The sequence below is a fragment of the Mercenaria mercenaria genome, chromosome 10 (assembly GCF_021730395.1).
Source record: "Mercenaria mercenaria strain notata chromosome 10, MADL_Memer_1, whole genome shotgun sequence".
In the NCBI taxonomy this organism is placed as follows: Eukaryota; Metazoa; Mollusca; class Bivalvia; order Venerida; family Veneridae; genus Mercenaria; species Mercenaria mercenaria.
In genome coordinates this window covers 58568769-58712947 of record NC_069370.1, presented here as the reverse complement: position 1 = coordinate 58712947, position 144179 = coordinate 58568769, and the positions used below count along the sequence as shown (strand labels likewise).

General features: G+C 34.7%; 6 protein-coding genes across 9 annotated transcripts; 1 reads left to right on the top strand and 5 right to left on the bottom strand.

The window, feature by feature from the left end:
• Positions 1-13003: 13003 nt before the first annotated feature.
• On the bottom strand, positions 13004-26968 carry LOC123560269 (uncharacterized). The gene is made up of 14 exons (XM_045352496.2): positions 26768-26968; positions 26237-26263; positions 23062-23192; positions 22217-22354; positions 21610-21793; positions 20597-20796; positions 19465-19629; positions 18780-18927; positions 18102-18262; positions 16658-16797; positions 16011-16141; positions 15291-15368; positions 13719-13784; positions 13004-13377 (listed from the first exon to the last, which is right to left on the bottom strand). Exons 1-14 carry the CDS (start codon positions 26790-26792, stop codon positions 13190-13192), a joined length of 1782 nt encoding a protein of 593 aa, XP_045208431.2. The 5' UTR covers positions 26793-26968; the 3' UTR covers positions 13004-13189.
• A 5269-nt stretch (positions 26969-32237) lies between these two features.
• On the top strand, positions 32238-42120 carry LOC123560270 (uncharacterized). 2 transcript variants are annotated; one of them, XM_045352498.2, is made up of 12 exons: positions 32238-32515; positions 33820-34053; positions 34518-34919; positions 35573-35787; positions 36191-36355; positions 36993-37140; positions 37657-37817; positions 38234-38373; positions 38820-38944; positions 39873-39971; positions 40149-40211; positions 41721-42120. In XM_045352498.2, the coding sequence occupies exons 1-12, from the start codon at positions 32458-32460 to the stop codon at positions 41912-41914; spliced, it is 2004 nt and encodes a 667-aa protein (XP_045208433.1). In that variant the 5' UTR covers positions 32238-32457; the 3' UTR covers positions 41915-42120. The 2 variants fall into 2 exon arrangements, with proteins under 2 accessions (XP_045208433.1, XP_045208432.1); XM_045352497.2 differs by lacking the exon at positions 41721-42120 and adding an exon at positions 40733-41243.
• Positions 42121-47753: 5633 nt separating this feature from the next.
• Positions 47754-82671, bottom strand: LOC123561431 (beta-secretase 1-like). Its single transcript, XM_045353797.2, has 11 exons — positions 82550-82671; positions 75327-75628; positions 72870-72958; positions 71197-71413; positions 70715-70846; positions 67801-67935; positions 66988-67089; positions 65112-65270; positions 59570-59654; positions 56371-56517; positions 47754-54979 (listed from the first exon to the last, which is right to left on the bottom strand). Exons 2-11 carry the CDS (start codon positions 75570-75572, stop codon positions 54774-54776), a joined length of 1518 nt encoding a protein of 505 aa, XP_045209732.2. The 5' UTR covers positions 75573-75628; positions 82550-82671; the 3' UTR covers positions 47754-54773.
• A 4858-nt stretch (positions 82672-87529) lies between these two features.
• LOC123560271 (uncharacterized) lies at positions 87530-88924 on the bottom strand. The gene has a single exon (XM_045352499.2). The coding sequence runs from the start codon at positions 88922-88924 to the stop codon at positions 87530-87532; it is 1395 nt and encodes a 464-aa protein (XP_045208434.2).
• Positions 88925-92345: 3421 nt separating this feature from the next.
• On the bottom strand, positions 92346-93299 carry LOC123560691 (uncharacterized). The gene has a single exon (XM_045352858.2). The coding sequence runs from the start codon at positions 93297-93299 to the stop codon at positions 92346-92348; it is 954 nt and encodes a 317-aa protein (XP_045208793.2).
• Positions 93300-100498: 7199 nt separating this feature from the next.
• Positions 100499-123144, bottom strand: LOC128559949 (uncharacterized). Of its 3 annotated transcripts, XM_053553181.1 has the most exons (4): positions 123006-123144; positions 122459-122516; positions 110696-110770; positions 100499-108678 (listed from the first exon to the last, which is right to left on the bottom strand). In XM_053553181.1, exon 4 carries the CDS (start codon positions 108592-108594, stop codon positions 105895-105897), a length of 2700 nt encoding a protein of 899 aa, XP_053409156.1. In that variant the 5' UTR covers positions 108595-108678; positions 110696-110770; positions 122459-122516; positions 123006-123144; the 3' UTR covers positions 100499-105894. The 3 variants fall into 3 exon arrangements, with proteins under 3 accessions (XP_053409156.1, XP_053409157.1, XP_053409158.1); XM_053553182.1 differs by lacking the exon at positions 122459-122516 and having other exon boundaries at positions 123006-123083; XM_053553183.1 differs by lacking the exons at positions 122459-122516; positions 123006-123144 and adding an exon at positions 117643-117680.
• Between the last annotated feature and the right edge of the window lie 21035 nt (positions 123145-144179).

Here is a 144179-nt window from a genome sequence, read left to right as displayed (position 1 = left end):
AAATATTTGCCCATTTTCAATCGGGTTCTTTTCCAGCGCGCCGCTACGCCGCTTGACGCTATGACGTAATAGTTGTGACGTCAGAACAGTGAATTGTTGTTTAATAATTCACTGTTTCCAGCCTTCTTTGTTTAATAGGAAAATGAATCGGATCGTGTTAGAATTAATGATAATTTCATAACGTTATGCAGCAAAAAAAAAAAAAAAAAAAAAAAAAAAAAATAAAATGGAACTTTATGTTGTGTGCGTCTTTCTAACGTCACAACATGTCTAACGTCATGTCTGTTTACGCGCGTCCGTTTCCCGCGGAACTTAATAAAGAAAATGCTAATCTTCGCAATCAGATTCAAAGTCTAGAGCATATGCTAGACGATCATGAAGAACTCGCGAAGAAATAACATGCGTATATCTGGTGTGCCAAAAACTGCGGACGAAAACACCGGCACTATTGTGGTGAACATGTGCAATGACATCGGGGCTGGCATTTCTTTAAATGACATAGATGGCAGTCACAGGGTTGGTAAAACAAAACAAAGTTCCACTAAACCAAGAGACATACCGTTTTCGGCAAAATGTTTTCTCACGGCGATCTGCTCTGAAGGAAAAAGGCCACGCCGGAGTGTACATTAACCACTTCTGTGCCAAAGGATTCTCTAACGGTTTTCGACGTCATCGACGTCACTTTGGCATCTTTTAAATGTTCCGTTGGCAGCGAAAGGGTTAAGACCTCACACGAAAGCGCAGTTTGCTTTTGTTCCAGTCTAGAGAGCTGGTGCGTTCCAGACATTTGATTGGAACATGGTCTGCCGACGGGAACTTTTTAGTGAAAGACAACAAGTCCAAAGTGCACCACATTCAGTCCGAAGACCAACTTGACACTTTTTTGATTTACCAGCCAAGACCGAAAGACTAGGCTATACCTCGTCAGAAAACACTAACTTAGTTTTATATAATTACAATCCCAAGTGCTTCTATACCTATAACGCCGAAAGTGCTATGAAGAAATCTGTTATTTATAACCACATTTCTCTGTCATGCTAATACGTTATATATATATATATATATATATATATATATATATATATATATTTGAGCATTTTTTTTTGGTTTATAAATATTTTTTTTAAGTAGCCACATTTTCTCTGCCATGCTTATATGTTCTATATGTTTGGTGAATTTAGCATCTTTTCCTTGTTAAAAATATTTTCAAAAAGTAACTAGATTTAAACAAGTTTACTTGAAACAATAATACGTGTACTCTCATAAAAGTTAATCTGTCTCGTGACCTATAAACTACGGAATTCTGTTAGGGCCATCGCCTTTGAATGTGTTGATCTGAAACGCGGTACTCGATTGTACGATGATGAAAACGCGAAATCACGAAACTACGATAACGAAAACGCGACAACACGATGATGATATAGAGGATATTTGTTTGTTTCAGTGAAATTTTATTTCACAAGTGAGCATCAAAAACTGATATTTTCACGAGTGGCGTAGCCACGAGTGAAAATGACTTTTTTTTTTGGTGCTCACGAGTGAAATAAAATTGATATTTCCTGACACAAACAAATTTTCTTTTAATTTCATGTGTAAAACTCTACTTTTGTCGCGTAATTTAAAAAAATGTCGAAAATCGCGAGAAAGATCAACAGAAAGCTTAACGCAAATGACGTCATTTTAACGACGTCATCGTCATTATAGTCCCCGGTATTCATAACGCTCGGTACACAATTTGACTTCAGTCGCGACGGAGGACCGGAACTAGTTCGGCAAAAACAGTGAAAAATAAAAATGATAATCTACTGTTTCAAAACTGTGGATTATCACTTTTATTTCACTGAGAAAACTCTATAATTCACTGGAAAACATAAAATAAAACGCGATACCACGATAACGAAAACGCGATGATACGATAGCATGATGATGATAGATCTAATGTACGGAAACGTTTATGGGCCTCGCAATGTCGCGTTAGATAACGCAAATATCGACATATTTTCGCGAGAAGTCAACATATTATCACAACAAGTCGATAAATTTTATTGACTTATTGCATTCATTTTTTCAATGTTTAATAAGTTTTCTCCAGATCCGCGTAAGCTATAAAGATATCTCGACATAGTATGACGATATAAAACGCCCCTTTCTTGATTTACTAATTTAAAAGTGTGTTCTCGTAATATATTCTAGCATAAAACTGCTGTTCTTGGCACTTTGTTGAGAGAGAAGACGTGTGTTAACAGAGAGATTTTCGCGCTCACGTGCTGTTATAACACCTTTTTATACATGCGCGTTCCGTGGCAAACGTAAACGTCATTCGGCCCCAAAACGGACAATTCAAAACGAAATGACGTCAACGTAAAAAACAACTCAAAACATCATTTTTGTTATTTAATACAAAGGTTTCTTGGTGTTCATTTATGAAATCCATAAAAATAGAAAAAAATAAGTTTCAAAGAATTGCTTCTCTTTCACAACATCTGACGGATGTCTGTTGTGAAAGTAAAACTGTGGATATTTTACTGTGAGGTTGTTTTCTTTTTTGATTTTCTTTATCAGTTTAATTTGTTTGCTGTTGCTGTTTTGGAAAAAAATATGCGCTCAGAAAATATTTATAAAAATGTGTTATGTGCTAGTGATATGTTATTTGTTTACAGACAAACCAAACTCACGGTGTATACCCATATCGGATCCCTCTCTGTGGAAATTGAGAAAACGGACCCCTCTGTTCGCACACAGGACACTCTCTGTGCTAAAATATGAACTCCAACGTCAGTCAGCTCGGAAAAGCAAATTTTTCGTCCTAAACACATTTTTGTGTATAAAAACATATGGCCCACGGAATGACGTAGCTATATACCAATGCTTTTCATCGTTATATTTGTTTTATCAGTTCACACAATCCCAAACGAAGATGTAATGTAGACGGAGGGTACTGGCTTGGATGAACATTGTGCGATGTTTATGAAACATAAATACGGCTTTCTTAAATATAGCAAATATCTGGTACCTTAGATGTGAAGTAGTTGACCCCATCTTACTTGTAAACACACTTTATGTGAATATTTTCATCATGTTTACTTAAAAACGCCCTACTTTCGATTTCGTTGATGCACGGGATCCCTCTCAGGCGGTGCAATTTTGCCTCACAGGATCCCTCTTGACTCTCTGCATCCGGCACGGGAACCCTCTTCGACAAAATTTTCTATCGGCACCGGTACCCTCAACTTCAGTGTTAGAATTTTGAGATGGTATTCTTATTGAAAACAAAATCTGTTTCTAAGGGTATAGATCATGGTGTTTTTACTTCCCTTAATATGCTTTTTAATTGAAAATAAATCAGCAATTTCACATAACATTCAAGTTGAAATTTCGAGTTACTAAGTCGAAATTTCGAGTTACTAATCTCGAAATTTCGAGTTACTATGTTGAGATTTCGAGTTACTAAGTCGAAATTTCGAGTTACTATCTCGAAACTTCGAGTTATTTATCTTGAAATTTCAAGTCACTAACTACAATTGTTTACGTTGATGTATAGGTCCTGACCAAGATTAGGTACCTGGTGTAGTCATTGTTTGTTTGTTTGTTTTGGGTTTAACGCTAATTTTCAACAGTATTTCAGTTATGTAACGGCGGGCAGTTAACCTAACCAGTGTTCCTGGATTCTGTACCAGTACAAACCTGTTCTCCGCAAGTAACTGTCAACTTCCCCACAGGAATCAGAGGTGGAGGACTAATGATTTCAGACACAATGTCGTTTGTCAAATAGTCACGGAGAACATACGCCCCGCCCGAAGATCGAACTGATGACCCCGCGATCCGTAGACCGACACTCTACCTACTGAGCTAAGCGGGCGGGCTAGGTGTAGTCATTGGGTAGCCCTACAGGGTCATACGGCAGCGTTTGCTTATAGAAAATATCTCTATTTAAACAATGTTTCTTTATTTATTGATTTTGTTGGGTGTAACATCGCACTGACACAGGCCACTTCTCAGCTTTTATGTTGGAGGAAGACCTCAGGAGCCTAAACTGTGCTTAAGTCTGGAAGGTTTCCGACCAGGTTTGAGCCCATAGGTCAATGAAATATAGACATACCTAAATGAAAGTGTAATTATGAGTCTAACCAAGATTGGGTACCTCGACAGACCTTGTTTTTGAAGAGAGGTCATAGAAGGTGACCGGGAAGTATTCAAACTTAGAATATTTCACTATTTTGAACTTGTCTGGAAGGTTTTCGACCTAGTTCGAGCCCCTAACACATGAATATATTATACATGTAAATGAGGGTATATATCCTGGATACAATTTGAAATGTGGAGTAGCTTTAGATGTTATAGTAGGTCATACATTGATGTATTGTAGTTTATGTTCAAGTCCCTACATGTTCGGTACAATATATGGATGTGTATACAGATGATTCCACTTTGAAGAGTCAAAAGTCGTCCATTACATTTTTGGCCTTTGACTGACAGACGGACGTTCAAATTTTGCTGATAAAAGGGTATGATAGTTACTCGAAGTTCGAGTTACTGACAAAATTTCGAGTTAATGAAAAAAAACGCACCTGGCACTAATGCTCTTCCGTAGATATCTTAGTGATACACAAATAACTTTTAAACGCGAATTTGTATAATCTGATTTGATACAAAGAGGGGCCATTCATGCATAGCTAGTCTGAAAAGGTTCAGCGACACATCTTTACTTATCATAACAAACCCCCGTCCGCCCGGGCACACAAGTCTGTCCCGAAAAACATAGGTTCATACTCTGACGCCTGACTTTCATATCGGATAGGTGGCGTAATTGAATGTGTGTCGTGACATTAACTTTTTTTATTTAGTTCAGTATTGTCAATCTTGTATTTTATGCGTTTCTAATAAAAAGGTTATCATCGATCGGTAGATATGCACTCGATCGTTCTTTAGCGGAAGAATATTGCGCTCCTAAAGTCGTACTACATGTATCTATTTCCGCTGCAAAGGGTGTGCATAGGTAATAACCTATAATTATTATTTTTCTTTTAAATACGAACATCATTTCATAACGCTAACATTGAAGTTAAATTGAGAGGGCACCTATGCCGATAGAAAAATAATTGTGTCCAAGAGGGTTCCCGTGCCGTGTGTAGAGAGTCAAGAGGGATCCTGTGAGGCAAAATTGAGCCGACTGAGAGGGATCCTGTGCATTAACGAAATCGACAGTAGAGTGTTTTTAAGGAAATATGATGAGAATATCCACATATTGAGTATTTACAAATAAGATAGGATCAACGTCTTCACATCTAAGGCACTAGACATTTGCTATATTCAAGGAAAGTCGTATAGAAGGTTCATAAACATCGCACGATTTTCATCCAAGCCAGTACCTCCGGCTACATTCCATCTTCGTTTGGACTTGTGTCAACTGGTAAAACAAATGTAACAATAAAACAGCAACGGTATATAACTATGCCATTCCGTGGGCCATATGTTTTTATGCACAAAAATGTGTTTAGGACGCAAAATTTGATTTTCCAAGCTGACTGACGTTGGAGTTCATTGTTTAGCACATAGAGTGTCCTTGCGCGAACAGAGAGGGATCCGTTTTCTCATTTTCAACAGAGAGGGATCCGATATGGGTATACACCGTGAAACTGTGTATGCAGTTATTCTCTGCTTCATACTATCTGTCAACGAGTAGCATTAAAGCACTTACAAATTGCCGTAAACCAGAAATAAATTTTTAGTCTTGCTGTAACTAGCAGCTTTACCGAGTCCCTTTATAGAAAGGCAAATGATCCGCCGAGTGAATATTTGGTGCCTAAGTACTCCTAAACTGCCTATACACAGTGAATCCGCATTTTTTTCTGGAATTACTATATGTTTTTATTTTATGTTTATGTTCATTGTTTACTCTGCTTGACAGTCCGCCCGCTTAGCTCAGTAGGGAGAGCGCAGATCTACGGAACGTGAGGTCGTGAGTTCGAGCCCTGTGCGAGGCGTATGTTATCCGTGACGATTTGATAAAAGACATTGTGTCTGAAATCATTCGTCCTACATCTCTGATTCATGTGGGGAAGTTGGTAGCTACTTGTGGAGAACAGGTTTGTACTGCCCGCCGTTACATAACTGACGTACTGTTGAAAAACGGCGTTAAACCCAAAACAAACAAACAAAACTCTGCTTGACGAGACCCACGCATACATACTGAATCCTTAACCCAACCCCACCTTTCCTACGCCCCTGGGCACTGTCATTGAAGTGACTTTGTTTACATATAGTCGGGTTAAGTCGAGAACTTGCGTTAGAAAATCAAGAAAGGGATGGTTTATATCAACATAATATGTCGAGATATCATTACAGCTTACGCGGATCTCGAGTAAAAATGATTAAACATTGAAAAAAGGAATGCAACATGTCAATAAGATATATCGACTTGCTGTGATAATATGTTGATTTCTCGCGAAAATATGTTTAAATGTGCGTTATCTAACGTTTCCGTACTAATGCGATATAGAATCTACTAGATATCGCGTTTTCACCATCGTGTAGTGGTTGTAGGTATATAAGGCCACTTCCAACAGCCTTGCTGTTGGGTTAACCCTTTAGCGACGTGGTTAGAGTGTCCGCCTTCAGATCATGAGGTCCGGGGTTCGATCCCCGGTAGAGTCTGTGGTATTTTACTACAATGGCGACGAGGATGTTTGACGGATTCATGCATTTGGATGAGGCTAGAAACTGATAGGAGGTCGACGAGGATGTTTGACGGATTCATGCATTTGGATGAGGCTAGAAACTGATAGGAGGTTCAGTTAATGCCTCAGGCTAGAAATAGACAGGCGGTTCAGTTGATGCCTGGTCCTTCAATGTTAGAGAGGAGAGGAGTGTAGTGGTTGTAGGTATATAAGGCCACTCCCAACAGCCTTGCTGTTGGGTTAACCCTTTAGCGACGTGGTTAGAGTGTCCGCCTTCAGATCACGAGGTCCGGGGTTCGATCCCCGGTAGAGTCTGTGGTATTTTACTACAATCGTACTGTCGCGTTTTCACCATCGTAATATCGTGATATCGCGTTTTCGTTATCGTAGTCATATATGGATAACCTGCAGCACTTCAAATAAAGAAGAAAAAGTTTGCGACCTCAAGCTTCTTGTTCATAAATAAGGTAGTCAAAAGATTTGAATAGATACAAAAAGCGATGAAAAGTAAAGGTAAAAGGGCAAAATTAACAAAAATGCGCCCACGCTATTATTTGTTAATTCATATACATGTACAATAAAACGGATATTTATAAATTTTATAAACTGACATCATCGTTGTCTTCTAAGAAGGATATTTTGAAGTGTGCGTCCTATTCATACCACCGTACTTTACTAAAATAGAAGATTTGTTTTAGACAGTTGCCGACCGTGAACTTTCCTTCACGATAGCAATAGATTACAAGAGCACCGCAATGCGGAGCAATATACGCCCAAAGATATGACCATTTACCCCTAAGTGTGACCTTGACATTACAGCGAGCCATCCAAAACATGCGCAGTGCGCGTCGTCTTGATGTGGTGGACATTTGTGCCAAGTTTCATTAAAATCCAGTTCAAGAGTTACAGAGTGGATTCGAAACAAAGTCATATGACATTTGACCCCTAAGTGTGATATTGACATTGAAGCGAGCCATCCAAAACATGCACTCTGCACGTCGTCTTGATGTGGTGAACTTTTGTGTCAAGTTTCTTCGAAATCCTTCAAGGGGACCAAGAGTTAGAGCGGACACAAAACTGCTAATGGACGGACAGACGGACACCGGTGTCATGATACAATACGTTCCTTCGGGCGTATAAAAAGCGTGTGGCTTCTATCAAATATATAGGCTAAACTAGCCCAGTCCAGACCAATCTATTTCATTTCAGTAAAAGCTGCAGCAAAGTATATTTTTGTTATTGGGAAAGTGTAAGATATATATGCGACATTAAAATGCCTTGCCACCAAAGAACCGTACACGACAGGTTGAAAGACATTAAATCGCAATTCGATGCACATTTATACGAATAATGTGAACTGCACCGATCTTGTTAAGCCAGTTTATGTAAAGGAATGTACAAGAGAGACTCTAATCTGCTCGCGTCACTCATTATATACCTACAGCCAGTTAACCTAAACAGTGTTATTGTTTTGTACCAGTGTAGCTGCAGAAAACGAAGATTTCCTTATTTTAGGTACGAGAGGGTATTTTCATTTCTTTTTTTTTTTCTTCTTTTTTTGCTGTTAGTTCTAGGCCAGTGGTCTTGTGGCAACACACTGGACTGTCAATCCGGAGGTCCGGGTTTGGAATCCCGATCCAGGCACTGGAAATTTCTGAGATGCTCTTGAGTGTCTCCCACCTAACTAAGAGGCCTTTACTGGTTCTTTCCAGGAAAGACGGTTTTAAATAAAAAATATACACAAGGAATTGTTTTTATTATATAAGTCGTAGTGTCAAACGGGAAGTGCAACATTTAACAGTGGTTGCGACATTTAGTGGTGTTGAGACATTTCATGGTGCCACAAGCATGAACATAATTACTGACGTCAGGATTTTGTAATGGCTTTCGACGTCATAGACGCCACTTTGCCATCTTTTGAATCTTCCGATGGCAGCGAAAGGAGTAAAAATGGAAATTAATTTTCAGATTTTTAAGTTAATTCGGATGCCTATCGAACTTTTTCGAGTTTGCCTTCCTTTTATCCGTATTGTAACATTTCACTAAACACGACACAAAGTATCAAATATTTTTGTCCTGAAAATGGAAGAAAAACAACTCAATGGATACATTTAAAAGTTAGCAGACCTTCAAATGGGAATTTCCATTTATATAAAATGCTTTTACTTTTAAAATTCAGAAATAAAATCAGGCATCGGTGCGACTGTTTTTATTTTATTGTTTAGAAATCGGTTTGAATGCTGTATTTATACATAAGACATCTAGAAATACATTCACAATGTGATTTAATATGATTAAACCTCTAATAAAGTATTTTGGAAAAAAATGTATTAAGTGTAAAAGATGCTGAGACTCCATGATAGTTAATTCCGCTCAGATATAAATGACAGAAAAACGTACGTGTATATAGGAACCTTTTAGTGTGGCAGAGAGATTCGGGGAAGCCAGTTTGGCACGCAATCTTGTAACAGAGAGATAAGTCTGCGCTGTATGACTTGATGTCTACATGTTCCTACATATTTTATTGCTTAAATGTGTTTTCCTACAGAAACTTCTCCGTTTGCATTAGCCATTGTTTCATTATTAGGGAATCGATTCGCGAAACGACGAAAATCGGGATCCCTTCACGGTAGCATGCGATATACCGGTATACCGAATGAGATATACTATCGAATTAAAAAATGTGGGTCTTCCTGGTCTTCCTGCACGTAGACACAGCGTCTAACATGGGATTTTTGAAAGAATACGTTGATGACGAAAATATAGAGTTACCCAATCTCGGTCTTACCAATTCTACCACTATTTTAAATGAAATTAATCTTTCTCCAGTAGAAACTGAAGATGTCTTGAAGTCCCTAACAGTTCACAAGGCCGTACTTCATGATGGTATAAGCAACAGAATTCTACTTGAGGTTTCTCATGAACCATCTTTTTCTCTTTGTGACCTTTTCAATGCTTCATTTCAACTTTCTACTGTGCCAGCCACGTGAAAGGAAGCCCATGTTAGTGCAATCTTCAGGAAAGATGATGCCACTTTTCTAAATAACTATATCGTCCAACATATCTCTTAAACACTATTGAAAACGTTCTTGAACACCTCAATTTCAAGCATGTTTTAACCATCTTCATGATTCTTGCTTTTTACTCCTGTACAGCTTAATCAACTTGTTTTCATATACGATACTCTCTGTGAAGCGCTCGATAACGGTCTAGAAGTTCGTGCTGTCTTTTTCGATATAAGCAAGGCCTTTGACAAAGTCTGGCACAAAGGTTTACTATGTAAACTAAATTCGCAGGAATCACAGGTTCTCTTCACATGTGGTTTCAAGATTCTCTCTTACATAGACGTAAACGCGTTGTTCTGCCAGGAGTCAAATCTAACTGGCATTTCTCAAAGCTGAATTCCACAGGGTTCAATTCTCGGACCTCTTCTTTTCCTTATCTTTATCAATGACAAATTAGATCATGCATCAGCCTGTTTGCTGATGATACAAGACTATATATCATAGTTCAGCAACCGGACATTGCTGCAAATCTGCTCCAAACAATTTCATCATGAGCAGAAAAATGGCTTGTAACATTCAATCCCTCCAAATCAGAAACCCGTGTAATTTCAAGAAAACAAAATTTTCAACTTCATTCTCCTCTTTGAATGTTTAACCAGATTGTTCCCGAGGTCTTTGAACATAAACATCTTGGCGTATTCCTGTCAAATGATTATTGATGTCATTCTCATATCAACTTCATTGTAGAAAAGAAGAGGGTATACATAATGCGTAAATTGAAATTCTCACTTGACCGTCGTTCCCTTGAAATCATATATATTTCTCTCATAAGACCAATACTCGAATACGCAGACGTAGTGTAGGGCAATTGTACCAAGTATGTAATGGATGAACTCGATAAAATTCAAAATGAATGTGCTCACATTGTCTCCGGAGCTACCAAAGAAACAGGAAATTCCAGGTGCTCCATACACGACTACGAACCAAATGCAGTGAACTGAATCAACATCTTTACCTAAAAGATATTTATCTCACACCATTGTACCAATGTGGACAGGCTGAAACTAATTTCCACTTCTTTTTTGAATGCAGAATCTTTAACCGTTGTCGAAACGATCTTCTTAATAATTTGCGAAATTTCGTAATTGACTTGGACACTGTTCTATTTTGAAACCCAGCCCTTTCTGATCAGAGTAACATGATTATGTTCACTCATGTACAGAAATACATATCCAAATGTAAGAGATTCTTTTAGCAACCCCGAGACATTCCCATTTCTTCCCTCTTTCTCCTTTCTATTCTACGTTTAACTTGTTCTATCATTCAAAAATTCACTTTCTATTATTTCGCTAATAATACAGGAAAAAAACTAAGACAAAATGAACTTACTTAGTCTGATATCTCCTTGTCCACCATCATGAGGCATGCACGTGGAACAAATACGCGACTCATTAGTCAAAAATAATAAGTCATAAGTCAAAAGTCAAAAGTCGAAAGTCATAACTCAAAAGTTAAAAAAAAAACATAAGTCGAAATTCAAAAGTGGCCCTCCACGGCTTCCATACCTTTTCCTTATTGTTATTACAAATCGTAAATTACAAAATTTAGATCATGAATTTAGTTTTAAATATGTCAGCAATAAGTGTCAGCCGACAACATTAAAGTTAAAATCTGTGCACATTTGTCATTAATTATTAACAAATAATAACACTTTCTTTCATAAGAGGAAACCTACTGCATAAAAAGATACATTTTGGTTTTGATCAGCATGTATGTAAACAACATACGTGCACATATCTTCTGTAATGTTGTAGATACTATTTCTGTGCTAGTGCCATATAAAATCAGCCCTTCGTTAGTTCATTTACTATGTTAAACAGTATGTCGTCATGTTAGCTCTATTGTGTCATTTGAAAGAAATTGTCCAGATTCCTGCTATGTGTGCAAATTGTATAACGCGATTTTCAAACATCTGCTGTTAAATCAGTTTCAGCGCAAGTGCAAAATGTATAAACACTATAAATTGTCAAAATATATATACAAATTCGTAGCTTGAAATGTATATTACCATTATTTTGAATTCATGTAGAAAAGCGTACATCATCTTTTCGCTGTTTGACTGGGGAAACTGATACACACAGCTGTATATATATCTACAGTAATATAGACATCAGTGACAACATATAAAATCGTACAATTCCTTTTCATTCAGAATTAATATTTTTATCAGAGTGGTGGCTTGCGCATATAGCATTGGATTTCTAGTAAAATTGTCTAAGTTCTCCTATCCATAGCTTATAGATGTAGCTAACGTATGAGAATACACTTTGGGAGGATATAGCGGTAATAAGCAAATTAAAAGCTTCTGATCAGACTTCATACTTAAAACTGGCAGCAATATCATTCTGGAATGAAATGAAAGGGATAATTACGCAACGGGTTGGACTAAATCTACCCCGCTCCCAACAATTTCCATTTATTACATACTCATTTATAAACTCCGTTAAGTTTCAATGGAGCCTGAAACGTCAATATTTTTCCATACTGACGTTCATATTTCTTGGTGCAATTGTCCAAATTATCGCCCAAGGGTCAAATATGGTCCCGCCCTTGGGATCACATGGTTTATATGGACTTACATATTATTAAGAAAAACTTTGAAAATCCTCTTTTACAAAATCACATGACCTAGAACTTTGATGTTTAGTTTGTATCATTGTATAGTACTCCTTTATCAAGATTGCTCTTATCCCCTGGGGTTAAAACTGGGCGTGTGTGGGTTGGAGTGGTGGGGGGGGGGGGGCGCATAGCTTAAATAGACTTGTATAGGGAAAAACCTTTAAAAAATCCTTGTCTCAAACCATAACGCCCAGAGCTTAGATAGTTTCTATTGGTTCCCTTCAAAGATTGTTCACATCATGGCCTTGGTCAATATATGCTACGCCCGAGAGGTTTTACGTTGACTAATAAAGGGAATAATTATTATCAACATGTGAAGTTGTGAACCCACACCCGGTCATCCCTACCAACCTGGTCACCCTCCCCTCCCCTCCCCTCCCCTCCCCATTCATTTAAACAAAAAACAACCTTAAACCTTCCATGAATATTTATAAATATGCAAAGTTGTATCCTCCCTCAACCTTGCTCCTCCGCTCAATCACCCCCACCACCCCTCCCCCCAACAATTTTTTAAAATTCTCTTATTTTCCATCAATTTTTATTATCAACATGTGAAGTTTTGTACCCTCCCCCTCATCCGCACCCTCGCCCCCCCCCCCCCACCTCCAACATACATAAACACATAACGATAAGCTGACGTCACAGAGTCGATATGTGTTTATTTATAACACGCGAAAATATAATGACATTACAAAATGTTCAGTCATTTCTAGGTTACATGGAACTTTTGTAACAAGAGATAATTTAACTATGTTAACAATAATTCAAACACAATGTCAAATACAATCTTTATTTCTTTCTTGATAACTTCACGTCTGTTTATATAAATTAAGGTCCCCGACATGTTGATGTTGTTTGCGAGCAAGCGTCAATATTGGCGTCATATTTTAAATTTGGAGGACACTTTCGGAGAAAGACACCGCTTGGTGCGCATGTCAAGTAATATCCACATCCGGCGCATGAAGGGTAATTGTTCCAAGCTCTTCCTGCGCAGCCAGTTTGATTGAAACATCCAGCTGGAAATAATCAAGTCAAATATTAGTATTCTATAACATATGAAATGGGTTGTGTGGACTTAATGGATGGAAGCTAAAGGGGTCTTCTTGACTTATGTACACTTAGACCTTTTCCGCTCTTATCCCTTGAGCTACTGCATGCTATTGCAAGAGTGACATTATTTGTAGTAACATAAAGGAATATTGTTTGAAGTAACTGTTTTAATTTTTAGTTGGAACGAAAGTAACCTTACAGATGAAAGTTGGTCAATTCAAGATATTCTGTCAGATCAAAAGAATATACTCGTACTTTGCGGTAGACTAAAAGGTTCATATTATGCAACAGGCTGGTCACTACTTACTTGTGAATACATTTGGTCCAGACGTTACGGCAGTTACCCCTATTGGGACTGGTACTTTGTTAGGAACTGAAAAAAGGTGTTGTAACATGATAAAACTGCACTTTTATAATTTACATACGCTGTAGTTCATATTTTTATATATATATGTTGTATTAGCTAACTTTAACCTTTAGCCTGCTGGGTGCAGGCTGCTCATGGTCTGCACTGTTTGCTATATATATTCAGTCAGTAATTTTTCAGTGAATACCCCTTCAAATAATAAATTGGTATTGCCCGAATTGAATGATGGACCAGTCCATTTTAGAAATTTAGCAGGCTAAGGGTTACGGATTCGAAGGTTTGCTGTTTATGCAAGGTGACTCTGCTCCGTAATAACGTTCCTGTTTCCTTAGCATACTTTAATCCACATCCGCCACGTTTCATTGCGCAGATGACATTTTTAATGTTGCATGATCCATTTTGTCTTCTTCTGAAAACTTTACCACAGTTTAAGTTATACGTTGTTTCTTCAATCAAATGGGCGCAAAGTTTCAAATTTAGCCGGCAATACATTGTCACTGTAAGTATTTCCTTTTTTCTGTAAATGTTCTTGTCGTTTTTTTTTTTGTTTGTTTTTTTTTTGATAAATTTACTCGCTACAGTAGAAAAGTTCAGTATTACTGTATTAAAAATTTGGAATTCCCAGGTCTGAACGTAGAGAAAAATGAACTTGTTTTGACTTACTACATGTTCGTACTGTCCCCAATTCCTGCAGTTAGTGAGTTATGGTTTGTTAAATTCGTTTATCAATAACGTTTTCTGGATGTCTTAATTTATCAGCATATCATTAAGTTAATTTCGTTGCTGTTTTCTAAACTATGTTAAATAAACAACAGGCTTAACAAAAGGGAATATCTAAGGCAAGCGTGTTTTGGGTGAGAAGAGGAAAATAACGTTTACCGTTTGTCGTCAGTATGATTATGGATAATGTCAGTTTCGATCTGACTGTTTCAACTAATTATCAATTTGTCCCTTATTCAGTAAACGATTTAGTATATCTATGTCTTCTTTCGAACGTGGCTATAACATAAAATGTAATCAAAATGTTTTTTCAAAAGATCCTTGAACTGTTTACCAGATTTAATAGACCCCCTCCCCCAACCCATTCAACAGAAAGTTCGGTACTAACGTTTCTAGAACTGGTTCAATTTTGGCACAGAAATCTCCATTAAAATGAAATATATTATCGTTCAGAATTAGTCAGTGCACATTTTAATCTCGTTGTAACGCCTCTTTGGTATACTGAAGTTTTGAAGGCCAAGACTGTGTGGAATGTTTGAGTATAAGTGATTCTATGTCAAAGGAGACAGGAAAAATACACAATAGAGTCACCGTACCCAAACAGAAAATACAGGACACATACCTTCGATTATTTCAGTATTAAAGCCGTCAACATCATGGGCATTCTGCATAATACAGTTTATCTTATCCGAAATACAAGATGAAGATGAACACAGACGACTCGGTAACTAGAAAGAACACTTATAACACGTAATACTATAAGGGTTAAGGTAAAAAGTATTCCAAACTCACGAGTGGATGGGGCATTGGTGGATGGTACTGTTGGTCGCAATGTTACTAGTCCTGGTTTGTTCACAGGAGCAGTCCAATCTGAGGATAAAAAGTTCATGATTATGTTGTTAACAAACAAAGAAAATTGACTCCTTGAAATAAGGACTTTCATTTATAATATATTGTTAAATGCAATTATTAAATAACAGTTATACCTCCAGAAAAGCTGTACACAAACCGCCTGAGTTTGTGTAACTGATATTTATTACATACGTCCTAATGATCTTTATAAAGAAGGGGAACCTATATGGTCGATCGGTTAAGGTTGGCAACTTTAAATCACTTGCCACCTGTCTGTGTGGGTTCAAAACTTCGCTTAGAGCATAGCATCCAGCTGGTTTACGGACGGTCAGTGGTTCTACCCAAGTGCCAACTCATGTCTGAAACAATGCCTAGAGTGGTATCTGGAGTCTTCCTCCACCACCAGAAGTACAAAAGTTGCCATGTGACCTAAATGTGTCGGTGTGACTCCAAACCCAACAGAAAAATCCTTGGGAAGAATACAGATTTTGGATATATGTACTTCCGTTACAGTTATCATTTTTATTGTTACAATTATCGATTTGTTCTTTGTTGGTTGAGTACGTGCATTGTTATGGTTATTGTTGTTGGTGTTATTTTTGTTGTGTGTTACTGTTGCTGGTGTATTTCATCACCTCACTAAATTACAGAACTTCTTACATTTTTGTAATTCACATATAAAAGGAAGTGCAATATCACAATTTTTGTCGTTAAGCGTGTCTGTAGTCAGGGTGTATTGAGCACAGTGCTCTTTCCCACCAGAATTATTCGGCTCTCCCGGATTCCATCGGCTGAAATATTTACATATCAAATGTATAAGTATGTAGATTATTCTTTAAACTTTATTGAATTCATAAACAAGTAACTTCAACATTCGACGGCCATTCAAAATCAAGTGTTAAATGTGTTATTTTAGATACCAGACGGGCATCGATCATTCACAAGTTAGCTGATGAAACTAAACGATACAATTTATAAACCAAATGAACATAACCTATTTACTCTATGCAAATGGCGCAATACAGTAGTTGCGTTCCCCCAAAATAGCTTCGTTATTTGTGTAAACTCATGTTTCTTAAGGTAGCAGACTCCTTACGAAAATTGGAAATTTCCATAGATTACGTTTTGTTCGTCATTCTCCTGTAGCAGTGTAACAGGAAGGCATGGGCTCGTATATATCAGCTAGATTATGTCCGAAGAATGCAGAAACGCCATACCGGAAGTTGTAATCACACGGAAATCACCAACTGACATCACGTGTCCACTACCTTAATCTTCAACAAGACTTGTATAACAAAATATCTTACAGAATGTTGGCATTCAGTGATGTTCCGTCGCCCCATTTATAGTAGTTATTGTCAAATCTTGGTCGGTTGTTCAGACCTACCCACCATACGTTAGTCTTCTGTGATTGTTGTAGGGCTTGTAGCTCGTTTCGTAGCCATGCCTGAAGAAAATAAGGGAAACATACTTCTTAATTGCTATGGCGTTGATTTGAATTATGATATGTGTATTTAACATAAAATACCAATCACCAGACATAACCAGATGGGGCGATAGCAAAAGGGGTTCATCATGTGTATATCTATTAGGAAGCGGATAGTCGCCTTTTGTTTAAACTTCTCGAAACGTAAGTATGAAACAAAAAAATTCCCCTTGTTTTCAGTACCAAAACCTGTTTTCAGTATCAAAACCCCAAACTGATTCAATTTTCAAGAGAAATGTTTGCGTGTATTTTACATGCGTTTGAATTATCTGCTGCAATAATACAGGTTTCGAATTTCCTTGCGCGCTTGAAAGTTCTAATGTTACTTCAGTCTGCTAGATCTTCTTCAATCAAAAATTTCAGGCAGTTATAAATCGGCTTAAGGATAAGAAATTTACGAACAGTTCGATAAAAAAAACATGAAAATGGGCAATTTTGTTTCTATGGCAACATAAAACAAAATGACGGATTCAATATCTTTGAGAATTCTTCCTTTATTCTGATAAATGATAGCTCTTTCCTTTTTGTAACAAGAACGGAAGAATTTTCACTGTGAAATGTTTTCTTATCCTTTGAGATCATGGAGTCCATTCAATTGTATTTAAGAAATAATTTATAGTAAGAGAGTGCTTTAACACTATTATGCACGATAGGCGGTTATACGTCGGGCGTAATAATTTCACGAGGGCGCAGCCCGAGTGAAATAATTTGAACGACGTATTACCGCCCGAGTGCATAAATAGTGTTAAATACTCTTTTGCTATAAATTATTTCGATTCTAATATGCCCTAAATCTAAAACAGTAGATACAATATGATAGCGCTCTTTCTTGGTTGTAACAAAAACATTGACGTCACCGCACGTTAACGTGACGTCATTCTAGCGTAAGCGTGTTTTAATAGAGACAAGCATATTAGAATACAATATATTCCCGCTTAAGCTGGTGATAGGAGACGTGAGGGATGATGCGCATTTTACTTTCTGTGATGAACATACTCAATCCAAACCATGTCGATCATGTTGTTAAGTTCCGTTCTATGCTTTAAAAGTGATCCGATTTTAGAAATTCTTTCCGTGTTATAAATGGCTAGACAATTTCTTATATATGGTTTGATCTTTCTTCCCCTTTTGAATTAGTTTCATATATGGTATGAGGGAATATGACTTGTAACCTTTCATTCATTGTTTTAGAGGACAATCAATTTCATAAGATCTGAAGAATAAAATAAACAAACAATAACAATATTATAAATATAGACATTTACTTTTTCTTGATACGAATCAATTTTAACGACATCTCCTTGTCGACGTTTGCACGTGAGCATAGCGTTCTCCCAGGTCTTCTTGTCTGATTGGTCAGAGATATAGTAGCACGTACCGCTTGACGGACGCTCTTTCCAACCTTTTGGACATTTACCTACGTCATCTGTAAAATCAGTCTGCCAATCAATTATGTATTATCATAATCTATAAAATCCAGGCGGCTGTAATGTTGTATCAATGCCAAAGCATGTACGTCATTGCATAGTTAACTGAGGGAAACTCAAACTGTACAAATTACATATATAATGCTAACTGATGTATACATTCTGTTATTTAGGAACAGGATTTAGCGTTTTGCCAACATACATAAAGTCCTAGCACTACAGGATTCGAAATTTGGTTAGATGCATGAGCTTTCTTAAACAGTATAAATGCACAGAAGAAAGAACATAAGATGATATTTTCAAATGCGTCTGTTTTACTTTCTACCGTACATTGGAATGGAACATTTTTAACCACGTTGAGAGAGGTCCGGACAGGGATGCTACATGCTACATTTTGTTAAAAATTCTATATACATGTACTTCGAATTATTAAACCGACTGGCTGCATGGTGCGAATTCTTACAATGAAAATATAAAATCGCGAACTGAAATATTTTGAGAAATATATACACATACCTGTATTGGAAGGACAACCTAGAAGTTCAAGTCTCATTGACGGATGACCATGATTTTGTAAAACTTCCACTCGTATGAATCGCGCAGTAAAAGGGCAATCAAACATGTGTGTTACGAGTGTATATGTGTCCGTGTTGCCGATGAATATCTAAAATAAGTACATGTACGTTATTATACAACTATGCAGTTTTGGATATGATTCGAGTTAAGTTGTACATCTTATTAAAATATTACAAAAAATAACGAATGAATAGCAGACTCTACTTAGCCAGTATGAGAAAATCAGGGCCGGTGCGAGAAACAATAAGCAGTTGATTGGTTAAAAGAAGCGGTCAAACCTAGTTATCATTAATCAAGTGAGTTCATGTTAGTTTTGGCCAATGTGACCACCCTTATACAAATATCAAGATAAGATTTGAATCAAATGAACACATCAGTATTGACGTAGGTAATAATAACATGATGAAAAGATTGCTAATAAATGACGTAAGTTTCAACATCAAAGTAAAAAAATCATTCCTTTCATTTATAAGCCGAGGTAATGGTATTCCAAAAATTTGCAGTTTGAATGATATCTGTGGTTTTTGAACAAGTACACCAAAGCCGACTTAAACCAGCTTCTGTCACATATATGAATAAATAAATAGATAAATAAAAGTGACATAAGGAGCTAACCACTTGTTACCTTTTGTTGTCCACTTTTGTCTTTAACAGTTTCCCAAGTCAGGCCATCAATGCTGTGCTGAATTTTATACCTGGTGACCCACTCCTGACAACAACCCGTGCTCGGATTTACGTGCCGGCCTTGTGTTGTGATTCCTGTGATAATTGTCAGCCAGTTCATTTTTACCTAAAATTAAAACCAATATACTTTACAAAACAAATAACACCTAGTTCTTAGTAGCAGTACCGATAGCTTTGTTATGTTTATTCTTTTGAATAAAGTCCTGGCTAATATAGGTAAAAGTATGTTTTCCCTTTAAAGAGCTATATTCTGCACGCATCTTACACAATGAGACAGTTAGAAAGTTCCCCAGAGTAAGGGTCACAGTGTATATCTGTACGCCCAAACGGAAGTCGCCAATAACTAGGCGTTCACTTTCGTTTTTCAAATTTTTGGAAGCTGTCGGTAGAGAGTATTTTTATGTTTTACTGTGGCTATTTGCAATAAATATTCTTGTTGTGTATATTTTTCAATGTATGATAAATGTCTCTACAACAAACTGCCGTTAAATAGACATTAACACATGAAATCAAAACATATTTTCATCCAAAACCCAGCAGGTCGAAGCAAAAGACGATGCATTCAGGCTAAAAATGCCCATTATTTAGGAACTGCGAGTGAAATACATGTCAGAACCGCTTCTGAATGTTAAATTATAAATCCATGCAAATGAGTTTATACCTACAAATATGAATTTACAATCCTGAAAAGTTTAAATATTGTTTAATTCAATTCAACATGCATCTGAATTATGCACTGACAGCCTAGTCGCAAAACTTTATAAAAAAAACTGTCCCACTATTCGCCAAAACACTGTACGCCTATTCAAAAAAGTACTTTACACAAATGGAACTTGATCTAAATTTCCACGTGAAGGGGTCCTTATCTTCCGACACACACATAATAATAACATAACAATTACTAATCGACAACTCAGTTTCCATTCAATTTTCTTGCATATTTTTGCACCTTAAATAATTCGAGAGAATGCCATTCAAGAGAACGCTTTTTCATAGAATATTCGCTATTTTCCTCTCTCCCTGTTTCATTATTTAAATATAAATATAATAAAATGCTTTTGTAATTTTCTTACCTGTATCCAAGGTTGAGTGTCATTGCTCGCTGCGGTCCAGCCACCCTCGAGCGTAAAACCGCTCGGATATTTGTCAATTTCCAAAAATAGACGAGCCCGATGTGCGTTGTTGCTAAGCGACAATCTGGAAGATGCAGACAATTGGCTGTCAGGGATACCACGTGGTCCGGATATAAGGTACTCGTGACATTGCTGGCTACCTGTATATTGTGAGCAAACATCTACACATATATGCAGCAATAAGAACCACTGTTTTGCACTAATAGAAGAACCTGCATATTCTCCAAATAACCTATAATCTGTAAGTCAGGTATCATGACAAACCTAAATAATCTGTCTTTGGCGACTAACGGATGGACAGACAGACAGACGGACGAAAGAACGGACGATAAAGGGACAAACCAAAATTATCTTTATTCTCTATTCTACATTTTGTTGTCAGTCTACGTCCAAGGTTTTATGAAGAAATCTATCAAAGTTACGGTAGAATCCGCTATTTGCGACTGACTGGACAGGAAGATAGACGTACGGTCGGACAAACGGAGGAAATGAAATAATGTGCATGTTCTCTACATTGTTTTCTATCTTGTTATTATTTTTTGTTACTTTTAAAGTTATCGCATCACCCCACTTTGTCTTTTTTTGTATTCTATGGACAATTTGTTGACATAGCAGCCGCAATTCATCTCATAGCGACAGAATTAAAGGACTTGCACATTCGCCAAATTGTCATAAAAAATATCTTGTCCTTTTTAAAGTTATCGCAGGATCCCACTTTTTGTGACTGACACACGGAGGGACAGACGGGGACCAAACCGTAGGTCCGGTAGGGGACAAAAAAGGGACCTGAATTTTGAGAATATGGCATTTAAATGTAATGCTTTTTGAACAGAGGAACTCTGCATATCTTTTCATTTATACATGATATCTCTTTTTATGACAAAATTTCATAATTTTGCAACCTTAATAGCTGGCCTAAATTCTAGTAACGTTATTTTTGTCAGAAAATATACTTGTGTGATTAGACTGTACTCCAAGTGGTAAAATTCCTGGTGGTAGGTTGTTTGCTCCCTGAGTTGTTGTTAATGGTGTCGGCGTACTGGCAGTGGTACTCGCCGTCGTCGGCAATGTTGTAGTTGGTGTTGTTGGTGGAGTATTAACTGACGGTATTATTGTAGCAACACATCGATATTTTACCTGCAACACATAAAGTTTACATGTAGAAGTAAATGTGTATTACTAACGTATGTTGCAACGACTCGCAAACAATGACACGTTGACGTTTTGTTGGCCATATGTACCGTATGGCTAAAATGTGACGTTTGATTTGCATTGTTTTCATTTCGACGCCTGTAAATCATCACATTAACATAGAACATTTGCAAAACAAATATATCCTCGTAAAATTCAATTTAATGCTTCTGCATTTAGTACCAAACATGATAGCCTATTCGATATTTGCTGGAAAACGTACAGTGCATACTTCCTTTTCAAGGAAATAAAAAAGCAAAACTATAATATTTGAATACACTGAAAAGCATAGCAAAATGCAAACCAATAGAATAATTTTGTACGGTGTAAATGAAACATAAATTGCTTATATATAAGCTATAAACATACATGTAGATATTTTGAGACAGATGGACACGGATCTTCTCCTAGGAAGCTGTTGTCGGCATAGATCAAACAAGTTGTACGATATTGACAGCTCTTCTGAACGGCTAATATACTCTTCTGTGTTGAACGGCAGTTCAAATTCTAAAAATAAAATGGAATTTCAACTAATTGATTTACAAAATCCGTAATGTACTGTATATCTATGGATATGACATCAGTTATTTCTTACAAATACACCCCTATGAAATTCAGGTTCTTTGCTGCCGGAGAAAAGTAAAACCGTAACTGAAATATCTTAGAAGTATTTTTAATCTAAATTGTTGTTCAGACACATTTTAAAGCAACAACTATTAGTATCAAGATCCGAGATACTACAATGACATTGTGAACATCATCAAGATATTGTGTGCTGTGAAACCATTTGAGCCGCGCCATGAGAAAACCGACATAGTGGCTTTGCGACCTGCATGTATCCAGACCAGCCTGCGCATCCGCGCAGTCTTGTCAGGATCCCTCGGAAGCACCAAGAACAAGGCAAACAGTGAAAATTGCAGACTCGGTTTGATTGAGTCTGTTCTTGAGCAGTAATGGAAAATGCAACACTGCACTGGTCTGGATCCTTGCTGGTCGCAAAGTTACTTTGTTGGTTTTCTCATGGCGCGGCTCATTTTATGATTATAGAAAGTATGCCATATTTCTTTATTAGTGCTGCAGCAAAGCACTACATCCTGGCTTTTACTCATATAGCCTAATATCTAGTAACACTGAAATCACACCACTGTAACCATCATTTTTATGGTCATTTTTCAAAATATTGACTATTACTCCAGATTATATATGCCATCTACCTGTATATTAGTATTATATGGATTGCAAACACTACTTTGTGTCCGTCCGTACATGACATCATCAATCTGTATAATCAGGCCTGTCTGACAGCTGAGGGTGTCCAACTTCGGTTCACATATCGTCTTTTCTACTGGAAAACACATAAAACAGGACACGATAGAATATGTAATTATACTAAAGCAAATAAACATGATCTACTTTCTTATGAAGATTGTTTGGTCTTAACTATCCCTGAAAAACTTTAGTAATTGTAAAATTTGCTGGCGTACCCCTTTTACCTTCAAGTGCTTATTTAGGTTTGACGTAAGGCAAACCGTTGCATTCCCTTTCGTCACCTCGCAAAGAGACAAGGATGCGAATCTCGCGATCAATCAAGAGCTAGATGCGCAGAAATGTATAATCAGGCAAGTTTTATTAATTATGTGAAGAAAGGATCAAATTCGAGAAAAATGAAATTAATCTGATAGACAATACATTCAAATTCTACAATGACGAGAAAAAGAAACACCACATTCATACTCATTGTACAATATTTTGTTATTAAACCGTGATTCAAAATTAGGAAAAAAAGAAAAAAAAAAGAATTTCATTCTCAAATACGATTTAAAAGAATTGATGGCTAATTAGACAAGTTTCATGGTCGCATTATGCTTTAAAACTTGAATATCAATAGACTGGTCAGAGGAATTTCACTGACCACCTCTAATGACAACCACAGCAACAGACGTCGTCCCAAGGACCCGCAGAAGTTAAGTAGCAGATACCGTGGAATCGTCCACACCTGGTGGAGCGCTGTTATCAATTCCAGGACGTTGGTAGGCTGCGGTTGACGTTGACATAACCGCCGTCCAAGGTAATCCAAGGCGTGTTCAATCGGATTGCAGTCCGGAGAGCACGCCGGCATTGGCAAAACGTCAATGTTGCTCTTTTGTAAAAAAATCCTGGAGACATGTGCAACATGAGGCTTTGCGTTGTCATGCTGGAAGGCCATGCAGTAACGTTGACGGAATATAGGGACAGCCACCGGACTTATCTAGTATCAAGTCGATGTAACGCCTTGCTGTGAGATTACCTTGGCCCACGACGAGTTGGGACTTAAACCTATGGTTGATGTCTGCCAAAACCATAACTCCGTCCCTACCGTAAGGATTGTGCTACAAAATGCAATCATTAGCGTAGCGTTCACGATGTCGTCTATAGACACGAATACGTCTGTTGACGTTCAACAAGTTGAAACGTGACTCAACACTTAACACCTCGTTCTACCAACGCTTACCGCGATGGTTGCGGGCCCAAATTAGATGTGTGTGACGGTGACGTAGCGTAAGAACTAGACCGCAGTAGGGCCTGCGGCAGATAATTTTCTGTTCTCTATGCCGATTTCTTACTGTATGTCGACTTATAGGCCGTCCAACGTTACCTACCACTAAACGTGTCATGGATTCAGCCATCACAAGTCTGTTACGCAAATGACGATGGCGTATGTAATTGTCCTGCCATACTGACGTTAAGGTAGTTCTGCACGTTTGGATCGAAATTATTTCTACGATGTAGAATTTGTTTAAACACTGATTTTTCAAAAGTTCAGAATATACCTAGAAAATTAAGAAAATAAAAAAGATAGGGTCGTGTGCTTGATTTTTTGCTAGACTGATTTGAAAAATAGGGACCTCACGCAATATTTCATAATGAGAGTCTATGGGAAAATCATAACTTTCTTAACATTTTCGCGAATAGAAATTTTTCTACAATGTAGATTTTGATGAAACTTCTCACAGTTGTAAATAAAGACATGGCCTATAATTTGATGAAATAAAATATATAGGTCCGTGTGCTTATTTTTGAGATATTTGACCATGATTAAAGTAAACCGGACATTTCACGCTAATTTTAGGACGTTATTTTGAATTATTTAACATGTGATATGTTTTAATATCATATTTTGACTTTACAATATAGCAACAGTACCATTGTAATAAATTTACTCACAGGTTGCAATTAAATTATAAAATGATTTTCTGTTCCGTACGCCGAATCCAGTCTTTATTCTACGTTTTCCGGAAAAATGGCGTCACGTCATCACTTCCGGTTTATCAAACGTGCAGAACTACCTTAAACGCGGTCTAGCCGAACGAGGCCTATCGACAAGCGTTCCTGTGTCTCTGACACGTCGAACGAGACGCAGTTGTGTTGAACGAGAGACGTTAAAATGTCTAGGGACTTGTTCTTGCGTTCACCCACATTCGAGCACGTCCAAAACGTGGACCCTCTCTTCGAAATTCAGTCTCGGCATTATCAAGAACTGATTAATTGTAAGAAAATCTCTGAATATATGGACGTATGTCGACTAAGACATATACCTGTCTAAAATTCGCTCAATAAAACCACATGGTTGGCACACAAGGGCTGCACGCAGGTACATGAATTTAACGATGAGCTGAATAAAATCGTACGAGTTTTAGTTGGCTGTGTTTGTCGGTCAGAGTATATGTACCTTTCTAACATTGCCCAAAAAACTTAAACAACATGTGTATGTAACGAAAATAACGCCAACTTACGATGTGGCGTCTCTTTATCTCGTCAGTATAAAATTTCATACTGACCCAGAAGAGACAACTGTCTGCCCTAACCAGGAACAACGGAGTATCAAAAATACGAGACAACAACACAGGTAAATGTAGCCTTTTTGCCTAACAGTGTTTATTTGCCGGTTAAAACACGACAAAGGTACTACAGAAAAATGGTGTTTCACGCAAATCCGACTTAGAAATGTCGCTTTAAAGCTCAGTCCAAAGGTCACTCTCTGAATTATATGATTTATGATATAACCCGTCAAAACAGTTTTGCAGACAGACCTATGAGCGTTTGTGAAACAGACTCTAGAACGGAAAATAAATCTACATTATCTCCAATTAATAATGTTGAAGTACCCGGTTCTATATATTTTAGGTTTAAGGTAGTGGACCTGTACTGACAGTCGGCATTTTCCGTTTGTTTACGTATCCCCCGAACTGGATTTCAGTAATTCCCGACAGGCACGGATATCCATCTGCTTGTGACCGCCGAGGAATGCCGAAGTTGGATACGACATGGAAATTGCCGTGTGTCATTACCTTAACAAAATGGTCGGTGTTTCAATTAAAAATTACAAAAGAAATATACTAGAGGACTTACATGCACTCGTCAGAGACGTTAATGAATCTGAAAATACAGAAAATAAAGGTAATTGCGAAGGTTCAGCTTTATAAAACCTGCACATAGTAAGTGATAAAACGGTCATAAATCGCTATGCGCTTATAATGAAGCTACTGAATTTTATTATGAACATTTTTTTTTTTTATAAATTTACTATTTTCTGTGAGAAAAAAGTATCCCAACATTTGTTATTAGTTTTAATATTTGAAAACGATAGCAAAAGGTATTACTATTTTTGTATCTATCACTCCGGCTGTTCATTTCCAATATTGAAACTGGTGCTAGAATGCATATTTTTGAGTTGGACAGTAGCCTTATCTATATTAACCATTATAGAAAAAGATAAATCCAATAGAAAATCATTTTATTTTTTGTTAATTAGACCATTATTAGGATGATGAGTTTTCCTTCCTTAATTACATAACTAATGACAAGTAAGCACCTTGGTAGATATGGCTTAAGCACATTAATAAATAAATAAAATATACATAATACATATAGAATACTTACAAATTATGAAAAGCCTGAGATACATCCTTTTTTACATAATCTGTCTGCACCCAGATTAATATGCAGTTGATATGTTTTAAACAGCACTAAACCTTCTTGCAGCGTAACATTTTTCGATAATTACGTCACTGCAGTAGATAAATTGCATATTTTATTCAAATTTATGTCAATTTCTTTACAGACCCGACTCGTGTTGGTTGAAGGACTTTGTTTTTACGTTGACATAGAAACAAATCAGTTTTATCAAAGAGTTTGTCCCATGTCACCACAAAGGGTGGTCCTTAATGACGTTTGAAATCAAAACAAACCACTTTTGTCTGTGAAAGTGTACGGGTTTATCGGAAGAAAGTTTTGATATTGCATGCCTTAAAGAGATTTTGTCTGCCTTAACGCGATTTTTTCTAGATTTTTATTCTCCAATGTCACAACCTTTATTGCCATGCTGCGATGTTGATACGAAAAACATTCATTTCGTTACCTACTAACTTGTTTATACCAACAATTTGTATGTCCTTTTTCGTGTGAATAAAATGCTAAATAGAATTAAATTTAAAACTGAAAATATATTATTGCAATAAGAAAAACGCCAATTATGATTATATAGATATTAGATATCCAAATGTCGCGATATAATGGTGTCGCGCAATGGCAGATTCTGTTTGTTTTCCTTGCCTTGTAGAGAATTTGCAAAAATCGCTTCATGAAGGTTTGTTCAAGGCTTTTATTTTCATAGCGTTTACATCAAAATATTGAAACAACTTAGATTATATGGGTGACGAGGATGATTTAATAAAATCCGTCAATAGTCTTCGTATGCCTTAATTATCACGTCATCTATTCAGGGGAATTCTTCCTGCAAACTTTTACTCTATACATGTCCAAAATGCTGTAAAATAGCCTCCCCTTGATATACAGTTAAGACACAGAAGAACTGCAGAACCTATGGCACTTCTAGTGGCACAGCGTTCACAGGCGAGCATTTCCTTTAGGAAGGGAAATAGGAAAAAGACGGAGGGACTTTGCTAAGGAAACCGTGGGTGCTTAACCTGAATAACCCTTTCTTGTCGGAAGAAAGACTGTAGAATTTGACTTGCATTGTATATTGTATGTATTTTATTGTATGTATGCAAGTTGTATGACTTTCAAATCTTAACCTGGGCGGCATTTTTTTCTGGTACATTTTTGACAGAGGTTTTTACTTTATTTTTATAGAACTTTTCTGTGATGGTTGAACCCTTCTTGCAGAGAATTTGTACAACTGGATCACCAGAATTAAAAAAAACTTGGGCTTTTGGTATAGTGTCACCAAATGGGGGTGGGGACCAATCTAGCAAAAACCTTTAATTTCAAACCGTCAGCCATAATATGATTGTCGGTCTGTCGTGAAATAGCTATTTAGGAGATACTATAACGGTCGACAATCTTCTTCTACCATACCCTTAACGGCAGCAATGTTTTTCTTTGTTACTCAACAAACAGACCTGTCTGGACGGTTATATACTCTCATCAAGACTGCTGTCAACGTTACTACAGAACTGCAGGTCAGAAGGTACCTCTATTGGAGATACCCACGAAGAAACCCTGGCTTTTATATAAGCTCTGATTTTTATCTTTTTTTTCGTGTTTCATTGTAGCATTAAAATATAGCCACCGTATATTACAAATGTGTATATTTCAACTATGGAAGACCAGTAGCGGGAGAATATTTTAATCACTCTTGTATACACCACCATCACTGCAAATTATTTTCTCATTTTGAGATGAGCCGCGCCATGTGAAAACCAACATAGTGGCTTTGCGACCAGCATGTATCCAGACCAGCCTGCGCACCCGCGCAGTCTGGTCAGAATCCATGCTGTTCGCTAACAGTTTCTCTAATTGCAATAGTCTTTGAAAGCGAACAGCATGGATCCTGACCAGACTGCGCGGATGCGCAGGCTGGTCTGGATACATGCTGGTCGCAAAGCCACTATGTTGCTTTTCTCATGGCGCGGCTCAGATGATTTTACCCTGTGTATGTTTTACTGAAACTTACTGCCCCAACCCAACCCCAACTTTTTATTTGAGTTTTATTTAGCACTGACAATGCTTCTCGATAAAATATAGGCTGCGGATATATAAAAGAATACAGTAGGCCTATTGCAATGAAACCATTTTGAAGTTTACTACTTTTACATTGAATAAAGGAGGCCAGTCATCAAAACTTCACTTCCCGTTTGTTAATCTGTTTTCAATTACTGGCACTTAAACCACGTTTAGGATTATCAGGAAAATTGCCAGTTTGATTATAATGTTGCCAATTTGTTTTAAATTTTGTCAATCTGTTTATGATTTTTCGCCAAACACAAATAAAATTTGACTTCGGTTAAGAGATTAATTGATATTTAATATACAAGTTATGGGCGAGGCGTACTTCCGCCTCCACTCCGTACAGTTTCTCTTGAGAAAAAAATCTTAGACCACAGTGGGCGAGATTTTTAAACATCTGTTTGCCGAGCATGTACATGGTCAAGATACATTTGATTGGTTCTTATAATGACATCAAAAAATCAATAGGAACCTCAAATAATCAAAAATAAAATCAGAATTGCTTAAGTCATTTATTTTATGAAATGATAGGTGCAGCTTAACCTTTAAATTTTACATTTTACAACGTGATTTTAGATAATATATGGACAGGCGGCGTCTTTGTCTATAACTCACACAAACATTTTGTTTATATTTATTTTCATTTACTACATTTCTAATAAATATATGTAGATTCTTAATAAACAAGGAAACTGAGGCGTAATGAAATCTTGAAGTCTCCGAAATGCAGCTATATAGTGTATACAGTACTTCTGGCGTCCAAAGTTTGGTTCACCAAATTATCAACAGTATTTTTTGTTATTTTCTTCTTTTAAGTGACAGAGCCAGATATGAGTTAAGAAATAGACTTTTATAAAATATTGCTATTATGCTGACTGACCTTTTTCGGGAAGTTTCGTATGAATCCAGTCATAAATGAAAAATGAATGGCCAAAATAGCTGAACTACAACGGAAAATTCAAAACTGCCAGAGATATTTTTACTTATACAAGAAATGTTCTTGAAACTGTTGCAATGTTGTATGGTATCAACTTTATAGAAGTATCGTATTCGAAGTGGGTTATGAAAGAACTATTTCGGTTCCAACTTCTTTTTATGAAATTGTGCCCTGCATTGTACATTTGTGTCGGATGATTCATCTGAATTTTAAAACTGAAAGATAATTGATATGAAAGGCACAATACGTTATCAGTAAATCATTAACTGCTGGCGAAATGATAATTTTATTACACGACTCATTCTACAAATCGTATTCATATTCGTATTATTGACTCGTCTATTCAACATTAAACTTGATGACTTGGCTCGGCTAAGGTCAAAACTTTAAGAAAAATAAATAAAACACGTATAGAATGACTTACCAGTGAATAGTTGAATTATTTAACATCGGTCCTTAGCACATCGGGCAATAGTTCGACCGGCAAGTCATTTAATTTATTAAAAGACTTGTTCCCATTTCAGTGTGTCTGTTAGCTCATTTCTTTTAGGAAGTTCAGAAATGGAACGCATTTTAAAGAAGTTGACCCATTTCTAGTGTTTGTTTTGATGAATATAATTATTACAAGGTTGTAAAAACTGAATGTAAACAATCAAAGGATCTGAGAAAATTGAAAACATAACCCCCATGAAGAAATCTTTGTTAAAATTTTGATCTTTTGTTTTGACTGAATGTTATCCATTTCTATTATATTAACTGGTCATATCAAATAACTCAGCCTTATCTGAAGTTATTTGGACATGCTTTTAAATCAAAATCAAATTCAAAAGTGTCTACATCTATTAGATAAGTGTAGTTGTAGGAGGCATTTAATGCGGTTTTCATATACGAGATAAGTACATTTTGAAAGCTTTGAAAGTATGGAGAACCCTAGTCTCAGTTTTCCGTTTCATTTGTAAATAAAGTGTGATTTGTACTATTAGAAGGTTATCAAGTGTTGTAATCCCTCAGTTTATTCCCACACACAGTCTAACCAAAGGCCCCGTTAAGGCGACTTTAAGAGCAAATTTAAGGCCATGTTCAGAAAGTGCTAGTTTGTTTGTTATGACACGATTTAATCCCAGGGTTTGGAGCATTAATGGCTAAAAAGGGCAGTTACGGTTTTAGGCCCACTGCTTTTCTTGCCGGTAACACCCCTGGTACATGAGCGCCCACTCTTAATAATTTGCTTCCATCATAACATAATTCTACAGAAAACCTTTGCACTTGATGTTAAGGTAAAAGTTCACAGCCAACAAAAAGGGTAGGTCTTTTTTCTCAGCTTAACTTACATAAGTGGTAACTAATATTGTTTGAGGCAATTACTAAATCCTTTACTCTTATTTTTCCGAAAACGTCAATTCTTAATCAAACTTCAAAGTTGAATCCGTGTATAATTTACTTAAGGCGTGTTTAAAAAGTATGAAATCTGATGTCTTTCGCCGTCAGTGTATTCCATACCGAAATGAAAACCATCCCTACTATTCATGTCTCATGTTTTCTTTTTCGATATCAATACATCCTTTCAAAGGATTTCCACGTCTAACGTGGGTCAGAACAATTCATCATGAGTTGTGTGCTGATCTCTGGTATGAAACTGTAAAAAAAGATAATAGTTTATTGAATTTCATTAAAGTGCATTATATTATTTACAGACCAAATATTACTATTCAACTAAGGCACAATGACAATTTAATTAATTGTTAAGTTCTTGACAATTTATTTTGTTGACAATGCGAAGTGTGCATCAACAACCCGTGAATTATTCTCTTAAAATGCATCCTCCGCGGAGAGCGCGACTTATAACGAAGAATACATCGGAAACTTCAATATAACTATCACAATTTTTGAGTGGTTTTTTTTTTCACGATCTCAATCCTCGATACGTTTTCTGCGGTGTTCCGTTAGGGCCTTCGCGTCCTCTCTTACACTGACTGAGCGCGAATCGCAAGATCACGATGGTGAAGCGCGAAACAATGATACCGAAGCAAGAGATAACGACGGCGAAGCTCGAAATTATTTTCGCCGTCGTGATCTCGCACTTCGTCAAGCGTTCTCGCGACTGTGATCTTACGTTCGTGACACGTGAAGCGGAATTCACGTTTCGTAAGTCGCCTTCACTTGATGGCTAAGCGCTGGATCACAATTCCAAAGAGCGAGATCACGATATCGAAGCGCGAAATCGAGAAACATTCGTAAAGATTAAATACTTGTCGCATTATCATTTAAATTTCAATTCGGGTCACCATTACCTTAACCCTATTAAGCCCAAAAGTACGCCTGACTGACGCGTTCTTTAGATCTAGAATTATATCATATCCATAAACAAACATATTTCTAAAGCAAATATAGGCCAGCAAACACCCTTTGTTTTCAAAACATTGCCCTTTGACAACCTTTATCGTGACTTCTGTATATAAACCGGACTGGACATCATTTCTCAAACAGGAATCGTGACTAGATGTTATAAACATTTATGTTAAGAAAAACACGTGCAATTTATATACTCTGAAATATAGTTAAAATATTTTGTCTGACTTTCGTTATTCTGTGATTTACATTACTTTTTCATTGTATTTATTTTTTATTTATTTTTTATTACTAGTATACAAGAACTTTAAACAGAATGGACTATTTTAAGTCTCTCATTTTGTTTACGTTACTACAAACGGGCATCGTATCAGGTAAGTGATAAAATATAAGAAAATAAATATCGAGATAAATATTAATATGAAGATCAGGTTAATTTGTTCAAAATTTCAGTTTTTCAAGTTTCACACTTTGTGATATTTTCCTTTTATGAAAATGTAAATTAATGCCTACATGAATGCCTACCAAGTTGTAGATCATAGCACAACTGAAGAACATAAAATAAAACATTTTACGTTGTCAGCTTTATCAAGTCATGTGTTGTTTGAACTTTGTTTTGCTCAATATTGCAATATATGAATCTAGTTCACATTCGCATGATACATTTGCATGACACACCGTGTAAAATGTTCTTTAATCTCCAAAACACGTGCTGATATAAAATCTATTTAGTGTGCTTTTAACATGTATGCTCATCTTTATTGCAAAGGTACGAAAATGCCGACATTGCACGAAGGCCGAACGAATGAACAGAAAACGCGATATACTTTTATTTCGGGTTTTCTTTTGAAATATTGATTGTGAGAACGACTCTCTCTTGTTATTCCATTATTTTTTTTTCGTATTCAAGAAATAATATATCCCAAATAGGTATTTGTCTTTGAATAAAATCATTGTTTGGAATTCAGATGCGAAGGAATTCTATCAAAAGGGCGCAGCCCAAGTGATATGACAAAACGCATCTAAACGAAAAACAATGAATTTATTCAATAGGAAATCACTGTTTGAGATACATTATTTCTATTGTAACATGTTATCAAGGATTATTATGAGCCGCGCCATGAGAAAACCAACATAGTGCGTTTGCGACCAGCATCGCGCAGTCTGGTCAGGATCCATGCTGTTCGCTTTCAAAGCCTATTGCAATTAGAGAAACCGTTAGCGAACAGCATGGATCCTGACCAGACTGCGCGTCCGCGTCCGCGCAGTCTGGTCTGGATCCATGCTGGTCGCAAACGCACTATGGTGGTTTTCTCATGATGCGGCTCATATGTACATTCTTGGCGGCATCCACCAAATATGTGCCTGTTTTAAGTGGGATTCTTTTCCAGCGCACAATGAATTGTTGCATGATAACACACAATTTGCAATCGTCTTTGTTTATAGAAGTCTTAGTGTGTTTAATTGTTCGGGATAATATTTGAAAGCGTAGTTATCTTGATTTAAATCGAATTTTGTTATTACAAAATATCAAAGTGTTGATAACGAATGGCTATTTCATTTTGAACTTTCTTTTCGTCTTTTCACAAATTATTTATTTTGGTTTATTAATGGTTGCTCTTCTTTATATTAGCTTCACAAACACATATTTACTATTGTATGTTGCTGTTTATTTCAGCTGTACAAAAAGAGATCTGCGAACAGAAAGGGGAGTACATCACGTGTCCTTTTGGAAAAGTCCTTGACATCACAGCGGTGGATTATGGCCGTTCCAGGGCTGGTTTCTGTAATCCTTACAACGTCCCAAACTTACCGTTAAATTGTCACTCCACATCTATTAGTACCAATACGGTAATAAAGATATGTCAGCACAGAGGATCTTGCTTTTTGGAAGCTGACAATACTATATTAGGTGAGTCAAAATAATGGAACAGTCCACGGGATTGGGGGCAAGAAATACTAGCCAAAAGAAAAGTACATTTAAAAAAACAGACGAAATGCAAATGTTGGTATATACTATTAGTGCAAGTTATTTTTCTTCTTGATGAATAAAACTACTTGATAGGGAAGGATATCAACTGAAATTTGAATAAACCTTAATAAATAATAAACTCGAGCTCTGGTTGAACTGGAATTATTAAACGTGTCAATGTATTTAATATTTAAAAACTTATGTATTAATGAACACACTAAGGCATGGTGCCATATTCATGTTTAAAAACTGATATATCAATGAACTCACTAAAGGCATGGTGCCATATTCATGTTTTTTCTATTCTAGTTTATCCGGAAAATGTTGTTAATCCGAGTTATCAAAAAAAAATCTTTGTAATTCTAAATTACTTAAAAGCATTATTTGTTTTTTTAAATGTTCAGGTGAAGATCCGTGTCCCAATTTCCCAAAGTATCTGACGGTCGACTACAACTGTATAGATCCAACGACAACGACGAAACTAACAACCCCGACGACTACCCCTTCAACAACGTCAACCACTACAACCACCACAAGTACTACAAGCACCACAACCCCTACAACTACCAGCACCACCACCCCGACAACTACCAGCACCACCACCCCGACAACTACCAGCACCACCACCCCGACAACTACCAGTACAACATCGACAACTACCAGAACCACTCCCACGACAACTCGACGGAAGACAACACCCACGACAACCCGACGGACAACACCAACCACCACCACCACTACTACACCGATGCCGACGACTACAAAATCTCCTGTGGTTCCATTTGTGCCATTTAATGCCCCAAAAGGTAAGTTTTAATAGTTTAGAGAAATACGAAATGACTACAAAAGAAGCGTACTACATTCTATTTTACCTATGTTTGATGGCTTAATTGATTTTGAAGGAGTTGGAGTGGAATTGTCAAGCTCATGGTTACATCACTTGCTGCATTCAAGCTGACCAGTTAGATAATTCATATGAGGTCGCACAGAACTTAGATTTTAAGTGTATTTGTTTCCCATTCATTGTTCGTACTTTGGTAATATCGGCTTGCCCTGGCACTCGATTTATTTTGAATAGACCGGCAATTTATACGTGCGATATTCATAAAGTAGACATGTAAAGGTATCGTTGGTAGTCTGTTTTTTTTTTTTTAATTTATTTATCTCAAACGTTTCATTCGTTTGTTTCTTTTCCCCAAATAACATACATCCCTTAATAAGCTTTATAAATTGTATTTCATGCAAATGAAATGGTATTTTGTTAACAGTCAAACTGCAGTTGTTCGCTGTAAATGATCTGTCAGTGAGCTGTCAGTGAGTAGCATTAGTAAAAACAGTCATTGCAAAACCAAACTAGTCTACAAATCCGCCCTAACATTTCTCTCAAAATTTAATTGTTGATTTACAGTTTTCTTTCATTGTAACACCTAATCTGGAAAATGTCTTGTACACATAACAGGTTCCCAGGTATGTCACGACTATTTGATCAGTGGGAAGAACCCCGTGCCGGACGGCCATCTGTCGGCGTCTTCGGTGTACCAAACAGGTAGTTACCTTGACAACCATGGGCCAAATAGAGGCAGACTTTTCTCTGATGCCGTTATCCTTCCGAATGGTACATACAACCGCGGAGGATGGTCCGCCGCAGTTGACAACCAACAGCAATATATACAGGTAAGACAACCATTGCACTTAAATGGAGATGGTGAACATAGAAGACCCCAATCCAGTCTTGAGAGAAATGGAGCATGTGTTAACTTTACTTCATTTTAGGACAGACTGTGACAGATTTTTTACCAAACAAAGGTACTAGTTTTCTTAATTGATACAAGTTTGACCATCCACCCCTCCTAAACCCGGCGTATCCTCGTTGCACTAGTTCATGTTCTTGAGTAGAGCTCACTTACAAGCAGGCATTGGATGTCAAAATTTCATCTCTTTAAAGTCAAGTTATCTATTTGCATAATGAAAGATTATTTAAAAAATATATCGGCATGATGTATGAGCTAACGTAATTATAATAGTCAAACCGTTAAAATGCATGCTAAGAATGAATGTGTGGTGAATGTATGAACAGGTTCAGCTGAATGCCCCAAGTATCGTGCGAGGTGTGGCCACACAGGGACGCCATGTGAATCCTAATGATCTATGCTGTTACCAGTACGTGAAGAAATATAGAGTCATGTACAGTTTGGACTGCGTGAACTTTGACACTGTAAAAGACAAGACCGGAAGTGATATGGTGAGTATTAATGTTATATATACCACTTTCCTACTAATTTATGACGTATTTTGTATCAGAAAAATGTTTGAAATGACCCCTGTTGCCATGTTTCAAGTAACAGAGGAAAGCATCGTATATGGTTTAAAGATATATAATTGTTCAATAAAGTTACAATTAACTTTAAGAAATCATAGGCAATTTGTCAAGGAAAATAAAAGTTTAAGGAATATGGCGATTTAGAGTGTCGGTCCCTTACATATGTTTCCAAAATGCATGTGAACAGTTGAAACCTGTGAAAGAATGTACTTTACTACAGAATGGCCAACCAACGTGACCTTTTGGTTTCGTACGTACGGTAATCCAAGTGTGCACGTTACCTACACATTTGATCCGTGAAAAGAAAACAACGTTTGGGCGTAGTGTTTGAGAAAAGTATTGCGAATGTCTGGTAGACATTTTGTGCCGAGGAAAGCACTCGTCTCACTGTCTTCGACGTTTTTTATATTATCAAAATCAGTCAAATATTAAGGAAATTATAAGCGAAAATGTATACCAAAAAGGACACGTAGGTTGGGTTGGCCGCACTGATAGACTATTATATATCTTTATGATGTGATGCAGCAAAATTTTGAAATGTTTCCTTCGATCTTGATAGATATTTACCGGAAATGCTGACCAAGACAGTGTTGTTACACACATGTTACCATGCCCGATAATGGCAAGATGTATCCGAATCAATCCTTTAGAATGGAAAGACCATATTTCCATGAGATTTGATCTACTTGGCTGTAGCGCCAACACCGGTAAGTTAATATAGATATTTATTGGTACATGAAAAAAGGCTTTCTGTAGTAGATTCTAAGCTTTTTTCTCAGGTCGAAAGAACCTTTGAGCATTACATGTATTTGAAAGAATTCCGTAGCCATTTGTGTTTGCAAGATGGTGTCATCAACATAATATTAAGTTCTAAATACGTATAGTGTACATGTTTCTTTGTTTGTTCTGGCTGCTAAGTTTTGTCCAGAAAAGCCGGCTAGCATCTTATCTGTATGAACGTGCTACCACATTTCGCTGAATACCAAATCTGGAAGATAGGATCTGCTGTTATAGAGGAACACGTGTAAAACAAGCGTTCGAGGGTCTGAATGTTGACATTTTGTCCCTGCATTCACCTGTAAAACATCGCGTCTGGAGCTTCTCGATTACTGACCTTTCAGTAGAAGTTTATGAATGTATATATGTAATTTCCTCACATAACTTGCGCGTTTACCTGTTGAAATCGCCAGTATAATTGACTGACTGGTAATATTTCGTTTTAGCTGATGTTGGAAAATGTCCCAACGGTTGGGAGCAGCGACCCGGAAGTAACCAGTGTTACCTTATCACTGATGTAAAGGACATGCGCACTAGAGACGCAGCGAGTGCCGAGTGCCAGAAACAGCAAGGACATCTTGTTAAAATTGATTCAGTCGCTGAGAGGGTAAATCTTCAATTTCCAGTAATGCAAAAAACAACTTTCGTCAACATTCCGACAATGTAACAATAGGCCCTCTGCGAAACTGTTTTATAGTGCAAGCCACTTTGGGAGTTGAATTTGTTTCTTACATTTGTTACTGTAGGAAGTTAATTTTCTAAAAATGAAATTAAATTTGATCGAAATTATCTCCTTGTGTAGAGAGGTTGCTTTTGCTTTCTGAAGGTGTTGTTAACTTAGATTATGCAGTTCAGCAGTATTATGAACGGTCTTATATTGCTGGCTAAATTCAGATAACATTGTAAAATGTCTTGGGTTTAAGACAATATGAACCAAAATTATGTACTTTACAAGTATCGTCTGCAGTCAAAAATGCGTCAACAATCGTAGTATAGAAAATAATGTAGATTTTCATTTCGTAGGACTGGTTGCGTCAGAAGGTAGCGTATTTGCAGAAGACACAGGGCCAGTACCATTTCTGGACAGGACTGAGTAACAGACCCCGGACCGATAATACCGGATATACGTGGGAAGACGGGACTCCTATTGATACATATATAATGTAAGATCTGTTTTATCCCTCACCCATGTAAATTACAACCAGGAAATGGTTGATTTGATTATATACAGCCAATAAGTCACGGAACATAGTTTTGTTTTTGGATCCAATTTTAACCTGTGGATTGATTTCCAATCTTTTCGATAAACAAGCAACAACACATTCAATACTGTTTTCATTTTTTGGTCATTTGTGATCATTGAGAACATCCATTATTACTATGGCCGTTGCTAGTGGAGGCATGAGTGTTGATGCACATTTAATAGCCACTCATGAACAGACACAATCAAACAATCAAACCGAATCTACCATCATATTCTATGTTTCCAAATGATATTTTCGAATATTTTACAAATTTTATCATGTACAACATCGATCATAACCGACAACACATTCCAAAAGCACCCGTAACGCTACATGGTCATTAATAATTTTATGTTTGACTTCAGGCCCTGGAAATCTGGTCAACCTGACAATGGTGGAGGTGGTGAGCACTGTGGAGAACTGTGGAGTGGTGAAATGAATGATAACGACTGTAATCAACATTATCCTTACATCTGTGAACAACCTAAATGTAAGTTTGCATCAACATCTGTGAACAGCCTAAATGTAAGTTTGCATCAGCATGCATCTGTGAACTAACTAAATGTAGAGTTTGCATCAACATCTGTGAACAGCATAATTGTAAGTTTGCATCAGCATCTGAGAACAGCCTAAATGTATGTTTGCATTAACATCTGTGAACAGCCTAAATGTATGTTTGCATTAACATCTGTGAACAGCCTTCATATAAGTTTGCAATATCCTTACATCTGTAAACAGACTAAATGTAAGCTTGCATTAACATCTGTGAAGAGCCTAAATGCAGTTTGCGTTAACCCCACATCAGATCTTTGAACAAGCCAAATGTTATCCTTATATCTGTGAACAACCTAAATGTTAGCCTTCATTATCTTTACATCTGTGAACAACCTAAATGTAAATCTGAATTGTTCTTACATCAGATCTTTGAACAAGCCAAATGTTATCCTTATATATGTGAACAACCTAAATGTTAGCCTTCATTATCTTTACATCTGTGAACAACCTAAATGTAAATCTGAATTGTTCTTACATCTGTGAACAATCTAAAAGTTACTCTGCATTGTCCATAAGTATTATATGTACGGTCTAACAGTAAATGTGATAAAGATGACAAGTTGGATCTTTTTCGCAATGTTGCTTTGAAACTACCGATCAACGTTTATTTTTATCATGGTTACTTCGACAGATGCTTCATAATAGAAACACCACAAAAATATTCCAAGCTGTATAAAGAAAAGTGTTTCTTTTCTTCAGAGGACGACAATTCTCATTGTACTGTTTAACCGTATATATATGATATCAGTTGTTTCTTCTCCTGTCGCAATAAGCTTAAAGCGGTCAAAAATGACATCGGACCAGCTATCACATTTTGTTCTTGGTATTACAATTATTTTATATTGTTTGTTTTTGTTTTCCAGTTTGGACACCGCCAAGAAATGTTCCGAACCCATTTAATCATATAATACCAACAGCTCTACCCACAACCTCATCAACTACCACAAAGTCACCACCTACAGGTAAATATACATATGTATAAGCATGTTTATAGTTTCCAGGCACCAACATTATGTTTTGCATAATCAATTACCATTTTAAATTTTTTTGTCATGGTGAAATGTTATGTTTACTAAAAATGGAATATACTTTTCATGTTTCGTATACAGTTCCATAACCTCTTAATATTATGTTTTCAGTAAAACCATACGTCCGACCCCAGCTCCCAGGAAGTGTAACTATTGGAGGAACAGTCTATTCAAGTAAGTGCTTTCATTGTTTCTGCTTCAAAGTGCACTAGTCTTGCTTTCTTTTCTCGCCTGGAAATGTTGGTATGTCTGCTATGTGTCAATGCTTTTGTTCCAGTTATTTACTTTACAAGGTTTAATGTGCTGATTGCAAAGATGATTTAATAGTATTTAATTGAAAACGTTTTGATAGCTGAATAGGTTACAGGGGTCATTTATTGTCAGTATTTAACAACAATCTGTTGTGAATAGTAACCACTTATTCCACTTGCATTGGTAATAGTAAGTTCTTGGAATAAGTTTTAGAGAGTACGAAGGCTTTATTTTATCATACCCGATACTAGTTATCTACTAGTTTGCTTTTACAATACACAGCTGCTTAGTACGAGCTTGGTGCTTATGTTAAATGTGATGCACTCGTTTTTTTTTGTAATAACAGGGATATCAGCTGCCTCTGTTGCGGTTCCATGGGTAGAGTTTACATCCTATGTAGGGTGTGGAGTTCGGGCTTATAGGCTTTCTTTTAATCTTTTCAGCTGGTTGTCTCGGTGGGGTCTCAGACTGCAGTTTCAAAGCCGAAGGAGATTACCAGTCCTGTCAAGGATGTCATTATTATATGACATGTGCCGCTTCTGGAGTTTATACCAGACCTTGTCCCGCTAATTTAGTTTGGGACGATAACATTAAAACATGCCAGATGCTGTCATCGACATGCGGACCTGTGATTGGTTGATTAAATGCGGATGTAACCAATGGCAATAATTAATAATAACAATTTTGAATGTGTTCATTGCGACGTTGAAGTCCTTTGCTCTAGAAACTATTTAATTGCTTTACACAGCTTTTAGTTTGAATGAGTAGAAAATGCGCTTCATATTTTGCTTTATTTATTACATATACGTCTTTTGTACCAATGATATTATTTCGCATTTTTAATTCCTTGAAAACTTTCATGTTTCTTTCAGTTTTACCAAAATGAATAGATAATGTGTTGTTAGTGTACATACTATTCTTTAAATGTTTTGTCTTATTAAAATTTAGAAAATATATTTGTTTGATTATTTATAAAAGTTCTTTCAGTCCTTTATTGTCTAATTCTTTTCAGCGTGTTGTGTTTGTAATATTACGATTTCCTGTTGTTTATTATGTTATACTTGCCCTGTTAAATCTTTTCGAACGCAACTTTTGCGCTAGATTTTAGTAGCAAAAGAAAAGACGAGTTTTAGTTCCGAACTATTTTGTTGATGTGTTATGAGCAGAAATAATCAATGGAAGCGTTGAAATGTTATTCATATCCATCTTCTATTAAATACAAATGATATGCATTAATGTTTTAACATCTCAAATATCAATCCTTTTAAACAAATGTGGTTTGCAATTTTATTTAGTCAGCTAGCATTTTCCGAGCACAGTCTACAACAAATATCTTTTTAAAGAATATTCATATTTATAAATACAAATTCTAGTCCTAATTCAAGCAGAATCGCTTCATGTATGTACATGATTACTTGTAAATAATTGTAGGAGGTTGCGCGCATAGCTGTGCCGGTAAACCGGAAGGACGGTATCAATCATGTCAAGGATGTCACCTATTCCTCGCTTGCGCAGCTTCCGGTGAATTTAACATGCCATGTGCTGCAAACAATAACTGGGACGAAAACCTGAAAACGTGCAGAATGCTGTCTTCAACATGCGGACCAGCTGGAATTATTGGTTAAAAAAACGCTCCGGATCCAGTCGCTCGCAACACAATTCTGTGGCTAAAGAATATGACAATCTCATAATAACGCAGTAGTTAGAGATACTTTTCAAAACATGATATTAAACTTCTGTATTAAACATTGACAAGTCTAGAAGTCAAAGATCGCACAGTCCCGCATATAAACTATGAATGTTAGTAGGTTTTGTTTATAATAAATGTATATCCATTGTAATCTATGTGTTTCCTTTTTGTACACACAACATGCATTCATCATGTATACTTAAGAGACTGTTTGGATATTTTTAGTAAGCGATAATTTATCTCACCTCCTACAGGTTTCAGCAATTTCTGTTAGTTAACATACCCAATGCATTTCATACCCATATATTCCATTTTGGGTCAGCAGTCCGTATTTTTTATATCTGGTCAGTGAGTCCATATATTCCATATCGGATCAGCTGTTCATATGATCCACATTGGGTCAACAGCCCATATATTCCATATCGGGTCAGCAGTCTATATGTTCCATATTGGGTCAACAGCCCATCTGTTCCATATTGGGTTATCAGTCCATGTTTCATATTGGGTCAGCAATCCATATATGCCATATTGGGTCAGCAGCCCATATATTCAATATTGGTTAAACAGTCCATACATTCCATACTGGGTCAGCAGTCCATATATTCGATACTGGGTCAGCAGTCCATGTTTCATATTGGGTCAATAATCCATATATGCCATATTGGGTCAGCAGCCCATATGTTCCATATTGGGTCAGCAGTCCATATATTCAATATTAGTTCAACAACCCATATATTCCATACTGGGTCAGCAGCCCATATATTCGATATTAGGTCAACAGCTTTTCAGTATCTCAAAGATCCATTTACATTATTTTGCTTCTAATATTCATTCCGGAACATTGCATTCGTCCTCTCACCTCCAACTTGTATGTCAAAACTAAGTAGTGAATCTTTCATAAAAAGAAAACAATAACAAAACGTTTCTTATTTTGATTCATCTACTTGGAATGGATTCCCTCGGTGGATACAAAATGCATCTTCATTAAAACATTTTAAATCGTTTTATTGCAACAGAGCAAGTTCCCTATCAGCTAACAGCTCTTGGTAGTCTTTGCTGTCGACCACGGACAGCGCACAGCCCGTTTCAAACCAGCATCAAACCACGATGGTATTTGATATCAAGGTGGGTCAGTGAAATACTGCTACTTCATTACATAAGGTCTGAATGTAAAATGGTTTAATTTGAAAATAAATCAACCATGTATGGCTGAAGAATTTGCATTTTTAAGGATGTATATACATTTTTATTACATACTTCATAAAGCTATTTACTACACGACTCCTAATATATTATAAACCGGTGGTCAATAGTTTTTACTATATTATCTGTTTATATTCAAGACCCAATTACTGGGCTAATAAGTACAAAAGTTAAAAAATTAAAATGCCAAAATTAATTTCTGGCTTGCCGGTCAAAACTGAAAACTTGATCCTCAGTCCTTCGGATCTCGGGCAATAGTTTTGACTATTGACCAACAAGCCATTCAATAGCAGTATTCTTGTACATCTCTGGTTCTGGTCAACAAGATCTAGATTTAGAACGTTTTTGGTCCAGTACTTCAACTACTGTTCCAGTTTGCCTACTGCGTCCTGCCTTCTGCCTACTGCTTACTGCCCACTGCTTACTGTATGTATCTTTTTTTTGCTTTTTTATACCGAGGGATTCTCCAGTTTATAAAAATATTAAAACATCTCAGTGACTATACCTAACACCTAATGTGCAAGGACAGGATTAAGCAATGTAGACCCAAATCAGCTCAGTGGCATGCAATTATGCTACAATTTACTTTCATTAAATCTTTTTAATGGAGCCAGACTTTGATATAGTTATCATTTAGGTTGTCCAAAACAGCAAACATAATTTTATATGTTCAGTGTGAAATTATCGAAATTTGTGGCTGCCCCAGTCAGTGTATTGTCCCACGTATCAGGCAACCCACTTAGTATGAGGAATGTAAAGCATCATACAACATATATGGACTCTACCAGCTGTGTAGGTTCCTTGTCTAGATCAGACATGGGTCTATATATGTAGGCACATATATTTGCAAATGTCGCAGACCGATTGCCCCTTTTCCAGTGACGTGCCCCATACTGAACGGTGCCAATATAATTAAGAAGTTCAAAAGTTTGTTTGTCTCCAAGGCCTGTGGTAAGGACAGCACGCTCAACTTTTCACAGAACCTGCCAGTCATAATCGCTAGACGATTGTTCGGCAGAAGACAGTTGAAGTTGGTTGTAAATTGAGGCTGGCTCAACAGAGATAACCCTGAAGATACCGGCCTAACTGGCTGGTTATCAAAACTTGTCTAGGTTTTACAGAAATACACACTTTGCATAAGTTTGGTTTAGTTGTAAGAATAAAATACTCGAGTATTTGACTGTATTCTGTCCCGATCAAAACAATTATTCTCATCCAACAGAGGTTCGTCAAAATTCCGAGGGGACCATGGTAGATCTTTAACTGGTATGCGAGAATGAAAACAATGCAATATTTATATACTTCCACAAAGTAATAATTTTTATAGCTTCACTGCGTAACCACAGCTGCAATGAATTAATTCTTAACAAGAGGGACATGATGGCCCTAAATCGCTCACCTGAGTACCATTGCTCTTAATGATAAGATCAATTTTTGACATAGATCACATAGGCATACACATTAAATATCATCAGGATAAATCTTTTCTTGTAACAGTCCCTTTTGACCTACGACTAACGTACTAGTCAGGGCCAATCTCCATAACAAGTTTGAGGGTCCTAGGCTCAAATGCTGCATTTTTGTACTAGCATGACTATTTCTTACCCTGGAAGACTTAAACAACATTTAAAACCATCTCATTAGATGCTTCTGAGGTATATTCATTTACATAAAATAAAGGGAGGTAATATGTCATAAATTCAGTCAGAAGTTATCTACCCTGATTGTTCGAGTCCATCTGATGGCATAAATGACATTTCAAATCAGTATCTTCATTGATTACTGAGATACACCCATTTTTATTTGACACAAAGGGAGGTAATTTGATATAAATCATCCCATAGTTATCTAACCTGATTGTCTCAGTCCAACTAATGACAATAATGAAATTTTAAATGAGTCCTATAAATACTTATCGAGATAAATCCATTTTTATTAAAATCAGGGGAGGCAATCATGCATTCATGTAGAAGATACAGAGTACAATCCTTTACAACAATATATAAGACAAGGCAGTCTGAAAGACAGCTAAATCCCCCGCCACTTCTATGGATAGTGAAAGGGTAAACCTTTGATTTTAGCTGTGACCTTGACCTTGAACTGACATGGCTGACTCATAAATTCTGTACAACGTCTTGATGAGGTGATCATTTGACCAAAGTTTCATGAAAATCCTTCAAGGGGTTTAGGAGATACAGAGCTGAAACCTTTGACCTTCAGTTGTGACTTTGACCTTGAGTTGACACGGCTGACTCATGAGATCTTGATGAGGTGATCATTTGACCCAAGTTTGATGAAAATCCTTCAAGGGGTTAAGGAGATACAGAGTGGACACCAAATGGAAGGCTCAAACTTTCGACCCTTAGTTGTGACCTTGACCTTGAGTTGGCATGGTTGACTCATAATTTCTGCACATCATTCTGATGAGGTAATCATTTGACCCAAATTTTATAAAATTCCTTCAAGGGGTTTAGGAGATATAGACACAAAATGGAAGGCTCAAACCTTTGACCTTCAGTTGTGACCTTGACCTTGAGCCGGCATGACTGACTCATGGATTCTGCATATCGTCTTGATGAGGTGATCATTTGACCCAAGTTTTATAAAATTCCTTCAAGGGGTTTAAGAGATATAGAGAGGACACAAAATGGAAGGCTCAAACCTTTGACCTTGAGTTGTGACCTTGACCTTCAGCCGGCATGGCTGACTGATAGGTTCTGCATATCGTCTTGATGAGGTGATCATTTGACCCAAGTTTTATAAAATTCCTTCTAGGGGTTTAGGAGATATAGAGCGGACACAAAATGGCAGGCTCAAATCTTTGACCTTGAGTTGTGACCTTGACCTTGAACCGACAAGGCTGACTCATGGGTTCTCCACATCGTCTTGATGAGGTGATCATTTGACCCATGAAAATCCTTCAAGGGGTTTAGGAGATATGGACCGGACACGATTTTGTTACGGACAGAAGGATGGACGCAGACCATTCCTATAATCCCTCTGCCACGGCGGGGGATTAAAAAGTAAGTAAAAGTAGAAATTTCTTACCATGGAAGACAAAAATAACGTTTCAAACCAATCTCATTAGAATCTGCTAGGTATATTCATTTACATAAAAAATAAAGGGAGGTAATTTCTCATAAATTCAGCCAATATGTATCTTTACTGATTGTCCAAGTCCATCTGATGGCATAAATGTTATTTCAGATCAGTATCTTCATTGATTACTGAGATACACCCATTTTTATTAGTTACGGATATATACCCATTTTTATTTGAAATAAAGGGAGGTAATTTGACATAAAATCAGTCCATAGTTATCTACCCTGATTGTCTAAGTCCAACTAATAACAATAATGAAATTTTAAATGAGCCCTATAAGTACTTACTGATATAAATCCATTTTGATTACAAGAAACGCGGCAATGCCATGAAACCAGGTTTTCAACACTTTTCATAAGAATAAAAAAGTATACTGAATCGCAGTGCACCACTTTAAAGCACAACCCTAACCCTAACCCTAGCCTAACCCTAACCCTATTTTTAGTAACAATGACCTTGATCTTGATCCCAGAAACCCCAAAATCAATCCCAAGCTACAACTTTATATAAGTTTTCTATACACCAAGTTTCATCATGATAGCTCATTCCTAAGTTAAGTTATTGACCGGAAACCCTTTTTCTATTTTAAGTAACAGTGACCTTGACCTTGACCCAGAAACCCCAAAATCTATGATTGGATCTGACAGATTCATCATGGAATCCATGATTTATTGTTGTTGAAGATATTTTGCAAGTTTGTATCAAATCAAACCATAAATGAAGTCTAGATATATGGCTACAAAAGCCAAAATAGCAAATTCTGGACCTTTTAGGGGCCATAACTCTGGAACCCATGATGGGATCTGGCCAGTTTTCGAAAAGAACTGAGATATCATGCCAATACAAGTTGTGTGCAAGTTTGATTAAAGTTGATTGCGAAATCTTTTTTCTGTCGTGTTCACAAGCCAAAAATAGCAAATTTTGGCCCTTTAAGGGCCCATAACTCTGAAACCCATGACGGGATCTGGCCAGTTTTCGAAAGGAACCAAGATGTTATGCCAATACGAGTTGTGTGCAAGTTTTATTAAAGTTGATTGCAAAATGTGGTCTCTATCATGTTCACAAGCCAAAAATGGCAAATTTTGGCCCTTTAATGGGCCATAACTCTGGAACCCATGAAGGGATTCGGCCAGTTTTTGAAAGGACCCAAGTTATTATGCCAACACAAGTTGTGTGCAAGTTTTATTAAAATTGATTGCAAAATATTGTCTCTATCGTGTTCACAAGCCAAAAATAGCAAATTTTGGCCCTTTAAGGGGCCATAACTCTGGAACCTATGATGGGATCTGGCCAGTTTTCGGAAGGAACCAAGATATTATGCCAATACAAGTTGTGTGCATGTTTGATTAAATTCAAGTACAAAATGTGGTCTCTATCGTGTTCACAAGGAAATTGTGGACGGACGAAGGGCGATCACAAAAGCTCACCCTGTCACTACGTGACAGGTGAGCTAAAAACACCAACAATGCTTTTCTTTTTTTTAAAGATTTATTGCTAATAATAATAATGTTTTTCTTGACATGAAAATATTGGCACACATGCAGATTTATTGAATGATGATGCATATCATGTAATACAGAACCTATCAAAACACAAACAAAACATTAAAAGGGGTATGTTGCTGAAGTGTCTGGAACACAGTCATCAAAAAAGTGTTCTTTTTCCAAACATGTACAAGACTTTGAAATACAGTCCACCTTCGTTTGCTCCAACTTGATGGAACTGGCAAAATTTGTTCGAGTAATTGGTAGTCCGAGCTACCGGAACAATATACAACATGGCAATTTTGTCAGCACCTGACAATGAGTTCAAGAAAAGTGTGGTGTTTGAATCATCAGAGTTCAAGCAAACGAAGTTCAACAGTATTCCATTAATCGATATTTCTAGTCCTTGACTGGGTAACAATGTTGTCAGTAAGTGTACAGATGCAGAAGACAATCAACAGACCGGATCCAAGACAAACTTGTATCCCAGATTAGATAAATACCTTCCATATTGTACACAAATACAAATCATTTGTCATAATCAGGCTTTCATATCTATAATAGTGAAACATCAAGCCATCTTCTAAAAATGATTTCAAAACCTTCTATGTAAATACACAAGCTTTAGTAAAATGAGAGAGACAACCTGAAGTCATATGGCACGTTTCCAGCAGTGAAGGTGGAGGAAGACAATGGGCAACTGCCTGAACTTCAACCAAATCATGCAAGAGTAGATTAAAAGAATAAAAACTGTTTGATAAGCAAGCAAGATGATGTCAACAGATGATAGAATTCAATCTTTGAGAGGTGTGCACACACAACAGTATAGGATGATTCTCAACAATACCCTAACCAGATCCACATACAAAACAGCTCAGTTATAATTTAGAGGAATGTTTATCTTTGAGAAAAACACATTCACACATACTGAACAAGAAACAAACAAAGTCTCATAAAAATAATTTGTTCATGAACCAAAGTAGCTACTGTTAACTGTAGCCCTAAAATAAAATTCACAAACACCAAAATTTGACTACATGAATTAAGGCTCTAACTATAGTAAAACTGTACTATATAAATACTATTGTTGGGGGACTAATTCTCACGGATGCCACTGTTATATCAATCCACCAACATTGTTGGGGGACTAATTCTCACGGATGTCACTGTTATATCAATCCACCAACATTGTTGGGGGACTAATTCTCATGGATGTCACTGTTATATCAATCCACCAACATTGTTGGGGGACTAATTCTCATGGATGTCACTGTTATATCAATCCACCAACATTGTTGGGGGACTAATTCTCACGGATGTCACAGTTATATCAATCCACCAACATTGTTGGGGGACTAATTCTCACGGATGTCACAGTTATATCAATCCACCAACATTGTTGGGGGACTAATTCTCACGGATGTCACTGTTATATCAATCCACCAACTTAAACCATAATGAAGACAAAAACATGCAAAAGTTAAAATCCATGAATTCATATCCCTACTAAACAGCTGTTTTGGCAAAAACCATGAAATTAAAATTCACACAAAATAATTAATAAATAATTTAACAATATCACTTAAATCACATCAAGTACATAAATACTAAAAAAAACACAAAAATTTTAAGCACTTTACAACAACTCAAAGACAAGCAACTACAGCCAGAAAAGAAATAAACAATTGTTAAAACATAAATGACAACTTTTTTAAAGAGTAGTACATGTACAATGATTTCTGATAATTAAACCTGTTTTTTCTTTAATTTTATTAACTTCATATCATTTTTATCAATAATCGCTTGAACTGCTTTCAATACACAACACTTACCAGTATATAGTTCTAAATAACTCCTGTTTTTGGTCTTATGTTTTGAATGAAATTGTCTAAGAACATTGCATCAAATAAAGCTAACACTTAACAAAAACGACATCATTTGGAAGTAGTTATTCGCAGAACTGTTAGCTGTTTGAGACATACACTCCAAAAATGAAAATCACAAAATGACACAAAATTCTAAAAATAAGAAAACTCATCCGATATGTTGATCAAGTGAGCAAATTCTTTTCAGCAAATTGAGTCTTATTGTATTCTTCATTGCCTTATGAACATCAGGTGTAAACTTAAGAGCTCTCCTCAAGTTTGTTTCCATACCAGTTTCAACAATAAGGCTAAAATTCAATACTTTGAAATAATTCACAATTATATGTTGTTTAGTGTTAAACTTCAGATGATCTAATGAAATCAACCCTAAAAAACTTAGTACTATGAAATTTCTTTTGGTGTTTTTATTAATACCCACTATGTGCCTTGACATGTAAAAAAGTCGAAATCACCCTTGTCAAAATCTTTTAAAGACAATTTTTTTTAGGAGCAACACTGGACACAAATGAAATTTTCGTCTTAATGGACCTCATATATGTCACATCAAATTTATTCAAGACTTTATATGAACCTTAAATCATTTACTCCGGTTTCATGCATGAGTGATTTCAATATTAAATAAACAACAAAAATAAGACGAAATTGGCTTAATATGTTTATTCTGATGTAAAAATATTGCTTCAAATGTTCACAGAATTTTTTAGCTGAATGTCAAAAAGTGTTGCATTTTTAAAGCAGTTCAGTATATATCAGGGTCGCATTACAGTTAGACGTGTGAAAAAGAAAATGAATAAAACTGTGTGTTGAATTACTATCGAGTTGAAAAATCGTGGTAAGTTTTTGGAATCGGTGTTGTTCGGGTTTCTTCCAGTACGCAATGCTCATAGTAATTAATCAGTTAGACGTCAACAGACGCTTGCTGTTTACGGCTGACAAAGCGTTTTGCTTACTGCTTTGAACGTTGAATAAAAATGTAAATGAGCGCCTGATAATAAGAATTTAGTGCTAAATACATCTTCTACGAAGAAAAAAAGGTAAAATACAATATTTTCAATGTGAAACGATTTTCTTCACGCTGCCACAACTGAAATTTATTATATATACTTATATTTGTATTGATGACGCCATACTTCCACATTGGTGCAGTGGTTAGCGAGGTCGCATTGAAGTCCAAAGGTCGGGAGTTCGATCCTCACCAGAAGCGTCTTTTTTTTTTTTTTAAATTCTTTTTTATTTCAGTTTTTTTTTCTTTTTTTTATTTATGGGTTTTGAAAGTATTGTAAAAAAATAATGTCATTCATGTGAAATTTAACAAGTGTTTTTGTTAATGTCGGGTTCCAATGTAGTACTGTCTGTACAGTAGTCAGTAGATAAAACTTTTTTTTTAAAGAAAGGTTTTTGGATCAAAATTTACAGGCATTGAACTGTGAAAAGCACAAAATGCTCTTCTCCCTGTTAATATATATTTCATCCACAAGCTTAAAAATCACTGACCAGAGTTTATTACTAAGAAAAAAACTACTGACTATGAATTATCAATAAACATCAAAAAGGCTCCTACTAGTAACTACCATTCCTATTCTATATCAGTTGTGCTAAAACATTAACCATAAAAATGTCATAGACTGTTAACTTCGCAGTTCAGTAAATAAAACCGAAGTTTTTGAGAATTTCGGCAAAAAAGTGATTTTCTCTGGGAAAAATTCTCATCATTAACTTTTAAAGATGGCTAGTCTTTTGGTTTTTAAACAAGCTTTGTACATGTAAATGACTTTCATTCTCCCATACCAGAGGTCTATCGTAGCAGGATTTTGCCTTTAAGTTGGACACATTCTTCTTTCTAAAAAGAACTGCAACTTTCTTTAGTTCGTATATAGCATATTTGTTGAGTTTTCGCATGTCAAGATTTAATCTTAATGCATTCTAAGACATTCATTCAGAAATCATGAATTATCATTTATTCATGAAAATTTTAATAGATGTTAAAGAACATAAACTTCCTAAAACGGATCCATAATTCCAGATCATTCCAGCAACACTCCTTTAATTTTCAAGGGGCACTGGTGATTTTTCAAGGGAGTTCTGCCTTCTAGGTAGCACCTAAGTTCATATTAGATTACACTAAATGTCTTGGGCTGGTAGTAGAACCTTATGAATTAAAAAATATCATGTATCATATTTACTTTTATATATATAAAATGTAACTTTTGAGGCAATGCAAAGTTTCGATTTTTTCTATAAATGTTAAAACATTACTGATCCAAAATGTAGCTTTTATGGTTAGAAAAAGTTACCGCAAAACTAAAAATCCCTCAATCAATCAAGTCAGTTGCCAGTTTTAAATTTTAATGGTGTCTAACAAAACTTGTTCCATATAAAATAGATCTTTTATGATAATTGTAAGACTAAAAATCAAAATACTTAATTCTAAGGCCTTTAGAATGATGTATACATTTGTACTATCAACAGTTTCTTGAGGATAAAAAACCCTTCGACAGAAGAACTCAAACAAAACAGTAGCTTATATAAACTCTTCAAATGCTTTTCAAAAATAAAATGAAATATTTTGTGACATACAGACAGACAAACAAACATATTAACTGGGTATGAATGACTACAAACCACAGGAAAACTTTTTACACTATTGGAGTACACACAGAATTAAATATATTTCTTCCTCGTCTGGCGAGATCTGAATACTAAAACCAATAAGGAAATATAAAGGACTGTACACTGTAATACAATAAATACATGAACAATTTAAAAATTCAAAAATATAGTAAAGGTAACAATAAAAGTGTTTCTTTAATTCTGCATAATACATCAAAATAAAGTCTGGCTTTACTGAAATGGCATGGTTTAAATGATATTACATTTACAAAATCCAGTATAAATCTAAGCTTATCAATATCTAGTATAAATCCACTGTTCTGATCAATAGTTATAAATCCACTGTCCTGTAAGTAATGGCAACTGAACCTAAGGTATATAAATGGTTAGCAGAGTTGTTGAATAGCAAAGTGAATGGTACTCCAAAGCAGAGACAGAACCTACTAAAACTGGAGTTGTTTTTTTTAATATGGATATTGTGGGCTCTTAAGACACCTGCTTGAAAATGTTTCAGCATAAATGTATGCATCTAAATAGGTTGTTGCAATGGCAGTTACTTGTCCATAAAATGTAGCTTAAATGTACTTAGAATTCACCACAGAGCAAAGATCAAAGTACAATGTACCTATACATCACTTCCAAGCAGGTGGCTCAATATACTGGGGTATCTCTTCTTTCTCACACTATTAGCCCTATCATTGTTTTTTACATATAGTTGAAACTCAATATCTCGAACTTGCTTATCTCAAAATTACAATTATCTTGACATTTTCAAGTCCCGTCCCAAAAAACATGTAACAAAATATCATTTTAAGTAAAATTTTGGTTATTTCAAAGTAAAATGCTTCATCCCTTGGAAATTGAAATACAGAGATTCAACTGTATATAACTGAATAGCACGTTTCCACTATTTCTGAATATCAAGACATATTTGATATCAAACTCATGACTTTTTCCCCAATATTTTAAGCTGGTGGATATAATATACATTTGCTAGTATATCATACTTAAATGTGACATTGTAGATTGGGTACAGAATATCTTTTGTTTGACAATGTTACAGCTAACAGCCTTAATTACTAATACTATGCTGGTTCAAGGCAGTAGCACGGTGGTCTGTTAGCTTGGACTACAACACCAGCAATCAGGATTCGATTCCCAATCATGTTTCCTTAAGTATCAGCCTAGACTGGATTCTGAGGTGGCAATATGACTTCTGCCATGTGCTCAACTAGAACATGTTAGAAATAAGTTGCTTAATCCATTCAATGTTGCAACTTCTGTCAACTGTCATTTTAAAATAAGGAACGTTTACCTTTGGTTAATATTCACAACTGCTTTAAATTTATTAGTCACATGCTATGCAATTAGCCAAAAGTGAACCATCTTGAATCCTAACCATCACATTTAAGTCAATAAAGCCAGACTGTATCATTATTGCTTTATAGTTATTATATAACATATATAACTGCATACTTTAAACAATATGGCATAGTTTGTTTACATAAGTCAAATTTGAAAAAAAAAACAAGTAGCTGCGTTCAATAAACGCTTGATGCCCCCAGTGGCATCCTTGTTGATACAAAGTAACCCAAGTCCAAAACGAGGTCAAGTTCAAGGTCAAGGTCAAACTGAGGTCAGGTGATGTCTGAAGATGAGGAATGGTCACAGGTTACATCTGCATTAGTATCAAGTCATTCTAGTTAGGGGTATTGATGCTATACGTAACAGTTCCATTTGGTTAACCTCGTACGGACGGATGGACGAACCAACAGACAGGACAATCACTATATGCCTCCCGCATCAGTAGATGCCAGGGCGTAAAAAGCATATAACATTTCAATTGTGATCCAAATCTTAATGATAAACAAATGCTTAATTTCATGAACCTCACTTCACTTAAGTTTCAGTCATTAATACAGCAAAGATACACCACTTTGGCAGATAAATATGTTTATCTAAAATCTATTTAAAGTTAACCTTCAGCCTGCTGGTGGCAAGTGGTTCTACCTTTGCGACCAGTGCAGTCCATGATCAGCCTGTATGTCCATGCAGGCTGATCAAGGTCTGCACTGTTCGCTATTTAGTCAGTAATTTTTCAGTGAACACCCGTTTAGATAATAAGTGGTACTGCCCAAATTGAATGATGGACAAGTCCATTTTAGAAATTTAGCTGGGTAAAGGTTAATGCTTAAATAAATACTGAAAATCGAAGTGGCCGTGACCATTAAAAATCTACAAACCTCTTATAAGCAAACACCATTCTAAATTTCAACCAATCCAATATCTGATGTCTAAACTGCATCAATAAATCTGATTGGATAAACCTAACAACTACTTTAAAAGTCAACCAATGAAATTCCAGGAGGCATAGCCTCAAAAATTGTATAACATGTTTCGAAAACCCTTATCCCAAACTTCATGACCTAAACATGAAAAAAATGTGAGCCAAATGTTTGTATAAAATGTTCAGCCTTCTTTTTGAATGTCGTCTGCTGCAAGGCATCCATCAACTGCTACCTTCCATGAGATCTTTAAAGTCAGAGTTGGACCTTTTCAGTTTTCGACATGGGCATTTCCTGCACTGCCATTGCAACAAGAGGACAAACAGGGGTAAAATACAGACTCCACAGATACCTGCCAACACATAGCCAACTATTGTCAATGTTTTATTGTCAGTTTCCACCTTCTTGTATGCACAGTCATTGTAGTCACCTAAAATATAGTAAACTGGAAATTTAGATTATCTTAGACTAACTTACAAATATTTTCTAAAATTTACTCCTACTAACTCCGAGTCAGTAAAATTACAAGTTCAATTATTTCTCTTTATGAATCTTCATAATTATAGAGTTTGTTTAAGGTACTGGACCAGTAACCACAATAAGCAATTTTCTTTCAATTATGTATTTTTTTGTATGCTGGTACTGAAACACCTGCTTAAAATATGCTATAACAAGAGCTGTCAGTGGACAGCGCGCTCGACTATTCTCCGTGCTTGATAGCAGACCTGGGGTCAATTACTTTAAAGTGTAATTAATTAAATTACAATTACATTGAGAAATGTCCAGTTAAATTACAATTACCATTACATGAAATTTAGCAATGTAATTAATTAAATTACAATTACATTGGAAATTGTAATTAATTACATTCAATTACAATACCAAATGTGGTGCGTCTTACATGAACACTGCAGCAAAGTTCTTTACTTTGTACTACACAAACATGATAATCCACATGTAAACTGATTTCAGTTATTTCAAAATTGAATTTAAGTTGATAGTATAATATAAGCAATGAGTAAAACTTTAACATTACAATAAGCATATTCTAAGTCGAAAAGGGGTCATAATTCAGTTAAAATGCTTGATAGAGTTTCCTCCCCTTTTTACAGGCTGGGGTCATGATGGTAAACAAGTATGCAAAATATGAAAGCAATATCTCAATGGACTTTGAAAATATTTGGGGTGGTACGCAAACTTTAACATTTATTCTAAGTCGAAAAGGGGCCATAATTCAGTCAAAATGTTTGATAGAGTTGCCTCCTCCTTTTTACAGACTAGGGTCATGATGGTAAACAAGTATGCAAAATATGAAGCAATATCTCAATGGACTTTGAAAATATTTGGGGAGGTATGCAAACTTTAACATTTATTCTAAGTCAAAAAGGGGCCATAATTCAGTCAAAATGTTTGATAGAGTTGTCTCCTCCTTTTTACAGACTGGGGTCATGATGGTAAACAAGTATGCAAAATATGAAAGCAATAACTCAATGGACTTTGAAAATATTTGGGGTGGTACGCAAACTTTAACATTTGTGTGACGCTCACGCCGATGCGAGTAGGATAGCTCCCCTATTCTTCGAATAGTCGAGCTAAAAACAACAGAAAGATACTGAAAAAGCCTAAGAAAATACTAAATCAAATAGAAATTGCCGATTATCACCACAGGTCTGCTATCTTGAGTGGAAGCTCCATGTTCCACCATGTTCTTTCTCAACTAAATAAGGAACAATTACCTTTTTCTTACTTTCACCATCCACTCACCTAACAATGTAGTAGAACTTTCACAAACGTGCATGTAAAAGCATCATGCATACATACCTGTATATTTCATGTATCCTTGTATATGTGACCTGACAGTATCTGGATCTAAAGGTCTGCAGGTAGAATTGGCAAACTTCACTTCTTTATTTTCTCTATCAAACACAACATAGAATCCCTCCATTACTATAGCACCTATTACACTACCTGAAAAAGTGTAAAGTATTCTTTACTCTGTAAAAGTAAATGCAGAGACTACCGGTATTAACAAGTTTTTAAGGCACTGGCTGTCACTTATAAACAAGAAGACACCAACAAGCATCAATAAAACTCCCTGACCTATCAGTAACCAAATCAGAATATCACCATACTTTCTGTTGACCTACTCCTCTCATACAGCCTACAAATCTAAAAATCTAACCATATTATTTTTTTTTCAGTACAAACATTTTGGAGGTAAACAAACTGCCTAAAAACTGCCTGAGACTTCAAAAATAATAGTTGACCTTTTTTTCTCAGTTGGATATAAGGTCACACCAGCACACTTATTGGTTATATGAAAACTTTCCAGATTTCTACTGTCAGTCAGATCCAGGTGCTCCTATGGGCATTATTTCATAATATAAAGGTTCCCCTAGTAGAAATGCTGACCTTCTATAAGATTGACAGCTTCCTCATATAAAAGAATTCTGCACTCTAAGAAAGGTTTCAAACTCAAGGCAGTGGGGAGCAAGTGATTCCCACTCAGCCGTAGAGACACTATTAAGATATTATCAGCCATGCAGATAATTATTCTCTTACATTTTACAGAAGGTAAAAAGTATGTGATAAGAGAGCAATTTTTCTAAACTTCCTTGACTTTTCCACCCTGAAGAATGGTCATGTTTTCTTTCAAAAGTAACTCAATTTAAAATCCATACAATTAAAAGAACTGTGCAAATATGAGCTGGTGGGGTGGCTTTACTTCTAACTAGGTTTGGTGAAAATCCTTTAAGCTGTTCATTAAAACAGAAGTTATTTCAAAGTTTTTCTACATTTTGCTGTCACTCGCCAAAAAGGCATAATCATCAGAAGGTATTAAAGGTATTTCTATTTTAACTCTAGTGGCCCCTAAAAGGGTTCAGGTGAACTAAAAATTGAATATTGTAAAAGTGGCCTTTGGTATAAGTCCACTGAATATGAATTTTTATGAAGTGTCCATGTAAATTACAACAACAAACCGAACACTGCCAACCTTCTACAGAGTATTATTTGTCTGGTTTAGAGTCAACACAATTTAGTCATATGGCAACTTTTACAGCTTTTCATGGTGGAGGGAGAATGAAACTGCCCATCAAAGCATTGTTTTGGTCACAGGTGGAGGGAGAATGAAACTGCCCATCAAAGCATTGTTTTGGTCACAGGTTGGCACCTTGGTAGAACCACCAACCTTCTGTAAACCAACTGTATGGCTTCCTCACATGAAAAATTCTACACCCCAACTTGAAATAAGCAACCTTAACCATTCCGCCATGAAGGCCCCTTCAACACAGGTTTTTACAAATATTTAACACAGGTTTTCACTTGTTTCATTATTTCTAGATTCAGATATACATTTAAACTAAACATTAAGCAAATGCTAATACAACTATACACAAAACTGTGCATCTGAACTGACAAGGAGTTGCTTTAAGGTATTAGGTCACCAATAGTAATGTTTACAAAATGGCCTTTGCTTGGTATATTCTGCAAGGTAACCGTGTTTTGCACTATTTTGCAGTTTTTGAACAACTTTTACCGTGCTGTTTTTTATAAATTTTGTATAACTTATGGTATCTCCTCAAGCTCATGTAGAGACAAATTTCAAAGCGATAGCCACTATCCAAAACGTTTGCAGATAACTCATTTTACCATTAATTTTAATAAAAGAAACATCAAACTATTGGTAAACAATTATAAAACACAAAATAAAAATGTCAATATCATTTTTTCTATGGTGCCTGAAGTAAACAGATTTAATGAGACAGAATTCATACTTTAACATTGAAAACAAGAGCTGTCTCCGTAGGATGACACATGCCCCCGATGGCACTTTGAATGAATAGTTATGGCCGATGTTAGAGTTTAGGACCTTTGACCTATGGAGCTGGGTCTTGCGCGCGACACATCGTCTTACTGTGTCACACATTCATGCATAGTTATTTTAAAATCCATGCATGAATGACAAAGATATGGACCGGACATGCCCATCAATGCACTATCATGAAAAATGATCTTTAACGTCTAAGTGTGACCTTGACCTTTGAGCTACGGACCTGGGTCTTGCACACTGCACGTCACCTTACTGTGGTACACATTCATGCCAAGTTATTTGAAAATCCATCCATCGATGACAAAGATATGGACCGGACACGCCCATCAATGCACTATCCTTTAACATCTAAGTGTGACCTTGACCTTTGAGCTACGGACCTGGGTCTTGCGCACTGCACGTCGTCTTACTGTGGTTCACATTCATGCCAAGTTATTTGAAAATCCATCCATCGATGACAAAGATATGGACCGGACACGCCCATCAATGCACTATCCTTTAACGTCTAAGTGTGACCTTGATCTTTGAGCTACGGACCTGGGTCTTGCGCTCTGCACGTCATCTTACTGTGGTACACATTCATGCCAAGTTATTTGAAAATCCATCCATCGATGACAAAGATATAGACCGGACACGAAAATTGCGGACAGACCGACAGACTGACAGACAGACGGTTCAAAAACTATATGCCTCCCTTCGGGGGCATAAAAATAAGGTCGAATGCTGTGTTTCTGTTTTCAATTTTGCTTACTCCATTTGAAAATAACCTTAGGGCAGAGGTAAAACCTACCTAAAATTCTTCCACAATATATAATCTAAGAGTGAAAGCAAAATAGAGAACTTTCACCGCATGTAACTCAATATTTTTAACGATGTGTAACTCTACCCCTTCTGTTTAAGTAGTAAATTCACTTTGAACACCAAGAAATCGCTTATAAGATTCATCTTTTTCCGTTTTTGTACAAGAAATCAATAAGTACTTGAAAGAAGTAAAAACTTACTAAAAAAAAAAGAAAAAATAAGGAAAAAAAATTGGTCCCAGAAAGGCTTGAACCTATGCCCCCTAAGAATTGCAGTAAAACTAGGTTTATGGTAGGAATTGAATACTCTTCAAAAAGGAGGTTCTCTATTAGTGATCTAATACCTTAAATAGCTCAAATCTGAAAGGTTAACAGAATAATATTTTACCTGAATCTAGACTCGAAATTCCAAATTTGAAGCAATCATTTTCAGGAGAATTATCATTTTCCTCACCAACAGGTCTAAGATATTGCTGCAAATATACATGTTACATGGTATGAAATACAAAGTTTCCATTTTTTTTAATATCAATCCATCAATTTAATAAGCAATTAAAATTGGCTAATCTGAAGAAGTCTAAGGTTTAAAAAAACTTCATTGACAGCTTTTGCCTATACATGTACATCAAAACTATAACATAAACTGAGATTAAGTTATAAATCACTGGTCTTGATAATTCATAAGCTGGAATAAAAAGATAAAATGAAATCATGCAATATTCATAATCTTTGCTTGAAAAATATTTTTACCAGAGAGACCCAGATGAAAGTATAGGTGTAGATAAAATGGTAACTATTGTATATATGATGTTCGTCAACTGTCATGTTTTTGACAATATTTAAACAAGAGGACCATAATGGTCCTGAATCGCTCACCTCTTCCCACATGACCCAGTTTTGAGTATGATGTCGTTTTTTCTATTATTTGACATAGTGACCTAGTTTTTGAGCTCATGTGACCCAGTTTTGAACTTGACCTAGATATTATCAAGATAAAAATTCTGACCAATTTTCATGAAGATCCATTGAAAAATATGGTCTCTAGGTTTTTCTATTATTTGACCTATTGACCTAGTTTTCGAAGGTACGTGACCCTGTTTTGAACTTTACCTAGATATCATCAAGGTGAACATTCTCACTAATTTTCATGAAAATCTCATTAAATATGGCCTCTAGAGAGGTCACAAGGTTTTTTCTATTTTAATATCTACTGGCCTAGTTTTTGACCGCACATGACCCAGTTTCGAAACTGACCTAGATATCATCAAAGTGAACATTCAGATCAATTTTCATGAAGATCCATTGAAAAATATGGCCTCTAGAGAGGTCAAAAGATTTTAATAATTTTAGACCTACTGACCTAGTTTTTGACCGCAGTTGACTCAGTTTCAAACTTGACCTAGATATCATCAAGATGAACATTCAGACCAACTTTCATACAGATCCCATGAAAAGTATGGCCTCTAGAGAGGTCACAAGGTTTTTTATTATTTGACCTACTGACCTAGTTTTTTATGGCACGTGACCCAGTTTCAAACTTGACCTAGATATCATCAAGGTGAACATTCTGACCAATTTTTATGGAGATCCATTCATAAGTATGGCCTCTAGAGAGGTCACAAAGTTTTTCTATTTATAGACCTACTGACCTAGTTTTTGACCGCACATGACCCTGTTTCGAACTTGACCTAGTTATCATCAAGATGAACATTCAGACCAATTTTCATACAGATCCAATGAAAACTAGAAAATGCTTTTGTAAAAAAGCGCATGTCCAGGGGTTTTTTTTATTCTATAGCAGAGGCCGAATATCGGCCTCGTCCCCCAGCCGAGGATTTCCCCCACAGCCAAGGATTTCCCCTACCGCAGTCGAAATTCCCCTACGTCCGAAATTCCCCCCTCCAAAATCGTAAACAAAGCAATGGAGATTACTCCCAGCGATTTTCCCGACCGAATATCGGACCCGTTCACAATTGCAGACGGTCTTTCACAATTTTCAATGGGTGTGAAAACCTTTAGAAATAGTAGAAAAATGTTCAAGAAGAGCGTTCAGTGGACCCGAGGTTTTGGTTTTGACCAGCGAAAATCGATAAAAACTCGTATCTGACCCGCACATAATAAGCTTGTCTCGCGGTAATACTCTTTGATGCGTAACGAGTTCGAAAGCTCTGCCCCTTGTCAATCAAAATCCCAGTGAACTTCATACTGTTTGTCGACGCCAGCATAAGTATGACAGTAGGCGGAGCGTCGTATGTTAATTAGCTACTGACAGATGTCAATCACGCCACGCGCCGACTGACACGTGGTTATCATCAGTATGTAATATAGATGATTGATAAACAATGCAGCGTCAGATTATCGTGTTTGTACCTCTTGTTAATTAGCGGTAACAGCTTATGCTGTATTGTGTAATATGTGTTGTTAATTTAAAGTAATTATTTTATGTGCTTGATTCGATTAAATAAGCCGGTCGGCCGTTACGCAAATTTATTATCTTTGCCGAGGCATTTTGCTAGAGCAAAATAAAATATAAATGTTTTAAGTAATCAGATATTATAAGTATGGAATAGTTCTGGTGAAAAGATGAAATTTAAAACGGGTATTTTATCAGGAATTTTTAATGTTTGCTTTCGTTTTTTCATATTTGTCACACGTTTTCGCGATCGTGATTTTCGGACTTTTTTTATCCTTTCTTACAAGATTTTCTAGTACAATTGAAATAAAAAGCCAACAAAAGTATGCATTTAATAATAATATGATGACTCTTGCAAAAGCAACTCTTATTTTAAAGCATTTCTTGTGAATAAAAGCATGTGACCTTTAAATATTCAATGATTTGAGCATTTCAACTCTCCCCACCCACCTTGTTACAATGATAAGTGAACATGAGTGCAAGTCCATCTATTGCTAAGTGACAGTGTGTATAGTTGCTAAAAGTTGCAAGAATATGTAATAAAAGCATAGTTTAAAGTGTTTATTATGCATAATTGTAAATTCCCCACTGAGTGAAAAAATCCCCCAAAACTGCTCGTCGCGCGCTATTTTCTTCCCCCAATGACAGGCTGGGGCCTCTTCCCCCAGTCGTAAAAAAAACCCCTGATGTCTCCCCCAATGCAAAGTCCTATAGGCAAGAAGTCAATAGGGGTCAGGAGCGGAAGTCAAAGAGACACTGATGGTTGGCTGCAATAGGGTTCATCTACTTGGCATGTCCAGTCATCCTGCTAAATTTCAACACTCGTGGCCTAGTGGTTCTCAAGTCACTGTTCAGGCTCCTGTGACCCTGACCTTTGATCAAGTGACCTCAAAATAAATAGGGGTCATGTACTCTGCATGTCCAATCATCCTATTAAGTTTCAACATTGTAGGTCAAGTGGTTCTCAAGTTATTTCCAAAAAATGATTTTACATGAACAGGCCACTGTGACCTTGACCTTTAATAGACTGACCCCAAAATCAATAGGGGTCATCTACTCTGCATGTTCAATCATCCTATGAAGTTTCAACATTCTGGGTCAAGTGGTTCTCAAGTTATTGATCGGAACTGGTTATCAATGTTCAGGCCCCTGTGACCTTGACCTTTAACGGAGTGACCCCAAAAACAATAAGGGTCATTTACTCTGCATGAACAATCATTCTATGAAGTTTCAATATTCTGGGTCGAGAGGTTCTCAAGTTATTGATTGGAAATGGTTTTCCATGTTCAGGCCCCTGTGGCCTTGACTTTTAACAGAGTGACCCTAAAATCGTTAGGGTTCATCTACTCTGCATGACCAATCATCCTACGAAGTTTCATCATTCTGGGTCAAGTGGTTCTCAAGTTACTGACCGGAAATGGTTTTCAATCTGCGGGCCCCTGTGACCTTGACCTTTCACAGAGTGACCCCAAAATCTTTAGGGGTCATCTACTCTTTATGACCAACCATCCTATTAAGTTTCAACATTCTGGGTCAAGTGGTTCTCAAGTTACTGACCGGAAATGGTTTTCAATATTCAGGCCCCTGTGACCTTGACCTTTAATGAGTGACCCCAAAATCAATAGAGGTCATCTGCTTTGCATGTACAATCATCCTATGAAGTTTCAACATTCTGGGTCAAGTGGTTCTCTAGTTATTGATCAGAAATGGTTTTCAATGTTCAGGCCCCTGTGACCTTGACCTTTGACGGAGTAATCCCATAATCAATAAGAGTCATCTACTCTTTATGACCAATCATCCTATCAAGTTTCAACATTCTGGTTCAGGTGGTTCTCTAGTTATTGATTGGAAATGGTTTTCAATGTTCAGGCCCCTGTGACCTTGACCTTTGACGGAGTGACCCCAAAATCAATAGGGGTCATTTACTCTTCATGACCAATCATCCTATGAAGTTTCAACATTCTGGGTCAAGTGGTTCTCTAGTTATTGATCGGAAATGGTTTTCAATGTTCAGGCCCCTGTGACCTTGAACTTTGACGGAGTGACCCCAAAATCAATAGGGGTCATCTACTCTTCATGACCAATCATCCTATGAAGTTTCAACATTCTGGGTCAAGTGGTTCTCTAGTTATTGATCGGAAATGGTTTTCAATGTTCAGGCCCCTGTGACCTTGACCTTTGATGGAGTGACCCCAAAAACAATAGGGGTCGTCTACTCCAGCAGCCCTACAACCCTATGAAGTTTGAAGGTTCAAGGTCAAATGGTTCTCCAGTTATTGCTCGGAAATGAAGTGTGACGTACGGACGGACGGACGGACAGGGCAAAAACAATATGTCTCCTGGGGGAGACATAAATATGGCCTGTAGAGAGGTCACAAGGTTTTTCTATTATTTGACCTACTGACCTAGTTTTTGATGGCACGTGACCCACTTTCGAACATGACCTAGATATCATCAAGATGAACATTCAGATTACCTTTCATACAGATCCCATGAAACATATGGCCTCTAGAGTTGTCACAAGGTTTTTCTATTATTTTGCCTACTGACCTAGTTTTTGATGGCACGTGACCCACTTTCGAACTTGACCTAGATATCATCAAGGTAAACGTTCTGACCAATTTTCATGAAGATGTCATGAAATATATGGCCTCTAGAGAGGTCACAAGGTTTTTCTATTTTTAGACCTACTGACCTAGTTTTTGATAGCACGTGACCCAGTTTCGAACTTGACCTAGATATCATCAAGATGAACATTCAGACCAACTTTCATACAGATCCCATGAAAAATATGGCCTTTAGAGAGGTCACAAGGTTTTTCTATTATTTGACCTACTGACCTAGTTTTTGATGGCACCTGACCGAGTTTCGAACTTGACCTAGATATCATCAAGGTGAACGTTCTGACCAATTTTCATGAAGATCTTTTGAAATATATGGCCTCTAGAGAGGTCACAAGGTTTTTCTATTTTTAGACCTACTGACCTAGTTTTTGATGGCACGTGACCCAGTTTCGAACTTGACCTAGATATCATCAAGATGAACATTCTGACCAACTTTCATAAAGATCCCATGAAAAATGTGACCTCTAGAGTGGTCACAAGGTTTTTCTATTTTTAGACCTACTGACCTAGTTTTTGACGGCACGTGACCCAGTTTCGAACTTGACCTAGATATCATCAAGATGAACATTCTGACCAATTTTCATAAAGATCCCATGAAAAATGTGACCTCTAGAGTGGTCACAAGCAAAAGTTTACGGACGCACACACGGACAGACGGACGGACAGACGACGGACACCGCACGATCACAAAAGCTCACCTTGTCACTTTGTGACAGGTGAGCTAAAAAAAACAATTACAAAGGCAGCAACAAAATTACTGCAAACATGTTAGTCTGCGGTCAAAGCAAGCTGAAAAATCTTCCTTTCATGGTAAACATAACAGAAATTAGGCACAGCTCTCCCTGGCACCACCCCCAGCTCCATCCATCTAGATCTGCCCAAGACTATCTTACCTGAGGTGAAATAACCAGCTTGAAGCTTGCTGTGGCATTTGCAGGCAGTACTAAAGACACGGTAGGGAACACCCCATATGGTACTTGACCCTCTTTCCAGCATAGTACTTCCTCCCCTGACCAAAATCCAGCATTTGGTGGTACAACCTCTGGATTTAACTGTAAAATTAAACAAGAGCTGTCCGTAAGACAACGCGCTCCACTATTCGGCGATTTGACAGTAAAATGAATCTATGTCTCAATAAGAGACCTCTACTTTAAAAGGAAAATACACCAAGACATAAAAAGACCTTACTTCTTAGAGGGGTTAGAGGTAAAGTATGGAAGGGGTACTGACATTCTTTATTTTGATGGAATTAAATTATATCAGAAAAAAAAATCCTAGAAACTATATGCACATAAAGCATAAAGACCTTGCTAAACTAAAATTATATTTCTATTTATTTCATTTATTTATCTATTTTATTTATTATTCTAGCTAAGAGATGATGATGATTATTTATTTATTTATCTGGGTTTTACGGCGCACTAACACAGTGTAGGTTATATGGCGCCAAACAGGACTACAAATTTTGGTTTCACATCTCATTTACATTGAAATAAAAACATGACGTATGGAAGATGATGATGATTAAGATACATTTTTAAGTTTCAAGTTATTATCTTATATAGTACCAATGTTATGTCCAGAAAACAAAGTTAGTCAAAAAATTTTAGTATGAAAGGGGCATAATTTGGTCAAAAATACAAATCAGTGTTATGGGGATTGTTACTCCACTGTAAAGAACTAAAATATTGTAGAACACGGAAATCAGTGAAAATAATTGAAATTTGTGTGTTACTTAATTTAGGAATTCATTTTAATGTTTGCGGTAAAGTTAAAAAAAAAATCATTAATTTACTTGGGCTAAAGCAGAAACTTTTATTATATATATAAAATTATGACAAGAAGATTCACATGTTTCAAAAAGACTATAAGCTCTGCAATGAGATATTTGCTCATATTCTTTCTTGGAATACATATCCGATGAGCTACTGGCCATATACCATGACATAAAGATAAATGCCGTTTCAGACTAGAACATTTTGTTTTTAAAAACACTACTAAAATGTACAAGGTGGATAGACAGACAATTTTCTGCATTTGTTTAAACTTCTACGCATAAGAAGAATAAAACAAGGAGCTGCGTTCAATAAACGCTTGATGCCCCCGGTGGCATCCTTGCTGATACAAAGCAACCGAAGTCCAAAACGAGGTCAAGGTCAAACAGAGGTCAGGTGATGTTTGAAGATGAGGAATGGTCACAGGTTACATCTGTATTAGTATCAATTCATTCTTTTAAGTGGTATTGATGCTAGACGAAATGGTTCCCTTTGTTTAACCAAGAGATGGCCCATATAAAGCAACCTAAGTCCAAAATGAGGTCAAGGTCAAAGTCAAACTGAGGTCAAGTGATGTTTAAAGATGAGAAATGGTCACAGGTTATATAGATCCGCATTAGTATCAAGTCATTCTAGTAAGGAGTATTGATGATAGACGAAACGGTCCCATTTGGTTAACCTCGTACGGACAGACGAACGAACAGACTGACAGGACAATCACTATATGCCTCCCACATCAGTAGATGCCGGGGGCATAAATATATCTATCAAATGTCTTTATTTACCTCTAACTTGACAATTGTTTATGAACAGTTCTTTTCAAACTGTGGCTGCAACAGTGGCAAAAATTAGCAATTTTTCATGAACACATTCTTTTCAAATGGTGGCAAAAATTAGCAATTTTTCATGAACATGTTCTTTTCAAATGATGGCAAAAATAGTTGGTAGGATATTGGCAAATAAACAGTTGTTGTTTCAGGCATGGGAGTCTTACCTGTAATTCCTGTACAATATGTTGAACAATTTTATTGAATACCCGGTATGGAAGACGAAGATTTGTTGTACCAGTATCTACAATTGTTTTCCCAAAGTTATACTGAAAATATACAGATCATCATAAAATCAGCAACATTAAATACAAATTCTACATCACTGTCAAACAGGCATTACTTGTAATTCCAATTTAACTCCATATTTTATTGGTACCAAACAGCTTTGTGCTGTAAAAAGATTACATTTTCAGAACCAAAATTTTGCATGGTTCATTTAACTTACCATTATGAATAAATAGCCTAGTCTCAAATAATCTGATTTGCTGCTAAACGAAAGATGTCCATTTTTATGACAAGCAGTTTACCCCAAACACCTGCAATATATTCTGTTAAACAGGACTTTGGAAATTTGCCGGTTTGTCTGTTTTGGACTGATTTTTAACTTTTCAGACTGATTCATGAAATGAAAACAACAAAAAATAATCAGTCCGGTAAAAAGGAGAAAAAGAATAAAATTCTGAAATCTCAATACACAACCACATGCAAGACAGGAAATTGATAATCACACCCTCAGATAATCAATAAACATGTCAAATATTCCAACTGTCACCTTGGTAATCGGTTCGTAATTAGCAAGTGACACTACAGTGCTTGTGCGGCACATCCTTTAATGTTTGCAGCAAGCCGACTACAATATCATAAACACTTTTGACTGGATCCGAATGCTTTTGACTGAGAGCCACTTGTTTTTATTTAGACTACTGGCTAGAGTTGACCATCATGGGGACTATAAATAATCTTAAATAAACACACACCTCTTTACAGTCCATATCCAAGCTTTTATCAGCCACCTCTATGTCAACAATGACAACTTCATAGTACCATTCCTTGTATATAGGGGTTGGAAACAATTCTCCATTATATGGTTCTGGTGCTGTGCCACCAAGTATCTGTGAAGATAAATAAGAAGTCTATTATGCAGAAAGCTATTACATTGTATCTTTTCATATCATGTAGACTTAACTATTTATTGAAATTTCAAACTAGAGTTGTCACAGGGGTGACGAATTATACCCCCACAATATGGCCTAGTCACAGACCTAAGCCAATGTCAAAGCCAAACTTGCTTGACCTTTGACCTACTGACCACAAAATCAATAGAGGTGATCTGCTAGTCATGATCAACCTCCCTATGAAGTTTCATGATCCTCCGCCCAAGAGTTCTCAAGTTATTGTCCGTAAAAGGTTTAAATGACCTTTGACCTTTGGAACTCAAAATCAATATGGGTCATCTGCTTGACATGACCAACCTCCAGATTAAGTTTCCTGATCCTAGTCCCAAGCATTCTCAAGTTATTGTCCGAAAACTGTTTAAATGTTCCGGGTCACTGTGACCTTGACCTGTGACCTACTCACCTCAAAATCATTAGGGGTCATCTGCTAGTCATAACCGACCTCCCTATCAATTTTCATGATCCTAGGCCCAAGCATTCCAAAGTTATCATCCGGAAACCGTTTAACTGTTCCAAGTCACTGTGACCTTGACCTTTGACCTACTGACCTCAAAGTCGAACTTGACCTGCATTTCATGATGTTACACCAGTATACTAAAATTTATGATCCTAGGCCCAAGCGTTCTCAAGTTATCATCCAGAAACCATTTAACTGTTCCGAATCCCTGTGACCTTGACCTTTGACCTACAGACCTCAAAGTCGAACTTGACCTGCATTTCATGATGTTACACCTGTGTACCAAAATTTATGATCATAGGCCCAAGCGTTCTCAAGTTATCATCCGGAAACCATTTAACTGTTCCAAGTCCCTGTGACCTTGACCTTTGACCTACAGACCTCAAAGTCGAACTTGACCTGCATTTCATGATGTTACATCTGTGTACCAAAATTTATGATCCTAGGCCCAAGTGTTCTCAAATTATCATCCGGAAACCGTTTGACTGTTCAGGGTCACTGTGACCTTGACCTTTGACCTACTGACACCAAATTCGAAACTGACCTGTATTTTCTGATGTTACACCTGTGTACCAAGAATTATTTAAATTGGTCAAGCCTTTCTTGAGTTATCATCCGGAAACCATGCAACCGACCAACCGACCGACCGACCAACTGACCGCCAAGCTCACTCCTATATACCTCCCCCCCCCCCCCCACAATCTTTGTTTTGTGGGGGTATAATGAAGGATTTTTTATTGTTTTTAAATAGTGCAGTATTACCAATGACCAAATCACAATGGAATATACTAAAAATGTGCGCCATGGTCTGGCTACCACAACATAAAATTAAAAGTTTGAGTCAGGCCTGGTATTCTGTTGAAAAAGAGAAGCCTAAAAGCCTACTTTCCATTTTTCAACAACGTTATATAGAGCAATTCTTGCAGTCAAAAGCCTGAAATCAGGACCAGATCAGAACAAGAGCTGTCAGAAGACATCAACGCTTAACAACTCAACAGTCTTGTCAACTGAATAAATATATTAAGTCGAAAAAAGGCACAATTTTGTAAAAATGCAAAACAGAGCTATGGAACATTTACAATTATTGTCAGCTCACCACAGTTGACATGTGTTTAAAGTTTCACTCCATTCCCATTAGTGGATACTGAGCAACCAGCTTACAAAGAAAAAAACTTGATAAAATATTGCTAAGTCAACAAGAGGGTCATGATGACCCTGAATCGCTCACCTGAGTATATTGAACCACATGTTTCAAATGGCAAACTGATGCTAAAATATTAGAAAGTAGATCAGTAAGTCACATTTATGGTCACTGAAAGACAGTTTAAAGATTGGTGTGCAAAACTGTACATGTCATCCAAATTTTAAGGCTGGATCTTAAACCAGAGTGGTCACAAGCAAAAGTTTACGCACGGACAACATAGACCTACTGACCTAGTTTTTGACCGCACGTGACCCAGCTTCGAACTTGACCAATAAATCATCAAGATGAATATTCAGACCAACTTTCATACAGATCCCATGAAAAATATCGCCTCTAGAGAGGTCACAAGGTTTTTCTATTATTTGACCTACTGACCTAGTTTTTGATGGCAGTTGACCCAGTTTCGAACTTGAACTAGGTATCATCAAAAAGTGAACATTCTGACCAATTTTCATGAAGATCCATTGAAAAGTATGGACTCTAGAGAGGTCACAAGGTTTTTCTATTTTTAGACCCACTGACCTAGTTTTTGACCGCACGTAACCCAGTTTCGAACCTGACCTAGATATCATCAAGATGAACATTATGACCAACTTTCATGAAGATCCATTGAAAAGTATGGACTCTAGAGAGGTCACAAGCAAAAGTTTACGGACGGACGCACGGACAGACGACGGATGCTGCGCAATCACAAAAGCTCATCTTGTCACTTTGTGACTGGCGAGCTAAAAACAGGGGTATTATTTTGTAAAAAGCAAAATAAAGTTATTGCACCTATGCAATGTAAGTCAGTTTATCACAGCTATCATGATTTCAATCCATTCCTACAAGTGGTTGCTGAGATACCAGCTAATGTACAAAAATGTAACCAAATTGTGATGCGGCCATTGACGTACAAAGGAGTCCAATAGCTCTATCTTTTCTTTGAATAATCATGCATAAAAATTTTGGGACATATTTACAAAATAATATACAAAATGCACAATGATATAAATCATATCATTCTGTCTGTGCTTATATTTATCAAAAATGGAAACTCAAAGTGTAACAATTACCAAAGATCCACCAACAGTATTATTTGGATTTGGTGAGAAATACCCTAGTCCACACAGCTGAACGCTGAAAATGTTTTTTGACTGTCCAAGGCGTACCATGGTGTCAAACAGAGGTTCCACAGAACTGTCAGGCTGTAATACATGGGAAATATTACATGTGAATTGATAATTCATGTATGCAAATATCATGGCAGTTCAAACAGCTGTACATAAATACAGCTGTACAAGGAAAATACTTTCCGACAGTCAAAGGCACAGCATGGTACATTGCAACTCCACAAAATTATCTGGCCAATATACATGGGAAATGTTGTACTGGTATATACTTCAACAACAGATACAAATTATCTTACCAAGTTAGCTAAGCTGGGAATGTGAATATTGCAATGTTGTTTTTTAATACACTACTTCCACTGTCATATCCAGCAATTACAACTTTACGTTATCTAAAATAAAGTAAAACAGAGAAAGAAAAAACTTACCCGAGCAATATCTGCATAACCAAGACCCAAAATGCCTTGCCAGTTTGAGTCATTCATGAAGAAATGCTCAGCTTTGTCAATACATGCAATATTTGCTGTTACGCTTACATCTGGGATGGTAGAGATGGTTATAACATCTTCTCCAAGGTTGCCATTCCAGCTACCCAAAGTATAAGGTACTGTAACACTCCTACCAGACCCCTTGTATGTTGAAGATCTGCAATCAAAAGAAATTACCATACAAACCTAAGAAGAAAACGTGAATCATTGCTAAGAAAAGAAGCCTCTTTCATAATACTTTCAAAATAATCAGTTCTTGCAGATTCCCCAAAATTTATATTTTCTCTGTAAAAAAATACATTTGTTTCTTTATGCATGTACGTGACACTATATCAAATTTAAAATTTCTGAATATCAAGCAAACTATTTATAGAAAGGATGTCTCAAAATAAGTCAGATTTTTACTTTATTTATTTGTCATTGTATTAACACATAAATCTTTATATGACATATTCTGTGAGTCTTTAACTACTAGTATCATTAAGTTTTTTCTGAGCTTTATCAACAAAGAATGATTCTTTTAGTGGCATATACATCCCTATCTATCAATAAAAACCTGGAATTTTCAGTTTTAGTTTCCGATATCTATCAGACGATACTCTACAAGCATAGAAAATAACCAAAATAGTAAAATATAAGCAGACTTACTTTGACTGAGTATCTTCATAAGAGGTAATGAAATGTGCAACACACCTCTCAAACCCGCTAGAACTTGCTTAAGTGAAATTCTATTAACTTATACCCCGCTAAATTTCTATAATGGACTGGTCCATCATTCAATCTGGGCAATACCATTTATCATTCGAAGGGGTGTTCACTGAAATTTACTGACTGAATAGGGAACAGTGCAGACCAAGATCAGACTGCACAGATGTGAAGGCTGATATTGTTCTGCACTGGTCACCAAGGCAGAATCACTGGCGGTAGGCTAAAGGCTAAAAGGTTTAGTCTTTCATTCAACATTAAAAATTAGTGATAATTTATCAAATACATTAAACAGTGTTGCTATATTTTCTGGTCCTTGGGATCATGGAGTAATTTCCACTTAAGCTGGTGAGGGGGTGTATGGGGTGTTGCCCATTTCATTACCTCTCAAGAACAGACTCAATCAAATCGAGTCTGCTGTTATTTTGCTTGGTTGTGTTCTATACTTCCAAAGGATTGTCTCACACATTTTATAAAAGTATCTTAATCTTACTTGGTAATAGTTTAAATGTTTATACATAAATACACATGGTTTTGACCATTGAAGAGACATAAAATTTACTGTTACTTTGGCATAAACACTTAACAAACTCCATTCCTCTCCCCCTCCCCCCCCCCCCTCCCAAGAAAAGAAATTCATTTGCATAAAAGTTAAAACCACCCAATTCATTTTATTATTTCCTGCCAAATGTAACATATGACCAGTATCAGGTATGCTTGCATGAATATTTTACTTCTATTACCATTTTCTTATTATAATCATTACTGGTACTCTTATAAAGTGTGGAAAGTAGTGAATAACAAATTTACATTTTTGACTCATTTTCCATTTGGTTGAAAAACCTAATGTTTTCTACCTCCATGATTAAAACAAGGTACAAATATAACTAACAAGGGTTTATACTTACTTGTCTGTCTGGAAATGTGTTGAGATTTCTATTGTTGGTTTACAAGCTACAGCCAAATTACTGCTTCCAGTATCAATCAATACATTAAACTGCAATATAAAACATGCAGATCTATTATTCATAAATGACAAGCCTTTTGAGACTATAAGCAAGAAACAAATAGTTCCCTTGGAATATGCAATATGCTGATCAAATAATGGAAAACATTATCTGTTCCATATCATATTACTGTGAAACCATTAAAGTGGTTCATCAGCAGACTTTATCCAACTTTAAATATAATTTTCTCCATAATGGCCAAATTTTTTTATGAAAGTTTCTTCTATCATCAATGGATATTATGTAACTGTGAACCTTAGTGACATCACAGATCCAGTTTACCGTCAAACTGGTCAGTGGTTAACAAAGGTCTGTAAATCCTGTGGCAAGCTGACCAGTGTTATCACTATGGTTACAATCTCATTAAATGATAATGGGTAGTGGACCGGTACAATCTCATTATGGTGGTGGACATGTATGGTAGCAGACCTGTATGGTAGTGGACCCATATGGTTGCAGACCTGTATGTTAGTGGACTCATATGTTAGTGGACTCGTATGGTAGTGGATCCGTATGGTAGTAGACTCGTATGGTAGTGGACTCGTATGGTAGTGGACTCATATGTTAGTGGACCCATATGGTAGTGGACCCACATGGTAGTGGATCTGTATGGTAGTGGACCCATATGGTAGTGGACTCGTATGGTAGTGGACCCATATAGTAGTGGACCAGTATGGTAGTAGTCTTGTATGGTATTGGACCCATATGGTAGTGGACAAGTATGGTAGTGGACCCATATGATAGTGGACTCGCATGGTAGTGGGCCCATATGGTAGTGGACCCATATGATAGTAGACTCATATGGTAGTGGACAAGTATGGTAGTGGACCCATATGATAGTGGACTCGTATGGTAGTGGACCAGTATGGTAGTGGACAAGTATGATAGTGGACCCATATGGTAGTGGACCAGTATGGTAGTGGACAAGTATGATAGTAGTCTCATATGGTAGTGGACCCGTATGATAGTAGTCTCATATGGTAGTGGACAAGTATGATAGTAGTCTCATATGGTAGTGGACAAGTATGATAGTGGACAAGTATGATAGTAGTCTCATATGGTAGTGGACAAGTATGATAGTAGTCTCATATGGTAGTGGACTCGTATGGTAGTGGACAAGTATGATAGTAGTCTCATATGGTAGTGGACCAGTATGATAGTGGACAAGTATGATAGTAGTCTCATATGGTAGTGGACCCGTATGATAGTGGACAAGTATGATAGTAGTCTCATATGGTAGTGGACAAGTATGATAGTAGTCTCATATGGTAGTGGACCAGTATGGTAGTGGACAAGTATGATAGTAGTCTCATATGGTAGTGGACTCGTATGGTAGTTGACAAGTATGATAGTAGTCTCATATGGTAGTGGACCCGTATGATAGTAGTCTCATATGGTAGTGGACCAGTATGGTAGTGGACAAGTATGATAGTAGTCTCATATGGTAGTGGACTCGTATGGTAGTGGACAAGTATGATAGTAGTCTCATATGGTAGTGGACCCGTATGGTAGTGGACCAGTATGGTAGTGGACCCGTATGATAGTGGACAAGTATGATAGTAGTCTCATATGGTAGTGGACCCGTATGATAGTGGACCCGTATGGTAGTGGACCCGTATGATAGTGGACCCGTAATGACATTAGGCAGTGTAAGTATTCTCTGTATGCGATATAGCATCCTCTGTTTTACGGTGAGATGTGTATACAGTCAGCTACATATAACTACAAAGTATTCCGAACTGCATACCAGCAGCACATAACGGTAATCATATAGAAATTGCTGAGTATCATTACCTTTCCACTATCTCATGTTTACTGATAATGTATGAAACCGTTTTACTGAGAAAATGATTACCAGAATGACTAAATTTTAACTGAACACCCAGTATGCACATCCCTGTTTTTCTTTTCTTAATTTTTTTGCTTTTATTCTATAATTAAGTTCATTCTGATTCAACTATTTCCTATAATATAATTTATATTGTCCCGAGTTATTCTCCTGAAAGCGAGATTAATGTTAACTATGTAGTATGTACAAATATTAAATCTGTCAGCCTCATTAGCTCTGTAGAGCACAAGACTATTGATAAAGAGATCATGGGTCCAAGCCCCATATGTTTCCAAAGTTCTCTGTGATTACTTGACAGGAAGTCTTTTGTTCTCCATCATTGATTAATATGGGCAGGTTGTCATTCACTTGCAATAATCTGTACCGGTGCTGGATCCATGAATAATGCATAGATTACCGATTAGCACCAACAGACCAATGTTGAAACACTGAAATGCTGTTGAAAGTAGTGTTAAACCCAATGAAACAATCTTAGTTCTTACAAATATTTAATAAGTTCTATTTCGAACCTTTTGTGGGGGTGTACCAATTTCTACTTCCAAGTAGTACCCTTCACCAGGCCTTCCAAGGAGGTTACCAATCTGGTTCCCATACTGTATGTTTCCCTGCAGCTGTGATGCTCTACTAACATCCTCTTTGGCTACCCTATTCCTCTTAACAAGTGGTAAATTCCCTAACACGGAAGTAAGACACAAGTTTGTAACCAACAATATGGTTACTATCTGTCTCTGTAATATGTATTTTTCATTCCGCATCTTAAATCCTTCATCAGACCATTGTAGCACCAGTCCAAAGGTTACATCGTCTGGAGCTGCAATTTAAGATGAAAAATACAATGTATATAAAATTATATGTAACAGACAAGTAATATCATGTTTTTTCTTGCTTTAACTACAATGCAGAATCCCGTGTTTTTGCTATCATTTACAAATAAAATATGAATATGGAAAAAATTAAATTGCCAAAAAATATGATCATTTTGTTGTCATATTTGCTATATATACCGAATAATCTTTATTCAGAGCCAAATATTGACCTTATTAACAGTATGTATTGTCCAGTATAGTGATCATCAATAACACACTGCTGGTTTTTCTTTTGCTATTTTTGAGGCCAAATCCACTCAAAAAGGTATGTTTTCTCCTTTTGAGAAAAATTCCCATCCAAAGAAAAAAAATAAGAGCTGTGGCAGCCTGACAGGAGGCAGTGCTCCCTGCTATTCAGATACTGGATAGTGAAACTGAGCACATCAGAGGAAACTGAAGCTGTCACTGAAGCATTTACTCAAATTAATGACTCCAATGAGGAATGAAGATAGTCAATTTCCCTTATGTCTGTGTCAAACGTAGTTAGCAGCACATGTATTTAGTAATAACAAAGACAAAGGTAAAGAATATAAAAAAAAAATAATAAAATGGACATAATTCAAGAAAATTTCTGCAAGAGTAATTCACTATATGTCATATCATGTGGCTAATAATTTGGAACTACATAGAGGATATTTGTTTGTTTTGAGTGAATATGGAATATATTTCACTGAGAAGTGAGAAAATTTCAAATATTTTCAAGAGCGCGCAGCGCGAGCGAAAATGTGAAAATTTTCTCACTTCGAGGTGAGATATGTTCCATATTCACGAAAAAACAAACAAATTTTCTTTTTATTTTATGCCCAATTACGCTGAGATGTGCATTTTGCAACAATTTTAATCTCAGCGCGGGAAACAGACGTGCGAAAACAGACATGACGTCAGACCTGTTGTGATGTTAGAAAGACGAACACAACATAAAGTTCCATTTTATTTTTTTGCTGCATAACGTTATGTAATTCTCATTAAGTAAAATAACTTGAATCGAGAAATATGCTATAAAGAACAAAGTGCGACTACAATTTTCATCCTGTTTTAAGCAAATATTTTAAAATTCATACACAATGTATAAGGGGCTGAGCTATATCTCTCACAGTGTGAAAATATAGATTTCATATTTTCACAGTGTGAGTGATGAGATATAAAAATATTTAACTGATAGAATACAGTATTTCTAGCCTGGGAAGCCGTTGATAATATTTGTGCTTTGTCAGAAGAAATAATACATAATATCAATGCATTAAAGATCCGACTTAATTTGCGCTAATTAGTGTTAATTGGCATTCATCGAGTTTCTGATATTATCAACGCCTGGGGAAATCTGAAGGAGTTTCCATGTCAGTGCTGATTATCGATTTTCTGTAATTAGCCTAATTAACATATGATCATATTTGCCCTTGTTTGAAACAAAAACGAGGCAATTCTGCTGAAAACTCGGCAATTTTCGTATATATTTCTTCTTAGATCACTAGGTCTGCATTTATATAACATCTCGATGGCTATGACGCAAACTTAAGTTTGCTGACATATTTAAAAGTTATTACAACTTGCCGGAAAAGCTATCGGAGGTAAAAACTGATATTTGTCTATGGCCCGGAAATGTTCGGAACCCTTCGGAAGTATACGATTCCGATCTGCCTTTTCCGTGAGAATTCCGTTTCTATTTTTAGCCATTTCAGAAATTATCGTTCTTTATCAGACACCCACATTCTTCGGGTGTAATATAGGTGGCACTGCGGTCGGAAAACAGGTTTCCCCAGGCTGTCAATTTGCAGGTAGAAAAAAAAATAGTTAGAAATTGTCAGACTGGATTCCCAGGCTACAGTATTTCATTAGTTAGCATAAAATAAAATGTACTATTTATGCAAGCTTCATTTGATTTTATCTCATATTCGCAATAAAATCAGTATCTAAACCCAAACTGGCAGTGATGACAATTACATTGGAAATTTCTTCCACTATTTTGGTCTATGCCTAAGTTTCCTTGTCTGTAGAGGCCTATACAGAATATTGCGAGAACTGAAATGCAGGGGTCAAGCTGTTGATCACCACGTGAGCCATTTGCAACAAAAAATTAAATGTGTCTCCCAAAATTTCTAATTGGAGAAAACGCCCTGAAGCTATGTCTGTCTGCAAAACTTCTGTGTTTACAGACCAAATGGTGTGAAAAATCAATAATATGTGTAGACAAACAACACCTGTTATTGAAAGTAGGGAGCCAATTTGCAATAATCTTATTTGATTAGGCAGTCAATTGGCGACAGTTAGATTATTTAGTATTCTAACACAACTTGATTCATTTTCCTATTCAACTGAAACGGCTGGAAGTTGCGTGTTAATTTACAATAATTCACTGTTATGATGTCACGGAGTAAAACTGCATAGTGGCGCCTTAGAAAAAAAAAAAAAAAAAAAACCAGGCAAATATTTGATGAGCTTCGTCAAGGATATACATACAAGTCCTTGGTAACATGTTAGAATCAAAATAATATATCATATTTATATAGATGGTATCGTCCCCTATCATTACGGAATGAATGAAATAGATAAAGGGACATAATACTTATAGACATGCAAATTTATCATTCCTTCTGAATGTTATAAATCATATCTATAAGTTGCAAACACCATTAGGGGTGGTGGTCAGGAGCAAGGTGGATATAACATACATTCATTCCATATAGGAAACGATGCCTTGATTATGCCTTGTTTTTAAATGTTTTTACTTTAAACATTTACTATGTTGAAATTATTTAAATGTAAAATTGTCTTGTTCTGTATATGCGTCATTAGATGTAAATTTACGGATGTACAAAATAATTTAATTGCAATTAAAGCTTCCAGCGTATAGGAGAGATCGTGTTTGTATGCAAATCCGTTGTATATTCTATTTTTAGAACTGATAAGACAAAGACCAGGTAGGCAGATGCCGATCGTCCATGTTTTTTTGTTAACACTGATGTTTTTCTAATGGCTTAAATAAACTTTCTTAAAACATAAATGATATCAATAATTTTTTGATCAATGGAAACGATATAAAACAAGCAATTTATTGATAACTTTAAACTTTTATTTCAAAATAAAACCGATTAATTATGAACGCTTTACTTTCAGTGTTTTTTCTAAAAGTTTGGAGCATCGCTACGCCGCTATTAAAATCATGTGTCATTTAAAACGGTTTTTCATTATTTCATGACTAAAAAGTTATGTCGATTATTTTCGTTACTGATACAACTCATATACTGCATACATATGTGAAATTTAGTTTATCTTTTCTGAAGTTTTCCATTTATTCCTTGGAGATTTCTTTTTTTGAACAACTCTTTAACAAAAAGTTGCAAAACTGCACTTTTATGGTCAGTGATGTTAGAAATCAACTTACTGATGTCTCTTAAAAAAATCGGACTTACCTACCCTATTTTTTTAGCATGCTACCGGGAACAATTTTTTTAAAGATTTATCACATCTCCATAAAGTACATTTTTCAGACATCCCAACTTTTTCTGGAAGCCAAGTGGGAGTTTTTGCTTTCCAGAGTGGGAGATTGAGGTGTTCAAGTGGGAGATTTTATACCGCGGTAATTATGTTCATGATAACGAAGCTTTTAACAAATCTAATGATAATATAAACTTATTTGCCCTTATAAAATCTCTAGTCTTAAAAAAATTCACTTGTCTATATCTTATTATTCATGCATTTTTAATGTTTTGGAACAATAATACATGAAGCCTTATTTGCAAGTTAAATAGTTATGGCACTTTAAGCACTATGTCTAAATTCAAAACTCCACTGAGAATTAAACCTGCACTTTTATTTCTTTTGTTGGAAAGAAGACTCCCCAGGTGAATTTTACATGACAAACAGTGCAGCTGTTAGAACTGTAGTCTGTAAAAACAAAATGTATATATCTAAAAGAATGAAAGTTCAAGCAATAGAAAATTTACTGTTTGATTCTCATCCCTGTCAACCAGTATTTAAAACCCCTAGCTCAAATACTTTAATTGATCAAAATCCTGTTATCCAAAATTGAATGTCCGGGTATTGTTAAACTTTCGTAGACATTTGCCTAAATCTCCAGTTAAAAGGATGTGTTTGACAAATTGTGATGATGCAAAGACAATTTAACAGCATTTGATAGTGATATTAAAATTTACCATGACATTTCCTCTTATCAAAATGATTTTAAGAGAAATGTTTTTTAAAACCCAGCAGGTTGACTCGGCGACCATCTACTTTCGATTTCAAAAAGTTACAGAAAAAGGTAAAGCCAGTATAATTTCTAATCTAAATTTGATTGAATTTAATTAGATATTTAATGTTTGGATTTTAGTTTCAATTGTGACACATTTTTCAACACCTGGCTTTGTTAAATCGTGTAATAAACAATAATCAGCAAGGGTAGAATAAGGTGCGAAAATATCTGAAAGCTGTTGTTTACAGGCTCGTCAGAAGTGATACAGTATCAGATAGGCGCAAAGAAGTGGATTATTTCATTTTTTCTGTTGTTGTTTTTGTTGTTTTTTTTAATCGGGAGATTGAGACTTCTGATCGGGGTGATCGGGTTTTACAACCAGAATCGGGAGAAACCCGATCGGATTGGGAGAGTTGGGATGTCTGATTTTTTGCATGCACCTACCTGCATTAATTATGTTGAATCACTTGCACACGATTTATTTATAATTAAAGACATAATAACAGAGGTGTAAAATTCTTTTTCACACCACTCGCCCTGCAGGACTAGTAGCTGGTAAAATCTACTCGCCCTTAGTGGACAGTCACTCGCCCTAATAATTGACATTTTTAATACTGTCACGTTTTATGGAAGAAGTATTATGTAAAAGCAAATTTCAAACATAATACATAGCTCGTACACTACGTTTCCTTTTTGATTATTCAGTTTTGTTACTCTTAAATTTCCTTTTCTCACCAGATATTTTTCTTTCACTAATTTTGTCATCTCCACCATCAAGTTGCTTTCCATAATAACTGCATCGATAGAAAAAATAATCACAGTCTAACCCCTACTGTAGTTTGCCAAAGTGTCAGGAAAGTATTAAACATCAGTTATTTTCATTTTCTCAAGACTTATTTCCCGAAAAATAATTATTTTGAAAAGTGTCCTAAAAATATCGACACAATAATCATCATCCACCTACCCGTCTTGAAAGCGAAAAAAAAAAGTTGACGATCATCGGTAATTATTCTGTTGATAAACTAAGTAAAAGGCCTGTTTTCATCATCAATTAACATCCTCTCAAAGAGCTAAATGAAGTGTGTCGGTATCATGACATCTGAAGTGGAGATCAAAGCGGTATTGTTGCACGAGATTGTCATGGCATTACGTCATATTACAGTTTTTGCGCCATGTGACCTATTTGCCCTCAAGGAATTTACATTATCGTTTGAGAAGAATATTTTATTAAAAAAATACATGTACAAAGATTCATTCAAAACTATTAAAAACCGCAACAACATCATTTTGTTTTATTTTAAAACCACATTTCTATTTACGTCCACGAGGTCACGTAACCTATTCCGCGGCACTAACAGAAACCTTTTTACCAAAAAAAATCGTTTTAATCAATGTATTTAAATTACTGCCGCTTTTTCATTATTTAAGATTTTTTAATTCTGTTTTTTGTTCCTTCTGGTCAAAAGTCCGAATTTTATGCCCATAGTATGTATTACTTATTTTCTCTTGGAAAGAAATCAGTAATTAAGATCGCGCTGTTTGAAATTTAACAAATGATTATATGAAAATTCGACCGTTTTCATACAAATTTGCTTACATTTCCCTCGATATTTTATTGAACTCTTAGTAGAATTCAAATTGTATTACTTCTCAAGCGATGTTGAAAAACTGAAGCGATAATGTTAAAAAATGAATGCACTACGCACGTTTTTTGTGTACGTGTCGATAAACAAAAGTAACAGAGATGTAAATTTGATATTACGATAGGTCGCACGTGCTCTCGGAATGGAAAAATACCGGCATGACGTTTTGATATCTTTACGATTCGCGAGTGAATTCCAGTCAATCAAAGTAGCAACTGAACTATCTCAAAGTTTGTTGAGGTTTTTCAAGATGTAATTTCTGAATTTCATTAAAGCTACGACGTAAAAACCACTCGCCCGATCGGTCGAGTATACAGCGAGATCCACTCGTCCTATCCAGACTTTAACTCGCCAATGCGAGCGGGCGAGTGGAATTTTACACCCCTGAATAAGAAAAGTAAAATAATGGCATAAAGGTATGCTAACTAACTATATGTTATTAATTATGCAAGAATATTTGTTCCTTGCATTCTTTTGACTTATTTGCAACTGATGAATTATTCAATTAATCATGATGCTATAACAGCTAATATTTTTAACTAAGATATACCTTACGCTAAAAATAGAAACGCTACCGGAACACCCGTCGTGTGGATAAGAATACTAATCGGCATGACCGTCGTGCGAATAAGAAAGATAATCCGCACGACGATCGTGCCGATAGACACTTCCCTAAAAAATATTTGTTTTGCCCACCACCAGATAAACAGGTCTTGATGCGTGACATCAGGGCAATCTCTCCTATTCTTTGATGACTTTAAATACTGGTTTGTAACACCTCAGCATTTCACGTGCATCAGTTTTGTATTGGATTAAAGTTTATGTTGTGTTTCTGTTAAAAATTATTCGCCATCCGAAACTAGCACTTTCGAATACCAGTACAGTTTTGAAGTACTTTCGATTGTTCATACTAACTGGACAGAATAACGAAGAATAAATATAGAATTCATTGACCTTATAGTACCTTCTAAATCCAGTCTATTTCATTTGAAATAATAACAAATATAGTAATTTAAAATAATTTTTCTCACCCGGAAATGGCTGTTTAATTGGATAAAGACTAATATAATTACTTTTCCAATTGAACGCCACTAAATCAGTCTGTTTTTAATTCATACAAAACCCACTTACTAGATCTATCCCATAGTGAACTATATTGTTTATCTTTGAAATGTAGAAAAAGAAAATCAAAAGGGGTGTGAAGTTTTATATAGGAATATTATGTTTCATCATAAAAGTAACTTTTAAGTATCTATTTTACAGATTTAAAAAACAGAGTATAAATTACAGAACTGGATTCAGTTATTTAGATTGCATACAGACCCAGCTATAAAAATGTATTTTATACTTCTTTGGTTTAGTGCAAGCCTTTCATAGTTTGCGATAGCTGTAACCCCATTGTAATGTTGTTGTATTTTTTTCTTTTTGTGATATGGAAGTGTCTATGGGTACGGATCCGGTGATATACAGATCTATGCTAAAAAACCGCGATCTCTTACGTTGCGCATACTCTCTTGCAAAACAAATAAGTTGTGATATATAAACCATGTTTGAAGTTGCTTCAGGAGCATCTCTGTCTACGTTTTGGTATATGTCAATGTTATAATCTTCGCAAATATATAATTTCTAAAATACCATTAAATGGTCAAATGCAAGCGCATCAATGATGCTATTTTGAGCATATATGGCCTCAAAAACACAACACTTTCCACACCCTTTGTTGTTTTTTGTGTATCCTGGTTACATGGGATACATAGGGATAACTTAGTTTGTGCAGATTTTTTGGTATTATCATATCTAATTTTGAGAACTCCTTCCTTTGTTTAGCTTAACTAGGCATGTCGTGCCCGTGTGCGATTTATTGTTTTTATTGTGATCACCTCCGTTCGTCATCATCCGTCCATGAGCAATTGTTACTGTTAACACACTATAGTCCCCAGTTCGAAAGAAATTTTCCATGAACCTTACACATACTGTTTACGGTTACGAGGTCTCATGAGCAATTTAGTTCATCAGGCAAGATTGACAGTTTGAAGAATAATGCTGATACATGATGCTAGTTGATGTGTTCACAATGAGAAATTCCGTTCTCGCCTGTCTAACAATGCATTCAAAACTAAATAAAATCAAGAATTTAAACAACGTAGGCAGTTTTACTAAAATCGTAAGATTTCTCATGAATCAAAACAACCATTCACAAATACGTCACAATCATTAAATGTCGTTCTGAAAACCAAGTCATGTTGCTCAGAAATCCTTTACCTTAGACTGTCAGAAAGACCGATATCCATAGGCGTGAATTTGCCTCTACACTCCTTATGTAGCGGCTAGCCCATTGCATTATATGGACAGATTGTATCTACAATACCGTAATATATTCATTAAATAGCACCAAAGAGCTATAAAAAATACTTCTTTGAGGACATGTATCTACCTTCAAATTCATTTACTGATGATTAGAAACCCATTCCATATCAATCGAACTACTTACACTTACATGGAGTCAACTGAAGTTTTAGAACAAATGCTTTGTAGAATGAGGTTAATATCCTTACGATGAATATACAACTGCTGTAACTTATTTTTATAATCCCGTACGTAATATTTCGAAATGAATTGCTCATCCTGGCTAGTGCTCAAATAGCAACTGATCTGAATCATTTATACAACAGAGTAACAGTGCCAAGATATTTATCATTTATGTGTGATGTGAGTACTGAATGTTATAATGCCAATAAGCACCACGTCCAATCGTTACTTTGAAAAACCGGATTAGTAACGCATGATCTCGGATCAAATGGTGATTTTGGATAACAAAGTTGCATTTCTCTGTTATGTAGATATTATTGTCAAGGACAGTATACCGCACAAGATGTGCTCCGATTATTGCGGAATACTCATCGCTATTTGTTTTCCAGCAAATCTAAGCCCTTTTCTCAATTACTTCGGAAAACCATGCGAAAATTGCAGGTAAACAAGAGCTGTCACTATTAGTGACAAATGCCCACCAGCATTTATGCCAAGTAATTTTAAAATCCTTCCATCGATGGCAGAGTTATGGACCGGACAAGAAACAGACTATGTTGACCTTTAACCTCTAAGTGTGACCTTGACCTTAGAGCTAGGGGTCTGGATCTTGCGCACGACACGTCGTTTCACTATGGGAAACATTAATGCCAAGTATTTCAAAATCCCTTGATGGATGGCAGAGTTATGAGTCTGACGTTAGATATGCCCTTCTAAATCTGAACTTGACATTGACCTTGAAGCTAGGGTTCTGGATCGTCTCATTATATGGTAAACATTTATGCCAAGTTATTTCAAAATCTCTTTACGGATGTCAGAATAACAGCCCGGAGAAGAATTTACACGGACGGACGCACGGACGGACGCATGTGCGACAGTGCGATTTTAATATTCCCACCTTCATGGGTATAACACTACCGTGACTCGGAAAAAGTGTAATTTCCAGTTCTCTGATAAACATACAACATTACCAGTTCGTGATATCACTGATACATTCATGTAACATGTTTACAAGTGCTAAAAATGATGAATTATATTACTTGGAAGACCGATATAAGGCGATTCATGAACGAACTGGAGCTACAGGATCAGCGACTGCAAAATACAATAGCGTTCTAGCTTCAGATTTTTCTTCTGTGTTCGTTTTCATGAATTTCCAAGGGAACATACCTTTACTCGCTTAATCTATCCATAAAAACAGTGAAAAGAACAAAGAACATCATAATCAAAAAGATGTTTGAAGCCCAACTCTGGTAAGATTTACATCACCATACACCCAATTAAGTTGGTACTAAATTGAAGTGTAGGACAATTGAATAGACGAAAATGCATGACGTCTTCAACTTATCTATAGCTAAGAACTTAAAATCAGTCCTGATTTTAATTTTGATCTGTACATCATGCTGTGGACATAGCACACTGGGTTCACTGTTCTGTGAACGTTTCCCTCTCGCCATTTGTTACACTTATTACATTGGAGAATGCTGTCTTTGTGTCTGTTCAATGTTTCTTCAGGTTTGATTTTGTTGAACATGTTTGATCGCATGTAACTTATGAAGCCATATTAATGAAAGAATAATGCAACGACTCACCTGCTTTCTTTCCTTACATTTAGAATTCGTATAGTTCTGGTAATTAGCGCAAGCTTGGAAGTATCATCAACTCTTAATTTTTTTCAACTCACCTTCTCCAAGAGGTGGAACCAGTGTCTACGGGCTGTGATTTTAGAGAATAACTCGCAAATAATTGCTTAATCCGTTATTCTTCAATTAGATATTGTCAATTTTTACTACTGTAATATAGCTCGCAGCAGTGAAATGTCTGTGATTGTGGTCACAGCTAGACCCAAAAGATTTTGCCTTAGTTCAAATCAACTTACTTTTAATCTGAAAAAAAGGAAACTTTTAACATACAAGTATAAAGGAGGTAAAATCACCAGGGTGAGAACCATTTGAGTATAGTCATGTGACGGCGAAACAGTTCTTACTTGAGAAATCCTTAGAGGTACGCGTGTGCGTTTAAATTTCATTGCGAATGTTATTGACATTTTGCAAGAAATTAATAGATGTGTTTTTGCGAGAAATAAATTCCATTTTAGTATGAAAAGTAGTTCAAGTAACAGCATTTTAATTTTGATCTCGGGAAGAATCTCTCCAAAATACATGACCTATAGCTTTCTCGCCATTTTATGTCAGTTTTAAAATTATTCGTATTAGTCTGAATTTGGAGTAAACTACCTGTGGACATTTTTTAAAGATTTCATATAGAAAATATAGACAACAGATTTAAGTACATGCATGCCGTTTTATGTCTAACACATTTTGACCACAGTATGACTGGTTCCTATAAGCCAATTGTAACACATTTGGTTTCTGCAGAAAGAAGTGAATGATTAATTAAAGAATGTTACCTTAAGACAATACTTATCACTGTTTCTGGAAGATAAATTAAGTGAATAAAGGTATGTTTCCCTTTGAAATTCATGAAAACGAACACAGAAGAAAAATCCATAGCTCCTACGTTACCGACCGATTCGTTCATTTGTCTTACATGAAATGTTACATGAATGTAAACATTTGCACACAGAATCTTACTAACAGAATCATTGACACTTTCAACGACGCCTTTTACTGAATTTATTATTATTTGCTTTCTCATTATACCAGTTGGAGTCAAACAAAAACAGTGTACGAATGTCAATATCCCTACGATGAATCTACAGCTGCGTTATCTTATTATTATACTCCCATAATATTGCACATCCTGGATAGTATTCAATACACCGCACCAGCCCCCCCCCCCCCCCCCTCCCACCCCCTAAAAAAAACAATAAAAAAAAAAACAACAAAAAACAAAAACGAATCTGTATAATTTATACAACAGTGAAACAATACAGATATTTATCATTTTATTGTAATGAGAGTACTGAGTTTTATAATATCAATAAGGGTACCGATCTAAATAAAAATGACATTGAAGTGGGGTAAAAGAGAACACTTTAACTATTAATACACAAACAGTGTTAAATCAAATAGCCTATTTACACAAAACAATTAAGGAACTAACAACACAGCAGCCAAGTTGGGCAATTTATTTCAGGGTACAGTATATTATTAAGTTTACACAACTCTACATGTGCAATCAAGCCATAACATTTGACGGATGTTAGCGATGTCATTCAGTTTCATATATTTATTAAAGCACAAACACGAATGATCAACTTAAGTGCACTCTAACAACTATAAAATAATACTAAATCTATTGATTGAATTTTATACAAATAACCTTTAGCCCCCGGTGGCAACTGAAGTTGATTTGCGATCAGTGCAGACCAAGACCAGCCTGGTCTACACTGGTCGCTGTTCAGTCAGTAACTTTTCAGGGAACACCCCTTTGAATAATAAGTGGTGCTACCCAAAGTGAATGATGGACCTGTCCATTTTAGAAATTTATCAGGGTAATGGATAAATACGAATCGATTATTGCTACGACAGAATAGATGACATCCTTTTTGTAAAGACGTCAGCCAAGTTCTGACCCCTATTTGCAATATCTATCTGATCTGGAACAATGAGCTCAGTCAATGTCTTTTCATAGTCTGTGTAAACTGTACTGGCGTTGAGTCGATCTTGCAATGCTTTTGCGGTTAAACCAGGGAAATATGTCTCCCTAAATGTCACATTCTTGTTATAAACAAGTTTTTCAATTTTGTCGCGTTTCTTGGCTTCCATTGCAAATTCTTGCGGAGATTCTTTTAGTTTCACCATGGCTACCCGTATTTTATCACAATGTTGAAATATGTTCTCTTTTTCACTTAGCAATTCATCAATTTTCTTTACAAGTTTTTCCCGTTCACATTCTGAAACGCGTCCTTCAAACAGATTTCTATGTGCAATCATGTAATTCCTCAAATTATTTGATTGTAAACAATCTTTAAGATAGATAAGACAATCAATTAACCTGACAATTAGGAACGATTGTGAGAACTTCTCCTTCGGATTTGTTTCAACTGTCCAGAACACAATGTTTTTCATTACATATGAGGATATTTCCGAACACAGCGGTTGTAACACTGATTTTGAAATGAGTTTAAGAAGAATATATAACTTTATTTGAAATTCAGTCAGAGAATGCATTAGCAACAGTTCAGCTTTTGTGAAGCAAATTCTCCATTCTGTTTCAGGAAACTTACTGCCTTTGTTTGCGACCGGAACTACATGTCCCTCTAAGGAAGAGATGTGTTTAATCAATCTAGGGTCGGGCCAGCCGTTATATCGCGGCCGGCGTACCCACTCCTGAATTATGTCTGGACAAATACATTCGAATGCAGACACAAAGTCATACTTGATAGATGGATTTCCATAAGGTGCAGATGGTCCGCTTTTATCTTTTTTAGATAACCTCACACCGTTTATGTCAATCATGTGAAAGTTTTCAGGCAACATAGAAAAGCTATTAGCAATATATGTTGCTTTATACTCTGACACCAAATACTTGCTAATGATACTATTCGTGTCATAGAAATGCACGAGTTTAAGTCGAGTATAACCAGGAGAAGAACTTGACTTGTCTAGAAGAAACATGTTAGAACGGGAATATGAGAACCCTTCCTGAATACAAGTTACTCCTTTTGCAACATACATGCGATCTATATCGCTTTCAAAGTATAGACCAGTTCCTTCGGCTTTAGAACCTGTTGCTATATAGATTGCAGGATACGGCTTGCTGTTGGATATTTCGTCCAGCTTTTTCTGTGTTTCTCTTCTATACAATATCATTTCTTGGCTATATCCTAGTAGATCAAGACATTCAGACAAACGTCCACAAAATCCTTTTAATCCCCATGTATCAGTATATTCGTTCGCTGATTTATTATCCATTCAAAGTTCAATAAGATTTCTGCATATCTGAAGCCAAGTTTTAAGTCTTACATTTATAACAATTTAAAATAATGTGTGCTTCGACAATGTATATCTTGTGAATAACAGTTTTGTTATTCAAAAGATATAAAGATATACTTATAGCGCATGTGCAATTCTTATTGGCAATATTGTTTTAAGTCAATAAGTTACATGAACCTTGCAATTATGTGACAAATATTATATATACAGTCTTTTCAATGTAAGAAGTTTTATGAAAAGGTATTTGGTGTATTTAAACGATGCAGAAACATAACCTCTAGTGCGTTAAGAGTACATTTTTGTATAACTTTTGAAAAACAGACAAATGACTGGAGTAAATGAATTTGCTATATGTTCTATATAAGATTAACAAACTTCTTAGAGTTGTAACACATAGCCAGACTCATTTTTTAAAATAAATAACTAGCCTTATGTTTTTAAATGACCTATAAACCACCAAAACATACCAAGAAAAGTAGGGGTCATGTATTTTTTGTCTGACAGGTCAACACTACGGAATATTTTCCAAACTGACAGCTAAAATGTGTAGAAAAAAATCTCCTTGAAAATGCTGTTGACTTAAATAAAACATGACATCGCCACTTTAGCTGGAAAAAAATGAGATTTTTTCTTTCCGCCATTACTTATTTAGTACTGTTGTTCCTGTGCTCACGATAGGTCACCCTTCCGTATTACAGATGAGCTAAAACAAAAAAGAATATCGCATATTCGACCCCTGCCTTATAGACATCGTTACTGGTAAAAGAGTGGCACTCAAAATCTTACTAAGATCCTACTACAGTAAAGGAACCAGCGTGGAAACCATCTGGTCTATCACGTAATGGCGGGCAGGTTTTTAAACACTAATTTTTCACTTGGCATGGCTTTCTGTTTATATTTCATTGTGGATGTATTTTGACGACATTTCTGTAGGAACAATGGGAGAGGATAATGTATTTGGTGAAGTGAAACTAAATTTTAGTATGGTTAGTACTTCCAGGTCACCGCTGTGTGATTTTGATGTGATTTTACAGTAAGCAAATGTGACAAGAGAAATCTCACTTAGAAGATACTTGACCCCTACTTGTTCCTTCATTTTATATAAGTTTTATTATAACTCTTTAAAATGAGGTAAGGATTTGGTCTCTGAAATGGTCTAGCTATGTTTGATAGTTCTTTAAAATGTCAGTTTTATATATCATATATAAGGAAAGTTATTACTAGTGTGTGACCTACAAAAATAATCATTTACACTTAAAATTGCGCCTTTTTCTGAATCGGTTAGTATTGGCTTTTTCATTTCGATTAATTAATTTCTCTACATATATATTTGGTCTATGTATTGTTTAGAAAAGATACAATAAAACTGGCAAAAAAGACCCAATAAGTGGAAAATGACCCAATAAATTGAAAATGACCCGGCAATTACGGAATGAATCTCATTGGAGACCCAATTAGTTGTTATATATACATAATATGAGAGACCAAAAATGAAAAAAGGTAATTGGTCTACGGATCGCGGGGTCGCGAGTTCGATCCCCGGGCAGGGCGTATGTTCTCCGTGACGATTTTATAAAGGACATTGTGTCTCAAATCATTCGTCCTCCACCTCTGATAATTCATGTGGGAAAATTGGCAGTTACTTAAAGAGAACAGGTTTGTACTGGTACACAATCCAGGAACACTAGTTAGGTTAACTGCCCACCGTTACATGACTTAAATACTGCTGAAAAACGGCGTTAAACCCAAAACACACAAACAAACGAAATAAATGTACTCCGAAAGCGAAGTGGATATCAATACTTACTGTGGATTCGTTTTCCTCTCTCTAATATTGTGATAGATGGTGTGGAAACCGTGTCATTTGTTTTGACAGTATTCTATTGTACAATTTAAAGTTTGATTTCGTAAATAGCATGCATATACACAACATTTTGCTTTACAAAAGTATCAAAATAGCGTCCCTTTTCTCTTATTTTTTTACTTTTTATTTTTTTTTTTCTGAAATATATTGAATTTCTTCAATACTGAAAAGCAAATATTAACCATTGGCTAATTCCTGTAGTGTTACTATCCCAATGTAGGACAATGTAGAGTTTTGTTTGTTTGTTTTGGGTTTAACGCCGTTTTTCAACAGTATTTCAGCCATGTAACGGCGGGTAGTTAACCTTACCAGTGTTCCTGGATTCTGTACCAGTACAAACCTGTTCTCCGCAAGTAACTGCTAACTTCCCCACTTGAATTATCATAAGTGGAGGACGAATGATTTCAGACACAATGTCTTTTCTCAAAACGTCACGGAGAACATACATCAACGCTCTCCATACTGAGCTAAGCGGGCGGGTTACAATGTAGAGTAAACGAATATATCGAGTAAGCTACTTTTCGCATAGTTATTTATTTTTTTAAATCAAATTTGTTCATACGTGTATGTACACTATTATAAACGTTCATATCACTATTCATCTTCAATTCATTTGCTGTAATTTATACTGGACGTTACTCAACAGTTTCACAGGCTCACAATACTTTAAATTGTATTTATTTGCTCTCTTGACGACTTAAATAATTCTTATTCAATCTACTTGTCAAGTGTTTTTAGGTAGTACAGACACACGAAATGGTAACAGACATCATAACACATCACACTGTATCTAGGGTTATTGCACATAGAATTTTAGTAATGAAATTGAAAAATGATAATAACTCAGACTATTTGTATTTCTATTAATAGCATATTATTATTTGTTTGTAATCCCAAAATGGTACAATCAGGCAAACAAATAAACCAAATTTTATAAAGACCTGACGTTATCGAAATGATATACACTGTATATAATTCAGAATATACAAATGCGATGTATTGATAAATCTACATGTTTCAATGGCTAATGTCCAGTTTAAATAGCTAACTACAATGCACGCTTGCAATAATCAGTCAGCTTTAATATTTCATTAACATAGAAAACAGAAATAACTGCAAAGTTATATCCGTAACTTAAAATGTTTGGCTGAATTTTATACAAGTAATTCATCCAAGAATTACTCAATTACTCAATACTATGACAAAATAGTTGACAGTCTATCTCTATACACCTCTTCGAAATTCTGGCCTTGATCAATAGTATCTATTAAATCTGGTACAACTAGCTTATGGAGTTCCTTTTCATATCGTATGTATCCTTCGTTCCGCTTAAGGCGATCTTGAAATATTTCCACAGCTTGACCAGGAGTGTCTGTTTCTTTAAAGATAATGTTCTTTTTGTAAACAAGCTTTTCAATTTTGTCACGTTTCTCTGCTTCTTTTGCAAATTCCTCTGGCGATTCTTTCAATTTAGTCATGGCTTCACGTATCTTGTCACAATGTTGAAACATGGTCTCTTTTTCATTGACCAATTCATCAATTTTCTTTATAAGTAACCTTCTTTTCAATTTCGGTAATGCGGCCCTTGAACAAATTTCTCTCAGCAATCATGTAACTCTTCAAAACATTTGAACTTAAACAATCCTTTAGATAAGTAAGGGAATCAACCAATCTGTCAATTAAAGATTGTTGCGAAAACCTCTCATTCGGACTTGTTTCTACGATCCAGAACACAATATTTTTCATGATATAAGAGGACATTTCTGAACACAAAGGTTTAAGCAGAGATTTTGCAATAAGTTTCAGAAGTATATATAGTTTCGTTTGACATTCATCCAAAGAATGCATAAGCATCAATTCTGCTTTGGTGAAACAAATTCTCCATTCTGTGAGTGGAAACTTACTGCCTTTGTTTGCGACTGGAACCACATGTCCCTCGAGGGTGGATATGTGTTTTATTAATCTAGGACCTGGCCACTCGTATTTTCGTGGTCGGTTAAACCATTTCTCAATCAAATCTTGACAAGTGCACTCAAACCCAAACACAAAGTCATATTTGATAGATGTATTTCCATAAGGCGCAGATGGTCCGCTCTTCTCTTGTTTAGTTATCCTCACTCCGTTTATGTCAAGCATGTATGCATTTTCCCGGAAAATTGAAAAACTGTTCGCAACATATATTTCGTTTTGTTCGGATACTAAGTGCTTGTTTAGGATACTGTTATTTTCACCAATATGCACTTGTTTTACTCTGGTATATCCTGGTGAACAACCTGTCTTGTCTAGATGAAGTACTGTAGGGCTTAGGCATGGTAATCCAGGCTCAACACAAGTTATTCCTTTAATAGCATAAAGACGGTCTATATCACTTTCAAAGTACAGAGCTGTTCCCTCAGCTTTACCACCTGTTGTTATGTTGTTTACAGAAAATGGTTTACTATTATGAATTTCGTCCAGCCTTTTGTTTGTGTCTCTTCGATAGTGTATCATTTCTTGACTATAGCCTAGCCGATCAAGACAAATACTTAAGATTTTGCAACATTCTGTTAAGCTAGATCCATCATCAATTTCTTTATTTGAACATTTTTCTAATTTATTTCCCATTTTAATTTGGTCAGTTTATTTATTTATTAAACACATTCAACACACATATTCGGAAGTATTACTTTCCTGTCAATGTATCAGAATGACGCATAAAAGTATCGGGGAATTCCCAGTCACTGATATTTTCAAGTTCATTGTAAGTAATTGAACTATAACATTTGTTATGCGCATATTCGCGTTGTGTACTGAACCGTGACTTAACTTTTAAAAATAGTCTGGTTATGGGTTTTTTATGCTAGTTAATGTAATGAATATAATCGTCTGGTTGAAGCGTTTGATATGCTAGTAAGCAATATTCACAAGACATGCCATGTTGGTTCATAGTTTGAATCACTCTCAGAAAGTTTAAACAAACGGATTATATATGCTACAAATTAATGCTGTTGATTGAAACAACAGTTGAAAATAATTGCCACATTCAAAGATGTTGTGCTCATCAGACCAAATTCAAATTCCCATTTTTGATTTGATAAAAACAAATGTTATGTCAGCTGAATTTACTAAAATAGAAACTGTTAAAGGTATACCAGACACAAATTCTATATTTGAAAATATGAACAAATACTACATATATAGTTTATATAAAGAACCAAACTGTTCAGAAAAAAGTTTAATTAATTTCGAAGACAATGCACTAATTTTAGACAAACATATGGTGTAATACCTCCGTTACGACATTAAACAAGAGGACCATGATGGTCCTGAATCGCTCACCTCTTCCCACATGACCCAGTTTTGAGTATGACGTTGTTTTTTCTATTATTTGACATAGTGACCTAGTTTTTGAGCTCATGTGACCCAGTTTTGAATTTGACCTAGATATTATCAAGATAAAAATGCTGACCAATTTTCATGAAGATCCATTGAAAAATATGGTCTCTAGAGAGGTCACAAGGTTTTTATATTATTTGACCTATTGACCTAGTTTTCGAGGGTACGTGATCCTGTTTTGAACTTTCCCTAGATATCATCAAGGTGAACAATCTCACTAATTTTCATGAAGATCTCATGAAAAATATGGCCTCTAGAGAGGTCACAAGGTTTTTCTATTTTTATACCTACTGGCCTAGTTTTTGATTGAACATTACCCAGTTTCTAAACTGACCTAGATATCATCAAGGTGAACATTCAGATCCATTTTTATGAAAATCCATTGAAAAATATGGCCTCTAGAGAGGTCAAAAGATTTTTCTTATTTTAGACCTACTGACCTAGTTTTTGACCGCAGTTGACCCAATTTCAAACTTGACCTAGATATCATCAAGATGAACATTCAGACCAACTTTCATACAGATCCCATGAAAAGTATGGCCTCTAGAGAGGTCACAAGGTTTTTTTATTATTTGACCTACTGACCTAGTTTTTTAAGGCACGTGACCCATTTCAAACTTGACCTAAATATCATCAAGGTGAAATTCTGACCAATTTTCATGAAGATCCATTCAAGGGTATGGCCTCTAGAGAGGTCACAAGGTTTTTCTATTTCAATACCTACTGACCTAGTTTTTGATCGCAGTTGACCCAGTTTCAAACTTGACCTATATATCATCAAGACCAACAATCAGACTGACTTTCATACAGATCCTATGAAAAATATGGCCTCTAGAGAGGTCACAACATTTTTTCATTATTTGACCTAATGACCTACTTTTTGAAGGCACGTGACCCACTTTCAAACATGACCTAGATATCATCAAGATGAACATTCTGACCAATTTTTATGGAGATCCATTCACAAGTATGGCCTCTAGAGAGGTCACAAGGTTTTTCTATTTTTAGACCTACTGACCTAGTTTTTGACCGCACATGACCCTGTTTCGAACTTGACCTAGATATCATCAAGATGAACACTCAGACCAACTTTCATACAGATCCCATGAAAAAAATTGCCTCTAGAGAGGTCACAAGGTTTTTCTATTATTTGACCTACTGACCTAGTTTTTGATGGCACGTGACCCACTTTCGAATTTGACCTAGATATCATCAAGGTGAACATTCTGACCAATTTTCATGAAGATCTCATGAAATATATGGCCTCTAGAGAGGTCACAAGGTTTTTCTATTTTTAGACCTACTGACCTAGTTTTTGACCGCACGGGACCCAGTTTCAAACTTGATTTAGATATCATCAAGATGAACATTCAGACCAACTTTCATACAGATCCAATGAAAAATATGGCCTTTAGAGAGGTCACAAGGTTTTTCTATTATCTGACCTACTGACCTAGTTTTTGAAGGCATGTGACCCAGTTTCGAACTTGACCTAGATATCATCAAGGTGAACGTTCTGACCAAGTTTCATGAAGATCTCATGAAATATATGGCCTCTAGAGAGGTCACAAGGTTTTTCTATTTTTAGACCTACTGACCTGGTTTTTGATGGCAAGTGACCCAGTTTCAAACTTGACCTAGATATCATCAAGATGAACATTCAGACCAACTTTCATACAGATCCAATGAAAAATATGGCCTTTAGAGAGGTCACAAGGTTTTTCTATTATCTGACCTACTGACCTAGTTTTTGAAGGCATGTGACCCAGTTTCGAACTTGACCTAGATATCATCAAGGTGAACGTTCTTACCAAGTTTCATGAAGATCTCATGAAATATATGGCCTCTAGAGAGGTCACAAGGTTTTTCTATTTTTAGACCTACTGACCTAGTTTTTGACGGCACGTGACCCAGTTTCGAACTTGACCTAGATATCATCAAGGTGAACATTCTGACTAATTTTCATGAAGATCTTGTGAAATATATAGCCTCTAGAGAGGTCACAAGGTTTTTCTATTTTTAGACCTACTGACCTAGTTTTTGTCGGCACGTGACCCAGTTTCGAACTTGACCTAGATATCATCAAGATGAACATTCTGACCAACTTTTATAAAGATCCCACAAAAAATGTGACCTCTAGAGTGGTCACAAGCAAAAGTTTACGGACGCACGGACGCACTGACGCACGGACGACGGACGACGGACACCGCGCGATCACAAAAGCTCACCTTGTCACTTTGTGACAGGTGAGCTAAAAATTAAACACATACATGTACATGAAATACATAGCAAAATATTGCAATGATGTTTCAATATGTACGCTATAGTTGTTTCATGAGCTTAACATTTTATTACATTTTTTCAATTCGTTCAACTCGTCCAATAAATTAAAGATACTTTTTGTTAGATCCTCTGTTTAACATATTCTACGTTTTATTTGTTATTATAGCAATACATTAATACATCTTGAATACAAAGCGAGTTTTACGTCTATAGGTGTATAGTGATTAAAACATACCATAATTGATTTAAACGTTAAACACTAACGAAGTAGAGTGCAAGACTGAATACTAAAACTGTACGGCATTATGTAATAATTTCATAATATGCACTTTAACATGGTAGTTTGGAGGCGCTATCTTTTGACACTGAAAACGTTTATACTTCAAAAAGTATATTAGCTATAATCACCAAACCATATATACTTAATAATTAGCACATAACCTTTGCTTGGCCCAATAAAAGCTGTTTTTCAAAAGGGGATTTTGACTGTTTCTGTATAATCTATTGATAATATTCATGAAACATTACATACATGTAGATCATTTTAGGGCGGTGGTGCAGGCATCAATTTCTTAAACTTCAGTAACCAGAGTTATTGCCCTTTCATTGTTTTACAATCCATAAATTCCCATATAACAAAGTAATTCATTAATGCATCTTCACACACACAAATATAGATCACTACAGGGCGGTAGTGCATGCGCATTTTTCTTCAGGATCTCTTCAGTAACTGCAGTTATTGCCCTTTAATGGTTTTAATATTCATTTATTCCACAAAACAAAGTAACCCATTGACGGATCTTCATGCAACTTAGTACACATATAGACAACTAAAGTGTGGTGGTTCACGTGCAACTTTCGTCAGGATCTCAAGAATTGCACTTTAATTGTTATATCCCTGTAAACATGAAGTCATCGGGCCAACAACGGAAAACCGTCAAAGGATAATCGTTGTTGGGCCACTGTTGGCCCAACAATGATTAATAAGTATTGTAAATACAGCGGTTGGGCCAACGTGGAACCAACGTTAAATTTCAGTCGAAGATATCTCTGCATTGGCCCAATACTGATTTTCAGGGAAAGACTTACACAGAGAAAACATCGTTGGCCCAACGTTGGCCCATTAGAAGTAATAATATAATAATTATATATTTTACAGGTCACTGCCTCATCACAAGCACCTACAGGTAAACACGTTGTGTAGGTGTAACATGCAGTATTTAATTAATAATCATATACTTTTCTGCACAAATTCGTAATCTGATAGTTTGGACTAATTAAACTTAATACTTATCTGCAGCCGTAATGATATTTTGAACTATTTCAAATCTTCTACCTGAAGAATCTAATTTGTGAAAAAAATATTGAAGAAAAAAAACTGCTATAACAAATATCTAATTTTGTACAATCATAAAATGTTTACAATAAATCTGTTGAATATTCCAGAACATGAACTCTCGTTAACCCGAGTTATGTAAGAAATCCCAGAAAATGTGGTTAATTTTACTCTCTAGGCCAGATTTCTAGCTGCATAGACATGTGAAGTAAAGGAAACTATTATACATGTTAACAAAAACCCGGTCTACTAGTTATAAACTGTAAGTAGAGGTTTTTGGATATTTTTTTATAAGGTTGTTGAATCTTATAATTTCTTTTTGTAGCCTGTATGCATGTAGTATTTATGTGTCTTGAACATATGTTGAATACTTTTATCTAAAACTGGCGGATGGCACTAGTGTTGAGTATTTAAGTCTGTAAATAAAATAACTCATATTCTCGTCAATTTTAACATATTTTTCTCGGTTAAATACAGGCAAAAATAAATTTCATACAGTTTATGTCTAGACGTTTATGTGCATCTGTATAGTTATTGTTATCAATATGACGTAGATGGGTTAATCAACATTATGATTTTCGTTTTTTACAGGATGCTGTTCAAGAGAGTAATAATTGAGCGCCTAGCACTGTGGGGCACAGGAAAAAAAGAAAATATAGAAAGCTGCAACTTCAGTGAGAAAAGAAAACAATCAGACAGAACTTGGATATATAATGAGTTAAAATACAGACAGTAATTCATTTTAATAGGATTTGATCAGTGACTGAAAAAAGAAAAATAGACTTATAAATGGCTGGAATAAATATTTGACATGTAGTGATGAAATATTCGGTTATATTTCTTCAGGAAACTTGCAAAAAAACTTTAAATGAATGTTAGATTTCTTCTTGTTAAATGTTAAACAAAATCACAATTATTTGAAAATAAAATGTGTACTAAATAATTTTAGTTTTAGTCTATTTATTCAAATTCGTTATCGTTGGGATAGCATTGGCATCCTTCTTTCGGCCAACAAAGAGACAGAGTTGGCCCAACGTAGGACCAACCATAATGGACGAAAAAATGTTGTTGGCCCAATGGAGGGCCAACGACAAGTGTAGGATGCCAGTAGTTGGCCCAATGGAGGGCCAACGATAAGTGTAGGATACCAGTCGTTGGGCCAACGGTGTACCAACCGTTGGGCCAACGTTGCGCCAATTAGCAAAATGGCGTTGGGCCAACGTTGGAAATCTTTGTTGGGCCAACGAAGAGTCTGCAGTTGGGCCAACGTTGGGCCAACGCATGTCTGCTATCTGGGATCTTTCAAAATATAGTCCCTCATTCACAAAACAACATATTCGGCGGGGGATATAAATTCACTGACTTTGTTTGTTTATATATAGTTATTTGTTTCATATTGATAAAATCATACTGAAAATTCTATCCTGAAACTTCACTTGAATTCAGCATTTGGCTTTTGAAATATTGTTATTCATTTATGAATCACTTTCTACCTGGGTCTCACACCCTGGCAAAAATCCCCAAGCCTAGTTCGTCATTATATCACGTAAACAATAACTGATAGTAACTGATGGCTGACTTCAGTAGTAAAAAGGTAAAAGGTTTACATCTAAATATTTCATGTACTTAGGCAGACACTTTTATCATGTTGATTAGTTTTTGAAAAACAAATGTATAACAAAAGTGAGAAAAATTACTTTGCTTTAAGTAGTCCGAAAAAAGAATTCGTACCTAGAATTTTGAAAAAATCTGACTTTCATACAAAAGAAAAAAATCTGTCTCCATGAAAAGTCCCAGGCCTACAGCAGAAGTTAATATACTATCTATACTTGTACTATTCTAAACACGTGAACAAATACAAGTAAAGGTATAAATGTGTATGGAACTAGATGCCAACAAAACATATTGAAATATTACAAAAGTGTCATTATGACCCTGGACTGCTTATCTTAGTTTTAAAGCTGACTAGAACAAATGTGTGACAGAGGGTCACGAAATGAAAATATTGTGAAATAATTTTGAAATCAGGGAAGCCACAGAATCCTGTTCGTGCCACATTAATTCTCGCCTCGCCAACACGCGACAATGTGATAATAATTCAATTTCGATACGAGAATAAAGAAAGATATGCGATAATTAAGACGATAATTAACGCATTAAAAACCTCGCAAGGATTGTTAAATCTCGCATGTATATATGTTTTGAAGTATATATGTTTTGAAACAAAGCGACAATTGTCGCGTGTTGGTGGGGCGAGAATTAAAGTGGCACGACAGGATTCCGTAGAATGCAATTAAATTTTCGGATAGTTCAGTTCAGTTCAACATTTTATTTGAGTCTCATCTTTGTGCACATTTATATAATGCATAGTATTAGATCTATATTTACATTGTACCACAAAGCAAATATATAAAGATTTGCAAGAGACTATGATATCTTTCATTTTACAATTAATCTAAAATATCTATTTTCTATTAAAAATTAGTGTGATACAATAAAACTTCAATGTTTTACAATATTAACAGTAAGACCATAAAACATTTGTCAAACCTATGGCCATGGGTAGAGAATATATTTTCTCAACTGTAACACCAAGTAAGGTTTTGGCTATACATTTTACCATATCATTGTTGGATAATAAAACACTATTTTCTCATCACTTGTAAGGTTATTAAAATTTGGTTCAACTTCTACAGCAGTAGATAAAAATTTATTGTCTTAAAACTGAGTAAGTATCACAATACAACATAACATGTGCTTCAGTTTCTACTGATGATATACAAACTGGAAGATTTTCATACCGCCCCGTCTCAATACGAAGTGGGGCCACACCGCATCGAAATTTCGCATAAGCGCTTCTATGTTTCGTAAGTATAAACATCCCTATAAAATGTTCTGGTTCATAATTTTGTTTAAATAACTTGTCGGTTCTTAACTTAATGCATCTCTACCACTTTTTCTTCTATCATTATAATACTTTATTAAAATAATTATACAAGTCAGTCTTATATACCGTCATCAATACATTCTCAATCTTACCACAGAAATATTTAGAAGACATGTGATTACAATTCTTATATAAAACACAAAGACAAATATCAAACAGGGAATGCCACGTACCAAAAACGCAGCCTCCACAAAGGGATAAATTTACCTTATGTAAACATTTTTGAAAATCGTATTGCCAGTTTTTATAATTAATACTACTTTTACTTCCACAAGCTTTAAAAATTGTGAGAGATCACCCTCCATTGCCTTATATGTGATGGAAGCCATGCTAATTCATCATAAAGGAAAGCATTTGAGGTATATTTTCTAACTCCTATGGAAAAAAAATAACTCTCTTTTGTACTGTTTAAAAACATTGTATGACACGGAAGGCCCAAATATGTGTACTGGACAATTATTTCCAAATTATTTATTTATTTATTTGGGTTTTTTCGGCGCACCAACACAGTATAGGTAATATGGCGCCAAACAGGACTACAACTTTTGGTTTCACATCTCATTTACATCGAAATAAAAACATGAGGTATGGAATCAAAATTTGCATACCTGTTGGAATCACAGAGTTACAGCAAAACCAAGTATTAAGACCCTATTAGTCGCCTCTTACGATCATGCAAGGGTAAGGCAGTGGTTTCATTTTTTTTCATACACAGATCGTCCCAGAAGCACATGAGGCGATTACTTCCAAAGAATGTCCACCACATGTAAATAGAAAATTCGATCTTTCAGTAGAGACTGATCTAAAATGGAAACCTTGCTCTTCTGATGATTAACAAACATATACTATTCCTATTACATCATTGTGACAAAACTTCAAACATACTTTGAAGATCTTGCTCATTTTCAGCAATCAATACAACATCATCTGCGTACTACAATATACAGACTCGTTTATTGCCAACCTGGACCCCTTTTCCTAGTGCTTTGATCTGTACCACTAGATCGATGATAAATAGAAGATTAAACAAAAGAGGAGATAGCGTACAGCCTTGACGGAGTCCACAATGAACATTGAACCAGTCTGTATAGAGTCCATTCAATCTTATACATGAAGATACTGACTGATACGAGGACTGAGGTGATTTAAACATATTTCCATGGATGCCTAACCTTGAAAGCTTTTGCCATAAAATATATTAATAAAGTCATTTGCCTTGCGGAAATCAATAAAAGCACAGAAGGTAGCTTGTCTAAGTTTTTTCTAGTATCAATAATATTAGCCAAACATGAAACATGATCTACTGTACTTCTAGATTTCCGAAAACCATTTTGTTCACCTGATACAATATTATTTATCTTCATATATTTAGAAAATCTATCATTAAAAACAGAACAATAAATCTTATACATTGTACAAGAAAGAGATATTCCACGAATAGATAAAGGATCTCTTGGATCTGAAGTCTGATACTTAAGAAATGGGGCTTATTATAAGTTTTCCCCTATCTGAAGGTATAATTCCAGTTTAAAAATAAACATTATAAATAATATGCAAAAAAAAGAAACACAACATTCATTTTTAAGAATCTCCATTGGAATATTATCATAACCATATGCTTTACCAATCCTTGCTTTTAAAATAGCATTTTGTACCTCAAATAAAGTTATATTTCCATTCAAACTATTACTGTCATTTAAAGGTATATTTCTATCTGAAATAACATTAACCTCATCATTTGCCATAGATGCCGATGTAAAAGGTTGACAAAAATCATTTTCCATTTATCAAGTACAACATGAATATCTTTTGAAACAGTTCCTTCTAGCAGTACTTCCATAAGTATAGTATTATTTTTGGATTGTGATACCCTACCTTACTTAATTATGGTTTTCCAAAATTCTTGAGTAATACTTGCATACTCAGTCAAAATGTCGTTTTGTAGCCCGTTTAGCTCGCTGCACTTCCCTATCAAAAGATTTCCTAGCCTTATCATGTGGACTGATGCATTTTAGCCAATTTCTTTTAGCCTCACAAAATGTATTCCATAGGCTAGAAAGATTATCATTCCAACATGGTTTGCTAATCTTTCGTTTCTTATTAGACCGACTATTATTTACTAAAACAGTTTTGTGATCAATCTTACTATACATTTCTTGCTTCAAAATACCACAAACACTTGAGTAATCAGTATCAATGCTCCAAGTTAAAAACATGCTGATGTAAAAGACTATTTACATTGTCATATTGTAAAAAATCCTGATGTATAGATTTCAGATCAAATTTATCAAAAGAGTTAGATGCCTGATAATCATTTTTTCAGTATCAAAACTTAAATGACTAGAACTTTGAGAATCTTCCTTCATTAAATCAACAATAAGAATCAAAATGAAAGATCTGGAATCGAAGTAAGTGGGATATTAATATTTCTATCAGTCAACTTCGATATTATCGATATTAACTCTATAGTACATGTAACAGTAAAGTAATCAAATTTATTCAATTGTTGGACAAGATGCGAAAAATCACTTTGCCCTCTGGTAGGCCATGTTTTCTAAAAACGGGTATAATTTGAACAAATTGTATCGGGTCACGACAGAAGATGATATTTGACGATCATTTTGTCTATTTTTAGCTTTAGAGCTTTGTTTTTGACGAATAAAAAAGAACTTGAATATTCTTGAACGACAGTCTTCCAAGAAATATTTCAAAATCAAAACAACGATTCAGGAAAGATACGTGTAGATCTACTTCTACATACATATATGTATTCTTTTGAGGAACCAGATGATCTTGTCTACTTTTGACTATGGTGATCATGTTTCTTTTTTAAAAGAATTAAGATATCTGAACACACATTGAAAATCGTCACTGAAAGAACATTTGTATGGAGTTTTTTCAAAACAGGACCAACGGTTTCTGAAGGGAATAATATAAAAGCTATTACTATATACTTAAAGCGCAAAGTGAGAACGCTGTCTTTGACGAATCAAAATAATTTGAACACTCACATAAGGAACGTTTCATTAAAATTATATCTACGTCATGCCAGCAGTTCCCGAAACCACGACTCAGATTTTACCTTACACACGACATAAAACATGAAAACGTGCCCATCCCCTGCTGGCAACTTTCAAGTGGGCTGATCAAAAGGAATTATGTAAGTCGTCACCCAAGGAATATTTGAAAATCAAGCCAGGGGTTTATGCCTTAATAAGAGTTTAAACCTTCCCATATATAGCAATAGAGAGAAAATTAGCACAACCACGTGGCGGCCATGCTGTTTTACAAACCAGCATAGCTTGAAGGAAATCAGTACTTTTTTTTTTAATCTGCAAGTGATTTTAGAGGAGGAGATTTCATTTCATTTCCATACAGTCATATAGAAAAATACTAGCCCGCCAACATGCGGCTATGTATTTAAAGTATCAAAACAACTTTAAGGTATTGAAAGAGGGTCATCCACCTAAGGGATACTGCTGTGGAATTATTTTTAAATCGGGCCTACTGTTTCTGAGAAAAAGATTTGCAAACCTTTTCCATTTGGTTGCCATGACAACCAGAATGGCAACCAGAATTGTACATTACCTAGATTTAAACAGGAAACATTCCTGTAAGCTGAGCTGAAATTGGCTTTGTGGTTTAAGACATGTTCTTTCAAGAAAGTTTGGATGAATGACGGACGACGGTCATTGAACGATCCTAAAAGCTCACATGGGCACTTTGCGTTCAGGGTAGCTAAAATTTATGTAAAAATATTTTAAAGCAAAATTAACATGACAAATCAAACAATATCATAAAATACACTGAGATAAATGTACCCTTTAATACATGTTTTTTTTTTCTAAAATCAATGTAACTGAGGCAATTTCATTCCAACTCCCCCCTAAAACAAGCAATATTGGCAAATACGAGATATAATACATCAAATTCCTCACAATTATTATAATAAAAGACATTCAAATTGAACAAATGGCTCACTACATTACAAATACCATACAAAAAGTAACAACAATAATGTCATTGAAGCCATATTAGTAATTCGAGAAATATTACATTCAAAACTTCACAATGATTACAGTAAGAGACAAACATAATTTATTCCGAATGCGGATATTTTGGTGCACTATATAAGAATACTACATTAACCTAACAATTCGCAATCATTACAGTAAGAAATAGCGAATGGGAACAAATTTCCGCACGCACTATAATACATTGAATAATTAGTTAAAACCTACAATTATCACAAAGAAATATATATATTTCAAGTTAAATATACACAGTGACTATAGTAAGAAACAACAATAGTAATTCATGCGGAATGAGGACAAACTGACGCAATACATTACATTAAATTTTGCATCAAGTCAAAACTTCACAATCATCACAGTAAAAACACAACTGTAATTTATCCTGAATGAGAACAAACTGGCTCACGACATCACCTATAAATTGAGTATATAGTTAATACATACAACTTAAAAATCTATACATTTTATGAGATTCATATAAGATTACACGAAAGTTAAATACGAGATTCTTCTAGTGCACATGTGTATATATGTATGTGTACATGTGTATCTATGCAAGCGAACACTTATACTTCCTAATACAATACTTTATAGTGTATAAACCGCACATCAGTTGATAGATCAGTGCAAAAAAATAAAAACAATTTATCTTTGTAAATGTATCAAAAGATGATATAAAACTAAAACTATTCAGACATATTTTCTGTCCAAACACATATTCTTCGCATATGAACGCTGATTTTTCAGACAGTAACGGCAACATGTCGAAATATCTTACACAGGTTATCAGTCAAGAAATCAATGATTTTGATTTTCTTTGCATCACAGATATGAGAAGGAAGTAGAACCCCAAAAAATCAATTTATAGTCATTACGGTCGAAATATCTTACACAGATTATCAATCAAGAAATCAATGATTTTGATTTTCTTTGCATCACAGATATGAGAAGAAAATAGAACCCCAAAAAATCAATTTATAATCGTTACGTTTCATATCTGTTAAGAAAGGAAAGAATACGTCTTCTAATGCCAATAATTATTTTCAGTATTCAAATCAAAGAACACGGAATATATCTGCTTTAACCATACCTTTTACATATTCATAAACCTTACACCTCCTTCGACCTCTTTTTCAGAACACAATCTTTACAGAAGTCCCAAGACCTATTTCCTGCTTCCCATCTTTGCTCTCCCAGTCGCCTTCGCGCATTTTCTAGAACTATTCCCGCCTTATAGCATTGCCTCGGATGCCCTCTGTATATCCAAATGTTATCATAACGCAAGTCTAACTGCATGCTTTCCTCCATGATGATTCGTGTTGCAAACAGATGGTCTGCTCCGTAGTGGATCACCTTGATTCTCTTTCTCTTCTCGTCCTTGTAGGAAAGGATTCCTTGGTGCCAAATCCAGTAGTATCGATATTCAACTATTACACCAGGATACAAGTCGGACCACGAAGTGGCGCGAAAATACTGAAACTCCTCGCACTGTTCGCCAGCTTTCGGTACAAGAAGATAAGTGTCATCTTCAGTACCAGGTGCTTGAGTTGCTTGCATTTGCGATTTCGAAACTACCACTGGAGTTTGTACTACTTTCGCCCAATGGACAAGATCTGATGACGTGTTTCCACTGAGTGAGAATCGCTGCTCGCCTAATCTCGATCGCGCCCGCTTTACAACCATTTCTGGTGGATAGGTAATATAACCGTCATAACCCTTCAAATATATAAGCTCTTTCTTCAAATTTACCGGCATAAATTCTTCTTTCACGGTTCTAACTGCAAACAGATGATCCAGGGCGTAGTGAATTATCCTCAATTTACCAATCGTGTTTTCTTTGGATTCACCTCGAGTGACATTGGTTACAATTCCATCATGTTCAAACGACCAGTAATAGAAAGTAATCACATCCCCCTGCTTTATTTCGTCAATGTCCGTCACTTTTGCATCTTTGTCCTTGACAACAATTTCTCTTGCTAGATGAGAGGATCTATGATATAAGAGTCTGTAATTTTCTTCTCCAATTCTGGCTAGCGCACGTCTGATGATATCATCTTTTCTGTGTCGGTAAAGTGGGTGATATTTGTAAATCCATACATCCTGATCATTTAGATTAAATCGTAAGGTCTCTTCACAGACTTTTCTTTGTCTTCCGTAGTGGACAAGAGTAATAGATACCTTGGATTGGACATGCTCGTCAAAGCGAACATTGGTGCTGACAGCCTTATGCCAGAAACCTCTGTATTTGAACTCTACTATTTGTCCAGGTTTTATGTCGTCTCTAATTCGTGCCCAGGTTCTTTCAAGAGTCTTTGTCGCATGGTTTCTTCCTCTTTTGTGATCAACATAAAGTGACAGCTTTGGCAAATTAGAAATTGTATCTTTTGGGTCAACTTCTTTCAAATACTGCAACGCAGTCTGAGCAGATTCTTGGGCAATAGCATCCTCATCATGCAGATCTTCGTTAACTTTTGCCCAGTGGCAAAAATGACAGGAACGATTTGACATCAGACCAAATTTCGTTTCACCCAACCTCTGTGTGGCTCGAAGAACTACAATTTCCGGTTTATGCACGTTGTATCCACTATAATCGTGGCCAAGAATTAAATGTTTTCCCAGATCAATTTCAATTTTTTCCTCAACAACAGTCCTACGACCAAAAAGAGTTGGGAGGGAGTAATGTATGACCTTAACATAACCTTTTTTCTTTCTCGTCTCAGGGTAGATTTTGACGGCGCTTACTATTCCGTCATGAGAAATCTTCCAGTGATCAAACGAAATTACATCCCCGATCCAGATATTTTCCATACTTTGAACTCTCACCAATCGACCTTGAAAGGGGGAACAAAACAGCTGGCGAAGCTTTGGAACAGCCGAAATACATACCAAGGACAAAAGACTACATACGATCAAAGCACCAGCCACAATGCCCCCAGTAGCTCCAGCAGCAATGATCAGTGATAACAAACCAAGCCCACCTGCTTGAAGGACACAGTATGCCCCAAACTGAATCCACAGCTCATGCTTTTTGTGCAGACAACAAGCGGAACAAATTTTACCAGACTTTAAATCTGTATCTAACTTATGATGGCGGTAAACTGTGTAAATAAGATACAATATCGCCATTGCTGCAAGAACACCCCATGGTACAGCAACAAGAGCACCAACTGCTACTTTTGATAAATCTTCAACTGATAACAAAAGCAGTTTACAAACAACCTTTAAAATCTTGCCACCTATATTTACTGTTCCTGCTAAAATTGCTCTCAATACTTCCCTGGCGTTATCAGCTTGATAGCTATCTTCACTTCCAACACAGCACCAGTTACAAAAGTGTTCACAGTTACAAGACAATACTGAGTATTTTGCATGTTTGTTTTGTTCTATCAGTCCTTCAGCCCTTTTAATAATAGTTTCAGGCTTGTGCGTTGGGTGCCTGTATCGAATAATGTTTATTTCGTGATAATGTAAGTCAAGAAGATCAGTTGTTTCTTGTATTCGAATTGACAGGTCGTACGGTGTTGTGTAAAAGTGAATCCGGGTCACACGAGCTGTAGCCTCGGTAAGAACATCAACAGCCTTGACAATCGCATGATGTGTGTACGCGGAGACCTGGCGGTCTCCAATGTTAAACACAAGGTGCTGACCACTCATACATATATGATCTCCTCTTTTGAGGTCGGTAAAACGGAGAAGTCGTTCTTTTCTCGAACAACATATACATCTCACGTCCAGCTCCGTTTCTCCAGACAGACCACTAGATCGAATTTCTGCTCTCAGTGCATTGTACAATTTACTAAATATTGCCATTTCTGAATCTAACCTCTTTTACTGCGTAAATTCAGCTAATCTGTTATATCAGCAACAAAGCAGGTCCTGTTATGTGACGGTAACCTGAAGTAATAAAACAATAAATAAATTTCCCAACATCTTACACAGCATCTGATGTGCATAACATATGTTGGTTTGGTTTTACAAGGACAGTAATGCTATTACGTACTATCTAGACAAATGGTAAACAGAAAGATGTTGTCAGTCAATATTAGAATAAGTCGCAAAATGAGAGCATAAATGTTTGAACACAAACAATGAAAACACTTAAATTATGTGATATTCAAAAAATCAAAACCAACTACAACAGGAATTAATAATAATGTTAATAACAAGAGATCACAGAGTGATCTTGGCGCCCACCAATGTGCCATTTTTGAGTGTTCCAAATTTCAAGACTATTGACTAGCTCAAGGTCAAATTTCATTTCCGTACACAACACTGTGAATGTGGTCCAAATTCGAAAGATGTAGCTTGAGAAATGTGGAAGTAGGTCACTAGATCAATTTCAAGGACAAAGTTCTTTGTACACAAAACTATGCATGTGCATCAAGTTTGAAGGCTGTAGTTTAAGAAATCTGAAAGTAGGTCACTAGGTCAATCTTAAGGTCAAAGTTTATTTCGGTACACAAAACTATGCAAGTGGTCCAAATTTGAAGGCTGTAGCTTGAGAAATGTGAAAGTAGGTCACTAGGTCAAAATCAAGGTCAAATTACACTTCAGAACACAAATCTATGCATGTGGTCCAAATTTAAAGCCTGTACCTTCAAAAATGTAAAAGTAGGTCACTAACAAGTCAATGTCAAGGTCAAAGTTAGTTTCGGTAAAAATCCTATGCATGTGGTCTATATTAGAAGCCTGTAGCTACAGAAATGTGAAAGTAGGTCACTAGGTCAATCTTAAGGTCAAAAGTTCATTTCGGTACACAAAACTATGCAAGTGGTCCAAATTTAAAGGCTGTAACTCGAGAAATGTGAAAGTAGGTCACTAAGTCAAAATCAAGGTCAAATTTTATTTCGGAGCACAGAACTATGCATGTGGTCCAAATTTGAAGCCTGTACCTTCAAAAATGTGAAAGTAGGTCACTAGGTCAATGTAAAGGTCAAAGTTTGTTTCGGTACACAAAACTATGCATATGGTCCAAATTTGAAGGCTGTAGCTACAGAAATGTGAAAGTAGATCACTAGGTCAAAATCAAGGTCAACTCATGTCAAGGTTCATCTTGCCACTCAAAACCATACATGTAGTCCAAATTTGAATGTTGTAGGTTATTGACAAGAAGATTTTAAAAGCTTTTCCCTATATAAGTCTATATGAACCATATGACCCCCAGGGCGGGGCCATATTTGACCCTAGGGGGTTAATTTGAACAAACTTGGTAGAGACTAGAGAACCACTAGATAATGCTACATTACAAATGCCAAAGCCCTTGGCTTTGTGGTTTGGACAAGAAGATTTTCAAAGTTTTTCCCTATATAAGTCTATGTAAACCATATGACCCCCAGGGCGGGGCCATATTTGACCCTAGGGGATAATTTGAACAATCTTAGTGGTTTCAAACAAGAGGTTTTTCGAAAAATTTCCCTATATAAGTCTATATAAACCATGTGACCCCCGGGGCGGGGCCATATTAGACCCAAGGGAAATAATTTGAATCATCTTGGTAGAGGACCACTAGATGATGCTTAATACAAAATATCAAAGCCCTAGGCTCTGTGGTTTTGGACAAGAAGATTTTCAAAGTTTTTCCCTATATAAACCTATGTAAATTATAGAAATAAACAAAGGGCCATAACTCACTAAAAAATTTGTTGAACCAGTCTGATTTTCAGGGGGACACAACTAGGGTACAAATACATCATTCTGACAAAGTTTGGTCAAAATCCCCCTGGTAGTTTCTGAGGAGATGCGATAACGAGAAATTGTTAACGGACGGAAGGACGGACGGAAGGACGACGAACCACGGACGCAGAATGATTTGAATAGCCCACCATCTGATGGTGGGCTAAAAGCTTTCGAGCTCCCTCTAACAGATGTCAAAATATACTATGAAATATATTAGAAGCCTGAATCAACTTACAAATAAAGGCAGCATACTGCTCAACATTGCTCATGTACCGTGTCGTCCATTTACAAAACGGCTATCAAGGCTTTGCTGAAATGAAATGGTAGGTTATATCTTGAAAATTCTACTCTATACATGTATACAGTAAGTTTACTGTGTAAGAACAATATGATTTCGTAGACATTTCTCGTCTGTTCAATAAAGCCTCTAGAGGACGTATATGACATAGGTTATGATAAGAACATGAAATAAACCTTTTTTTTAAAGATGAATTACGAAAATTAAAAGGATATTATAGTGTATACATTTGCATCAACTTGATAACTGTATTAAATCTTAACATATAATGCATACAGAAGAACATAATGTATGAAAACAAAAAACGAGATACCAACTAGGTGAATTATCGATATTTCAAATCGAAAGTACCAAAGCCTTACAGGTTATTTTGAATTGAAAGTAGCCCATTTCAGTTATTTACAAACATCAATCTTTAGAATGAGGCTTATTTAAATTATGAGACAGTTATGCGACCTCTGAATCATGCCATACTCTATACTTATACATAGTAAATAGTTACGAAGACTAAGAGACTCCCTAGTCTCAAAATTCCAATCTTTATTGTGTATTTTGGTGAAATATAGTGGCAGAATACCCATGTTATCATTCACGTAATTCAGGTATGTGTTAAAAATGTATTTTAACTAAATTATAGACATTATTGTATCTAGAAGTAAATATTTCTCTTTTAACATACATGTTGTGCGTATAAAATTAAATTTACTGTATAGGCTTGACATAAATCAACATTCCAACATTCTGTTTAATTAACACATTTTTTTACTCGTCTGCAACAATTTAATGTACTATTTTTTTGCATTTGGGACCCACTAGATGAAATAACATTTTGACTTACAATATCTTCTAAAAATTATAATCATGACAATCTACGTTTTTACTTGTTCATCATTTCATTCAAGTCAAAACTGTGCTAAAACCATCTATGAATAAAGGCCACTATCATAAACAAGGCTTCTAAAATTCTTTTCCCATACCACATGTACCATACATATTGTAAATTTACATGTATGGTCAGAGAGACTGTACATGTACAACCCCACTCACTATTATAAATCAAAGCACTGAAAGTACTGGAGGATCGATTGTCTCTGAACAACACAGACTGTACACATTATGTTTAAATATCAGGGGAACCTTTTCTAGTGTACAAATGCACAAAAAGTTTGACATTGAACCATATATGTGAACTTTACTTTTGATGAAGGAATGCATGTGCTTGCCTTTTACATTCAGTAATTATATTTCACCATCCTATGACGTATCACAGCAGTATCTTGAATGGTAATCAAGAAGCAGATTTTAACAAAACTGAACTAAAAATTAAAGCTCGCGCAACAGGTATTAAGTTAAACGTACCCTTTGTGAAATCAATTCAATATGTATTTATTGTCTGTAAACAATATCATTGTTGAATATAACAATACAAACATTTTAAAGCTATGTATATTGTATAGATTTTGACTTTGGTGTATTAGAGTTGGGGGTAATACTATAATTTTTACATTTCCTTTTAAGTCACTTTTTATGCAGAGGAGGTATGTTTTTGTCCAGTCTACAATTTGTTTATACCCAGTAGTAAAATACTCTCCACTGGGACTTGACCCAAGACCTCTTCCTACATGGTGTAAGAAGCATTCTTACATTGAAATATGGATAGGATTTAGCAAAATAATGTAAAACTTGAAAATACAATATCAGAAGAATTCAAAGCAAATGTATACATATTATAATGACAAAGTGAAAATGTATAGTTATGCCTACATGTACTTTCCTCCATCTATTTTATTTCAAGAAATTAAAAATCATGAGATTAATCCAAAATTAAATTCTTCAACCAAATGCAAGTTTATGAAATTACCTTTGCAATCATTTTGAAATAGGATGAGAATATCATTTCCTTGTAAATACTTTTAGGTCTTCTGTGCAGCATTTTTTTAAACCTTTAGTTCTTTTGTAAAACTAGAAATACTTCAGTCACACTGGTTAAAAACACTAAAACTGAGCTGCAAGAACATACAAATTGGACACTGTCAGTTTTTGGCAATCAGGAACAGAAAGCAAAAGCACTTAACTGCAGTGCCACCTGCAAATTCATAGATGAATATTCATGCCAAGTTACATCAAAATCCAAACATACATGAAGAAGAACTTCAAATTTAAATCTGACCCCCAACAGTGACCTTGACCTTTGAGATAGGAGCGTGGGGTTTATGCATGTCACATCTTCTCACTTTGGTATAAACATTCTTGCTAAATATAAACAAGATGCATGTAAAAGTTATGATCCAGACAAATTCAGACGGATGTCCAGATGCGAAGACTCACACACACTGTCACACCAACACGCCAAAATGACGACTAAGTCCAGCTAGTCAAGCTCATTGCAAGCAAGCTCAACAACAACTCATTTCTGTTGTTCAAAAGCTTATTGTTTCTTTTATATATTTGCTTAATCTGGAATTTACACTTCATCAGTCACTAAAACAGTTCACTTAATGTTTACTCAGGAACCAATGCTTTTCTAAAATCTTGTTTCAAATCAAAATTTTGTTTGCACATAAATATCTTTAGTAAACAGCAGGTATCAGTAAGTTTATTCATTAAGAGAGCCGCGCCATGAGAAAACCAACATAGTGGCTTTCCGACCAGCATGAATCCTGACCAGACTGGGCGGATTCCCAGGCTGGTCTGTGTAAGTGGTGGTTGCAAATGAACTATGTTAACTTTCTCATGACGTGGCTCAAGAACTCTTAATTTTACTGGACGGCTAGAAAATCCCCTGGCTGTCGGGAAAGAAAACAGCATTTTATACATGGCAGCTGATTAAACTAATCGGTTCTATTTCATACAAATTATTAATCGGATTCAAAATTTTGAAATCCTCCCAGCCCTAATTTTAAAGATAAAATATATGTCTCTCAGTCATGCCAGTACTCATATTGTCCTGTTGTCTAGAAGGTCAGTCTTTGGTCCCGAAGTCACTGCTAATTTTAATATTTTCATACCGATGACAATTCATCTTTATTTTTCTCTTACTGTGATAATGTCTGAATACTGAATATGAGACATGACATTTATATATTTCTTTCAGATCTTTAAATATAAAAATAATTTCAGAAAAGTCTCCCTTAATAAAAAAAAACCCCATCCCCCTCAAAAAAATTACCGACTTACTTACCCTAATTTTTTTGCGCATGTTACCAAAAAACAAAGAATTTTTTTAGGCCTAATTCACTTGTGAAGTAAAGGTAGATGTTAATCTTGTACAGTACATACATAGGTTTAAATCACCAGAAAATTTGTAATTTTGGATATTAATTATTTGATACCTTTTACATAAATCAATCAGGAATTGAATTCCCTTTTGATACATGTAAGTGGCATTTGCCAATTCCGTGAAATAATTGGCATTTAAACCTATAGCATGTAAAGAGTCAGCAGCGGTGAAAGTTTCATCGGAAATCACTTCAAGTATTTTGGTCTATCAAGTGTTTGAAACAAGTGGGGATATTGTCCATATGAAAAAATATCTCAGTATTTCCAAGGACAACGTCAAATTACTTTGACTACTGGACGCCTAGAACCCAGGCTAGTAGTAGACATCCAGTTACCAGTGAGACGGCGAGACACTTCAATAATGAAATATACATATATAGCAATTTGAACAAATCAGAAGCTAAATTCTTTTTTGTCTCGGAACTGATTGATGAAAATAATTAACGTTTCTTTCAATCAAAGGACTATAAAATACAAAGAATGGCAACTGGAGATACTTCCACATCATCGCATGTTAGCACGTTATCTTATTTCAAAGCGTTTGCCGACTTGATCAATTGTGATCAAATCAACAGACGCTTAAGTTACATGAAGTATGAAACAGGCGGTGCGCCTGGCCCTGATAAACATAATCGAGTGACGAGTCCATTTTCAAACAACTGTTGACTTGCCAGACTCTGGGCTCCAGATAAGATGCCTATTAGCGTAAATTACGCTTTGAAATAATGCATATACGCATGTCTGATCATTTTTAAGCATATAAAAATGTATATGAAATAACAGAAACGCACGTACGCAATGACTTTTTATTGGTGTAAACAAAATCTGAATCGTTCGGATGCTTTATGTAACAGAGCACAGTTGGCATTAATTCTCCCACATTGAATGTACACACGCATTAAATGATACTCTATAAACCTAGGTTAAACTATGTTTTACAATCAATGTCTCCGTATATCAAATAGTTGAGAATTAATATTGATGATACGGTAGTGTATTTTAAAGCGGTGTCCATTTAAAATATCAACTTTCGGTGTAGAATAAACAAAAATGTGTCTTTCTAAGAATGTATAAGTGAACAAACAACTCTACGCATTCTTTAAACAAACAAAACTGATCCCCAAAACATAGCTAAAGATATATTGAATATTCTATTTTATTCGGTAGCAAGTGTGAAGCCAATTAAAGCAAGTCAAGGGAAAAAATGAAGCAAAAACTTAAATGATGAATTGAAACTAAACTGCAAACAAATGCATGGGTGTTACACCCAATAAATATGTTATAAAACTGATTTCTTGGTTTTTCACATCTATAAATTTTCAGGAGTAAAATTACTTCTAGTCAATTTCAGATTTTACCATTTTACTCATTTACAAAAAATATGTTGAGTAAATACTCATGGCCAAAAAAATTATCTGGAGCCTTGCTCAGGGATCATCCTAGGTCAAAAATTTAGGGAGAATTTAAGTGAATTTCTCTGCAGAATTTAGGGAGAAGTTGTGGAATTTAAGAAGAATCGGCATAGCATTCAGTTTCCTGCCTATATATATCCTCTTTCTATGGATCTAGCTGTAACAGAAATTATTTAAGGAAATTGATTTTTGCATTATCATTTTCATGAATTTCTAAATAAAGTATAAACTTAGCTATGAAAAAGTCGCCTTTAAATTTTCATCCGAAATTTACATGTCCGAAACTCGTAATTTAACAGGTGCATGATCAAAACGCCGTGAAATTTTTTCATTCATATTTCGATTCTCGTGCTTTTATAATGCCTGATTTTTGCATCAACTTGTTCAGATTTATACATTTAACTCATTTATTTATTTTTTTTTTCGAAAAAAAACACCAAACGCGTAGGTAATGGCGATCTTTTTACAATATTTTGTATGGCAGTTCTGACGTCAGCGAAATCATTTTATCCGCAGTACCCAAGCAATTTATTTATAGAAATTGACCATAATCATAGTAATTGAAATAAATTTTGAAGTAATCTTTAATAAAATGAAAGAATTATATACAATTGTTGCATAAGATCATGCTCTCGGTTTATCGGCTTTTTACACGCCGATTGAAAAAAATTTTCAAAATGGCGTCGGCTTTCAATATTATTGATTGACACTGTGGGATATCAATGCTACGATTGGCTGAAGTTCGACAGGCGAGTAGGCGGGGTTGACTTTGGATTAATCGATAATTTAATCTAGAATATGCATAAAGTTTTACAACTTAAAGTAAACAGATAATCACTTGCTGAAAAACTTGGCGATTCGGATTTCGCCCGGAGGCGATAATTTGGCGAAGTGGCCGACTTTAAAGCAACAATATCACTCAAATCGCCTTGTAGGATGATCCCTGATTGCTGAGACTTCCAGTCATAACTGCGCTCCTTCCCCATGTAGGAAATACTAATAACAATAAAAAAAACCACCATTATCATTGTAAAAAAAACAAAACAATCAGCAATTAATCTAATTCCAAAGCGTTTGCCAACTTGATGAGTAATCAACAGACGCTTACAATTAGATCGCATTCAGTTGTCACAGGATGTTAGGAAGATTTGCTCTATATACCTTTCAAGTTGCAAATCTATTTATTTTTATAGCTCTTTGCTTTAGTTCAAAAGGAATGGGTTGTGCTCATGAATTGTTAATAATTATAATTAAAACATTTTGTGATTTACAAAAATCGTGATAAGAAATAATCATAACTTTTATCAGCAATTAATTTACACATTTGCTATACAGTACATAATACCTACATGTTATTTAGGTGGCAGGGGAGCGGTTTCGTAGTTTGGCCCCCGTCGATTTTCTGTATAAACAGGACAGGGTAGATATAAAAGCATATCTATCTTACTGGTTATTTATCATTATTAATTCTTTAATATATCCGGGGAATGAGGAACGGTTAATGATTCTACATGGCGGGTGTTTTAAAATTCCTAGTTCCGTACTTCCGGTTGAGGCTAAAACATAAACATCAGAACAAAAAGTCGGCCAGAGGCTCGGCTGTCATCCATCCACTTTTTTTCAAGTGAAAATTAGGGAAATAAAGTGGTGGTTGGGAGACACATTCCACACCACCTGGGTATGCATCTATGTTCGCACTATACATATATGCTACGAAATTGGATTTAAAAATACAAAATGGATGTATGGCAGAGTTCGAAGTGTTGCCCGGTTAGGCTAATTTTGGTCTATAAAATTTGGGTGATTTAGCCAATTTTCACTACATCTGGCATGGAAAGCGACAGGTGCATAGGACCGGAGAGTCGTCTTTATGTAGTCTTTAGTATCTGCAATAGCCCATAGTAGTTTCAAAGAAAAATAAGCAAAAACGAGATTTCTATGGATATTTCAACACTGGTACCCACACGTCAATGTGGAATTCGCGAATCTGCACTCCCCTGCCACCTTAAATGTATATGAAGTAACGGATCTATCTGGGGACGAACTGACTGGGGCGAAAGTATGCCTTCATCTTGCATAAACTGATATTAATAAACTGAAGTCTAGAGCATTTACAGATTAAATCAGCATGTCTGTTGTAAAATAAAGTTACGATTTGCCTGATGTTCTGAATAGTTGGAATGAGACATTAACCTCTTTTTGTTCGTGGAAAAATGTATTTCTGACATGTATGCAAAGGGAAACACTACTTTCTATTACCCGTATGCAAAGGGCGTAAATGAAACGAAGGGAGGTAACTTTTTAAAGACGAATTGAACTGCAGCTGTTTCCCTTACTATCTCAGATTGTTTTTTGATGTTTTTTTTTCAGTTCAATAAAATCTTATCGATGTTACCATCAAAATCGCTACAAAAAAGACTCTTTAGGCTAGCTGTAGTCTTTAAACAACGCCTTAAGGATCGTAGGTTTGTCGGTGACCAAGTTTTCGCGCATTAATATGTAACTGCAGTCAGAAATACACAACAGAAATGTATATAATAAAAATTGAAAAATGCGTTAAGAATTTATTATTTTGGACGTTTGACAGCTGAAAATGCAGTAGTGCCAGAATAATTATATTTTGATGGTTGACTTAATCTATAGCATGGAACTACTTTTCGCACTATTTTGTTCGGTTTGCAGTAAGGAAATTTCTGCATTGTTAATAGTCCAAGAAATCCGTGCATAAAAAGGGTCGAATTGTGCACCTTCTGTGAAAAGCATGAAACTTGGCACGGTAGTACATAAATAGAATACGCTTCATTTAAGATTGGGAAGCGGTTTGTTGATATCCAAGATGGCCGCCAAAATCCAAGATGGCCGCCATAATTTAGTTTACTAAGAAAATGGCAAAACAAGTGTGTGTATCCTGTAATAAAGCTTCGGAATAATAGTGGAATATATTTTACTCTTCCAATATGCTTGTGAATTATATTTAAAAAATCAATATGGCCGCCAAAATCCAAGATGGCCGCCAAAAATAATCTTTTATTTGAAAATGGCGAAATAATTGATTACGTGACGTAAAAGGATGTTACTTGGAAAGTGTGTGTGTGTGTTCGGGTTTAACGTCTTTCTCAACGATTTTTCAGTCATATAAACGACGGTGTCTACTTGTAGCAGTGAGCACAATGCCCAACTTTATAGTGCTGCCTCACTGGAATATCACGCCGTAGAAACGTGGCATGATACCCCACCCAGTCACATTATACTGACCCCGGGTTGACCAGTCCTAGCACTATCCCTTTAATGCTGAGCGCCTAGCGAGGAAGCTGCTAGTACCATTTTTTTTAATTCTTTGGTATGACACGGCTGGGGATCGAACCCACGACCTCCCGCACTCGAAGCGGATGCTCTACCACTAGGCTACTGTTTCTTGGTACAGTCGTATATAAAACATATACCCTTATATATCTAGACCATCATATTGAAACAAAAACCATAACGGTCTTTATATTCCAAGATGGCCAGCACTATGACTCTATCTATAGATTACATATTGACACTTGATTTTCTTTTCTAACGTATACAAGCCATGTTACATATATATTATGCGGACTGAAAATACAATATTTTTATCTTATTTTACTTTTATTCCTTGATACTAAACAGCTATGTATAAAAGCTGGTTTCTTTTGTTTACGTGAAAAATCATTAATGAAAGTAGCTCCCCCTCCTCAACCTCCCTGTTTAAATGAGGCCATAAGTTAAAACAGTATCTAAAATTTCAAAGGACAAAGGTCAGAAATTGATTTTAAATCGATTCAAATTAGCAAAGTATTATTTTGCCAACCTATTTCATGTGAAGGTTTTGTTCATATTAATAAATGCTTTGAGTAAATGTTTGTGATTACAAAACATTGTGCAACAATTGGCTTAGATAGGTATATAACAGGTACTTGTAAGGTCAATGATGCATATGTTAGTGCACAATGCATAAAGTAAAAAGGAAAACTGTTTTGTATTGATATTAGTTTCTTTTTCAAAGCTAAGACAAAAAGTAAAAAAGAACTTTGCAACACAGACACAGATGTATACATGAAGACTATAAGTTTCTTAACAATTATTATAATTGTACAAAAATACAACTTCCAGTCCAGATGTGTATAAAAGGTATATAAAAGTTGTAAACTACACATTTTTATATCCAAATCACAATAAAATACAGTTTGTAATAGTATATGAATGTGAAAGAACCATTAAGTAGTGAATTTGTGCTATTATCAATTTATTGTTCTGTTTATAAGCAATCCTTAATTTGTGCTACTTACATACCCAATAATTTGTTAACAACTTGCCCACCTGCTGCTATGTATTGTTATACTACTGAATTTACTTTACCATATCTAGACCTGTTTGAATCATTTTCTTTCAGCATAAAACAGTGGTAATAATTTGGCTAGTTTTTGGTCGTTGATTCAGTGTTGTTATATATTATGGTTCTTCAGGATTGTAGAATGCCTTTAATATACGCTATAATAGAATTCCGCTAAAGGTAATGCTAGAAGGCGTGAGGGGAGTTGCACTACCCATTACCTTTTATGAACAGACTCAGTCAAACCGAGTTTGCTATTATTTTGTATGGTTGTATTCTATGCCTCCAAAAGATCTAAAGACTTATAAATTTTATTACCATGGCATATAGTCTTGCAATATGACATTTACAAATAGGAAAAATTAACATCTATATAATGTTAGGCTTCTACTTATGAATACACCAGGTAAGAAGGGTATGAAAAAGGCTTTGTCTCATATGCCCAGAAACTGCCAAACATCCACTGCAATGTCCTGCAAACCTGAATCACAGTAATGCAGACTTAAGAGAAAAGTTGTACCACTCGATGTACATTATCAAGGCTACTGCCCATCGCCTCAGTCTCCGCAAGACTCCAGTTACGGCATACGAACAGCCACTGTATACAATCGCTAAACAGATAGAGCGAAATAGGCCAATAACATATGATGAGAATAAGGTTTTGATCACACCGGGTGGATTGTTTTTATAAAGATAACAACATGGAAGCCTATTTGGGACCTGCTAGACAATAGTAGTTGGACTGAACACTATACGTTCGGACTATGAATCGGTAGACCTCATGTTGTGTTTTACATTTGACCTCGCCCAACTGTTCATGAAGGCTACCCTTTAACATCTGACACGTTGTCATCCTTTTGGAAAAGAATCCAAATATGTTTCGTAAATTTTCAACATTCTGCCCAATTAATTGAAAAATTAGAATTCGTTTCCGGTTCCCTCCATGTTTAGTTGGGGAGTTTGGTTAGAAACAATTCTAGAACTACTGTCATCACTCGAGAATCTGTCTACGAGTGTAACATTAAGTGAAGTATCCATAATTAATGCGGGGCTGCAATCTTGAACAGACTGAAAACGGGTCCCACTAAGGGTTTATTAAGAATTCACCATTGGTGCTTCAACCATACATGTAAAGGTTCTTCCAAGAATTTTCAACAGATGTGACATCTACTTGTAGGATATTCTCAAAGCTGATCCGACCCCATTATTCTGTTGTGAAAAACGGAAGAACCAGCACCTCCCTTGAAAGCAACATCGGGGATCACAGTGTGGCAATTGCAATTTCCCAGGGTAGTGTAATATTGCCATTATATAAGTAGTTTGTTGTCCTTTCGTATGACAGAACATGTGCAACAGAATTATCATGTCAATACTGCCATAATGGAGCTGTTAACATATAAGGGATAGCAGCCTTACTGCGACATACCAAGAGAGAGGGTACTAAATATTGTTATTTGTCTGTCTCCACAATTATCATTTTCATTATTTGCTGCAATGAAACATGTTTTAACTAAAAGGGCAGGTTAAATCTAGGATCAGTCAATAACAGAAGAACAACATATAGAAACATGAGCAATTAGGGCTGTATATGGATAATAAATCCAATGGAAATTACTATGACCTGTTGTATATATACGAGGTCAGATGTGCATTTCCGAAGGAAATCCATTCTTTCTGGGGTTTTTTTTGCGGCCATCTCGGATTTCATTGGTCATATTCATTGACTTATTTACCAAATGTAAGTGCTAGATTTTTATGAGCATATTTTACCAATCTTTGTACAATCATGTAACGTCTAACATTATTTATACAATATGCTCAACTGACGCAAGAATTTCATGGAAAAAGTATTTTATGGCGGCCATTTTGAATTTTATAGGCGATATTAAATTCATCTATTCAATGTCAGCTTTACAATTGTTAAAGGAGCACATTATACAAATATATAAACTACCATGCAATGTTTCAAAATGTTGACAGTATGACCATGTCACGCACAATTTTCATGGAAAATATTTTGTGGCAGCCATCTTGAAATTTGTCGGCCATATTGAATTTGTATATCCACTGTTAGTGTATAATTGTTTGAAGGGTGTACTTCACAAATACATGTTCTACATGTACCATGCAGCGTTTCGTAGTTATCGCAAAATTCATCCATTTGAAGAGCGATTTTCATGGAAAAATGATTTTATGGCGACCATCTTGGATTAGGCCGCCATATTGATTTTTTTCTGTTTGCATATAGAGCTTATCTGTAGCTAAATATTACTTTCTGCTACATTTTTTAAAAAAAATTCTCGCCATGTATACAGTGCTAGAGCATGTTTTACAAAAATGTTCACAATGACGGCCATCTTGAATTATGGCGGCCATTTTGAATTTCTACAACCTGCTTCCCAGTCGAAAATGAATGACAATACATCCATCTGCAATCATGCCAAGTTTCATACTTTTCACAGAAAGTGCACAATTATTTCACCAATTTCTTGGACTATAACTTTGGATCGATTGTGAGAAAAAAGAACGATGATTTTCCGCACTGCTACACAACACTGATAACTTTAAAATGAAATTGATCACAATATACAAACTATTTTAGTAAGCTGTTAGATTTATACCGAAATAATAAATAAACAATTTAATTTCCATTACCTATTTTTCAATGGGTACCAAATTCTCGAAGATCTCAGACTGTTCTCGCATGACTCAGCTGAACATGAAATAGAAAAAGAAAGTAGACCAATTCATTTTATGTTCCCTTTTAATCTCAAGAGTAATCTTCTTAAACTTTAGGTAAAGGCATAAGATATAAGTAGATACACACTAATTTTTTATTATTGTGAAAGACTAAATAGATCTACACTAAAGGAAGAATTTCCTACTTCGATGATGTATAAATCGTGTTTGATTTTCCTTTTAAAACGAAAATAGAATGTAAGTACTTTTGTATTCAAAGCTACCATATATATGTACACTTTTTATGATAAGCTACCATATTTAAGTGATACACAAATTTTCAATGACATCTGCTCAGCTCAAAACGAAAGAAGTAAGAATGAAAGTAGATTCGCTGAAAACATAATTATCATTTTCAAAATAATCTTCAATTTAAGGTATTCTATATCTGTATTAAGTTATACATTTATACAGATGTTATGTAAAATCCTACACAAACTAGTTAAAAAAGAATTTTACTTACTTTGTTAAAACTTAATATCTTGTGTGTTGCAATCTTAGACTGTTATTTCTTCGCCTGAGTGCACTGGAATTCCCCACTACCGTATGACGTTCAGTTAAAGTGGCAGGGACCAGTTTCGTATTTACGTTTTTCTTTTAAATAAAATAGGTACATGTACTTTAAAGGGATTTATATTCAACTGGTTATTTATGATGTCTATAGAACTAAGTATTCCTACGTACGAATTATTATTGTGTAAAATAAATATACGGTAATTAAGCTTGATTCGATGTAGACGGCCGGTCTACAATCTTACCTGAAGAAATAGAAACGGTCATCCATCCATCCATCCCAAATTTGCAGAAAAAGTAAACGGTTATGAGACACTTTTCTTCCCACCATTATTTTCGTCTGTTAACAGGCTTTAAAAATATATCTATGTTTTAGGTCAGTCATTTGCAGGTAATACGGTACAGGTCGCGCAAGGTGTGCATTTTGGGCCCTTTTTGCCTCAAAATTTAGTATCCTGAAATAGAAATTTTACTCGTTTTTATTATAGAAATAACGGAATCGGCCGGCTGAAAATGTCACTAATGCAATACATCTGCTCAACACGTTCCTGGAATTTCTCAAAACTGTATTTTTTTTATAATTTTTTTTTCGTACTGGTATCCGAGTTTATACTACATATTAATTGTATTGCTAGACAGATCATTGGAACAGACTAGGACCGTGACTCATTGCAGACCTCGAGCGCCTGTGATAAATTACAGACTCCGAAATATACGTGATTCAAACCATTCTTTAATGTATATATTTTGTAACCATGGTAATACTAACCTAACCTTTTGTCAGAACATTATACATATTATATTCCTGTAAAATGGCTAAACGGTATGGTGTAATGTTGCTTTTTGGGGTTCTGCCAAAACTTATTGGGAACAGTTTGATAACAAGATCATTTAGACCTAATATGGGATTAGATGCTAAGTTTGTGTTTTAATGTCAGTCTACGAATCAGAACATATATATAGGTTTTTTAATGTTTACTTATAAGTTAATAAGTCGATATTATTTTAATAATGCAAATAGTTCTGAACACAGATGTATGCTTAAGCTTCAGCCTGTTGGCGGCAAGTGATTCTGCCTTTGCGACCAGTGCAGACCAAGATAAGCCTGCACATCCGTGCAGGTTTATCTTGGGATGCTCTGTTCGCTATTCAGTCAGTAAATTTTCATTGCACATCTCTGCGAAAATTAAATGGTATTGTCCAAATTGAATGCCGAACCATTTTAGAAATTTAGCAGGGTAAAGGTGAAACAACGTGCTGTGACTGAACTGAAAAATATTAACTTTAAGTGATATATCGATGGAAATAGAACAATTATATCTCGAAAGCATAGAACACAACAAAGCAAAATAATAGTTAGCAGACTAGGTTTGATTCAGTCTGTTCATTAGATGTTATGAAAAGTGCAACATCTATTACGCTCCCTGGCACCAGCCTAAGCGGTAAAATTATAACTATTATAGTAAAACTGATTGTACTTCATAATCCTAAAGGACCAGAAAATATAACAATATTTAGCCCGAATACGCGGAGATATTTTAAAATGTCCATATAGCACTAAAAACTGTTGTTGTAATAGTTAATACACTCTATAAGAAGATCTCATAAGGAGGCATAGAATGCAGCCAAGTTTCGTTCTTTTTTATGGATATCTGTATTCATAGTAAAACCCTGTGGTTTTGGCTTTTTTGAAAGTGCTAAGTATGAGCGATGAATCTTACTGTCAGTAAGTATCAACGAAAAGCAGGCAAAAGAAGTATTAAAAATCAAATTGTCCACATTATTTGAAAATAATTAGTATCCATTTATATTCCTTGTAAAATCTGACGTCAGCTGCCATTTCTAAAACGGAGTCATTTCAAAAACAATATCCAAAAGCTGCAACGTCTGGTCGCTACAAATAAATGAAATAAAATAAAGGATATGTAAGGATATTGCATGAAAGCAAGTAATTTCCAAATGAAAGCTATCAATTTTGCGCGATAACTGACACGTATTGTAGTCATATCAACGCAATAAGGTTTTGTAAGGTATTTATCAATTATTTCAGCATATTTACACTTTTTACCATATACACTAAGATAGATTTGTCAAAAAAGACGAATATCAGCATTTAATCTGTCGAAAATTTTCAGGTCTAAGTGAAACAATTGTTGTTAACTCACATGGCTTCTAATTGGCTGAAAATGTATAGGGAGTTCCAAGGTTATATTCACAATGTAAAGTGGCCTCCCACTGGCGAAATATCTGTTGGATGTTTTTGAAAACTGTTTTATTTCATGAATAAGCTCGTTAAAAATCATTGATGTTCAAAATAAAACTGAATGATGTTTTTTAAGTGAGAAATATGCATGTTTCATCAATGGATCATTTTCATGAAAAATAAAAAATATCACTGCCAGACAAATGTTCCAGCTTCCGGGAGAAAAAATGTTCCTAAAAGTAATAGTCAGCAGGCATATTCTTTGTTGGTTTCTGGTAGGTATTGAATAATTCTATCATCCTGTGGAGGTGAGAACAAAAGTTCAAATGTTAGTAAAGGGCCATAAGTAGTATTAGAAATACCGATTTTAAAACAATATAACCCCCCCTGACCCCTTGTCCCTATTCTATAAGTGCACTTTAACCTTGCCCTAAACTTAGAATACTACTTAATACCCTAAAAATCTTTTAAATCTTTAGTTAAACCGAATGAAAACCTTTGGTTTAACCAAAAAAAGATTTAATCTTTGGTCCGGACTGACCAATGCTGGACAATTAAAAAAAAGAAAAAAAGATTTTAACAAATTATTGTTAAAACCTATAGTAAAATAAAGTAAATCTATTTTTAGTAACGTTTACAATGTAAACGCCTATTTTTAGTAACGTTTACAATGTAAACGCCTATTTTTAGTAACATTTATTTTTAGTAACGTTTACAATGTAAACGTCTATTTTTAGTAACGTTTACAATGTAAACGTCTATTTTTAGTAACGTTTACAATGTAAACGCCTATTTTTAGTAACGTTTACAATGTAAACGCCTATTTTTAGTAACGTTTACAATGTAAACGCTTATCTTTATATTTGAAATACCGTGCACAATGTTTGTGTTTATTTATAGAAAACGTTTACAATGTAAACGCATGTCACTTCCGTTCAAGTTTTTTTTAACATTAGTGGAATTTCTTTATGTCTATACTTTATTTATAGTAACGTTTACAATGTAAACGCATGTCACTTTCATATATTGTTCAACCATGCATCGTCGAATGGTTTCAGTTGTTTATACAACATATTTGATCTTATTTTCAATATGCATGTTCATTCGATACAGGTTATACATGTTCATCCAGTATAGATTCATCCGATATAGATTTATCCGATACAGGTTCATCCGATATGTATAATCTGATGTAACTATCCGTCAAAAGCGTAAAATTTATTTCTGTAGATGTTGAATCGTCATAAGGATGTATGTCAAACATTGTTCCTTGTGTTAGATGAACTTTAATTTTTTTCTTATACATAGATATTATTCTGTCCGATCCAATGTCAAAGTCCTCGGCTACTATATTTATTATATTACTGCCAAATATACCAAGAATTAGATCATCATCATTATTCCACCACCTAAATATAAACTGCGATATTGGGCTTTTAGTCGGTTTATTCGGTTCAGCTTTAAACCCGGCCCCCGCTAATAAAAATTTAATATCTATTATATAAGTTCCGGTTTTTTTAACCGCAAACACACCATTCAAAACCACATTTGGTACAGCTAATACTGTACACTATATTGTTGGTTTATGTGTATAAAATCTTTATAATCTACGAAAATTCCAAATCTTAAATCCATTCCATTTAAATAGTTCAGATCATCCATACCTTCATATGTTGAATGTATCCAAGCACCAAGACGGTTAAAATACCTTTTCATTTTTACGAATTCATAAAAACCGTATTTAAACCTTAGATCTGTTTCATAAAAACTGTTATATTCAAAAAGAAACACTTCATGTTTTGCTCTTTCTATTTCTTTTTCCAATTCTTCTTTTATTTTTTTGTCTTTCTTTTTAAGTTTAAGAATTATTTCAGCTAAATCATCAATTCGTTTTGTTATAGCAACTTCAGAAGCAGATAAATTGTCAACAGTATTCTTTGTTCTAGCTAATTGTGTTTCTTGTTTTAAGAAAACATTTTTTACTTTTGTAATTTCTTGGGTATTAGTGGTAATTTCTTCGACATTAGTGGTTATTGCTTTAGTATTAGCAGTAATTACTTGAATATTAGCAGTGATTGATTCTCCTTGTTTAGCTGATATTTCAACTACAGAGTCCAAATCATTTATTATTTTTTTAATTTTATCATTAAATTTATCATTAAATTCATTAATATCTTTTTGTAATAAACCTTTAAGTTTACTTAACTCTTCGTACTTTATATTGTGACGTGCATCAACATTATTAATTAGGTCTACAAGTTGTTTTTTCAAATTTTCTAGCTGATTATTAACTGTGTTAATTGCTTCAGTATTAGCAGTAATTAACTCTCCTTGTTTAACTGATTTTTCAACTACAAAGTCCAGTTCATTTTTATGTTCTTCAACTTTAACATTAAGCTGCGTCATAACTTCTTGTAATTTTTGTAATATTACTTAAGTCTGCATACTTTAAATTGTGACGGTTGTCAACAATACTAATCCAATTTCAAATATTTGTTTTTAAAGTCATCTATTTTAGAATTAATTTCTTCTTTAAAATCCTCTAATGCTGTGTCATGATCATCACCTCTTTGTGAAGCTGCCTTTTCCAATTCAGATTTATATTCTGCAAGTTATTTTGAAATTAATTCTAATAAATCTTTATGCTTTTTTTCAGTTTCAGTATTTAGTTTATTTATTTCTGTTCTAATTTCTAACTGATATATATTTTGTAACTTTTTTTCAGCTTCAATAATCTTGTCTTTTAGTTCTTCATGTTTAATCATACTATCTTTTAATTCTTGAACTTGAGTGTATAACTTTTCAAAATTGGTTCTAAATACTTTTTTTATATTGTCATCTGTCAAATCAGATTTCTCTTCAAGTTCTTTAATAGAATCAGTCATAGCTTTCATTTCTTCTTCAATTTTACCTTGTAATTCAACTATCAACAATGAATTCTTTTTAAAATCTTTTGTTAATTCTTCAATATTCTTTACTTCTGCTTCTAGTGTTTGTTTTATACTTTTGACATCTTCAAGTTTATAGTTATCTATTACACTTTGAACTTTTTTAAACATAAATCGTCTTGAAACTACATCGGTGGATTTATCTGGATTTCCTAGGTTGATTATTTTATTACCTCCCATATCTAATGCTCTGTTCATTGTGTTATCAAGTTCCTTATTTCTGTGAAGATATGATTCCATGTCCTTTCTAAGCTTTTTGTATTGTTTTTAGTAGCATAATCACTTAAATCAATATCAAATTTAACTTTACTTATACTTTCAGATTCATTTATTTGTTTTACATCATTAAAAACTCCCATTATATATTACCAGTAAAGTTTTTTCTTAAAAACTTCCTTGGTTTGTCAATATATAAGAAATCATATTTTTGATTTGTTGCATTAGCAAATGAATCACGATCTATATTTTGTTCATTACAAATCATATCATTTTCTCGTTTACCTGGACTTTCAAATAAAATATAATGTGAACAGTTAATTCGAATATCTTTTGGTGTTTTATAGTAAGACTGACTTAAATAAATAACACAACAGTTTTTATGTCGTCCTTGAATAAAGTATTTTGTTATTTCATTTTGAACTTTTTTATCTTCACATACAAAATCATCAAATATTACTACTTTTTGTTTTTCTGATTCAAGATTCTCACAAGGTTCAATTTGGTTGGGGATCAGCTGAATATTCAAGTATTTCATTTGGATCTACTTTAATTTTTTTTTGCAATCTGGCTTAAGTTGTTAATTAAATCTTGATATTTAGATTGTTCTAGGTTTTTAGCATATAAGTATAATTTATCATAATATATAAGAGGTTTTCGAAGTATATGCATTAATGTATTTGTTTTTTCCAGATCCAGACGATCCACATATTAACATTCAAAACTTGAATCTGGCATAAAAGGATAATGTTGTATAAAGTTATTGGATTTATCACTTTTTGAATCATAATTTGGAATTTCCATTTATATAATATTACATTATTTTACATTATTTTACAATATCTTACATTATCTTATATTATTATATAAATGCAATCAAAACTTAATGAAATAAGAATAAGAAAAAAATTAGTCGGGCAAAAGATGAGAGATCTTAGAGAAGAAATAATGAGAGAAAAAAATAAGAAAAAGCTACAAATCGGGATATGTATACTGAAATTTATAAACCAATTACTGAAAAAATAGAAAGTCAAAAGAACAATTATCAAGTCAGTTAAAAGCATTACCTGGAATTAAGGAGCAATTAGCGTTACTTCCAAAAAGTTTTGCTGATAAAATACCTGAAATAGAAAATCTAAAAATGGTGACAGAGTTAATGGAAAAACAACCACCTCCGGAACTACAACAACCATTACAACCATTAAAAGAAGAAGAATTGGGAGCAAGACCAAAAGAATTTACAGTTGATTTTAATAAAGAAATTGATTTAGATCTTTTAGATAAAAAAAAATATAACACACCACAAGAAGTGTTTAAATTTTTTTCACACTGAATCTGAAAATCTTGATGAAAAAATGACTAGGGAAGAAGTAGAGGATATCATAGAAAATGTATCAGAGGATATAAAAAAATTGGGTAACAAATCTGGTGCAATAACTAGAAAGACAAACAAAACAGATCATGATCTGAAGCAACAGGAAGCAATTATAGCTAAGTCGGAAAATTTAAAAAAATATAGAGAAACGATCAATTATATTCTAAAAACAAAAAAATATACGGGAAAAGGAATAAGATATCATAACCCATATAAAGTTTCACCAAATGGACAATATGGTAATTTAATCATTAACTTAAATAAACTTTATGGTCAAAACAAATTAATTGCTAAGGATAGAATAACTGGAAAAGAAGTAATTAATACTGAAGTAGATAATGATTTGATTGATTTGATTAATAAAAGATATAACAATAATAAAAAATATTCAATTAATTCAGGAAAAATATTTAAAGAATTAACAGAAAAGTCAGGATTACCCATCAATAAAAGATCTATGAAATTTAAAAAAGTAATTAGGACAAGGTTATGACGTTTGTTCCATGTATCCAAAAAAATTTGGGTTAATGACTTGGAGTTAATTTGCGGTTCAATTGATGCTGGAAATAATAATGAAGGACTAAAAAATGAAGTATTAGAATAATTGATGAACTATTAAAAATGAATTCACTCTTACCAAAACAACATGAAATGTATATAAAAAATTATTTTTCTTGAATTAAACTTTTATTAAAGTTTTAAAAACTTTAGTTTTTAATTAAAAAGATATGTTTAATAATTATATAAATGGAAAAAAAATAGTATTAAGTTCTGAAACAGTTAAAGATGATAAAAATAAACCGAGTGATTTTACAATCAGATTTAGTCGTTCTTTAATTTTAGATAAAAATAAAACTTATGTTGTTGGTTTGGATAGTATTAACACTATGACCTATTCTTGGCATAATATTAGTGATGAATATGACAATAAAAGAATTCGTTACAATAATGGTAAAGAATGGAAAGATATCATATTTACAAACGGTTCTTACAGTTACACAGATATTAATAATTATATTAGGGAAACATTAATAAGTAATGATGATTTTTGAATTTAATAAATCAGAAATTGCTCCAATAAGTTTGGAATTTGATTTAAGTAGTTTTAAGATTTTGATTTCAATTACAGATAATTTTATGTTGGATTTAAGAATGTCAAATTTTCATACATTGCTTGGATTGAGAAAAAAGCATTGAGAAATACCGAATGGGGAACTACAACACCAAATATAACTAACTCTGTGGATACAATTTACATTCATTGTGATCTTATTGATAATTCACTTGTTGATGGTAATTTCAGTGATATTATCTATGCTTTAAGTACTGCAGATTTAACAAGAGCTTATCCATTTACAAAAGAACCACAAAGAGTTGGATATTCTGAAATTAATAAATATATTATAAATTCAATTAGAATATATATTACAGATGTATTTGGTAGAATAATTAATTTTAATGAGGTTGAAACAAGTTTTACACTAATTTTAAAAGAAATATGAAATTATAAATTTTAGTTTTATATAATGTACAAAAAAGTTTATGACAAAAATAAAGGAATATTTATTTATGTTGATGCTCGAACAGGAAAAGAAATCATACATGGAATACCTGTGGTCTCCGAGGACGCGGTCCTTGGAACAGGTATCTTTGACACTTTAACGAAATTGTTTTCAAGCGGAGTTGCATCTTCAATTAGCACAGCTGGAAAAAAAGCTTTGGAAACAGCAGGAAAAGCAGCACTTGAAAGTGGAACAAAAAAGGTTGGAACAGAAGTTGGAAATTTAGCTGCTGATAAAATTGTTGAAAAATTTAAAAAGAAACCTGCTCCGGCAGTTGGTAATTTAATTGCTAAGGAATTACAAGAAAAGAATAACAGTAAAAATAATAAAAATAATAATGATAAAGAGGAGGATATTCATATGAGAATAAATAGAATATTGTCAGGATCTGGAACTTCAGCTCGACAAAAACGTATTAACAGATTAATTTATAAAAACTAAAGTTTTAACTTTAATAAAAACTAAAGTTTTAACTTTAATAAAAAATAGAATAAAAAATAAAATAATATATAATATATACATGTTTAGAACAAAACAATATTGCGAAAGATATGAATTAACTCCTATTCAATTAGATACAGCTTTAATATCTGTCCTGGGAAATAATGTTAAGCAACAAAAAAACGGATATCACTTTACAATTAATGATAGAAGTTCATATTTTGATTGGTTTAATGGTTATTTTGAAGTAAGTTTTAAAGTAAATAAACTTGCTGATGGTGCTGAGTATGATGGAGCTCAAATTGCTCTAATTAATAATGCAGCTTCATTAAAATTGATCATTAGTGGTTAAACAAAATGGAAAAATTGTTTATGATTGTAATAATTTAAACAAAATAATAAATGTAAAAAATTTAGTTGAACTATCTGAAGATATGCAAAATCAACTGGAACAAATGAATTTATCTTTTTAGATACTACTGCTACTGCTGCTGCTGATGATAATTCGGGGTTTGCTATTAGAAAGGATTTAATCAAGAAAAATAATGAGGTAAATACTAAGATTCCATTAAATAATTATTCATTTTTTCAGGGTTTAGAAACTAATATTATACCTCCAAGTCAAATTCAAATAACACTACAGTTGACAGATGATGATGAATCAATTTTTAGAGCTGGCGGAGACCAGGTAGGGTAATTGTAACAAAATTAATTCTATGGTTCCACGTTTGATTTTCAATGAATTTGGACTTAATTTAATTTCTGAAAGATTTACAAAAGCAAGATGGTCATACCTTAGGGAAATGATGACGCAATCAACATGATACACAACAGATTAATACAACTTTTAGAATAACGGCTGGTGTAACAAAACCACAACATGTATTTGTTTATTTACAACGACCTAACAAAAGTAATAATCAAGAACATAACCCACATTTATTAGATACATTTAAAGTTAATGCAGCAGATGATGCTTGTACTTTGAGTTCTTGTCGTCTTGAAGTTGGTAATGGTGTTTTTATCCAGAAACAGAATATACAAGTATATCAAGAATATATGATGATGTAATTAATTATTATTATAAACAAAATAACAAAACTACTGGAAGTCTGCTAAATAGATCAAACTTTAATAATTTATTTGGATTTGTTCATTTTAACTTGGAATATAAAAAGGAAGTAACTACAGAAAGATCCTAAGCAGATTACATTAACAGCTAAATTAAATACACTTCCCGCTGCAAGATATCGTATTTACGCAATTGTATTATATGAGGAAACAGTTGAAATAAATACTATCGGAAATGAACTTGTTATTGTTTAAATAAAATAAATATAAATTATATATAATGACATCAAATTATATTGAATATAAAGTTAACCTTACAGATGGACAAAAGAAAAATTTAGCCCGAGCCTACAACAACAAAATTCCACATACTTTTAGATTAAAACATGAAAAATTTAAACGTGGAAACTTTCCTTACTTTTAACAAAAACACAAATTAATCAAATTAAAAAAAGCTGTTGCAAATAATAAGGGATTAGAAATTACAATTTCAAAAAGCCAAATGTCCAGTCAAGGTCAAAATGGGGATTTTTAGGAGCTTTGGCTGGTTTGTTAGGAAAAACAATTCTTCCAATGGCAGCAAAAATAGCTCCAAAAATATTAGCCCCTCTAGGCATTGGTGCTTTGTCTGGGCTAGCCAGTACTGGTGTTAGTAAAATACTTGGAAATGGTATGATTTCAGTAGCTAATGATAAGAGAAATATGATATCACCATATCTTACACCTAATCAAAGAAAGCAACTAGTAGGATCTGGAGTGATTAGATTAACACAAAAACAAAACCAAGACGGTGGCTTTTTAGGTATGTTGGCTGCTAGTCTAGGAATACCTTTGATTACATCTTTGTTAAGTGGAAAAGGACTACAGATTGATTCTCAACGGAGACCTTACAGACGAATTCCTATAGTAAAAAAAAAATAAAATTTAGTAAAAAGAAAATAAAATTTAGTAAAAAGAAAATAAAATTTATAAACAAACCAATTTCTAACTTTGAAATTGAACAATGGGTAAAACAATTAAAAATTAAAAACTTTAGGGGTGTGTTTAGTAGAAATAATTTACTAAAATTAAAAGAAAAGGTTGAATGTGGAATTATAAATTTAGACGACTCTGTTGGACCTGGAACACATTGGGTTTGTTACTTGAATACTTTGTACTTTGACCCATTTGGACTTCCTCCACCAAAAGAAGTAATTAAGTATATACCAAATGTAAAATACAACAATGTTCAATATCAAGACAAAACAAGTATGCTTTGCGGATATTATTGTTTATTTTTCATTAAAATGTTACAAGACAAAGTACCGTTGCATGATTTACTGTATAAAATACTAAAAATTAATAATGTAAAACAAAATGAACAAACTATTATAAATTATTTTAACCATAAGGACATTTATTTAACTGGGAAAAATTAATATAATTGGGGAAAAATTCAATAATATAAATGAAAAAGTAAATAAAATAGAAAGACAATTAATAAGAAAACCTCCATTGTTTTTAACATGTTATACTCAAGATACTGATGGTGGATTATTTCAATGGAAAACTGTAAATGCTAGTCCTGGTTTAGTTCAAAATGGTAATAATGTAAGAATTAATTTTAATTGCATCTTAATTATTCTTGTTGATGCAATTAAATTAGATAAAGGAGAAGCTAAATTACAAATAAAGAATAAAGAAAATGTAATTCTTCAAAGTTATCATGTAAAAAATAACAGAAAAAATGAATCTATTTCTATTAATTTAAAATAAATGATGTTATTTATATTAATTCTTTAAACGTTATGAATATTCAGTTAACAATTTATGGTTCTATAATTTAAGTTTTAATTTAAGAGCTAATTTAAGAGTTAATTTAAGAGCTAATTTAAGAGTTAATTTAAGTTTTAATTTAAGTTTTAATTTAAGAATAAGCTAATGTATCAATACCATTATCAAGAATATATCTTTTATCGTCATAACATGATAAAGATGTTTTATTTATAACATAACTGGAAAGATTGTGTTTATCAGAACGAATAACTTTAATGGTGTGATTATTTGGGTTGAATTAAACAAAGTATCTTTGTAATTTTTATGAACTATTGTTTTCTTAACAACAAGTTTTTTAATTCTTTAACATTTTTTAACATTAACTTCATTTTCTAATAAATATGAATACATTTTACTTCTTAATCCGACAAATTACAACAATGGAATGCCCGGGAGCTTCATCTTTAAATTTTCCAATTACTTTTTTATTATTATCCAAAAAAATTTTGAATTACTATCGTAATCACTATTATCAAATAAATCTTTGTCCTTATAAAAATCCTCATATGCATCTTTGGTTTTTATTTCATAACATAATGAATCAGTGTCAGTGAATAGTAATTTACAATTACCCTCGTACTTTTCCTTAATGTAATTATAATGAAAATCATACATTAAATATTTTGATAAATCATAGAATGCACATTCCAACATAACAAGGTCTGTTTAATAACAAACTTTCTTTTATCTATGAATACCAAAAAGGTTAGAGTTAAACATCGTTGAACTAACAAATGAAGGTTTGGCTATGTATTTTAATAAAATATTTTCATCATGAGTTAATTTAATATTAACCCTCTTGCGTAAATTCTCCATCGTCTTACCGAAAACAGAATTGTTCATTAACTTAAAAAAGTCCTTTTCAAATGAATTTTTTTGCTTTAGATCTTTTTTGAGTATTAAAATCAATATACTTTTTAACCAAGGGGATGAATCAAAAGTTAATATTTTATTATTTTTGTTACTTTAACCCTAATTGTGTATATAGTTCAAGATTTTTAAAATGAACTACATAATTTTGTTTTTTCATTAAAGTTGGAACTAACTTCTTTACATTACTTTTTCCTATTTCAAATTCTGTTTTAATATTTTTACTATAATCAGAAAGCCATTCGTCTGGTATTTTAATTTTTTCAGAAGCTAAAGGATAATCGTTGTGGGTTTTATGTAATTCTTTCGGATATTCAAGATCACATTCAACTATAAAGTTAGTTTTACCTTTTGCAATTAATTTCTTTAATTGTTTTTCGGATATAAATTTAAAGTTTCCAGAGGGTAAAGGTTGACACATAGCCCAACCGTAAAGATTATTGGCGTCAAGGTACATAATGTATTTGCTTTCTTCTTTTGAATTATAATCCTTCATATATTTATTGTTTGCTTTACTGTATCTGTTTGAAATATAACTTATTCCTCCTCTCAGTCCCTTTTCAATAAAAAGATACATATCAATATAAGTTATTAAATCTAACTTAATTCCAGTCATTTTTAACATTGCATCCCAAGCTAAACCAGGACTACTAAAATAATGACAAGGATCTAATTTGTAGTACTCTAAACATAGTTTTCTAAAATTTTCAAATACATCAGCTAAAAGTAATACGTCAGTTTTTAAATATAGATCATGATATTCTCCCATTGTTTTAATTTTAAATTTATTCCAAACATTTTTAGCATGTTCGTATTCATTATCAGAAATATTAGTTTCATTTAAAATGGAATAAAACTCTTCTTTAGAAGGTAATTCTGTTTCTTTAAATTTTTTAAATGAATCCATGTAATCATATGGATAAACACCTTTTGTCTTTAATAATTCTATTTTATTAAATTCTTGAGATAAGTATTTAAATTCTGGAATATTTTTTACTAAGTTATCCAATGATTGAGACATAAATTGGAATGAATCAATAAAAACCAAGTCGGAAATCATAAATGCCATATATCTTTCCATATTGTTAGGAATAACATTAATTTCTTTTTTAAAATTTTCCCTATTTGTTGCATAATAAAATGACCGTCATAACCTCTTAAATTATGAAAAATAACAGGAATTTTATGTGTTAGTTTAAAATTAATATTACATTCTGAGTGAGCACTTCCTCTAAATTTTCCTGTTATATGACAATGATCCCGGACAGGATTTTCATTTTCCTTATATTCTTTTTCGCAGATATGACAAAACTTTTGTTTTTTAAATTCACTTTCATCTTTTTTAGACATTCTTAGTTCTTTGTTAAAGTGCTCTTTAAATATTTCTTTACAATATTCCCTCTTCCTCAAGCATTTTTTCAATAAACTTATAAACTGCATTAGGGCCTCTATAAATCTGGGTTGGTTTAGTATATTTATCGTCATAACAACAAACAACTTTATAGCCGTAACCACAATCTATATGATTTTGATATGGGTTCAGTAAATGAAGATTCAGTTGATGGTAAAGCAGTTTAAAAAATTTTTTAGTTATTGATTCAAAATCAGCATAAATTACAAAAGGTACTGCTAAACCTTTATGGTAATTTTTAAATTGTACTTTACTCCCTCTTTTGGCATTTTTACACCTTGGGTACCATTAATAGCTAAACAATTTGGAATATGTTCATTTAAAATTTCTTTCTTGAGTAAAATGTTGTAAGCAACTTTTACAAAAATATTTTCTATGTTGGTCTTTGTTTTGTTAGTCATTAATCTATTAAAGTCTTTTATCCAAACATAATGTTGGACTACAGTTCTTGGGGCTTACAGTCATCATCAGTTATTTTATCATTTATTTTATCATTAGTAATTAACAACATGTCACAGTGTTCTTCGTATTGATATTTTGATATGTACAATGGATAAATACTATTTTCTCATAACCAATATATTAAATGATATTTCATTTAAAACTTCTATTTAGGTATTTGATTTAATGTAACAGGAAATTTAATTCCAGTATAATCAAGATCGTTTATATGTTTTTTTATATTTTGAAACTCTATGAGGGTTTTCTTTAATAGGAAATTGTAAGCTAAATGACACCATCTAAAACATTGATTATCATCATTCTTTATATTTATTAATCCTTTCATTGGATGTTGTAATGGTTTTGGTAATTTTTAAATAACTTGAAGCAGCCAATGGACTATACTTATATCTATTTAAAATAATAGCATCAACTGACTCTATTCTCCAGCCACTTCCTTCAGAAATCCAATTACCAATTCTATTTATTATTTCATCAAAAGCTTGATGTAAATTTTTTTTATTTCATTTGTGTTAATAATTTCTAAAGCCTTTGATTGAAAATAAGCTGATTTATATATTGTATCAGTTTTAATCCATTTTTGCAAAAGTTATTTTTAAAACAACGTTTAATTTATACCTTTTAAAGTTTTAAGTTCAGATTTAAGTATTCATAAGAGTCGTTTATAGTTAAATATAATTGATTCTTTGGATCTTGTCTATATGTAATTTTAATTTCAAATTTCTTATAATATTGTTTTGTAGATCTCTCGATTTCCATCTATATATTATATTTAGAAAATAAAATTCGTTAAGCAAAAAAGGATTAAAAAAATAATTAAAAAATAATAAAATAAATAAAGTTTTAAATTATCTTTAAGAAGAAATAACATATTTAAGTTTATATCTTTTTCCATTAGTTTTTGATATTCCACATTTTACTCGGTTTTCTCCTTTGCAGCACATTGTTATTAACCCAGAATTAATACCAAGGTCTTTAGACGCTGCATAATTGCTTTTATATGTTTTTTCTTCATTAGTATCACAGTCGGTTACAATAACTTTTTTAGGATTGTTTCGAATATTATTTGGTTTGGGACAATCACATAATCTATCAGCATTTTCTTCTTCAGTTAATAGACAACCACAGTTCCATTCAAATAATTATTTTTTAAAAGATAAGGATCTATAACATTTTGTAAAATTTTTCAATAACATGATTTTTATATTCATCGCTAACTATTTGATCGAGTTTTGATTTAATAACATTTCTTCTTTTAAGAACTTTCTTATATGAATTTTTGTCTGGATTCATTATTTTCTCCTAAAGTGCTAGATAATTTTGACATAATCATTCTATCTACCTTTCTATTAACCATTTTTATATAATATACTTATAGAAAAAAAATCTCTAAAAACGCACCTAAAGAACATTTAAAAAAAAGGTAATATTATCTATATCTTTTGAATAAGATTTAAAGTCATTTTTTCTAAATTGTTATCAAATGTTAAGATTTTAATACCTTCTTGAGACATTCGTTTAACCATTCTTCGTGTAATTTGTGTAGTTTTTCTAAATAATCTAAACCAACTTGTTTTCTTCCGTTCTGTTTCTTTTTTGGAGTCTTTTAAAACATATTTCTGGGTCGGTTTTAACATAAACAATTCCATCAATTGGGTTTTTTTCCGTATGGTTTTATAATATGATCAGTTAAGAAAAAATTGTATACTGCCCACTCGGGGTCATTTATAACACCGTTTGTCGTGATGTTGTTTGTAAAAACGTTACTGTTAGTTAAATAACAACGTTCAAGAACAGAAACACCATCAAACTGTTAGCAGAAGATAACATTTTTATATGACTGTTTAAAGTTGTTAGCTGAAAAGGAAATAAATATTTGGAAGGTTCTTGAGCAGCAAGTTCAAAAAGGTTATATGAATTATAATTTGCGAAGCTGGAACCTTCGGTTGCACGTGGGTCCATAACATTTTGCCATTCGTGGAATTGGTTCTGGAATTATATTAAAATTAGGATTATATTCTTTAATAATATCTAAAAACGTACTTTTTCCTGATGCAATATTACCTTCAACTGATATAATTTTTCTCATTTATATAAAATACTTATAGAAAAAATCTTTTAATTAAAGTTAATATAACTCTTCTTCTTTTTTACTTTTATATCCGTTAAGTTTAAATTCCTTCATATACGTTTCAAAAGGCATTGAATATTTTTTTTCTTCCTGCATTTCTAATAGTATTGTAAAAATATCCTGAATAACTTGTTTCTCTTCTTCTTTATTTACTTTTCCAATCCGTGCTTTTGTTATTAGTTGTTTTATTTTGTGATGATGTGCTTTTAAAATAAATTTCTTGTCGTCAAGTTTAGTCTGTTAGTAAATATGGTAATTACTGATGGAACAGCGCCAGCAACTGCTACAAATATAGGAATAGCTGGAACAAGTCTAATGCAGCTGAGCAACCAAAGATACCTGCTGTAATATATAATCCGGTACTTACTCCTCCCACAAAATTTATAACTTTTTCTGTAAGCAGCAGCTAGTTTAGTTAAGTGAATGATAACTGATCTATTGTTTCTATTCCATTATTAGAAATTAAATTTTTATGGACCAAATTTTTATAATATATATTTTAAATTAAATTTCTTTCAATTCATTAAATGGTACCCAACTATTAGATTTTTCATTGTAACCTTCCATTTTACTAAAGCTTGTTTTTTTCTTATAGTCTCGTCTAATAACTTTTTCTATTCTAAAAACTTCTTGTGTAGTAGGTAAAAGTTCTTGTTCATAAAATGAACCTTGAATTATTTCATCATTTAAATCTTTAATATGTATGTTCTGGGATTTGTATTATTAATTTTATAAATTAAAAAATATTTCCTCTGTCCAGTTTGGTGTATATCCTTTTTCAAAATGTCTTTTAAGTTTACTTAAGCGAACTCGATCACCAATTTTAAATTTTGTTTTAACTCTTTGGTATCTTTAAATCACCATATAAAATTAAAGTAAACAGTACCTTTATTTAAGTTTTTACTAGCTTCGGTTGGGGTCATTTTTATACTAGAATGTTTTGTTTTGTTATATTTATCAACCATATCCTGCAAATTAATTTAAATAAGTATAAGTATTATTTGCTGTAAAATATTTCCACATTATTCTTTTTAAACTTCTATTAATCTTTCTATTACTACAGTCTTTCCTTCATTTAATGTATGGTACATATTAATCTTATTTTTATTCAAAAATGATTCAAACTTTTTATTATAAAATTCTTTCCTTCATCTACCCATAAATTTACTGGTAATTCGTCCTTCTAAAATTATTTTTTCAAATGCTTCAGTAACAGATTCTCCATTTTATTCTTTAATGGAATAACCCAAGCATATTTACTAAATATATCAATAACGGTTAACAAGTTCTTTACTCCTTTATTATATTTTGAAAAAGCTTGCATGTCAACTAAATCAGCTGACCAAGTATCATCAATATCATTAACTATCACTCTTCGTTTCTAAATTTTCTTTAATTGGTTTGTGTAATTCTTCTGCTAATTCATCGCTCCATGTGATTCCGGGGGTATACTCTACCCCCTTTTCCCGTTTTTTGATTTTTGTCCGAGACCAAGTGTGTATTTCGTTTTGATAGCTGGTTTTACAACTAAATGTTTTGCAATCTTTTCTCCAAATGTTTTTGATTTAGTTTTATTTAAATTGGAAAGCATTTGCTTATCACATGTACCCTTTTTTACACCACTGTCATAACAAAAATCATGGTCCATACATACTGCATCCAGTTCATTGACAGGGGTTCCATTATCTAGGGGATTTCCTGGCCCACAATAATTATATCCTGGAAGTGTTAAACCTTTCTTAGGTAATAAAGGTAACATTGCTTTGTGAATATCTAAATTACCCCCTGTACTTTTAACAAACTTTGATTTCATTTTTCCACAAGATGAACAAGTAGCCTTTATCATTTTTCTCCCGTTTTTTGTTGTAACATAATGAGGATTTATATTATTAGTAAATCTTCTTTCTTTCAAACAATATATTTTATTCTGTAAACTCATCTATATCATATGTATTTAAAACTTTTTAGTTGGTTTTTACTTGGTTTAAAACCTGTGGATTTTAAATTGTCCAGCATTGGTCAGTCCGGACCAAAGATTAAATCTTTTTTTGGTTAAACCAAAGGTTTTCATTCGGTTTAACTAAAGATTTAAAAGATTTTTAGGGTATTAAGTAGTATTCTAAGTTTAGGGCAAGGTTAAAGTGCACTTATAGAATAGGGACAAGGGGTCAGGGGGGGGGGGGGTTATATTGTTTTAAAATCGGTATTTCTAATACTACTGCCATAACCCAAATTATTACAATGTAGCCCTATGGAATAAGAGTTGATTCCCATTGACCCTCAACATCCGCCTTACTCTTTGAGCGCTTTACGACCGCTTACAAGTCTAAACCAGTAAGTAAGGGCCTGAATAGCAAATCAAGACGGCCGCTATTTGCGGCATCCAGAGCTGGACACGAACATTACATGGTGTAGAAAGAGTTCTTCCCATTTGTTTCCAAATCATTTGTTTCATCTCTGTTATATATAATATATAAAGGCTCACTAAATTCTCGCAGGACCCTCGGTCTTCTTTTAAAAAATTCATATAGCTATATCTTAGTGAAAACAGCACGCAGAATTCATTCATTTATCATCTAACCGCCTCTTTAAGTACCGCAGTTAGTATCTTCCTTAAATATCTCAAACGAATGAACGGCTTATGTCAGTAGATAATATGCAAGCCAATTCGACAGCGTATTTTTTTTACAGAAATTACATAACAACAATAGATATCTACAAGTTACAATACATATTCTAGCATAAGACTTTTTTGTCGTTTTTAAGAAGATGTTTTATCAGAAAAGTAAACGTGTATTTACAGAGATATGCTCGCGCTAACGCGCTATTAACGCTTTTATATGTGTGCGTTCCGTTTATAACGAATAATTAAAAAAGAAATTACTTCAATGTAATATCAAACGTCCCTGAAATTCCCGCGCATTTCATGAGCATTTTATGACACGTTAATGGACAAAATATTCATTTGTTAGCTAATGTTACACGTTTTATGCTAGATTGTTTCATTTTACAACATTGACAGAACCTTGAAGGAAACTGAATTTTATAAGAACATATATTCAAAGAACTGAGAGACGGATCACTTGAATAATTTGAGGGTACTAGAGGAAAGGTATATGAAAGCTTGAAAATATTAATGACAATTTTTAATGATAATAATAATTATTATTATTACACCAGATTTATATAGCGCCCTTTTCTTGAGGCGCTTTACATATAGCAAACGCAGCCACATAGGGCGCGAAATTCATCCTCTACTATTACAGACACAAAGCGATCTGACCAGAGGGACAAAGTAAGATAAAGCCCCACCCCTACTCCCAGAAAACATAGAGAGAAATCTCCCCCCCCCCCTCCCCCCCGACACCACCACCCAAAAGAAAAAAAGATAGAGAGAAATCCTTTTTAGATACAGACCTGTCAGGCTAACTTAGCCTAGCACTTTGCGAAGGACGGCATACAGCGCAAGATGTGCTCCGATTATTGCGGAATACTCATTGCTATTTGTTTTCCAGCAAATCTAAGCCCTTTTCTCAATTACTTCGGAAAACCAAGCGAAAATTGCAGGTAAACAAGAGCTGTCACTGTTGGTGACAAATGCCCCCGAGCATTCATGCCAAGTAATTTTAAAATCCTTTCATCCGGATGGCAGAGTTATGGACCGGACAAGAAACAGACTATGTTAACCTTTAACCTCTAAGTGTGACCTTGACCTTAGAGACAGGGGCCTGGATCTTGCACACGACACGTTGTTTCATTATGGGGAACATTTTTGCCAAGCAATTTCAAAATTCCTTGATGAATGGCAGAGTTATGAACCTGACATTAAATATACCCTTCTAAATCTGAACTTGAAATTGACTTCAAAGCTAGGGTTCTGGGTATCGTCTCATTATACAGTAAACATTTATACCAAGTTATTTCAAAATCTCTTCATGGATGACAGAGTTATTGACCGGGTACGAAACAGACCCTGTTTTAACATTTGACCTCTAAGTGTGACATTGACCTTGGAGTTAGGGGTCTGGGTCTTGCGCATGACATGTTGCCTCATTATGGTGAACATTTTTGCCAAGTTATTTCAAAATCTCTTTACGGATGGCAGAGTAACATCCCGGAAAAGAATTTACACGGACGCACGCACTGACGTACGCACGCATGCACGGGCGGACAGTGCTATTTTATTATGCCCACCTTCGGGGGTATAACACTACCGTGACTCGGAAAAAGCGTAATTTCCAGTACGTTCTCTGATAAACATACCCTATTACCAATTCGTGATATCGCTGATACATGCATGTAACATGTTTACAAGTGCTACAAATGATAAATTAAATTACTTGGAAGACCGATATAAGGCGATTCATGAAAGAACTGGAGCTACAGGATCAGCGACTGCAATATGCAATAACGTTAGAGCTTCGGATTTTTTCTTCTGTGTTCGTTTTCATGAATTTCCAAGGGAAACATACCTTTATTCGCTTAATTTATCTATAAAAGCAGTGAAAAGTAGCGGCAACCCAAAGAACATCATAATCAAAAAGATGTTTAACGCCCCACTCTGGTAAGATTTACATCATCATAAACCCAATTATGTTGGTACTAAATTGAAAATGAAA

What these genes read in the sequence shown, in the direction of transcription:
- LOC123560269 (XM_045352496.2), bottom strand. Translation starts at nt 26,792, where the DNA reads ATGTATCTCAGGCTTTTCATAATTT. An exon ending in ACAAAAGTGGACAACAAAAG is followed by an intron (nt 18,928 to 19,464) that starts GTAACAAGTGGT and finishes TACTTATTTTAG; the next exon opens with ATATTCATCGGCAACACGGA. An exon ending in TGGACCAAATGTATTCACAA is followed by an intron (nt 13,378 to 13,718) that starts GTAAGTAGTGAC and finishes GATTATTTCCAG; the next exon opens with CTGGATGTTTCAATCAAACT.
- LOC123561431 (XM_045353797.2), bottom strand. Translation starts at nt 75,572, where the DNA reads ATGCGGAATGAAAAATACATATTACAGAGACAGATAGTAACCATATTG. An exon ending in TTGGTACACCCCCACAAAAG is followed by an intron (nt 72,959 to 75,326) that starts GTTCGAAATAGA and finishes TTTATATTGCAG; the next exon opens with TTTAATGTATTGATTGATAC. An exon ending in ACACATTTCCAGACAGACAA is followed by an intron (nt 71,414 to 72,869) that starts GTAAGTATAAAC and finishes TTTTGATTGCAG; the next exon opens with ATCTTCAACATACAAGGGGT.
- LOC123560271 (XM_045352499.2), bottom strand. Translation starts at nt 88,924, where the DNA reads ATGGATAATAAATCAGCGAACGAATATACTGATACATGGGGATTAAAA.
- LOC123560270 (XM_045352497.2), top strand. Translation starts at nt 32,458, where the DNA reads ATGGACTATTTTAAGTCTCTCATTTTGTTTACGTTACTACAAACGGGC. An exon ending in ACAAACGGGCATCGTATCAG is followed by an intron (nt 32,516 to 33,819) that starts GTAAGTGATAAA and finishes TGTTTATTTCAG; the next exon opens with CTGTACAAAAAGAGATCTGC. An exon ending in ACAAGACCGGAAGTGATATG is followed by an intron (nt 36,356 to 36,992) that starts GTGAGTATTAAT and finishes CGATCTTGATAG; the next exon opens with ATATTTACCGGAAATGCTGA.
- LOC123560691 (XM_045352858.2), bottom strand. Translation starts at nt 93,299, where the DNA reads ATGATACACTATCGAAGAGACACAAACAAAAGGCTGGACGAAATTCAT.
- LOC128559949 (XM_053553181.1), bottom strand. Translation starts at nt 108,594, where the DNA reads ATGGCAATATTTAGTAAATTGTACAATGCACTGAGAGCAGAAATTCGA.